The 144,179-nt window shown below is 46.1% G+C and overlaps 3 protein-coding genes across 3 annotated transcripts in view; all 3 read left to right on the forward strand.

Annotated features, from left to right (window-relative positions):
- LOC138453574 (serine/threonine-protein kinase SBK1-like) overlaps positions 1–1,356 on the forward strand; it is a 3,728-nt gene extending 2,372 nt beyond the window's left edge. Inside the window, exon 3 of the mRNA XM_069606595.1 lies at positions 763–1,356. Coding sequence (XP_069462696.1) covers positions 763–1,356 — 594 coding nt within the window. The remainder of the gene's footprint in view (positions 1–762) is intronic.
- A 26,438-nt stretch (positions 1,357–27,794) lies between these two features.
- LOC138453637 (serine/threonine-protein kinase SBK1-like) lies at positions 27,795–70,440 on the forward strand. The gene is made up of 4 exons (XM_069606706.1): positions 27,795–27,889; positions 66,370–66,548; positions 66,771–66,973; positions 69,625–70,440. The coding sequence occupies exons 1-4, from the start codon at positions 27,795–27,797 to the stop codon at positions 70,438–70,440; spliced, it is 1,293 nt and encodes a 430-aa protein (XP_069462807.1).
- Positions 70,441–86,207: 15,767 nt separating this feature from the next.
- On the forward strand, positions 86,208–99,923 carry LOC138453700 (serine/threonine-protein kinase SBK1-like). Its single transcript, XM_069606835.1, has 4 exons — positions 86,208–86,275; positions 93,716–93,894; positions 94,108–94,310; positions 99,108–99,923. Exons 1-4 carry the CDS (start codon positions 86,208–86,210, stop codon positions 99,921–99,923), a joined length of 1,266 nt encoding a protein of 421 aa, XP_069462936.1.
- Positions 99,924–144,179: the final 44,256 nt, after the last annotated feature.

Raw genomic sequence — 144,179 nt, forward strand, 5'->3', positions numbered from 1 at the left:
AGAGCAGGCCACCCATGTATAGGGTCCCACCAACCAGTCACACAGTTTTAACTGTATATATGACATCATTAGTGACAATGTGTTCCCTCATAACATTGTCATTGTACTATTTTTCAGCGGACAATTCTTGAGCAGCAGAGGTCTTTGCTGCCCTACCTATTTGTGTGATTGAAGTGTGTTATCCTTGAAAGAATCTCTTGGTCTTTTTTCCCTAGCTGGATGTATTTTTTCTTCACTTTACACCTGGAATCAATCTACACCCACCATACTACCATGCTGAATCTAAGCAGCCACCTGTTGGAGACGTTCTTCTAATTGTCTTAGTCATCACAAGTAATCATCCACCACCATTCATTCTCACATGCATTCTGTTCCTTGGCTCGCTTATGGCTGCACCAGGATCTTCATGGCAGGTCTTGAACATGGCCAGGTAGCAATGGCCGCAGTCCTTGACTTATTCATCCTAAACCCCACTCTTTGTGGTCTAAATGTATATACCATGCCTATCTGGTGTATATATTTGACCTCTAATATGCATCCTTCTAGTGACAAGCAGGTGTCTTCCCCAGGTATACAGAGATATGTAGCAAAATGTGTAGCGTGGGTGAAGGGGAAAAATGATGCAGTGCCCAGGGAACATCTGGGACATCAATCACAAAATATGCAATTCAGTGTCTGGTATTATTTTCCATTGGCTCTATAATGGGCAGCCTGCTTTCATATCATTTAATAATGTGTTTATTTCTACCATATCCTCTCCAGGTCGGAATCCAAGAAATTATGGTGAAGCGGTGCGTGTCGCAGCTCTCCAGCGCATTAGACTATATGCACAGCCTGGGGCTCGTGCACAGGGACATCAAACCAGACAACGTCATGCTGATGGACCCAGAGTGCCATTGCGTCAAGCTGAGTGACTTTGGACTCACAAGCCTGACTGGCTTTAACATTACAGCCATGTCCTGTATCAACCCTTATATGGCCCCAGAGCTGTGTCGCCTCAGACATCCAAATACTATCATCTTACACCCAAGTCTCGATGTTTGGGCCTTGGGCGTTCTCATTTTGACAACCATGACCGGATTCTTCCCCTGGGAACGGGCTATGCCATCAGACCGACATTATAAAGATTTGTACTGGTGGCAGGTGAGAGGACCCAGTTCACCTGTTCCCAACTACTGGCAGAGGTTCTCTCCTCAAGCCCATTGCTTTATGAAGCAAATGTTGACCTTTGACCCACTGAGAAGGTGTTCTGCCATTAAAGTTCAGCAATACCTCAGTGTTCCATGGAAAACTGAGAACATCCTGGCAGTGGTCAGGTCAGACAGTGAGGATGAGGAGGAAGACGTGGAGTCATAGGAAGAGGTGGAGTCACATCAAGGAGAAGTGGGACAGCAAGAAGAGGTTGCACACCAAGGAGAGGTGGAACAGGAAATAGAGGTGGACAACCAGGAGATGATTTCCATGGAGGTCGCCATTGTCTTTGTTGATGACGTGAGAGTCCTACTTCCTGACACATCTTTGGTGGTGGTCAGCGATGAGGAAGTGTCATTCAGTCTCTATGCTGAGCTGCAAATCACGTGAGCATATATCCTTTATTGGGTGAGTAAAATAAATATCAAATGGTCAGTGTATGTCATGCCCACCTAAAATGCACTATAACTTCCCACACAAGATCCATATTGGATGCTTTGTAAGGAAGTGCTGGCACCTACCACATTTCACTCTGTGCACCAGATGCTATATTAACATTGCACATCTAGTTATTGTAGGGAAGGGGTCACACTTCTTGTGTTGTTCATTGACCGTGGCCAATGGTTTTTCATCATCCAAACATCATTTTGTATACGTGAATATCCCAATATTTCAGTCCTCTAATCATGTTCTTGCTTTGTTCCCTTGTAGAATTTCAGAGTTTTTTGGGTCTTAAGACTTGTGTGCCCAATGGTGGATTCTACTCATCTCTCAGCGGAGACACAAAACTTCCAACAAATGCATCTAGTGGATCATCAAACAGCATAGCGATGAAGGAGCAAAGTCGTACATAGATCCAAGATTAATAATCCCATTTCTTCTTCAAATCCAAATAATGGGTTGGGATTGAAACTTTGCCTGGGTTTGGCGACCTTTGAAGTTTGCAGACTGGGACTGCAGAATGCACCAAATCACTTCAATGAGCCGACGATGAGCGGCGTCGTCCCAAATATTGGACCCTGGTCGCAAATTGAAGTCTGCCATGATTTCCCAATATCAAATCCTTCAGCAAAACCAGAATGTGCTCACAGCCGAATGTAACAGCTCCTTCTCCACTCAATACATTTACAGACTGGACATAAAGACAGTGTTCCAGGGTCTGGCTACCACCAGCGACACATCACCGTGCCAGGCTATTCAGAGCCTATGTGGAACATTTTTGATGTGCAATAAAATAGATCCTATGGAAGGGAGACTGCAGGCTGTGTGTAATGTGACTGTTGGAGGACTAAGAAAGGGTAACAGGAGCATCAGAACAGACAGATGCTCATATATTTTGTCATGTTATGAGTTTAAGTGCTTACCTGTTTCTCATGGTGTTGTGCATCTATGAAAACTGTAATGCGATGGGCAAACATGTTGTTCATAACTAGGATGAGAATAAATGTTAGCCGAAGAATGATTGTGTTGTCATGTGTGTCACAGGTATCCACATGGGATCAAGCAGAATGCCAAGACCTGGTGTCAGGATTTACTCTCTTTTGGTAAAGGGTTTGTTACAAGGCTGGTCAGTTTTACATTGAAATAGGATTTTCACAAACAATTCAGGTCAGAATAGTTCTGCTCCTTAATAGACATTGAAGATTGAAGGTCAAAATCTAGCCTGGCTTCCCTTCTGACAAGACACATAAACTGGAAGAACAACAAAATGAACCCTGATCGATAGTGCCATCTCGGACCGATTCCCACTGCCCCTCTTAAACAAGTACGTCGAAAGGTATCCACTCAGCCAACCCTATAGCCCAGAATCAGTGAACATTTTGGCCAAGGTGGATGAAGAGCCACGGGACGTGACTATGGACACCTCCATTGACAGTCTCGACTAAAGCACCAAGAAGCTGTGCTACTACATCATTAGAGACACCATGACATAGCAGCATTAGACATGAAGCACACATGCCATCCACACATCGGGACACATCCACACACCCAAATACACAAAGAATTAATGCGTGCTGCTCTATAAGGTAGGGGACGAGTACACATACATCCTATCTGCACGTTTATTATTTTGACATTAGTTTGACCGTAGCAACGCAGAAACCACAAGAAGCAAGAGATCCTGAGCATGCTTGCAGATGCTTACATGTGAAATAACCTATGGAGCTGCAGGAGCGCCTGAGGGACCTGACAGAGCCATGAACAGCTAACCTATGCATACTATAGAATAGCACAATGTAGAAGCCATGTTATGGCTTAGGAAAATTACAGGAGGCCACAACCATTGCTGTAAAGGCTAGCTGAACTCAGGGCAAACAGGAGAGCAACGGTGTGGGACAGGGCATGCCACCAAGGCCCATGAGAAGTGAGTGACATTCCTTTCCTTGAACTAGAGTAACACCGGCACAGTAAATGCGAATAAATCAGAGTAATGCAGGGCTCCAGAGGTACAGCACACAGTCTCTAAACACACGAGACCCGCCGAGCTGAGGATGGAGCAAAATTAGCAGCTGGGAAAGAAGGACAGCCTCACGAGCCAGACAGATGTTGCAACAAAATTGTTACAGGAGAAGCTGAGTGTCGCATGATGAGAATGAGCACTCTCACAGGCTTTGGTGGTGCACACATTTTACAATGCAGACAAATAGTTGTTCTTACCTTGAAAAGCTACACTCTGTGCTGAGAACCACTTGCGTCCCATGCTTGGGGGCATCAGCTCTAGCCAACCACTGTTCAGGACCCTAGGGGTGGGTAGCGATGGGCAAGAACCAATCGGCAGATCCTCACACTGCAATGTTAGTATCAGCAATATTGGAATGTGCCAGCTTGACACCTGACATGGGAGAGCCAGTAAACTAACACATATAGGGGTGGCTGTAGGGTAAATACTACTCACTTCCCAATCCACACGCTTGATAGGTTTGCTGCAGAGGGGCCCAGGTTGCGATGTCATGATGACACCATAGCACTACAAAACTGGCCTGCGTGCCAGTGATCACTGAGATGATTCAGGAGCTTTTCCTTTTTCTGATCCCTGTTGGTTTTGGCTGTAATAAACCACAGTTGAACTTGCTGTCTGTCTGGGCCTGCGTTCCTTTTGGGAAGGGAAGGAGTTAGGCCTTCCATGAGTTCTGAGTCCATTAACTCCTAGTAGCCCTCCTGCCTACCTTGGAGTTTATCCTAACAACATATGTTCCATCATCTTAAGGAACCTCTCCTTGTCCAATGTCTCTTCCAAGAAAATCTAGCCCTCCCAGCCTTAATAGCATCTGTCAAACAGGCCAAGATATGTTGCCTCACCTCTTTTTGGCATTGCAGACTCTTCTTCTTTGTCTTATCCAGATTTAGGCTTTTTGGGGTTGTGTACCCCACAACACTCTCTATTGTATATCATTTTGAGCAAGTGTGGTGGGTGTAGATGACAGGAAGAGTTTGAGAGGGCTCCATGCGATCTCGCTGGACCTCCTTCTGATCTTTCTTTCCACACCTCTAAATTCTCAATAAACTCACTATCTCCAGCTCAAACCTACTCCACAGTCTGGTCCTGTCTAGGGGTCAATAGCGGCTGTTTAGCCACATGAGACCATCTTCACCTCCCTCCTGGCACCTATCGGCCAATGGCAAATGGCTCCAGGTTACCAGGTATGAACTGTTACTTTCCATGCACATTTCCGAGTTAGCGTTCAGTGCCATTAGGGACGAATTTAATTAACTTAGGCTTAAGGCTTTGCAAAACTGCTATATACTTGGCTTCCTGACAGATATGGAGGGTGGAGTATGCTGTAAACTCTGGTTTACCTGCTGCACGTTTGTTCCTCCCAATGATACTCGAAATGTTACTCTCACCAGAACCATTGCTGCCTTGTGTATACTGAAAGTGATCATGGAGACTGAGACTAGGATCACTAACGATTCATGGATCAACTCCTTGTTCTCTTGTGTACCTTCTTGGTTGAGCCTCGTTTGTGAATATTTTGTTACCGATTTTTGTGTTTTTTCTCATTCTTTTCTGTTCTTGCCAAACGCTCTTACAATGTTGCTCTGCCTGGTTATCGACAACTGTTGCTATTATAACGCTAGGTTCAACACCACTTCACCCGATATGGGTACTCAAACTGAAGATTGTTTTGTGTCCTCTGCCAAATTGCATGCTAGTGTGGAGCAGTGGGTAGATTCCGGGAATGGTGGGGGTGGCGAGTTGGGTTTGTTCCGCGGATGAGTATGCCCATATTGAGACAGGTGTGAGAGATGTTTGGAGGGTTGTTCCGCAAAATGATGATTATGATTTGTTAAAGTATTAACTAAAGGGGGGGATGTTGAGGTGGTCAGGAAGGGCTATATAGTGGGATTTTACAAAGGAATCAAAAACACGGTTGTTGGGGCTCTTTTTCAAAATGCACTTTGACCTCTAAGAAACTGACTTTGGGTGGTTTTTAAGAAGGCAGCGGATGGATGAATGAGTAACTTCACAACATTCACGGCACCAGCTTCAAAAACTAGCCATGAGTTTTATGGTCAGATAGGTATCGCAAACGGCAGAAAGAAATCTCCTGGTGAATGGGAGCATTACATTTCATTATTTGTTTTAGCTAGCAATAAAACACTGGGTGAACCAATGCCCATAGCTAACTAATAAGGAACCAGGAGTTGCAATTGTATTGTCAGATGTGCTATAAAACGGCAGGGTATTTCGATTAGAATTTTCCACTGAGACTAATGATGAGACTAATGACCTCTGATCCCCATTTCCAACACAAACTCTTTCACACAATGTGAAAAACAACAGACTAACACCAGAACCGTTTATCTGCCACGTCCCAAAACAAGCATCAGGCAATTGACAATAACTACACACACCTGAGAGCCTTTTCCCTTCCCCACAGGGATAAAAGGTGGAGGATGAGAGCAAACTTTGAGCAAGGACAAGCGCATGAGGAAGCAGCTATTCCAGGACAGCAGTTCAAACAGAGACGAAAGTCGGCGACACCAGAAAGAACAACAAGGAGGGAAGTGCCCTTGCCCTTCTGATCCAGACCCGCAAAGCATACGTGAAAGGAATCATAAGACCGTGAACTACAGCTGACGTGAGGTATAACAGATGTCAACGGTGCACGGGACCCTCCATAGCTGATAACCAAGGCAGGGAGAGGTGCTTGCTACTGTTGTACCATCCTTAACTCCAGAGACAATAAACAACAAGTAGTTCAGCACAGCCAGTGAGTCAGAGGCAGAACACATAGTAAACCCGGCAGTGTTGAGCAAAGGTTGCAAATGGCAACATGATATGAACGAGGAACTAGCGTCCTACTGAACTTTTAAAGCACAGTGAAAGATCAGCTGCAGAGTGGTCCGGCGCCACTTGGGCGCTCAAGAGATAGACTCTGGCTGGTCCTCATTTCTTGTGAACATCATAGTACCCAGAGGCCGTAGGGAAGGCCGGCATAGAGAGTTAAAGTTGTCATACAAGAGACAAGACAAAATCCCATGTATAATCGAAAGTCATAAACCCATTAGCAATGTTTTAACATAGTGAAAAAGGCATGTGCACCCGGGTAAGGGAAATGATGTGCAAACGGTAAATGTGTGAAGCCTGACTGAGGGCTTAAGAGAAAGCCTGACTGGTGGCTGGAAAACCGAAGGGAAGTGAATCCCACAAAGTGTTACAACCAAGTGAAATGTGTTAAACTAGCAAATGTGAAACCGACTGGCGGAAGCCAACATTGCATAAGGATCGGAGCCCGGTTGAGGGGGATTCAGGCATCAAGGAAAATCACCCAACGAGAAGATTACTGAAAGAAACTATTGTTTTGTTGTTTATAGCACATCAGGCTCTCTGAGGCAAGAAACTTGGTGTAAAAGAGACTTGGCCACAGAAGACTCTGAACTGTAAGCTCATGCTGGAGCAGCCCATTAGTGTGCTGTGCTCGAGACTCCCACCTTGTCCCGTGCCAAAAACCTGGGGAAGGGAGACCCCAGTTATAGCATCCTGATTTATTATTTTGTGAATGCTTCTTTCTTTTTTGGTGAACATTATCCCACACTACTTTGCAACTTATCGATAATGACTGACAATAGTTTCTTTTTTAGTATAGGCCCTTTTTATTTGACAAGACACCACTAGGACTGCCTTATTATTGTTTGATGGTTGTAGCCTGCTCCCATCTTAGGCTCCCGTCTTAGATTTAGGTTTACATTAGGCATTTTTATCACCCTCTGATACAGTTTAATAAACACCCTTGAACTGTGATCTCTTGTGTCTGTCTTTACTGTTGCCACCATTTCCTTACAGAATACATATGCAAACCATTTGCAAATTATGAGTTATGGTTTAAACAAATTAGTCCAGTTATTGCTAGTAATTAATTATGTTTCAATACCAATGTTTAGCCATGTGCTGATTTCATGACATACCATGAACGAATCCTAAGAAGAGGTGTGTTATGAATTTGATCTGAAGATGGCTATTAGGATAAAAGTGGTCAATGAAAACATTGGAATTGGGAAAAGATGGGATTTCTTTGAAGATGTTTTTGTCCAATGATGTTTGGGGGGGGGGTTGCAATAAAGTATATGGCAGTGTTTTAAATTTTGCAAAAATATATGAAAGATGTCATCTGATGTGGTTTGTTGAGACTTGGGTTAGTTTGGTTCTGCAACACCATCTAACTGCTCCCCGGATAATTGTACAATAAACTTGCTTTATTTATAAACATGCACTTGTTCTTCAAGTGGTGTGGGCCCGCTTGGGTTGAAGTGATTAAGGAGCCCGCCCATACAAATTTGGTGAGCCAGGTGAGGAGCCCAGGCTTTCCAAGATGTTGGAAGTCTTCTGTCTGTACAACTCAGCTGCGGCACCTCACTACAGGGACCAGTCACCCGTGCAAGGTCAAAAAGAGGTCTGTGGGTGCCATATTGGATGAAGGTCTGTCTGCTCCCCAGAGACGTGGTGTCATGGCCTAGCTGTGCAGGACGACTTGATGGAGCGCCTATCAGAGCACCTCGGGTTCATGTGAGTGCACATTTGTGGTGTAAAGCCAGAGGGGAAATAAGGGTAAAAAATTGTCTTTCTTTGATTTAAGGGTTTGGTAAGGGTACATTTGGAGTGTGGGTGTGAAATTAGTTGAGGTTGCGGCAGATTGGACAAATAGAGGTTTTTGACAGAGTAATTGAACTGTTCTATGTTGTAAGTCCCTTGTATATATTTTTACCTAGTTTGTCATTTCAGAGGTGTGAGGTTGTAACTTATCCCGGACGCCCAGCGTGAGGCTTGTTGGGCTAAATCCAATCGTAGATACCTTTCTGAAGTACGCCCATGACATTCTCTTTTATTAGCAGTGCCGGTTAAACCCTTGGCTCGATTTTCTTGGTTAGTAGAACTAGTGAAGGGGAAACATCCTGTGGTCAGGAAAAAATGGTTTTGTAGTAGAGAAGGCTGTACTAGTAATAAAGAGAGTGAGAGCAGCGGTGCTGTAGTGGAAAGCACTGCGCCCCTCCTATGCTCTAATGGTGGGGATATCTCAGAAATTTGGATTGGGATGCTGCCACAGGTACAGGGACTGATCAGGGAGGATAGGAGACGGCACTCTATGGGGGGGCTGATTATGCTTCAGTGAGTGTAGAAGGGTCAGGGGATGTAGTTGAACATAAGGTCCGTAATTAGTAACATATCATACACGGACGGGATGCAGGGTATCTCATACACCAAATAATAAGTCCGACTCAGGAAGTTTGACAAAAGTCTCCTCCAACTGTTTTAATATTAATTGTCTAAAACAGTGAGTTACAACAGACATCAATGGACGATCGCTTAAGTTCTCAAAGCATTTAATTAAAAAGTCATACGTGACAAATAAGAAAAACCTACAGGGAGTTGTGGTTGTACTAAGGGGAACATTTAAGTATACTTTCTATAAGGGATCGCGTTGTGATTCGACATCTACTATCAGGTGGGCAACTTAAGCCTGCCTCTAGTGCAAGTCATCCTCAACAGTTATTAAGTACACAGTATACTATTGGCCCTCAAAATATAAGGCCCTTCGTTATATGGCCCTTAATAATTGGTTGTCACTCTCGTGCCCTTCTGGAACATTCAATTCACTAGCAGCATGTAAGCTCAGGCCCCAGGTGCTGGGAAGTGTACTTGACCGTGTATTCCCTCCCAATTAGCCCTATATCCTTCACCACTCATGCTCTCTGCCACGAAGATTGCCTTTGAACTCGGCCTACAGTAGTTTCTCTTCTCTCGGGACTAAAAGGGAGTGTAGGCACATGCTTATCAATGTTCTGTTCTGCATGTCAACTTCTATTTCATCCTCGACTCACGTGACAGGAGACCATACTGTAGCCTGATTTTCAGCATTTAATTGTCTTGAATTCATAAACTTGGCACTCATGGTGTTCTCTCTTTGCAACTTAACAAGGAACGATTTCGCTTCTCGTGTTTTACTGCCTTTGAGAATAACCAGTTCTTGGTTGCCCCAGCCCTTGCCACCGGGCCAGACAGCCCTTCTTAGTCCTTCAATGATTCTTAACTGATTTTCTTGCTGCGACACAGCTTCAGCTCTATTCACTACGTATAGCCAGCCTTTATGATTACTTAGTCTACTTGTGTTGCCGCATCTGTACAGTTATTAAACGGCTTGCATTGTCCGCAGTGCTCTTCACACATGCAATCTTCATTCCACACAGGAAGGTTACTCGATTCTTTATTACGTCATAAGATTCCATAAAGTCTGTACATCCTTTGCTTTAGCCACTCTTCTTTAATGCGTCACACTTACTTCTTATGATGTTACTAGCTTCCCTTTTCTCTCATTTTCATATCCCTTCGGGGACTACTTCCAAGAGATTATCATCTCTTCAGGCATACAGCATATAGGGTATTCTTAGTACCTTTTCGCAGGGCTCCCAGTAGAATAGGCACAATCACTGGTGACATGCATGGCATGATTTCTGGCTTCAAACATACAAGTAGTATGGGGGCATAACTTCCTGCAGAGGCATTTGCTGCTCCTCTACACGTCCCCTTCTGTTTGATCCATCAACCACGCCTTCACTGGTCTCCACATCTTGGTATTTTCACTTGAAAAAGTGCTTCTTCGGAGTCCATATTTTCATCACTCCTTTCAGTGATCCAGCTTATTTTACATGATCATCAACACTCCAGGTCATGTAACTGCACTGTCCATCTGCGTTACAATAAATCCATCATCCCACGTAATGCTTATGGTTCTTTGGATATAGGAACTTTGTTCCTTCAGGTGCTACAATGCTGGTCTTTATGCATTCTCTGATTTATTCATCTGTCAACTCCTTGGATCCAAATCCTGATTCAACATCGATCATTATCTTCATTCCTACTGCTTTCTTGGCTGTCTTCTTGCACTGTGCGATTATTATCCTGATCACACAGAATCTGTACATTATCTGTACATTATCATCACCAGTACTGCTCCAAGAAGCTTGAAGATGTACGCCATCCACTGTGGAACCCATATGAAGATAGATGCAAGCCAACTGTCATCTGCAATATCTTCTGTCTCATCTTCCATTTTGTTGCACAGACTTGCCAGCCACGTTATGGCCTCTGGCAAGGTCCCTAATCGAATTTACCAAGGTGAAACTGCACACACACAATTTTCTTGTTCCGTTCCCATAGTGACGTTACGATTGTTCTCTATTGGGACGGCTGTCCACGGGACACATTTTGGCCAGAATATTTTGTGCCCATGTGCATAGGTGTCCTACGGATACCATTGGTATCCCCGCACACGTGCCCCGAACATTTCTGAACAAGCTGGATGAGTGAACGGTACAGTAGGTACCGGGAAGAATAGAGGATCAAGATCTTTGTGCTCTCACAGAGACATGGGGAACTAAGGCGGCTGCTCCATCATTGAATTTAGCCATCCCAGCAGGATATACTATGATAAGGAAAGATAGGCTGGAAGGTAGAGGAGGGGCGGTTGCCATCATACTGAAGGATGTTTTAAAAGTTTGGGAAACATCCGGCCCTACCATCGAGGGGTTAGATACCATTCATATAAAAATAGGTATAAATGCAGAAGCCACCATCAACCTTGTCTTAATTTATCGTCCACCGTCACTAAAAATTAACCTATCGGAGGCAATCAGTAACTATCTATTACCCCAGCTCAAACTCACATCTAAATATATAATACTGGGTGATTTTAATCATTGGTTAGGATCTCCCCTTGATCAGGGGGCCACAAACGTACAACAGTCACTAGGTAATCTAGGATTCATCCAACATGTGATGACACCAACACATGAACTTGGTCATACACTGGATTGGCTTAGTGTTCTAAATACCACTTGTAGTGAGGTGAGTACCTTTATATAAACAGGAGATAGAAAACTCTTAATCAACAGTTATCAACATTAAACACATAACTGTTCTGAAAGTAATCAATTCGTAATTTATTAGATCATAAAAGTGAAAGTTATAAAAAACTTCAACAATTATAAAACACAGTATAAAAAATATAAATCCTAAATAGTGATAAATAATGCCTTTTGGACTAGGCTTCGAACCTAATTGATCGGAGATCGGTCAGGCTAAAGAGGCTCAAATTAGCATCTCTTAAACACATTCATCAATAGTTTGACTGTTCTAAATGGTCACACATTCATCACTAGTATAACTGTTCTAAATGGTCAAAAAGACATAAACCATTGTCATATGCTCAACCTGTTTCAGTCCTCTATGGATTGTTAAAGGGACCTTCGTCAGGAGTAGTGTCACTGATCATTCGATTAAAATAATTACAAGATCTACTATTAATGTAAATAGCTGTAGAGTATCTACAGTTGCTTGTAAAACAGTGTGGCTGTAAATTTCTTTGTACAGTAACCGTTTTAACTGTTGACAGACAACAAAAGAGAGAAAAAGAGAATCAGCTCTAAATGCTAGATAGGGTTTCTTATAGACATTTATTAGTCTAGAGCGGGCCTAATGGTCAAAGTACCTGGTCTGCTCTGTGGAGTATGTTGCAGAAGTAGTCTTGAATATAGCAAGAAATGTCTTCTCATTCGATTGAAATTCCCTCTAATTGTAGAGATACTTCACCTGTAAAGCAGATATTATGCTAGTCAAATCCTAAGTGTTTAGACTCAAGCAGGTCTGAGAGGAGGAACACATGCACACGTCTATCCAGAAATACTACATTAAAAGATCATTAATATGTAAATACATGGCATGAAAAACAGGGAAAAACAGGAGATGTCTATAACTGTAGCGAGTGATAGGAGTTTCAAATCTCCTTCTTTGTAGGCTCTTAGTTAATATAAGACAGAAACTTCTGGGCGTCTGCCTTGTACGCTAATATTGAATTTCAGATTGGTCACCTGTATACAGGTTAAAAAATAGTGGTAGAATAGTGATCCTGGGTTAGTAGATTGCTAGATATTGAGGCCGAGTTAAAAAGTCTAACACGTAATAGCGCAGAAGATCTCTTACCTAGCGGATGTATAACACTCTGTTAGTCAGGGATAGAGAACTGGCCGGCCTTCGGAAAACAGCCTTCTGTTTCTTATGTCCAGGTTCATTCAGGTCTAAGTAAAGAACAGAGTGAAACAGGTCTTAATATCCCGATTTTAGGTGTAAAGTTCACTCGATCTAGATAATCCGTACGACTACTGCTATATAGTTCGTGAATATGTCTCGTTAATTCTAATAAGGCATCCTTACCTCCAGTATTGCAATCCTGGGAACGAAGTCCGTTATTAAGAACGCTACCGACTCGCCGCCGAACAGTTCGCAATCGAATGCGAACTGAATCGCAGCCGCCATCTTGTGTGGACTTAATATCGGCACTTGAGTCCTATTTTAGTGTCTATCTTTACTCAGAACTTTCTACCTACTATCATAAAAATAGTATATTCTATATCTCTGACAACAAAGTATAGTAAACGCTATACCTGATGCGAAAAGGAGCATTACTATTAAGATATATTTGTCAATGTCGCAGAGAGGTCGAAAACCTATAAATATAGGTCGTTCTGGTATTTAATTGATCATCACCAGTTAGGGCCATATAAGAGTAGCTAGGTCAAGGTATTAAGTTCTGAAGACTAATAGATCCCGGTGGCTGGGAAGTAGATACTCATATACAAATATCCTAATTAGGGCTCTACTTTATGCCATTTGACAGCCTTGTTGAGCCCCAGTTGGTCACTTTTGGTAAGAAATATCAATCTCTGTTCTTTTTCAATTAGAGTTTTTTTCTTTTTCGTAATATCTGGACCCGTCATGGTATACAGGACAGTCCATATGATATCTTCTGCAGTATGCTGGTTATCCATAAAATCCTTGACCATAGGTGCAGTTTGGACTTTATTGTTAATACAGCTGCGGTGCTCAATAATTCTAGTTTACATTTTCTGTTGGTCTTGCCTATGTATCTTTTTCTTATCTTTTTAAAAACTGTCAAACATTTAAAAGACAATCTTCTGTACGGCCAGTTTTTAAGGCTGAAACGGAACAGTACTCAAAAGGAAGCATACGAGCATAGAAACTGTGCTCCGAGTCACAACTTTTGATTCAGCACTTGCCGCATCATCAGCTACAAGCAGAGCAGAACCTCTTGGGAAAGAAAGAGGAGACAGATCCTGTACAACAGATAGTGGAGGCACTAACGCTGTCAAAAGAGAAGGATTTACTGGAACAGTAACAGTCGGTAAAGGTGGAGGTACAGGCAGAGGAACAACAATAGGAAGAGGAGCAATAACTGGTGTTGGAGGAGTAACCGGAAGAACAGGAATTGCTACAGGAGGAGGTGAGACAGCTGGAATGGGTCCATAAGGAGGTGGTGCAGTGGCACCAGGCCTATGTTCATTTAAAAGCTTATGAATTAGTTCATCTGAGACATGAAAATCTTTAGACGGACATATTTTCTGTATACCAAGTTGAAAAGCCCATTTTTGTTGATCATACAATAATGCCTTTTCAGAATTTGACATATGACGATGTGCATGCCTCTCTTTACTCTTAAGTTGCTGCATGGCATCTTTTTTCCAATTTTGAATTACATCAAATGCTGCAGGTCTAGCTTTTTTCTTTAATACTATGGATTCTAAATACTCTATTCGGGCAATCTCAAAACTACCATTGACTGGCCACTGAAATTCGGAAGCATGTCTAGTTTGTCTGTGCCAAATATTGTTGAATACTATACTACCAATGCCGTACTTACAGTACATAGTACATAGTAAAAGCCGGCGGCCCCTCCTGTGGCGCTGGTCGGCCAAATTCCAAAGAGTGTCTGTCTCCGCAGAATAATCCCCTGAAACAGGCAGACAATTTCCCAGGCATTTCAGATTACTGGTGTTACCTGTTGTCGTTTGTGCTCATGAGTAAAAATCTACAAACAAATATCAGGATACTTAGGAAACGGGCATGACTCATCTGATTCAATGGACTAAGGAGGTCCAATCGGATTACAAAGGACAAAGGACCCTCATGGTTGGTGATTTCAGCAAAACTGCCCTCCTCGATATATGGACCCTCGTCATGATGCTGTCCCAGACCGCGTACTCGCCGTCCACGGATCAGATTGTGCAGTACTGTTGAGGTATCGCCTCCTATCCAAAAGGGGCCCCTTTTTTCTCACCTCTGATCCCAGTCCGATATCCACGTCTACTCTTCACCGAGGTGGCATCAATCTTGAGGGTCCCTATTCAGGCGCCATCTGAAAGAACAAAGAAATATCGAGGCTGAGTACCACAAATGAAATACACCAATCAAGGGCTGAAAAGATACAAGTATCTTCTATTACTGTACAGTTTACAAAGCAAAACAAATAGCTATCTGGCTCCCAACACCTCGCAGTGTGTACCAGCCAACACAGAGAAGAGAGAGAGTGCTGGATATCTAAACACTAGCATTTTAATACATTTCCTACAATATTGTCCAGCCTCTCTTCACGTTAATAATTTGTGGTCTAGAGTTCGTGCCTAGATCACATACAGATTTTACAATATTATGCAAAGGATTACATAAGTTTGTACTTCCATGAAAACACAATCGTGATGTATGTTCTCGGATCCCGCGGTATGCCTTATTTCAAGAGTCTCTACAATGTAGTTCAGCTAAAGCATACGCTCAAGGTTTGTTCTTCATTGTCCCAATGTTTATACAAGGATGACGCTCGTGAGTGCAGACAACACTTTAATGGCAGTTCGTATGAAGCACAAAGTTTATTTGCTCAGTTTAAACAGTCGGCTCTCTGACAACCTAAACATTAACTGAACTCAAAGGTCGGAAGGCTTGGCTGCAAGTCGAAAACACAGTCCACCATTTTAGAATGTAGAACACAAGTGAAAATCAAAATGGCGGATGAATCTTAAAATGGCAGTGAAGTTAACCCAAAAATCAGAACTTTGCAACGCGGTTTTCTGTGTAGCCTGAATGGGCTTAAGCCAATATAAATAATAAGGAGGCACTATATAATTACGGTTTAACATCACACGCTCCTGGCCCAATCTGGAGCAATTAGGATCATGTGGGACCCGAACCTCCGCAACCTCCTTAGAACCTGAGGAATGACGGGGACCGGAGAAAATGCATACAGAAGTGGGAATGACAAATCCACGATGAAAGCATCCCCTAAAGCTCCTCTCAGTGGAAATTCCCTTGAGCAACATGTCTTGCATTTTCAGTTGGCACCGGTCATGAATAGATCCACTTGAGGGGTTTCCCAAAGGGCGGAGATCTCGGAAAAGACTTCCTGAGCTAACTCCCACTCGTGAGAGACCATGCTCTGCCTGCTCAGAGCGTCCGCCGCCGCATTCTCCTGCGATGAACTGCCGAGAGTGACATTCCATGCTGTATCACCCAGAACCAGCGCTGCATTGCATCTCTGCACAGCAGGAGTGACCCTACACCTCCTGTTTTGTTGAGGTAATGCATGGCCACTGTGTTGTCCGTCATAATCAGAACACTCTTCCCTCGCACAGACAGCAGAAAAGCCTTCTAGGCTGGCCCGATAGCCCTCAGCTCCAAAAGATTTATGTGGAGTTTGGACTCCAACCAAGATCAACGACCACTGGTGGTCAGCACGTTGGCGTGAGCTCCCCATACTGTGAGGAAAGCACCCATCTCTACTGTAACCTTCGGTCACGGTTGCGAAAAAGGCTCCCCCTTCATCAGATTCCCTTTGCTGGCCCTCCACAGAAGGTCCTGAGAGACTGTGAGTGGATTCTGAAGGAGAGCCGACATATTACCTGAGAATTGCGACCACTGCATCCTAAGAGCCCGTTGAAGAGACCTCATCCTCAGTCTGGCCTCTGGCACCAGAAAAATGCAGGATGCCATGAGGCCGAGCAACCTTAAGAATTTGAAAACCGGGAGACTCTGGGCATGTTGAAATTTGTTGACCATCTGTACAATGTGAAGAGCCCTCACCTTGTGTCCTTTCCCAGGGATGCGTCCAATACAGCCCCGATGTACTGGAGCTGTTAGGAAGGTGTCATATGCGACTTCTTGAAATTGAGGGAGAAGCCCAGCTTGTGACAGGAGTGGCAGGTGAGGCTAAGATGATCCAAGACTTGTTCGGGAGAATGCGCTCTGATCAGCCAGTTCACCAGGTAGGGGTAGTTGTGAACCCCCCCTCTCCTGGGATACGCTGCCACCACCACCATGAGCTTGGTGAAGACCCTTGGCGTGGAGGTCATCCCGAATGGCAGGACCCAAAACTGAAAGTGCGAGTTGCCAAACACAAACCTCTGGTATTTTCTGTGCTTTGGATGGATCGGCACATGAAAATAAGCATCCTGTAGGTCCAATGACACCAACCAAGCCTGATGTCAAAGGGCCTGAAGGACCTGAGAAAGAGTGACCATCTTGAACTTGTCCTTCCTGAGGAACATGTTCAAGCAACTTAATCCCAAGATGGGTCTCAATCCTCCGTCTTTCTTGGAAATCAAAAAATATGGGGAATACCAGCCCTTGTTCCTCTCCACCACAGGCACTAGTTCTATAGCACCTTTCTCCAGCAGGGTCAAGATTTCCTGCACAAGGAGCGGATCTGGAATATCCAAAGAGAGCTTCCCTGGTGGATTGTTGTGAGGCTGACTTTGACTGGCCGCTCCTCTCGCTCTAACAAAAGATGAGTAGTAACGAAAGGAACCACCCCTCCACTACTGACCTCTAGGACATAAAGGTGGTGGTTGACGCACAGCTGCACCCAAAGCTTTGGCAGCTGCTTTGGAGGACTGCAACCTCTCAAGGCTCTCATCAGCCTTGCTGCCAAACAAATGAGAACCGTCAATGGGCATATTAAGAAGACGGGCCTGCACATCTGGAGCAAACCCAGACTTCCGCAACCACGCATACCTGCGTAACACGGTTCTCCTGGCCATGGACCGGCAGACACTGTCAGCCGTTTCTAACCCAGACTGAAGGGATAAACACATGGCATCCTTGCCATACTGCACAATAGCAAGAAACCCATCCCTTTCTTCCCCTTGGGGAATATGCTCAGCCGCTAGAGAGACACAATTCCACAGAGTGTGCGAAAATATTGTCAAGGCACAGGTGGAGTTGGCCGATTTCAATGCCATTCTCCCAGCTGAAAATACCTTGCGTGCCCATCCATTGAAGCGCTTGTCGTCCCTATCGGGAGGGTTGGAAAGGTACGCCTCCTGCCTCAAGGGGGCCGTGGCCACCTGAACCACCAAACTCTCAGGAGTGCAGTGTGTGTATAGGTATCCGGGGTCTCTACTGGATGGGTGGTATTGCTTAGTCAACAACTTGTTGACCGGCGGAACAGACTTTGGGGTGTTCTAAGTAGCAGCCAACCTTTTCTGTAACGCAATGTGGAAAGGCAACACTGGGTCAGTGGACAGATCCTGATCTAAAATGTCAGTCAGGTCATCCTGATCGAAGTCAACTGGAGGGCTGGCCCACCCTAGGTACTACGTAACTCTCAACATCAACCTCCTATAGGAGGATTCAGCATGAGCCCCAGACTCTGGACTACCAAACTCCATCTCTGGAGAAGTGTCAAGGCCACTGGCATCATGTAGAGCAGTGGTCTTCAAACTTTTTTGGCCTGGGACCCCGCTGAGCAAAGTTTGGGCAGGCCGGGCCCCCCCAAAAGTGCCAGATGGACAGTATTGTAACGCTCACCTGGCTCCCACGGAGGCGCTGGTCTGGTCTGGGTTGTTGTGGCCTCTTCAATCGTGATGCGCAGAATTCGGACCACCGATTGAACAGGACCCCCAAATCTTGCTTGTCTGGCCCGTAGGAATATCCTTCTGCAGATGAGAAAGGGGATTAACTGTCTGCTGAATAATGTGCTTGCTCCCCCCTTTCCCCCTTCGTTCTCCTCTGACTTCCTCCAAACCCCCCGGTTTAAGCTCACCTTATGGTTTGGAAGGATGAAGTCTCCATCCTGCTTCTGGTGCAGGGGCGCGTGTTCGTCCAGTTACTTCACTGGTTTTCAGAATGGCGCTGGAAAATCCACTTGACTTTACTGAGCGATACGCCGTAAGTATGAAGATGCAAAAGTTCAAGTGTGAGCCTCCTTTTATGTTGCCTTTTTCGGTCCTTTATTTCAGGTGCAGAACAAAGGCGATGCGTTAAAGGGTTAAATTGCCGGGGTAAAATCAGGTGAGTCAGTGATGAGGGCGACCCCTCTAAATGTCTTTATAATTCCCCAGTAATGTCTTTTGTCCTTTCCCCATAGGGGCCGGGGTGCGGTACCTGCCAGAGATGTGGCGCCGACCCGAGATGTGGAATGGCTCACCAAGAATAGCCGGTAAGTAATATGGCTGAAAATCTGGCTTTCCTCTTGTGTTCCCTTGCTCACCTTTTGTCTCTTCTTCTCTCCTTAGGTGCGGTGCAGAGATGTGGCGATCGGCACTGAGAGCCGCGATGGAGCCGGGCGGCGTCTCGGGAACAGGTGAGTGAAGCGCGGCGCTGCAGCGAGCAACGCGGTGCTTTTAAATGGAAGTCTTCCTTCAGGAATGCTGGTGTGAAGATTCCTGATGCAGGTAAGAAGGTTGAAATAGTTCTTGGTTTTCACCTTTCTCTTCTCCTATTCCCTTACAGGTGTTCCAGGTTCGAGGCGGGCGTGGCTGGAGTCCAGGTGCAGGAGCAGACACGGTGATCGTTCAGCTGCTGGGATGCAGAACAACGCGAAGCACGTGTGGCTGTCCGGGTGTGGCTTAAATAGCCTTGGAAGAAGTTCCAGGTGAGTATTCTTCCACAGCCCCACCCAAGTGAAAAAAAAATGGTTCCTTCAGAAAAATAGTCCCTCCTAAGCCTCATTTGGCTTGGTTCTTCATGCAGCATGGTCTGCATCAGGTGAGTGTGCAGCATGGTCTGCTTCAGGTAAGTGCACCAAACACTTCCCTTTATGAGCCTGGCGCCTATGGCGCCAGGACTGATGTCCAACATGAGCCTGGCGCCAACGGCGCCAGGACAGAGTCCAAAGAGCCCCTATAAAGGGCCGCTCCCGGGGGTGCTGGGCCTGGCCTGGTGCTCCGGGGGTAGGCATCATGACAGCACTCCCCCCCAAGACCCCTCCCAAGGCCTTTTCCCCAGGAGGTTTCGGTTTGTTCGCGAAATTCCGATGGAACCTTTTTACTAGCCGTGGTGCATGTACGTGGTCGCTGGGTTCCCAAGATATTTCCTGAGGCCCGTACCCCTACCAATCAATTAGATAGAAAAGTTTTGATTTTAAGATCTTAGAGTCCAAAATGTTCTTCACCTCGAATTCAGGCTCCCCATCTATCTGGATTGGTTCTGGTGGCTTTATTAATCTGGTTCCTGGTTGCACTGGTTTCAAAAGCGACACATGAAAGACGGGATGAATCCGCATGTTAGCTGGTAGATCTAGCTTGACTGCCACTGGGTTAATTATAGCTTTGATCGAATAAGGGCCTAAATACCTTGGATTAAAAGTCTGAGGTCCCTTGAGTGATAAGTGTTTGGTAGCCAACCATACTTGATCCCCTATTTGGTATGGAGGCACCTCCTTGTGATGCAGATCCGCATTCTTTTTGTATTTCTCTTTAGCATGTTGTAAGTGTGCAGTAACATCCTTGAAGGCTTGAGTAATCGTAGAATGCAAATGGTTGACTGCGGGCATTTCGAGGCTCAAAGGTGAGTCCAGGTCTGAAGTACGAGGGTGATGTCCATATAGGGTATAAAAGGGGCTCTGACCAGTTCAAGAGTGTATCGAGTTATTGTATGCATATTCAGCCACCCATAAAATGTCCTTCCAATTACCCTCCGATTGGTGCAACATACATCGTAGATATTGTTCAAGGGTCTGGTTCGTTCTCTCCGTCTGACCATCGGTCTGTGGGTGGTGACTGGTTGAGAGTCTTACGTCGATTTGTGCCAGTTGACAACACTTTTTCCAAAAACGAGAGATGAACTGGCTTCCCCGATCGGAGATTAGTATGGACGGGAATCCATGCAGACGGGTGACATTTTCGAGGAATTCCTTGGCAAGAACAAAAGCTGAAGGTAATCCTTTCAACGGAATAAAATTGGCCATCTTGGAAAATAAATCCACCACAACCAGAATAGTATTGTATCCACTACAAGAGGGCAGGTCCGTGATAAAATCTAGTGACAAGGTGTGCCAAGGTGCTGGTGGAATGTCTAAGGGTTGAAGAAGACCGGCGGATTTTGTTTTTTTACCTTTGTTTTGGGCGCAAACACCACAGGACATCACGAAAGATTTAATATCCTTTCGCCAGGGCGGCCACCAGAATTGTTGTTTAATTTTTTCCTCTGTTTTGGTAATGCCAGGATGTCCTTCCATCAGAGTATCGTGATGACGGGAAATAACCAGTTCTTGCAATTCCTTTTCTGGCAAAAATAAACATCCTTGGAAGTAAGGTAAGCCATCGTTGATTGAAAAGGCAGACCCCCTTTTGATCCAATCCTGCAAGGCTGAAGAGTCCAGGAATAGTTTTACCCGTGCTTGAATGTCTTCAAGGGTTTGTAAAGTGGTTATCCCCAAGATTCTTTGTTCGGGAATTATCGGCACAGGTTCTGAGTTTGTGTCCATTTGGCCATTCCAATTCGAGATAGCGCGTCCGCTTTGCCATTCTTACAGCCAGGACGGTAGGTGATTACAAAATCGAACTCAGCAAAGAATAAAGCCCATCGGAGCTGTCGTGAAGACTGAGCCTTGGCAGTTTTTAAATATTGTAAATTTCGGTGATCAGTGATCACGGTGATGGTATGCCTGGCGCCAAGAAGATAATGCCACCAAGCCTTAAAGGCAGACTTAATTGCTAATAATTCCTTATCGGTGATTGCATAATTTATCTCCGACGGCGAGAACTTTCTGGACCAAAATGCTACGGGGTGCAGTTGGTTGGTTTCGGGGTCTCTCTGAGACAGGACAGCTCCCATGGCTAAGCTGGATGCATCGGTTTCGACTATATATGGGAGATCAGGACGCGGATGTTTCAAAATAGGTGCAGATGTAAATTTAGCTTTTAATTCCAGAAAGGCCTGTTCAGCTTCCTCGGTCCATTCAAAACGTTTATTCTTCCGCAAGAGTGCAGTGATGGGTTGCACCACCCGTGAAAATTCTGGGATAAACCTGCGATAAAAATTGGCAAAACCAAGCATGCTTTGGACACCTTTCACCGAACTAGGTGATGGCCATTTGAGGATGGCATCCACTTTCCGTGAGTCCATTCGCACCCCTTTAGGTGTCAGGATGAATCCAAGAAATTCAACCTCGGTGGTATGGAAAACGCATTTTTCCAGCTTTGCAAACAGTTTGTGCTGGCGCAATTTCTCAAGGACGGCCCTGACATGTTTTCTGTGATCAGATTCCGAAGAGGAGTACACCAGAATGTCATCGATATACATGACAACACAGACGTCGATGAGTTCCCGAAGGACATCGTTCATGAAGAATTGGAAGGCAGCAGGCGCGTTGCACAACCCGAAAGGCATCACCTGGTATTCGAATAGTCCATATTTTGTACGGAAGGCCGTTTTCCATTCGTCGCCTTCTTTAACTCGTACCAGATGATAAGCCCCCCAGAGATCTAACTTGGTGTATATGTAAGCGTCCTTCACCTGGTCAAGGAGTTCAGGGATCAAAGGCAGAGGGTAACGATTTTTAACAGTTATCTGGTTCAATGCGCGGTAATCGATACAAGTTCTAAGGTCGCCTTATTTTTTTGGCACGAAGAACAAAGCCGAGGATGCCGGAGACTTTGACGGGCGAATGAAACCATTGGCTAGGTATTGATCTAAATATTGTCTCAAATGCAGATTCTCCGGCTCAGTAAGAGCATAAATCCTGCTACAAGGGGGTTGTGCACCGGGCACCAGATCGATTTGGCAATCGTACGATCTGTGAGGAGGTAACGTGTTGGCCTGTTCCTTTTGGAAGACGTCCTGGAAGTCTTGGTATTCCGGAGGTAGTTGCATGGAGACAGAGGTTACTGATGCTAGACTGACCTTCAGATTTTCTGGGTAGCAGGTTCGTGCACATTCTGGAAAGGTTATTCTCTTCGCTCGCCAATCAATTCAAGGATTATGTGTCTCTAACCAAGGGATTCCGAGTATAACCTGAAACTGTGGAGCCTTGATTACATCAAACACAACTGCCTCCCGATGGCCGTCCGGACCTACAAGTGTTACCTCAGCTGTGGAATGTGTTACCGGTCCCGAGGCAATTTCGGCTCCATCGACTGTGGTGATGACATTTTTGATGGTTTTAGGACGCAGGGGAAGGTTAATCCTGGAGACCAATTCACGATCCACGTAGTTTCCTATAGCCCCACTATCGATGTATGCCTTTATTGCATGCAACCGCTTAGGCTGTTCCGGATCTACGAGGACCATTGGCACAGTGAAATGCGAGGTCTGAGAGTTTGTTTTCAAGCTCGGCAAGCGGACCCCTACGCTTGTCAGGTGGGGTCGTTTCCCGATACAGAGGTTTCATGGATTTTTTCAGCGACTCCTACCACCTTCCTGGGCGGCCTTGCCGGGCAATCTCGTAGAAAGTGTCCAGAGGATCCACAATAAAGACATAAGTGCATCTGCAGTCTTATTTCACGTTCATTTTGCGTTAAAGGTCCTTTAACTCCTCCGATTTGCATTGGCTCTGAGGCTTCAGCCCTCTTGAGGTTAGCGTGGGTCTTGACTAACACCCGGGTCTCAAACTTGGACCAATCTGCTTTTCTGTTTTGCAGTCTGTGATCCAATTGGACCACTAAGTCTATATATTCAGAGCACTCTTGGGGCGGATTTACAACTTGGGCCAGGACATCTTTAAGTTCTCTGTGTAGACCTCGATAAAATAACGTGATTCTTTTATCTTCTGGCCACCCAGTTTCCACAATTAGTCTATTGAAGGTTGCAATGTAGGAAAGGAGGTCTTGATTGCCCTGTCGTCATCTAGAGCCTGCCCCTGGGAGTGACGAGCAAATAACCTTTCCATGCTTGCTTGAAATCTTTGAAAGTCACGAAGAATCGGGTCATCTTGAGTTACCAGTGGAACTGACCAATCGGCAGCACTGCCGCTGAGATATGACAATACAAAGGCTACCTTGGTCTGGTCATTAGGGAAGGCCCCAGGTCTGCACAGGAAATGCAAACGACACTGATTCATGAATACGGCGAATCGTTTGGGGTCCCCAGCAAAGCGTTCGGGTGGGGCCAGCGGCATGTTTCCAGGTAGATTAATCTGCAACGGGTTACTGGAAAGCACAGGAGCGGGGTTCCCTCCGGAATCGGGTAAAGCAGTTTGTCCAGCTTGACCTTGCAAAAGCTGTCTAGCCAGGTCATCAGCTCTTTCCTTTGTTACAATCACTTCCCTCCTGAGAGCATTAGTCTCTTGACGAGCGGCGTGTACTTCTGCCCGTAATTCCCCCAGTAGTTGGGCCAACTGGTCAGTCTCGGAAGTTTCCATAGCGCCTGGGTGGGAATTTGTAGGAAGGCTTTGCGTTCTGTAACGCTCACCTGGCTCCCACGGAGGCGCTGGTCTGGTCTGGGTTGCTGTGGCCTCTTCAAGCGTAATGCGCAGAATTCGGACCAATGATTGAACAGGACCCTCTAATCTTGCTTGTCTGGCCCATAGGAATATCCTTCTGCAGATGAGAAAGGGGATTAACTGTCTGCTGAATAATGTGCTTGCTCCCCCCTTTCACCCCTTTGTTCTCCTCTGACTTCCCCCAAAACCCCCGGTTTAAGCTCACCTTATGGTTTGGAAGGATGAACTCTCCATCCTGCTTCTGGTGCAGGGGCGCGTGTTTGTCCAGTTACTTCACTGGTTTTTAGAATGGCGCTGGCAAATCCACTTGACTTTACTGAGCGATACGCCGTAGGTATGAAGATGCAAAAGTTCAAGTGTGAGCCTCCTTTTATGTTGTCTTTTTCTGTCCTTTATTTCAGGTGCAGAACAAAGGTGATGCGTTAAAGGGTTAAATTGCCGGGGTAAAATCAGGCGAGTCAGTGATGAGGGCGACCCCTCTAAATGTCTTTATAATTCCCCAGTAATGTCTTTTGTCTTTTCCCCATAGGGGCCGGGGTGCGGTACCTGCCAGAGATGTGGCGCCGACCCGAGATGTGGAATGGCTCACCAAGAATAGCCGGTAAGTAATATGGCTGAAAATCCGGCTTTCCTCTTGTGTTCCCTTGCTCACCATTTGTCTCTTCTTCTCTCCTTAGGTGCGGTGCAGAGATGTGGCGACCGGCACTGAGAGCCGCGATGGAGCCGGGCGGCGTCTCGGGAACAGGTGATTGAAGCGCGGCGCTGCAGCGAGCAACGCGGTGCTTTTAAATGGAAGTCTTCCTTCAGGAATGCTGGCATGAAGATTCCGGATGCAGGTAAGAAGGTTGAAATAGTTCTTGGTTTTCACCTTTCTCTTCTCTTATTCCCTTACAGGTGTTCCAGGTTCGAGGCGGGCGTGGCTGGAGTCTAGGTGCAGGAGCAGACACGATGAGCATTCAGCTGCTGGGATGCAGAACAACGCGAAGCACGTGTGGCTGTCTGGGTGTGGCTTAAATAGCCTTGGAAGAAGTTCCAGGTGAGAATTCTTCCACAGCTCCACCCAAGTAACAAAATAGTTCCTTCAGAAAAATAGTCCCTCCTAAGCCTCATTTGGCTTGGTTCTTCATGCAGCATGGTCTGCATCAGGTGAGTGTGCAGCATGGTCTGCTTCAGGTAAGTGCACCAAACACTTCCCTTTATGAGCCTGGCGCCTATGGCGCCAGGACTGATGTCCAACATGAGCCTGGCGCCAACGGCGCCAGGACAGAGTCCAAAGAGCCCCTATAAAGGGCCGCTGGGCTTTTACCCGGGGGCGTGATGCCTGCTCCTGGGGGTGCTAGGCCTGGCCTGGTGCTTCGGGGGTAGGCATCATAACAAGTATATAGAAATCGCTATGAACCTTTGCGTGCTGTCACCGCACCCTACTCCCAGTACAGACCCTGGGCTCTCCCCACCCTACTCCCACCACTACCCCAGTGCTGCTGCTCATCCTGCTCCCACCACAGTCCCATAACACAAGCATACACACATCCATACACATTTAAATAAAAAATAAATCGCCATAAACGTACCTTCTGCAGGGGCCTGCGCGTGGTTTCTAAAATGCCCCGCTCCAGGTTGCTCTGCCCGTATGTGCGAGGAGGCGCAGGAGCACCCCCTCGCACATACATACGTGCAGTGCCCCAGCCAGCATTTCCAATGAGCCATGCAAGGCTGGCGAAGCAAAACACCCCCAGCGTTGCATGGCTCAGTGATCATGTGCGGCTGGGGAAATGAACTGTCAAAGGCAAACAGTGTTTCCCTTTGACAGTTCAGCCAGCCCAGGAGCACTCCCTCAGCTGGAAAAAGCAGCTGAGGGAGTGCTCAGTGTTTCACCTGGCTGGCTCCTTGGCTCCTCCATAATGGGTGAGGTGGCCTGTGGGTTGACGCCCCCTCACCCATTATGGTTGAGCCGGCAGGCTTGGACTGGCCTATAGGGCGATGACCGTACCAAAAATGCAAAATGCTAGTGTAGGCTAGCCAACATGGGCCACTTTTTTGGCCAATGTGGTCCAATTTGAGGAGTTACTTCACTATGCAGCTAGTAGTTTTGACCATTGTTGCTGAATAAATATTCTTTAAATATCACCATTTGTTTACATTTGAACAAAAAACAACCCCTTGGGTACTATTCAAACAGTCTGTGACTAAGGGACTGAATATCCATTTGCAACTGGTGCCTAAAACCGTTTTATGGTCCAGTCTGATCATATGAGCTGCCCCTTCCCATTTCCTCAAATCTAAAAAAAAAACTTTAAAAAAATAGTTTTATTGTTTATTATTTTTTTTTTTTACATTTCATGCTGGGCTCTGGCGCCCCCCTGTGGGGGCGCGCTCCACAGTTTGAAGACCTCTGATGTAGAGACTGACACAGCTCTTCCAACTGACTCCTCAAAAAAGACAGGAGCTTCTGGTGTTTCACCAGGAATATCATAAGGCCCCAACTGAACATCTGACTCCTCATCCTCATATATGTTCTGTAGAGAGTGAAAGTACACCTTCCGAGGTACAGGAACAGACCTGGATTCAAGAACGGGCTTCACAGTCTTAGACAGAGCCTTTCTCTGAGGATCCACAGCCACAAGGGCCTCCCATGGCAAATTCTGGCCATTAGGCCCTGCTGGCATTGAGGGTGCCGACGGCTACGGTGTTACGCTCACCTGGTCTCTGCAGGGGCTTTGGGGCACGGTTGGAGCCCTCCCTGGACTTGGCTCCCCTGTGTCGGCTATCTTCCCCAGCTGCTGCAGTGTAGGCTGTTCTGGATGCTGGTCTTGTCCCTGGGAGAAGATGAGAGGCAATGAGAATGGCATAGGCATGTTGCAAATTCCCTCGACCCTTTTGTGCCAAAATGTAGTGCGCAAGAGTTTTCCCATGCAAGCTCACCTGTTGTTTTGTAATGCTGAGCTCTCCATCCTGCTTCCTTCAGCAGCGGCGCGTAGAGTGGACCTAGATGCTTCACTGGCCCGAGGAAGTGGCGATCCAGACTGGTTGCGACCAATCCACTTGGAAGGTAAGTCCTTTGTTATGATTATTGTTCATTTATTATAATGTCTTTGGCAGAGAGTCTTTTGCCTTGATTGTAAAATAATAAAATAATTCTTGCAATGTCTCTTCTCTTCACAATAGGTGTGAAGATGCAGGATCGGAATCGTGGAGTGGTTCCAGGGATTCCCTAGGATGATGGAGCTCTCAAATCAACAAGTAAGTTGGCTGTTATAATAGAGTTCTAAACTAAGGTATGGAGCGGCCAAGTGTTCATTTTTTATGAGATTGCTAGCCTGTTATGTTCTTTTTCCCTTGCTGGAGCGGTCTGGCGGCGTGGAGCAGAGTCTGGAGGTTCGAAGGCTAATCTGTGGCCCCGGATGAAGATACCGCAAAGCTGATGAAAAGAAGAGGAGCTCCCGCGTCGCTGGACATCCGGATCGGGTGAGGAAAGGCCCCGAATCCGATGGCGATGGAAAGCAGGGCGGGGGTGTGCAGAGCGATGGAGTGGCTGGAATCAGGTAAGGTGTGCCTTCAGCGATGGAGAGGCTGGGATAAATGTAAGATGCGCTTTCAGCGATGGAGTGGCTGAACTCAGGTAAGGTGCGCCTTCAGCGATGGAGAGGCTGGAATAAGGTAAAATGCGCCTTCAGCGATGGAGCAGCTGATCTCAGGTAAGTTTGTGCCTTCCGCGTTGTAATTGCAGGCTTCAGGTAAGATGATCTTCAGAGGTGAAGTAACAGGAAGCGAGCTGAGGAACAGCAGTAAGGGTCACGCTGCAAAGCAGAATAACGTGAAGCGGGGCATGTGGTTGGGCTGGCCTTAAATAGGCTGGCTCTGGCCCCTCCCTTTGGCCCCGCCTTGTGGCTCCACCTTACCCCTCCGGGGATTCTTGCACATGCCTCCCAATGATGTTCTATGGCCATGTCTGGCCCTGCTGCACGTGCCTTAGGCACAGAGTGTGCAAAGCACACTTTTCTATGAGCCCGGGACCAGAGGTGCCAGGACTGGGTCCATTTGGACCCTGAGGGTGAGGGAGGCCTGGGCCCTTGCCCATTGGCCATGACATTCAGCGTCGACAAGGGCGCCGAAGGCACCGAGGGCCTGACCGAGTGCAAAGCCCCGAGAGCCGCACTCGATGGACACAGCGCTGACCGTGTCGACGCTTTCCTCAACACCTTCCCAGACTTTGACGGTTTTGTTGGGTACGAAGACTGCGACCTGGATCTGGCACATCCCTGGCGATCTACCAGAGCCTTTGCCTGAACGGCACCTCGACGGTTCCCGATGTTTATCACGCCGACTGCCAGGGCCCAAGGGCGCGCAAGCATCAGACCAAGACCGTTCCCTGCCGGCTTCAACCGAAGGCGCGGACGGAACAATGCCCTGAGATTGAAAAATCTCCAGCATTTTCTCCCTGAATGCTTCCCATTCCTCCGGAGTAGAGGATTTAGTAGGACAAGCCACTTTCCTCGCTGAGCCATCATCCGACGAGAACAGGGAAGGCAAACGCTGACACCGCTTCCAGGAGTGTCTCGATGGGGAGGACGAGTGGTGGGAACCACTCCAGAACCGAGATCCCCTGGACTCCTTCCGATGGGGAGAGTCACCCCGCCAGTCATCAGTGGAAAGACCAGCAGTCTTTTTGGATTAACAGGGTTTGAATACCTGGCCTACATGCAATTGCCCCTTACGCTCCCACAAGGCTTTAGCAGTCAACGACTGGCACTTCGGGCAGTTGTCCGTGTCGTGGCTCTCACCCAGACACCACAAGCAGATACGGTGCGTGTCCGTGATGGACATTTTGGCCTTACAGTCTCTGCACTTTTTGAAGCCAGACCGCAGGGTTGGTGGGGTAGAAGAAAACATTATCAAAGTAGATAACCCAAGGCGCGCCGAGGTCTCGAAGCAAACACGTTTGTGGCAAAAACGGAACTGAGGCTACAGGCGTCGTGCCTGCTACTTAAAACATCCAATTTGGTCACCCTTGATGGAGGCCTGCGAGGGACATCGACCCGATGCCATCGATGCACAATGCCCTCTGCCAAAAAATTTCCAAAGCAGCACAGCTGTGGACATTACATGTCAAAGATGTGGAATACGTTGGACCACATAATCCATTAGAAAATAGGTTTCTGGCTGATCTGAACATGTTCCAAATGTCAGAGTTGGTGAGCGGGTGGAAAATGAAATCATGGATATGCTTAATTACTTACATATTCATAAATGTTGTGCTTTTTATGGAAACGGCAGAAAGCTGCTACATGTCCATGCTACATTGCATGGATTTGGTGGTTGGCTTATCTAATTCTCCATGATTAGCTGAATCAGAAAATATGTTTATTATGGCAGTTTCTAGCAAAATTATGTCATTGTGATACATAACTAGTTTTTGCCAAAATGTTGAAAGGAGAACAAAGGATAATGACAAATGGGAAATGCCATATGTTGCTCCAGACCCCTAAAACAGACCCTTGGAGGCTGGGTTTTGGAGGGGAGAGAAGGTTAACTGCCCAATCCTAGTGGCAGGAATTACTGCAGGGTACTTCCCCAAGATTATAAAATTGGTGGTGTCATCGCTGCTATATAAGGGGGACTGCACTAGGACATACACACAGAAAAAGGAGAAAGACAGGAACAGACAGACCATCAGGAAAGCTGCTAAAACTTACCATCTAACAGATGTAAGCAGAAACCAGAGGAGATTGCTAAGAGTGCATCTGGGTGGAACTGTCTATTTCTAGGAAGGCCTCAAAGCTGACCGGGTCCTCTGGTGGAGAGCGGGAGGCCATCTTTGAGAGTGGTGTGACCAGACCCCTGCCCATTCTTTCCAGAGTGTCCTGAGATGCATTTGGCTTTCCTGAACCTTAAACAGAGGCTTGCTATGTAAGTAGAACTGAGCCCTGCGAAAACCAAAAGGTAGGGGTCTCTGCTTGTTTGTTTGTTTTTATTACTTATTTTGTGCACAGACCCAGGGGTAACCAGGCGCATTTTATAAGACAACTCAAAGCTTGGTTACAGGATCACATGGCAAATAAAGTAAACAGGAAACATATAAAGTAATAATATACACAATATACAGGAATATACAACAGGCGAAAATGAGGGAGAATGTATTTACAGTCCTAATCAGAAACTCCTAGGGATTGAATAAGTCCAGGCAGTGGATGATCTATTGTGTGTCTGCATTTCTGATCCACGTTATGAGGTTGTGTTGGAAAGTGAGGTAGCGTTGGTCAGCCTTCAGGGTGGATGGAAGGGAGTTCCAGAGTTGAGCTGCTTTCACCTGAAAGCTGCAGCCACCAACTTTAGTCAATTTAACTCTAGGTATAGATATGTTGTTAGAGTTAGCAGATCTGGTGAGTCTTGTTGGTTTTAATCTCGTGACTCTCTCAGATAGGTACTGCAGTGCGGCGTTGTTAAGGCATTTGTGGACCAAAGAGGCGACTTTTAGTTGGATTTTCTCCTGAGTAGAGAGCCAGTTATTGGCTCGTCTGAATTCGCTGATGTGGGCTCTCCTGGGACTACTAAGTGCTGCTCTAAGCGCGTTGTTCTGCAAGATTTTAATTCTTTTGATAACTTCCTTATTAGCCCCGATATAGAGCGAATTGCAGTAGTCCAGCTTTGATAACACAAGCGCTCTCGCGAGTATGATGCAGCTATTGTTTGATAGGAAGGGTTTGCCTGCTCTTATCAATTTACAGGTGTAGGCGGTTGCAGAAGCCATCGCATTGACCTGCTTGTTGAAAGAGAGGGTGGAGTTGTAACGCTCACCTGGTTCCCCCGGAGGCGCAGGTCTTGATCTGGCGAGGATACTGTCTTCAGTGTTAGGCGCAGGGTTCGTTTTGCTCCCAGACTGGGCCCCCTTCCCACCGACAGTTTAAGCTGAAGAGTGAGGTGTCTGCAAGGGTAAACCAAGGTATTAGTATTTGGAAGGTTCGGAAAGTTCCTAGCCCCTCTCGCCCTTTCTTTCCCCGTGGAACTGGGTTGATATTGCGCTTACCTTATATAGGTAAATGCCGGGCTCTCCATCCTGCGTCTTATGCAGGGGCGCTGGATCCAGTTGCTTCACTGGATGCGAGCTCTGCCTCTTGATAGCAGAGGATTTGCTGAGAGCGAAGACGCCGTTAATGCACGAGCGTGCCTTGTAAGTATTAAAGTTCCTTTTGCCTTGTTCTCTTCTCTTTCAGAAGTCTTAAGTCTGTAAAGTCTATGTCTTTCCCTTTTCAGATGCTGTAACGATGAAGATTATCCTTCTAATGGCACGTAAGTAGAAAGACTGCACTAGCGCTGGAGAAGGCTCCGTAATGTCTCTTTTGTCTTTGCAGGTGCTGAGGTGCAGCGCGAACAGATTGAAAGCGAGCATAACACAGGTAAGCAGTCTTGTAACTAAGCGTTACTAACCGATGTATCTTGCCTTGCAGGTGCCAGAATGCAGCGCGAGCTGAGTTGGAACGGGCGTAACACAGGTAAGCAGAACTTGTAGTTGAATATTACTGACCGATGTTCTCTCTCTTTGCAGATGTCGGATGCCGGAAGAGAAAGGCAGAAAAAGGCGCCTTGGATGCTGCCGTAGGATTAGGTAAGTAGATTCACTGCCTTTACTTTAGCCTAACCTGTGCCTTTGTTTTGCAGGAGCTGCAGAAGACTGAAGAAGACTGAAGATTGGATTCCAGCAGGTTATTTCGTGTTCACAGGATCTGGAGCTGGAGGTTTCCTGGAGCTGACACGGTGAGCGTCCTGCTGCAGATGCAGAATAACGCGAAGCACGTGAAACCAATCGGGTGTGGTTTAAATAGCCTTCTGTAGTGCTTAGGCATCTCCTTCCACGGCCCCACCCAGGTAATAAAAGAGTTCCTATGTTCTGCTTCCAGGGAGTGGCTCCTGCTCCACCCAGACAGGAAAAGTAGTTCCAGGCAGAGAAGGATCAGGAGACCAGTTAGCTGGTAAGTAAGCAGCATGGTCTGCTACAGGTAGGTCCACCAAGCACTCTTATCCAATATGAGCCCGGCGCTTCCTGTGCCGGGACCAGTCACCATCATGAGCCTGGCGCCACTGGCGCTAGGACAAGGTCCAGAGGGTCCCTATAGGGACTGGCTGGTTCCTGGGATCAGAGTCATGGGCCTGCTTCCAAGGTCGTGGGGCAAGTCCTGACCCCTTGGAAGCAGGGATCATGACAGCACCCCCCCCTCAAGGCCCCTCCCAAGGTTGACTTCTCCAGGGTTCTTGGTTTGTTAGGAAATGTCCGATGAAATTTCTTGATTAGTCGGGGAGCGTGTACATGTTCTGCAGGTTCCCAAGATCTTTCTTGGGGGCCGTAGCCTTTCCAGTCAATCAGGTAGTGTAGTTTTGATTTGGAGATCTTGGAATCCAGGATATTTTTGATTTCAAACTCAAGTTCTCCGTCAACTATGATAGGTTCAGGAGATTTAGTCAATCGGGTTTCTGGTTGAACAGGTTTTAGTAGTGAAACATGGAAGACTGGGTGCATTTTCATGCGAGGGGGTAAATCCAACTTGACCGCTACTGGATTTATTATGGCAGTAACAGAGTAGGGTCCCAGGAATCTTGGGTTAAAGGTGTGTGGTCCCTTTAGGGGTAAATATTTGGTGGATAACCAGACTTGATCTCCTATTTGGTATTGAGGGGCTTCCTTTCGATGTTGATCTGCTCCTTTCTTGTATTGTTCCTTGGCCCTTTGAAGTTGATAGTAGCTTCCTTGAAGGCTTGGGTGATGGTTGAATGTAGGTGGTCAACTGCTGGTGTTCCAAGATCCTGAGGTGGATCCAGGTTAGAGGTTCGAGGATGATTACCATACAAAAGAAAAAACGGGGTCTTTCCGGTTCCAGAGTGGACTGAGTTATTGTAAGCGTACTCGGCTATCCAAAGGATGTCCTTCCAAGTTCCTCATGTCTGTTGCAGCATGCAGCGTAGGTACTGTTCCAAAGTCTGATTGGTCCTTTCGGTCTGACCATCGGTTTGTGGGTGGTGACTGGTGGAAAGCCTCACATCAATTTGAGCTAACCGACAGCAACTCCGCCAGAAGTGGGAGATGAATTGACTTCCTCTGTCTGAGATTAAAACTGAAGGAAAGCCGTGCAACCGAACGATGGTTTCAAGAAATTCTCGAGCCAGGATTGCTGCTGACGGTAACCCCTTTAGTGGGATGAAATGTGGCATTTTTGAAAATAAGTCTACGATTACCAGGATTGTATTGTATCCGGAACAGGGAGGTAAATTGGTGATAAAGTCCATGGAAAGGGTATGCCAGGGATGAGGTGGAATTTCAAGTGGTTGTAAGAGGCCTGCTGGTTTTTCCTTAGGACTCTTGTTCTGGGCGCACACTCCACAGGACATGACAAAGTTTCTGATGTCTTTTCTCCAAGATGGCCACCAAAAGTGACGCTTGACCTTTTCCGAGGTCTTGGCCATACCCGGGTGTCCTTCCATTAAGGAGTCGTGATAACAAGAGATGACTTGAGTTTGTAAGCTGGTACAGGGTAGATAAAGTCGTTCCTTGAAGTATAATAAGTCGTTCTTTACTGTGAAGTCTTCCCCCTGAAGTTGCCATTTTTGTATGTCCGTTGGAGTTACAAGTTGTTTAACCTGGGTTTCAATTTCTTCAATGGATTGCATGCTGATCAAACCCAGGATTCTTTGTTCAGGAATAATAGGTACGAGCTCGGGGTTAACCATGTGTTCCTCTACTCCGATTCGAGAGAGGGCATCCGCTTTACCATTCTTATTGCCTGGTCGGTAGGTGATTATAAAATCAAATTCGGCAAAAAATAATGCCCAGCGAAGTTGTCTGGAGGATTGAGCTTTGGCTGATTTAAGATACTGTAGATTACGATGGTCAGTAATGACTGTGACTGTGTGTCGGGCTCCTAAGAGATAATGCCGCCAGGCCTTAAAGGCGGACTTAATAGCCAACAGTTCCTTATCGGTAATGGTGTAATTGATTTCTGGGGCTGATAACTTGCGAGACCAAAACGCCACGGGGTGCAACTGGTTGGTTTCTGGATCTCTTTGTGAAAGCACTGCTCCCATAGCAAGGCTGGAGGCATCGGTCTCGACGATGTAAGGTAGTTCCGGGCGGGGATGTTTTAAAATCGGGGCGGAGGTAAATTTAGTCTTTAGCTCCTGAAAGGCTTGTTCTGCCTCGGTAGACCATTCAAAACGTTTGTTTTTTCTGAGGAGAGCTGTAATGGGTTGGACTACCCGAGAAAAGTCTGGAATAAACCTGCGATAGAAGTTGGCGAAGCCCAACATACTTTGAACCCCTTTTACAGATGATGGTGAGGGCCACTTGATTATTGCATCTACTTTCCTCGAGTCCATGTGAACTCCGTTAGGTGACAAAATAAATCCCAGAAATTCGACCTCAGTAACATGAAAGACGCACTTCTCTAATTTTTCAAAAAGTTTGTGTTTGCGGAGCTTCTCCAGTACTGCGGTTACATGTTTTCAGTGTTCTGCCTCAGAGGACGAATAAACCAGAATGTCGTCAATGTATACAACTACACACACATCAATGAGTTCACGGAGCACGTCATTCATAAAGAACTGGAATGCGGCCGGTGCGTTACACAACCCGAAGGGCATCACTTGATACTCGAACAGTCCATACTTGGTACGAAAGGCCGTCTTCCATTCATCGCCCTCCTTTATTCGCACCAAATGGTAGGCTCCTCTGAGGTCTAACTTAGTATATATGCAGGCGTTTTTTACTTGGTCAAGTAGTTCTGGGATCAATGGCAATGGATACCTGTTCTTAATTGTAATCTGGTTCAGGGCACGGTAGTCTATACACGTTCTTAAGTCTCCCTCCTTTTTTGGCACGAAGAACAGAGCTGAGGAGGCCGGGGACTTCGAAGGACGGATGAATCCGTTAGCCAGGTACTGGTCCAAATATTGCCTTAGGTGGAGATTTTCAGGTTCAGTAAGGGCATAAATCCGACTGCACGGAGGAGTGGATCCGGGAATCAGGTCTATCTGACAGTCGTATGATCTGTGGGGAGGCAAAGAATTAGCTTGGTCTTTCCGAAAGACATCTCGGAATTCCTGGTATTCAGGAGGCAGTTGCGGACTCTCAGAAACAGTTGCAGCTAGTTTGGTGGAGAGCTGAGGGTAGCAGGTAGAAGCGCATTCTGGAAACCGGATTGTCTTTGCTCGCCAATCAATTTGAGGATTGTGTTTCTCCAACCAAGGAACTCCCAAGATGACTTGAAACTGAGGGGCCTTGATCACATCAAACACGATCTTCTCTTGATGCCCATCTTGGCTTACTAACGTTACTTCCATGGTGGTGTGAGTTACGGGTCCGGAAGCTATTTCCGTCCCATCCACGGTGGTAATGACGTCTTTCACCGTCTTTGGACAAAGAGATAGATTCATCCTGGCGGCCAGCTCACAGTCCAAGTAATTCCCGATTGCGCCACTATCAATGTATGCTTTAATGGCATGCATACGATTAGGTTGTTCAGGACTCACGAGGACCATGGGCATGATGAAATGCGAGGTCAAAGAACTGGTTTTAACGCTCGGCAAGCGGACCTCTACACTTGCCGGGCGAGGTCGTTTCCCGGCTCAGAATTCTCGGTACCTTTATCAGACGCCCCTACTATCTTCTTCTTGGGCTTCACTGGACAATCTCGAAGAAAGTGCCCTGAGTTTCCGCAATAGAGGCATAATTGCAGTTGTCTCCTCCTTTCCCTCTCCTTTTGGGTTAAAGGTCCTTTTACACCCCCTATTTGCATGGGTTCCACGGAATCAGTTCCTTTCGTAGAACTTTGCGGCCTTGAAAAAAGTCGGGTTTCAAATCTGGATCGATCGGCTTTCCGATTCTGTAGTCGATGATCCAATTGCACTACCAGATCGATATATTCGGAACAGTCTTGTGGAGGATTTACCACTTGAGCCAGAACGTCTTTTAATTCCCCACGCAGACCTCTGTAAAACAGTGTGATCCTCTTATCCTCCGGCCATCCGGTTTCCACCACTAGTCTGTTAAATGATGCAATATAAGTCAGAAGATCTTGATTGCCCTGTCGTAGTGAAAGAAGTTCATTGTCCAAGGCCTGTCCCTGATAGTGCCTTGCGAACAGTTTCTCCATACTGGCTTGGAAGTTCTGGAAGTTATGGAGAATGGGGTCATCTTGAGACACTAAAGGAACAGACCAATCTGGGGCACTGCCACTGAGATAAGAGAGCACGAAGGCCACTTTAGCCTGGTCCGTTGGAAAAGCGGCGGGTCTGCACAAAAAGTGCAAGCGACATTGATTGAAGAACACAGCAAACTTTTTTGAATCACCAGAAAAGCGTTCGGGCGGAGCCAAAGGTATATTTCCTGGTAGATTGATTTGTACCGGATTTGAGGAAGCTGGAGGAGCGTGGCCCCCACTTGGAGTTGGTAGAGGAGTTTGTCCAGCTTGGGCTTGCAGCAATTGTCTAGCCAAATCGTCTGTTCGCTCTTTGGAGACCACTAACTCCCTCCTTAGGGCATTTGTTTCCTGACGTGCAGCGTGTACTTCCGCCCTCAACTCCCCGAGTAATTGGGCCAACTGGTCTGTGTCTGAGGTTTCCATTGTGCCTGGGCGGGAATTTTGTGGTAAGGCTTTGCGTTCTGTAACGCTCACCTGGTTCCCCCGGAGGCGCAGGTCTTGATCTGGCGAGGATACTGTCTTCAGTGTTAGGCGCAGGGTTCGTTTTGCTCCCGGACTGGGCCCCCTTCCCACCGACAGTTTAAGCTGAAGAGTGAGGTGTCTGCAAGGGTAAACCAAGGTATTAGTATTTGGAAGGTTCGGAAAGTTCCTAGCCCCTTTCGCCCTTTCTTTCCCCGTGGAACTGGGTTGATATTGCGCTTACCTTATATAGGTAAATGCCGGGCTCTCCATCCTGCGTCTTATGCAGGGGCGCTGGATCCAGTTGCTTCACTGGATGCGAGCTCTGCCTCTTGATAGCAGAGGATTTGCTGAGAGCAAAGACGCTGTTAATGCACAAGCGTGCCTTGTAATTATTAAAGTTCCTTTTGCCTTGTTCTCTTCTCTTTCAGAAGTCTTAAGTCTGTAAAGTCTATGTCTTTCCCTTTTCAGATGCTGTGACGATGAAGATTATCCTTCTAATAGCACGTAAGTAGAAAGACTGCACTAGCGCTGGAGAAGGCTCCGTAATGTCTCTTTTGTCTTTGCAGGTGCTGAGGTGCAGCGCGAACAGATTGAAAGCGAGCATAACACAGGTAAGCAGTCTTGTAACTGAGCGTTACTAACCGATGTATCTTGCCTTGCAGGTGCCGGAATGCAGCGCGAGCTGAGTTGGAACGGGCGTAACACAGGTAAGCAGAACTTGTAGTTGAATATTACTGACCGATGTTCTCTCTCTTTGCAGATGTCGGATGCCGGAAGAGAAAGGCAGAAAAAGGCGCCTTGGATGCTGCCGTAGGATTAGGTAAGTAGATTCACTGCCTTTACTTTAGCCTAACCTGTGCCTTTGTTTTGCAGGAGCTGCAGAAGACTGAAGAAGACTGAAGATTGGATTCCAGCAGGTTATTTCGTGTTCACAGGATCTGGAGCTGGAGGTTTCCTGGAGCTGACACGGTGAGCGTCCTGCTGCAGATGCAGAATAACGCGAAGCACGTGAAACCAATCGGGTGTGGTTTAAATAGCCTTCTGTAGTGCTTAGGCGTCTCCTTCCACGGCCCCACCCAGGTAAGAAAAGAGTTCCTGTGTTCTGCTTCCAGGGAGTGGCTCCTGCTCCACCCAGAAAGGAAAAGTAGTTCCAGGCAGAGAAGGATCAGGAGACCAGTTAGCTGGTAAGTAAGCAGCATGGTCTGCTACAGATAGGTCCACCAAGCACTCTTATCCAATATGAGCCCGGCGCTTCCTGTGCCGGGACCAGTCACCATCACGAGCCTGGTGCCACTGGCGCCAGGACAAGGTCCAGAGGGTCCCTATAGGGACTGGCTGGTTCCTGGGATCAGAGTCATGGGCCTGCTTCCAAGGTCGTGGGGCAAGTCCTGACCCCTTGGAAGCAGGGATCATGACAGGAGTCCAGGTAGAAACCCAAAGTTTTTACCGCGTGGGCGGTTGTAATTTGGTTGTTGTCAATATTAAAAGAGGAGTAGTTGGGGCCCAGTTTTTTGAGGGTAGAGGATGATGATTTCAGTTTTGTCATCATTCAGGCATAGTCCGTGAGTGGCCATCCATGCCTGTATGATGAGATACACTCTGTTCACCAAGGCCAAATCCTTGTCGTAATCACCGGTAAGTGGTAGGAGAATCTGAGTATTATCTGCATAATTAGTGTAGGTGATACCAAGAAGGACCAGATCATCGAAAAGGGGCTTAGTGAAGATGTAGAGTGTAGGAGAAACACAAGATCCCTGGGGCACACCACATGTGATGGGGATGGAGTCTGCTGCCGCAGTGGTGGAGAAAACTCTCATGGTCCTGTTATTGAGGAAGGATTGGATCCAATTTGTGGCTTCTTCTGAGAAGTGCGCGGCTATATCCGAGTGCCTACAAAGGACCTTGTGGTCAAAAAGGTCAAATGCAGCTGATAGGTCCAGGAGGAGGAGTAAGGCTGGTTTGCCTTGATCCCTTAGCTCATCAATTTGCGCCTTTAGGTCTAAGAGGGCAGTTTCGGTCCCATGCTGGGGACGGAAGCCAGACTGCCGTACTCCTAGTAAATTGTTGGTTTCAAGGTGTTTCTGTATTTGTGAGTACACCACTTTATCTATGATTTTTAAAAGGAATGGCACAGTAGTGATTGGGCGGTAGTTCGTGGGTATGGCAGGGTCTAGCGTCTGTTTTTTAAGCAATGGGAGTACCCAAGATTATTTTAGGTTACTAGGTATGGACCCTGTTGTGAATGAGGCGTTAATAAGTTTTGAGATTAAGTGAGCCAGATCTCTAGCTGCGTCCTTTATTAGTTGGACTGGACATTGATCCCCCGGCAGTTAGATGGTTTGAGTGACAGTATGATTTTTTCTGTCTCAATAATAGATACTTTAGAGAACTTGAAGCGAGGATTGTTGATGTTATTTTTAGGAGGGGTGATAGCTGTTTTGGGTTTAGTATCGAGACTGAGCGAGGATTTTTTCGTGGCAATTTTAGATTGGAGAGTTGTCACTTTGTTAGCTAGGGCTTGCTGAATGTTGGTGCACCATGTTTTATCTTTGACACAGTTGTCAGGCACTGGGATGGGGGATTCTATTTCCTTTAGGATGATGAAGAGTTCCTTCATGCTAGAGTTGGCTTGGGCTATCCTGGTGTTGTAAGTTTCCTGTTTAGCCAACAGTATTTCCTTTTTGTAGAGGGTAGATATGTCTCTCAAGGTGCTCTTATTTTCTTCCGATGGTTGTAGTTTCCATGCGACCTCGCATTGTCTTTTTTTGGTACGAAGAGTTTTTAGATGGGGAGTGTACCAGGAATTGAGGTGGGCTTTGGGTTTGCAGTGTCTCACTTTGAGTGGTGCAATTATGGCCAAGGCAGAGGACATAACTTTGTTGTACTTGTTCACTAAAGTTTCAGGGTCCAGGTTATCTGGTAGTGAGTTAAGTGTGGGGAGGATGAGCGGGAGTAGGTTATCTGGGGTGATGTTTTTCTTTTTTCTGGTCGGGATGGATGGTGCTGGCTGGACTGAGGTAGAAGAAGGTCTGACCGTTTCTAGAGTAAATGTTATAAGGTAGTGGTCTGTCCAAATTAGTGGGGAGATCGATAGGATGGAGGCATTGCAGTTATGGTCTGCCACCCAATCAAGTATTCTACCCTTGTTGTGGGTTGGGTGAAGTACTTTTTGTGAGAAGCCTAGTTCAGAGAGTAGGTTAGCCACTCTGCTTGCCTGTGGGTCGTTTTGGTCATTGAAGCCTAGGTTAAGATCCCCTGGCAGGATGACTTGTGATGATTGTTTTAGGTTATGTGATAGAATGGTAGAGATGTCCTCCTCGAAGGCTCCAATAGGGCCTGGAGGTCTATAAATAAGGTGGATGGTGAGGGTTTGGGAATTGTTAATAACTAGTTTAGCTGTTAGGCTTTCCCATGCTTTAGTGTCATTCGAGGGAGCTAGCCTGGTGGATAAGTTGGATTTAACAATAAGGGCTATGCCACCTCCACGGGCTTCTCCTCTGTCTGCTCTTAGGATGGTGTAGCCGTTGGGGATTGCTAACATGACGGCTGGTCCTGCGGCGGCATGTAGCCAGGATTCCGTGATGGCCAGGAAGTCAAGGTTTTCGGTCTGGATAAGATCAGCAATCTCGGTGGCATGAGCAATCAAGGACCTAGCATTGATTAGTGCACCTTTTAGGTGTGGGCTGGTGGATAGGGATGTGCATATCTTTTCTTGGGTCGTGACAGAGGTGTGCATACGTGCATTCTGTGTGTTCAGGTTTAGGCTGTGTGGTCTTTCTATACCCCTATTAGGTGTGGGTTTGCTACGGTTAGATGCGGTCAGCGTTCTGGCGCGTGGTTCATATAGTTTTGCAAGTCTGGCTCGGAGTCTAGCGTTTCTAGATATGGTGTTGCATGGTTTAGATTCGAAGGGCCTATATTGTTGAGGTTCTTCAGTTTGGTCATTACGACTCATCAATGGTTGGGGTTGAGTCTGTGTCATGGCAGGGGAGTGGGCTGAGCATTGAAAGGTAGTGTATTCAATGGTGGGAGTGAGTCTAAGTATGTATACTAGGAATGTTGTTAGTGTGAGAAGGGCGAATGTGGCTTGTAGGGTTTGCATCTTGTGGCGTCACCGTGGAAGGGTGGCAGTTCGATCTAAATTAAAACTGTGTATTCCAGCCTAATCAAGGTTAGAGCATGTGCAGATAAGACAGATAACTCATGTATAGTAGGTGGCATCTAGGTTTGAGAAGGTGGCAATTGACTAAAATACAATGGGCAGTACATTTGACTCAGAAGCAATAGGCAGCACATATGTACAAGGTGGCTCAAAGCAATGGGGCAATTGACTTAGATGGAACACCTAAATTTGAGATAGTAGCAAATGACTAAAAATAAATGCAGCTATCAGGGGCAGGCTAAATGTAGCTATCATAGGCAGGCTAAATGCAACTATCATGGGCAGGCTAAATGTAGATATCATAGGCAGGCTAAATGGAGCTATCATAGGCAGGCTAAATGCAACTATCATAGGCAAGCTGAATGCAGTTATCATAGGTAGGATAAATTCAACTTTCAAAATACAGCTTTCAGGACAGGCTAAATGTAACTATCATAGGCAGGCTGGTAGAGGCAACACGAAATGGCTCAGTATAGGCAGCAATGGCTAGGCATAGGCAACAGTGGCTAGGCATAGGCAACAGTGGCTAGGCATAGGCAACAGTGGCTGGGCATGGGCAACAGTGGCTGGGCATGGGCAACAGTGGCTAAGTAGAGGCAACACAAATGGCTCAGTATAGGCAGCAATGGCTAGGCATAGGCAACAGTGGCTAGGCATAGGCAACAGTGGCTAGGCATAGGCAACAGTGGCTAGGCATAGGCAACAGTGGCTGGGCATGGGCAACAGTGGCTAAGTAGAGGCAACACAAATGGCTCAGTATAGGCAGCAATGGCTAGGCATAGGCAACAGTGGCTGGGCATGGGCAACAGTGGCTAAGTAGAGGCAACACAAATGGCTCAGTATAGGCAGCAATGGCTAGGCATAGGCAACAGTGGCTAGGCATAGGCAACAGTGGCTAGGCATAGGCAACAGTGGCTGGGCATGGGCAACAGTGGCTAAGTAGAGGCAACACAAATGGCTCAGTATAGGCAGCAATGGCTAGGCATAGGCAACAGTGGCTGGGCATGGGCAACAGTGGCTAAGTAGAGGCAACACAAATGGCTCAGTATAGGCAGCAATGGCTAGGCATAGGCAACAGTGGCTAGGCATAGGCAACAGTGGCTAGGCATAGGCAACAGTGGCTGGGCATGGGCAACAGTGGCTAAGTAGAGGCAACACAAATGGCTCAGTATAGGCAGCAATGGCTAGGCATAGGCAACAGTGGCTAGGCATAGGCAACAGTGGCTAAGTAGAGGCAACACAAATGGCTCAGTATAGGCAGCAATGGCTAGGCATAGGCAACAGTGGCTGGGCATGGGCAACAGTGGCTAAGTAGAGGCAGCGCGAAATTGCTCAGTATAGGCAGCAATGGCTAGGCATAGGCAGCAGTGGCTAGGCATAGGCAACAGTGACTAAGTAGAGGCAACACAAAATGGCTCAGTATAGGCAGCAATGGCTAGGCATAGGCAGCAGTGCTATTCATGCAGTTATCGTACATGCTCACAGTGAGGGTGATCAGCATGCGAGCGTGTGCAGGGCATAGTGGTGGGCTTACAGTAGCAGGCGCTATGTAGCAGGCAATAGTCTGAATACTTAGATGTTGGAGCCCGGAAGGTAAAGTTAGTGGCTGAGCGGAGATCAGAGGGGCGTTACCTTGGTATTGCAACTGCAATCTTCAGGATGCTTATGGCAGCGTATGGGGGGCATCAGAGTGGCTCTCTGCTCCTGCAGTGGTCCGGGGAGCTCTGCTTCCGAGAGGGATGTTACCTTCCCAAGGACAGGCAGATAAGGAGTATAAAGGAGAGTTAAGGAGTATGGACTCAGTCCTCGACCAGTGCGCGAACAGGCGCAGAACAGGGCCTTTTCCTGCAGGCCTTCTCCGGAAGGGCCGCAGCCGGCGTCTTCCATCTGCCGGTGGATTGGTGCTGGGGAAATGCACCTGGTTGCTAGGCAACGTTCAGTGCCTGGTTGGAGCGTGCGCCATTTTAAGAACAGGCAGATACGAACAAAGGGCTGGGAGACCACGAGGGATGTTTCGTGTGGCTGGTAGCGACGGTGTCGAGGGGGGCATGCCAAAAGGTGCTAGGCAGACAAATTGTGCCTCATAGCTGCGTGCTCAGCTCACCTCGTCCCGAGGGGGAGGCTGCCGCAGTGCCGTAACAGCGATCAGCTGTTTTCCTCCTTCGTGATGCGGTGCAGCTGCAGATGCAGAGCAGGGCTCCTGCCCTCTCCGTAGAATGTGGACTTCTGGCGGTAAGGCGCAGAACAGGGCCTTTTCCTGCGGGCCTTCTCCGGAAGGGCCACAGCCGCTCGCCTTGAATCCTTTCCCATTATAATGGGTGGGGGGCAAAACTGTGTAGATCCTTGGCCTATGTAACCAAAAAAATATATATGATTAATTCCCCATCTGGCAGAACTTTAAGGGGTGATTTTTTTATTCAAATTCACCTCAAAATTCAAAATTAATCATGGGGAAGGATATGTCAACCCCAGTGCCCTTCAGGACAAGTGGACTGGGTCATGCTGTTTGCTGGAAAAGGTCAGTGAGGTGAATTATCTCATTGACATTAAAGGACCTAAACCCCATTATAGCCGGATGATTTGGTCATGGCTTTAGTGACTGACAGAGAGACTGAGGAGACCGTTCGCCTCCCAAACCTCTTGCACACTAAGCCACAGATGGGTCAGTGAAGGTGTTAACCTTGCAACTGGCCTTTTAGAACAGCAACTGACAGACTGTCACTGTTTACTGGGACAGTTTGTCGGTCTGTTTTCACTGACACCCGATTGCGCAGATTGGTTCACCCACGATGTGGACATTGGAGACAATAAGCCGGTGAAGAGTAGGATTCACTGGATGTCTGATAATGTCAGAGACACCACCAAGGGGGAGGTTTCCAAGATGTTGTCCCCAGGAGTGATAGAGCCTAGAGCATTCCACAGCCACTGGGCTAGCCCAGAGGCTAGTCTGAGATGCCTCGACCAGCATTCCAGATCTGCCATCCAGCAGAGAGAGAGCGATTCTTGACCCTGAGCCACCTTGTAGGCCAGCCTGCAACCGTCCATCCAGCCTTACTTGCCAAACTGCCTGCTGCCCGATACCCACATCTGTCTCCTGTCTTGAAGTCTGGTGCAGAAGCTGCAAAACATCTGAAGCACCAGGAACACTGTAGTTCTGGTCTTTCGCCAAAGGCCCCTAGTGACATTTACGACCACTGGTCCCTTGGTGCTGAAACCAAATACCCTTGAACAGTTAAGACTGATTACTTTACCGATTACCTTCCTGTCAGTATCCATAGGACATCACTTTCCTTCATGAAACTGTCTGTCCTCTGTGTTCCTTTACAGGGTGGGTTGTATTTTAAAGTGTGCTAGAACTGCCTGTTGTAATAATAATAAAGTTGATGTGATACAACCCTGACTGGACAGTCCCTTTTATCATTGGGTAATAATTGTATTTTTGCTGTGTTGCAACTAACCAACAATACACAACCTTGCATAGATAAGCCTGCCGTTCTGTCCACGTTACCACAATTGGACAAGGAGGACACAATTGGACTTTTGTTCCAATCTGTACGTATCGCTTCTGGAGTACTAGAGGTGTGGGGCTGACTGATGATTTAGAAACCAATATTCATTCCTGGACCATTGGTGACCTGGAAGTTGATTCGTCACAGCCCTGCAAGAATTTGTGCGCCTTTGGTTGGTCCTGCACATTCCGCTTCAACACCCAGCACATCCCCTGTCTAAGGATTGGTTCAGGAGTCTAGAACCGAAATATTGCAACTCCCCTTTGAAATTCCCCTTTATTTCTTCTGTCAACTTCAGCCAGAAAGTAGCTACATGGCAAAACGTTGTCATTTACTAATAACTGCCATAATATAATGGAGGCAGTGGAGTATGAAGGCAGTGGAGTATGGAGGCATTGGATGCAGGAGGCAGTGGAGTCTGGAGGCAGTGGAGTCTGGAGGCAGTGCAGTCATGGAGGCAGTGGAGTCTGGAGGGAGTGGAGTCATTGAGGCATTGGATGCAGGAGGCATTGGATGCAGGAGGCAGTGGATGCAGGAGGCAGTCGAGTCATGGAGGCATTGGATGCAGGAGGCAGTGGAGTATATAGGCATTGGATGCAGGAGACAGTGGAGTCATGGAGGCAGGGGTGTTGCTAGGTTTGGGAAAGGTCCGGGGCTATACTAATTCCGGGACTGTCGGGACTCGGGGCTAGCTAGCCTTTGAGTTGTATCCCCTGAGCTTCTATCTGGGGCTACAACCAAAAGACCAGGGGCTATAGCCCCCTCATCCCCCCCTAGCAACGCCTCTGCATGGGGGCAGTGAAGACATGGAGGCAGTGGAGACATGGATGCAGTGGAGTGTGGAGGAGGCAGTGGAGACATGAGGCAATGGAGTGTGAAGGCAGCAGAGCTTGGAGGTAGAGGAGTGTGGAGGCAGCTGATGCTGGGGCAGGAGGCAATGGTTGCAGGAAGCAGAGGACTCTGGGACATTGGCTGCAGAAGCCAGCGTGTCTGGAGGCCGTGGGATGCGGAAGAAGTGGAGTATGGAGGCAGTGGATTCTGGGGTAGGGGATGCTGGAGTCAGTGGAGTATGAAGGTAGTGGAGTGTGGTAGCAGTGGGTGCAGGAGGCAATGGAGTTTGGAGGCAGTGGTTGCAGGAGGCAGAGGGCTCTGTGACAGTGGATGTAGAAGACAGTGGCCTCTAGAGGAAGTGGAATATGGAGGCAGTGGGTTCTGGGGCAGGGGATGCTGGGGTCAGTGGAGTAGGAAAGTAGTGGAGTATGGAGGCAGGAGATGCAGGGGGCAGTGGAGCATGGAGACAATGGATGCAGGATGCAGTGGAGGATGGGGCAGTGGAGTGTGGAGGCAGTGGATTCTGGGGAAGTTGGTGCTGGAGGCAGAGGACTCTGGGGCGGTGGGTTCAGGAGGCAATGGAGTAAGTAGGCAGTGGATTGTGAAGGCAGTGGGTGCAGGATGCAGTGGAGGATCAAGGCAGTGGAGTGTGGAGGCAATGGATTTTGGGGCATTTGGTGCAGGAGGCAATGGTTGCAGGAAGCAGAGGACTCCAGGACATTGGATGCAGAAGACAGTGGCATCTAGAGGCAGTGGAATATGGAGGAAGTGGGGTATGGAGGCAGTGGATTCCGAGTAGGGGAGTTGGAGTCAGTGGTGTATGAAGGTAGTGGAGTATGGAAGCAGGGGATGCAGGAGGCATTGGAGTATAGAAGCAGGGGGTGCAGGAGGCAGTGGATTCTAGGGCAGTGGATGAAGGAGGTTCTGGTTGCAGGAAGCAGAGAAGTCTGGGGCAGTGAGTGCAGGAGGCAGTGTACAGTGGAGTATGGGGACAATTGATTCTGGGACAATGGAGTCTGGAGGCAGTGGAGTATGGAGGAGGCAGTGGAGACATGAGGCAGTGGATGCAGGATGCAGTGGAGGGTGAAGGCAGTGGAGTGTGGAGGCAGTGGATTATGGGACAGTTGGTGCAGGAGGCAATGGTTACAGGAAGCAGAGGACTCTGGGAAATTGGATGCAGAAGACAGTGGCATCTAGAGGCAGTGGAATATGGAGGAAGTGGGGTATGGAGGCAGTGGATTCCGAGTAGGGGATGCTGGAGTCAATGGATTATGATGGTAGTGGAGTATGGACGCAGGGGATGCAGGAGGCAGTGGGGTTTGAAGGCAGTGGGTGCAGGAGGCAGTGGAGTTTGGAGGCAGTGGGTGCAGCAGGCAGGGGACTTGGGGCAGTGGGTGCAGGAGGCACTGGAGTTGGGAGGTAGTGGGTGCAGGAGGCAGTGGAGTTTGGAGGCAGTGGGTGCAGGAGGCAGAGGACTCTGGGCGGTGGGTGCAGGAGACAGTGGAGTTGGGAGGCAGCGGAGTTTGGGGGCAGTGGGTGCAGGAGGCATAGGACTCCAGGGCAGTGGGTGCAGGAGGCAGTGAAGTGTGGAGGCAGTGGGTGCAGGAGACAGTGGAGTTTGACGGCAGTGGGTGCAGGAGGCAGAGGACTCGGGGCAGTGGGTGCAGGAGGCAGTGGAGTTTGACGGCAGTGGGTGCAGGAGGCAGAGGACTCGGGGGCAGTGGGTGCAGGAGGCAGTGGACTCCAGCATGGGCGTAATTTTAGGGGGGGACGGGGGTGTTTGCCCCCCCCCCCCAACTTTCATGGCACAGCATTTTGTCCCCATTCGTTTAGCTGGAGCACCTTTTCTACCTTTTCTTCAGATGTCATGTCTCGCCCCAACCCCCCAGCATTTTCAGCAAAGTTACTCCACTGGACTCCAGGGTAGTGGGTGCAGGAGGAAGTGGAGTTGGGAGGCAGTGGGTGCAGGAGGCAGAGGGCTCCGGGCGGTGGGTGCAGGAGGCAGAGGGCTCCGGGCGGTGGGTGCAGGAGGCAGTGGAGTTGGGAGGCAGCGGAGTTTGGAGGCAGTGGGTGCAGCAGGCAGAGCCGGCCTTAGGGTGGGCGAGACGGGCGACCGCCCGGGGCGCCACGCCCCCCAGGGCGCCTTTTGCCCCTATCACGCCAGCTCGGGGGAGTCTTTCAAGGGCTCCTCAGAGCTGGCGTTGCGTTGTGGGACAAGGCGCAGCAGGCGGCCTTTTACTGTAAAAGGTGCCCGCGGCGGTGGGTGCATTTAAATGCGCCCCTCTGCCGTGGACACTTTTCACAAGAAAAGGCGCCATTAGCCCCCCACTACGCAAGCTCGGGGGAGTCTTTCAAGAGCTCCCCCGAGCTGGCGTGGTGGCAGAAGGTGTGGCAGGCGCCACATTGTCATTGAATGAACCCGCGATGGCGGGCTCCTTCATTGACAATGGGGTGCTAACGGCACCTATTTAACCTCCTCGCCGGCTCCGCCCCCTGTTAACCAGGGGGGCCCAGTGGGCAGGGGGGCGCGGCGCCAGTTCGTCCAGGGCGCTGCTGCCCTTAAGGCCGGCCCTGGCAGCAGGCAGCGGGGTGTGGAGGCAGTGGAGTGTTGAGGCAGTGGGTGCAGGAGACAGAGGACTCTGGGCGGTGGGTGCAGGAGGCAGTGGAGTTGGGAGGCAGCGGAGTTTGACGGCAGTGGGTGCAGGAGGCAGAGGACTCCGGGCAGTGGGTGCAGCAGGCAGTGGAGTTTGGAGGCAGTGGGTGCTGGAGGCAGTGGAGTGTTGAGGCAGTGGGTGCAGGAGGCAGAGGACTCTGGGCGGTGGGTGCAGGAGGCAGTGGAGTTGGGAGGCAGCGGAGTTTGACGGCAGTGGGTGCAGGAGGCAGAGGACTCCGGGCAGTGGGTGCGGCAGGCAGTGGAGTTTGGAGGCAGTGGGTGCTGGAGGCAGTGGAGTGTTGAGGAAGTGGGTGCAGGAGGCAGAGGACTCTGGGCGGTGGGTGCAGGAGGCAGTGGAGTTGGGAGGCAGTGGAGTTTGGAGGCAGTGGGAGCAGGAGGCAGAGGACTCCGGGCGGTGGGTGCTGGAGCTAGCGGGGTGTGGAAGCAGTGGGTGCAGGAGGCAGAGGACTCCGGGCAGTGGGTGCAGCAGGCAGCGGAGTTTGGAGGCAGTGGGTGCTGGAGGAAGTGGAGGTGGGAGGCAGCGGAGTTTGGGGGCGGTGGGTGCAGGAGGCAGAGGACTCCGGGGCATTGGGTGCAGGAGCTAGCGGGGTTTGGAGGCAGTGGGTGTAGGAGGCAGTGGAGTTGGGAGGCAGTGGAGTTTGACGGCAGTGGGTGCAGGAGGCAGAGGGCTCCGGGCAGTGGGTGCAGCAGGCAGCGGAGTTTGGAGGCAGTGGGTGCTGGAGGCAGTGGAGTGTTGAGGCAGTGGGTGCAGGAGGCAGAGGACTCTGGGCGGTGGGTGCAGGAGGCAGTGGAGTTGGGAGGCAGCGGAGTTTGACGGCAGTGGTTGCAGGAGACAGTGGACTCCGGGGCAGTGGGTGCAGCAGGCAGCGGGGTTTGGAGGCAGTGGGTGCAAGATGCTGCCGTGCCTTGGGCCCGATTTTCCCGCTGAAACCTATTTCCAGCCTTCAGTTGGTTGAGGGGATTAAGTGTGCTGGGCTGTAAATGGTGGTTGACTCGGGACTTAATCCCAGGGCGTTGGATGGAGCAAGAGCGACACACTTAACACAAATCGAGTCACTGTATGTGAGATGTAAATGCACTCGCAACAACTCTTCTGAAATCTTATAGAAGACACCGCACATTGTAGGTGGGGGTGGGGCTGGTCAGGTGGCGTTAGGGTGACCAGACGTCCCGGTTTTACTGGGACTGTCCCAGTATTTGGTGTTCTCTCCCCCTTTTTCAAGATTATGTTCCCGATTATGTGTTTCTTTGAGCAGTAACACTTTCTTAAACCCTCTTCTCCTCCAAACCCAACTGAAGTGCAGTGCTTTGACACCCACTTTCAAGTGTTAGTCCTACTTTTATGTTAGTTGCCCAGTCCCGTTTGTTTTACTTTTTTAATCTGTTCACCCTCTGGGGTGGGGGCAGGGCGTTTATCAGACCGCCCCGTGCTTCCAGGCTCGGAGCACAGACTCCGAAGGAAGTCACAGACTCCGAAGGAAGGAGGGTAGGAGTCTGTGCTACTGATGTGGGAGCAGGCATGGCAGGGCACTGCCACATTGTGACTGCGAGCTCAGATCTCTGGGTGAATACTTCCGGTGTCGGGAGGGGGCGATAGGCCCAGAGGCCTTGCACTGCACACCGCGTGCGGAGGGCAGTCTAGGGGGCTCTGAATGTAATGGGCGGGGTCGCTGCACGAGCTGAGGTGGCGTGACTCGGGTGAGGCACCCCCAGAAGGGCAGATTGAACACCCCGGGAATTGGGTTAATGGGTTTCAGGGGCTGTGTAAGTGGGGTGGATCCGTATGGAGATTCAAGGTGGGGGTATGACGACAGAAGTTGTGCTGTCTCAGCCCAGGTGCAGGGTCGGACTGGGACAGGAAATAGTCCCGGACACCCAATAAAAAGTGGCCCATCCCTCGCTTCAAAAAAGTGGGCCACCCTGCGCCTCAAAAAAAGTGACCCACCCCACACCTCAAAAAACATGGCCCTCAAACCATCATCCGTGAATCGCCTACCACGCTTCTCACTGCGCAAACATGGATGTTCCTACAGTCTCAGTGCCATTAATGAAACAGGACCTTTCACCCCTTCACAAAACAGGAAATGGCATCAAAAGTAGACTAATATGGTTATGATTTCACTAATGTGATATGTATTTCATACAAGAATGGATCACCATATGCATCATTAATATCTGTGTGTATAGATCCATATTGTCAAATTACTGTGAATCCAAGAAGACGTCCAAGGCCAAATGATAATGTTATTGTATGCCACTTATGCTTAAGCTCTTTTTTTATAGAACAAATATGCATACAATATCACCCAACCTATGTTGGTACTCATTTATCAACCTCAGAAGAATGAAAGGCTGAGATGGCCTTGCACGGATTCAAACCTGCAACCTGCAGATCACACACACATCACAGCAGCGAGCACTCAACCCACTGAGCTATCATATCGGCTATTGTAAAATGAGCAATTATTCTGTAGTGGATACCATTAAACTGGTAACTGAGATTTAACAGCAGACCAGTTAAATTCATCTGCAGGTCTGGTGCAAATGTGGCCGCATGTCAAGCCTGCGTCTACGTGCATCTACTTTTCAAGCTTCAGAGTTTGGCAAAATAGGGAAAGCAGGCCGCGCACTCACAGGACATCCAATACTCTCAGCACTAGTTACCTCATACATGCAATGAAAGTCTCTTGAAGTCCAGGTTTGCCGATCTTTCTGGCCCTTCCCTGGCAGGGCCCAGTCTGTGAACAGGTACCTGAGAAAAAGAAGTCATGGTGTATTTGAGCCTGATTAAATTGAACCTTATTAAAGTATGGCAGGTGTGTACCCTGCCTGAAATGTCTGCCTTCTTCTGTGCCCTGTTCGTGAAAAGATGTCAGGGGATGTCTGCCCATTTAGGTTACATATTCATATTCTTTTTAGCAGCAGATTAGTAGCGCCGCAAAGAAGCCCCTAGGAGCTGCTGTTTTGCAGCCAAACACCCTGCTAAGCTCTTAGCGGAGCCCTGTCACAAGTCCTTATAGTTCCACAGTAGGCTGCTGCTCCTGTAAGTCTGGTAGGGCTGGGGCAGAGTCCTTCACTGACAGCTCAACGCGGGCAAAAACTTTAAGAAGTCAACTGGGCTAAGTCTTCAAATGGCCACCATATTTGCATTTTAAACCAACAGCCCGGTGAATGCTGGGACTTGCAGTTTAATTGTTCCCATAGTAAGTACAGAACTGCAAGTTCCATACAAATGTACATTGGATTAGTCACAACTCAGTCGTATCTAAAATGTTAGTCGGGTGACACACAGGGCATGTTGCCACCCTGATGTAAGAAAGAGCTAGCCACTGGGATAACATGGCGGGCTGGTGGCTCTGAAAGGCCGGCAGGGGTGGGGTGGAGTCAACGATGTGTTGGGTGCAGCGTGTGCAGATTTCCCCTTCAGGTTGAGCAGCATTTACAAGTGTTCCGCCAAGAGCTCACTCTTCATCACTTTCAAAGTACTTATCTATAGGAAGCTGGTAATATCCAGCCACTGAAGTACTGCTAAAATGATTTACACCTGCTTTTAAGCGCCCAGTTTGCTCCTCTTCTGAGAAACCGCGAAAAGTGGCAGTTAATTCGTGTAACATTAGTTTCCAGTCAGACATAACCCCTGGCATTTGACTGCATATTGTGTGATATTGGGGAGGGTTTAGGACAGTGGTCGAAGTGTAAAAAAAAGAGTGGAACTATGGCATTTTAAGGAAACATTTTGGAGGGGCGTGGCGAGTGGCAGTACTACTGAAAGGGTGCAAAAGTGGGTGGGGCTAGAAAAGGCAAAACATATTCCTACCGACTTTTTTTTTATTGGCAATGACAAAAATAGCTATTAGAGGGAACTACTCACGGGACAAAAGAGAGGCTTGTGGGGATGGGGGGATAAGTGTCACTGATGGAGGGAAAGAGGAGTGTATGTACAGACCTGACCACGGAGGGTGGGGGGTACTCCGTGGTGTCTCTAATATCTCCTGCCCAGAAGAGAGTGCAGGGGGGGGCACTCCTCTGAGATTTCAAAGAATACCTCTTCGCACCGACCTGGGGCAACAGAGGGGCACAGTGCCTCCTGTTCTGTGATTGGCTGAGGGTGCAGGTGCCCAATCAGGACCATTCCCCAAGGAAGCCGCTGGTTGGGGGTCTGTCTTTGAATCCAGGGACAAATAACCCCCGCTTGAGGTTCCCACCCTGTGTCTTGTTGTCTGATGCCAGGCTGACCACAGGCCCCGACCAGAGGATCCGTAAACCCGATGCCAGGCTGATCACAGGCTCTGACTAGGGAGGACCGGATCAGACATCCTGATGCCAGGCTGAGCACAGGGCCAGACATCCTCATGCCAGGCTGGCCACAGGGCCAGGCATCGTGATCCCAGGCTCAGGGGCGCCCCCAGGGGGTGGCCAAGGGGGGCCATGGCCACCCTTATAAAAATGCTGGCCACCCCATCGGCCACCCTGCAAAAAAGCAAACAAAATAATACTTTATTTTCCGCACTGAACTGTGCATGGACAAATAACATGCACAGTTCGGTGCAAAAAGAAATGTCTATTTTTTTTTGCTTTTTTGCCACGGCCCGGGGTTAGAGAGGCACGTATGATGGTGGCCCCTCATTGCTGACTGATCTCCCATGCTCAGTCAGTGAACCCCGAGTGAGGGCCTGAGGTGGAGAAGTAGAAAGGCATCATGTGGGAGAGAGGACACAAAAGATGATGAGAGGGAGGAAGCAAGAGCAGGTGGACTGGGGATTCAGCGACTACAGAGGGGGGGGGGAGAAAGCACGAGCAGGGAAAGTGACTGTCCCCACTCCGTCCAAGTCACGGCTTAAATTAGTTACATTTTCCTTTCGAGTTGGGTCCCTCTATATTCTGAACAAACAAGCAAAAACTTGCTGAGATTTGAATTGATGCTGTTGTCCTTCCAGAACTCCCTCTTTCTCTCAGCCCACTACATAGAGATGTATGAACATGAAACCCTTCACTCCACGCTACACATTATTGTTAGTACTGAGTGCACACAAGAATAAGCACTGGAGCTGTGGCAGTGAACGTTTTTGTTGTTGCTCTGGGTGAAAGGCCATTTTGCCATCCCATCCAGACACAGGCCCTTGCATGCCGCAAGCACCACGGCCACGTGGACTATTTCCCTCTCAGGTTTTAAACTATCTTTTTAAAACATACCAGGAAAGATTATGAAATGACTATAGCAGAAAAGATTAAAAGTGAAGACCCCCATGCACCTCTGCCCCCAAACACTCACACACACGCATTGAGCAAGTCGTCATTGCTTCATCTGTGCAAACCTTTAGCCCATTGAACAGGGGAGGCGCCATTAGTCACAAGCACTGAAAACTGCAATCTACCCTGCCAAACGGGACCATAAAGATTCTTCGGCACGAATACTACAACTTAACATGTAGTGAAGGCCCCTGTACACCTACCTATCTACAAAATGTATAGCATAGCTGAATTCATGATACCCTTGGGAAAATAAAAAGATCCCTGGGTGACTGTGGTGAGCATGTGTTACCAGGGTATCTTTATAATTATTCTTTTATAACACGCTTTACACCAGAGAGTATTCTAAGTGCAAGACCAGGATTGAAACCTGTGTTGCTATGTATGTTGTCAAGTTGCCCCTGAGCTATCCACCCGGCCTATGTAAATGATAGCATTGATGTCTACTATTTGTACCTTTACTCAACAAAGGGCTGCTAAATTGATGTATGAACAGGGAGGCCAGAGTTCTAATGCCAGCTCCACTGAAGCAATTTGTGTAATTCTTGGCAAATCACCTTATATCGCTTGTCCTAAATCCCCTCATTTGGCACAATTGGGAGCATTCAAAATAACTTAAACCCTGTATCAAGCATAACATGAAAACTAAAGTAAATTTTACTATAGAGTTTTTCCTATCCCCCAAACAATATAGATATGCAGTACCTGTCCATCATGAAGGATAATGGATATGTAATTATTTAACTAGTTTGGGTAGGGAACCCAAGTGAAAGCAATTCAGAACTGGAACCAAAGAGTGATGCTGAGAGCACTATAAGAACATGTTTATTACCACGCTGCGTCTGCACTGCACGTACTAGGAAAAGTGCATGTATGTTTGTTGATGCATAATTATAAGCAAGAACTGACGCAAACACAGGTTAAGATGTATAAGAGGGATAAAGCAATTCAATTAAATTCCATTTAAAAATTGGAACATCTGTACAGTATATCTCAAAATTGGGAATTTGCACTTCCACCCACAGATGGCTGCAGGAAACTAGCCTTGCTTTCACTGCAGACATGGCTGTGCATGCAATGCCTACCAAAGACAGCCACTATCCTGCAATGCTTCCCAATAAGTATCTGAATAAGCACACTGTGCATACATAGATCCGCAGAACTTGAGAGGCCACTGTGACACCAAACAAAGCCGAAAGGTGAGAACACTTGAACGGGCACTCATCTTGCAGAAACGCAGACAAGCAGACCGCAGGCCTAAGTAAAATGGCGGCATACGCACCCGGAAATGAACACATCCTGAGCCTGGACGTGCGCATTTCTGCATTGGCTCATGCTTCCAGCCAGGCTGTGTTTATTTCCGAGTTTCCATCCTCGACTAGACTGCATGTAGGTTGTTGTGCGCAAAAGGCTTTTAAGAACAATTGTGCAGGGTCTGGCCAGTGGTTTACATCTTCGGGTCACCATCGCCAAAGGTAGAGGTTTTATTTTGTTGTTGAATTGAAAATGGTGTTTCTGTAACGACGATATGCATTTTACTTAATACAAACATGAGTACAGTTCTTTCCATTTCAACAGAGCTGTCATGATGTGGATATCTTTTAGTGTGGTTGCAAGTGCTTGCTTATGGCACCTTATTCTAAAGGCACTTCCATGGTGCCTCCAAGTATCAAAGACTGATGATATTCCTTGAAATGTCCATTTCTGTCAAGTCATTTCTATTGGTGCAATCCCTATGCACATTTGGAGGTTTGCATGTATTTTGCCCCAGAGAGCCTGGACAGAGCTCTAATAGATGAGTTCCCTGCATCTGTAATGATTCTGCAATTTTATTTTTTTTGTTGTGTTAAAATTCCATCTGCCACTAATGTTACCAAAAAAGTAGATTGGGGCAGGTGTGGGTGGATTGGGGGTGCGAGTGAGACCGTACGGAATTGCGTGCACTGCATTGGGGGAAAGTAGCAGGACTTTTTCAGTGGCTCACACCCCCACACTTGCAATGCTGGATACTCCCCTGACCACCACCATAGAATATTCTCTTGCCTCATCCATGTTCACTCGAGCTTTCTGTCCGGGTTGCTTCCTCCCTGAATAATATGATTGTGACACTTTAGCAAACTGTCCTCTCCTGCTATATTTCCAGCACACCCCTTTTATTGCTGAACAATCTGAGTCCGACACCATGTGACCTATGAATTCATACCGGAAACAAGCACATTTGAAGCTTGTTCCCACTAATGGACTTCCTCGAGCACTTGGAGCTTTGTTCTTCTTAGCCACCACTGCTTTTATACCTTGCGCTGCTGGAAGTGGATCCGAGGTATTCTTAATAAGGCTTACTTACTGCCTCTTTGCCCGAGCAGTTCATTAATGTGGTATGTTTGGGTCCATCCGAAAATGTGTTGCCACCTATTGCTAGTAAATAAAACTTGAACAAGTCTTCCCACTCTGTAATGGGTTCTACCGGGCTATCCAACATCTTGGCTGGAGGTGTTATTCCCAGATTCGCCATTCTTTGTTCCTTTTCTGCAACTGTGCCTTTCCACAAAACAGGATAATTCAGCTGTTCTCTTCCACGATCTTTACTCCACGTGGAACATTCTCTGCTAGCTGGGTGTTTAGTGGCTCCACACTTAATTTGTACACTAAGTACATCTACTTGAGTAGCCACTCAGATTTGGCTGGTCTATTCCTGGTGTGGTAGCAACATGTAACATCTGTATGTTTTTGCGTTATGTTTAGTGAATTCACGTTGACTAGTTGCACATACGGCATATCATATTTCTTTGCACTTTGGATGGGCTGTGCATGAATACAAGAGGAGAAACTATGTGGATTCCCTATTAGTGGAAGCAAGCGTTGTTATAATTTAGTTTATTTTTTGGTCTATGTGTGTGTGGAGTGTTTTGCTTGTAGCATAAGGATTTTTAGAGTTTGATGCGTGCATGATTGAATGTGGTACTGGTATTAGTCTATGAATCCAGGGACAAATAACCCCCGCTTGAGGTTCCCACCCTGTGTCTTGTTGTCTGATGCCAGGCTGACCACAGGCCCCGACCAGAGGATCCGTAAACCCGATGCCAGGCTGATCACAGGCTCTGACTAGGGAGGACCGGATCAGACATCCTGATGCCAGGCTGAGCACAGGGCCAGACATCCTCATGCCAGGCTGGCCACAGGGCCAGGCATCGTGATCCCAGGCTCAGGGGCGCCCCCAGGGGGTGGCCAAGGGGGGCCATGGCCACCCTTATAAAAATGCTGGCCACCCCATCGGCCACCCTGCAAAAAAGCAAACAAAATAATACTTTATTTTCCGCACTGAACTGTGCATGGACAAATAACATGCACAGTTCGGTGCAAAAAGAAATGTCTATTTTTTTTTGCTTTTTTGCCACGGCCCGGGGTTAGAGAGGCACGTATGATGGTGGCCCCTCATTGCTGACTGATCTCCCATGCTCAGTCAGTGAACCCCGAGTGAGGGCCTGAGGTGGAGAAGTAGAAAGGCATCATGTGGGAGAGAGGACACAAAAGATGATGAGAGGGAGGAAGCAAGAGCAGGTGGACTGGGGATTCAGCGACTACAGAGGGGGGGGGGAGAAAGCACGAGCAGGGAAAGTGACTGTCCCCACTCCGTCCAAGTCACGGCTTAAATTAGTTACATTTTCCTTTCGAGTTGGGTCCCTCTATATTCTGAACAAACAAGCAAAAACTTGCTGAGATTTGAATTGATGCTGTTGTCCTTCCAGAACTCCCTCTTTCTCTCAGCCCACTACATAGAGATGTATGAACATGAAACCCTTCACTCCACGCTACACATTATTGTTAGTACTGAGTGCACACAAGAATAAGCACTGGAGCTGTGGCAGTGAACGTTTTTGTTGTTGCTCTGGGTGAAAGGCCATTTTGCCATCCCATCCAGACACAGGCCCTTGCATGCCGCAAGCACCACGGCCACGTGGACTATTTCCCTCTCAGGTTTTAAACTATCTTTTTAAAACATACCAGGAAAGATTATGAAATGACTATAGCAGAAAAGATTAAAAGTGAAGACCCCCATGCACCTCTGCCCCCAAACACTCACACACACGCATTGAGCAAGTCGTCATTGCTTCATCTGTGCAAACCTTTAGCCCATTGAACAGGGGAGGCGCCATTAGTCACAAGCACTGAAAACTGCAATCTACCCTGCCAAACGGGACCATAAAGATTCTTCGGCACGAATACTACAACTTAACATGTAGTGAAGGCCCCTGTACACCTACCTATCTACAAAATGTATAGCATAGCTGAATTCATGATACCCTTGGGAAAATAAAAAGATCCCTGGGTGACTGTGGTGAGCATGTGTTACCAGGGTATCTTTATAATTATTCTTTTATAACACGCTTTACACCAGAGAGTATTCTAAGTGCAAGACCAGGATTGAAACCTGTGTTGCTATGTATGTTGTCAAGTTGCCCCTGAGCTATCCACCCGGCCTATGTAAATGATAGCATTGATGTCTACTATTTGTACCTTTACTCAACAAAGGGCTGCTAAATTGATGTATGAACAGGGAGGCCAGAGTTCTAATGCCAGCTCCACTGAAGCAATTTGTGTAATTCTTGGCAAATCACCTTATATCGCTTGTCCTAAATCCCCTCATTTGGCACAATTGGGAGCATTCAAAATAACTTAAACCCTGTATCAAGCATAACATGAAAACTAAAGTAAATTTTACTATAGAGTTTTTCCTATCCCCCAAACAATATAGATATGCAGTACCTGTCCATCATGAAGGATAATGGATATGTAATTATTTAACTAGTTTGGGTAGGGAACCCAAGTGAAAGCAATTCAGAACTGGAACCAAAGAGTGATGCTGAGAGCACTATAAGAACATGTTTATTACCACGCTGCGTCTGCACTGCACGTACTAGGAAAAGTGCATGTATGTTTGTTGATGCATAATTATAAGCAAGAACTGACGCAAACACAGGTTAAGATGTATAAGAGGGATAAAGCAATTCAATTAAATTCCATTTAAAAATTGGAACATCTGTACAGTATATCTCAAAATTGGGAATTTGCACTTCCACCCACAGATGGCTGCAGGAAACTAGCCTTGCTTTCACTGCAGACATGGCTGTGCATGCAATGCCTACCAAAGACAGCCACTATCCTGCAATGCTTCCCAATAAGTATCTGAATAAGCACACTGTGCATACATAGATCCGCAGAACTTGAGAGGCCACTGTGACACCAAACAAAGCCGAAAGGTGAGAACACTTGAACGGGCACTCATCTTGCAGAAACGCAGACAAGCAGACCGCAGGCCTAAGTAAAATGGCGGCATACGCACCCGGAAATGAACACATCCTGAGCCTGGACGTGCGCATTTCTGCATTGGCTCATGCTTCCAGCCAGGCTGTGTTTATTTCCGAGTTTCCATCCTCGACTAGACTGCATGTAGGTTGTTGTGCGCAAAAGGCTTTTAAGAACAATTGTGCAGGGTCTGGCCAGTGGTTTACATCTTCGGGTCACCATCGCCAAAGGTAGAGGTTTTATTTTGTTGTTGAATTGAAAATGGTGTTTCTGTAACGACGATATGCATTTTACTTAATACAAACATGAGTACAGTTCTTTCCATTTCAACAGAGCTGTCATGATGTGGATATCTTTTAGTGTGGTTGCAAGTGCTTGCTTATGGCACCTTATTCTAAAGGCACTTCCATGGTGCCTCCAAGTATCAAAGACTGATGATATTCCTTGAAATGTCCATTTCTGTCAAGTCATTTCTATTGGTGCAATCCCTATGCACATTTGGAGGTTTGCATGTATTTTGCCCCAGAGAGCCTGGACAGAGCTCTAATAGATGAGTTCCCTGCATCTGTAATGATTCTGCAATTTTATTTTTTTTGTTGTGTTAAAATTCCATCTGCCACTAATGTTACCAAAAAAGTAGATTGGGGCAGGTGTGGGTGGATTGGGGGTGCGAGTGAGACCGTACGGAATTGCGTGCACTGCATTGGGGGAAAGTAGCAGGACTTTTTCAGTGGCTCACACCCCCACACTTGCAATGCTGGATACTCCCCTGACCACCACCATAGAATATTCTCTTGCCTCATCCATGTTCACTCGAGCTTTCTGTCCGGGTTGCTTCCTCCCTGAATAATATGATTGTGACACTTTAGCAAACTGTCCTCTCCTGCTATATTTCCAGCACACCCCTTTTATTGCTGAACAATCTGAGTCCGACACCATGTGACCTATGAATTCATACCGGAAACAAGCACATTTGAAGCTTGTTCCCACTAATGGACTTCCTCGAGCACTTGGAGCTTTGTTCTTCTTAGCCACCACTGCTTTTATACCTTGCGCTGCTGGAAGTGGATCCGAGGTATTCTTAATAAGGCTTACTTACTGCCTCTTTGCCCGAGCAGTTCATTAATGTGGTATGTTTGGGTCCATCCGAAAATGTGTTGCCACCTATTGCTAGTAAATAAAACTTGAACAAGTCTTCCCACTCTGTAATGGGTTCTACCGGGCTATCCAACATCTTGGCTGGAGGTGTTATTCCCAGATTCGCCATTCTTTGTTCCTTTTCTGCAACTGTGCCTTTCCACAAAACAGGATAATTCAGCTGTTCTCTTCCACGATCTTTACTCCACGTGGAACATTCTCTGCTAGCTGGGTGTTTAGTGGCTCCACACTTAATTTGTACACTAAGTACATCTACTTGAGTAGCCACTCAGATTTGGCTGGTCTATTCCTGGTGTGGTAGCAACATGTAACATCTGTATGTTTTTGCGTTATGTTTAGTGAATTCACGTTGACTAGTTGCACATACGGCATATCATATTTCTTTGCACTTTGGATGGGCTGTGCATGAATACAAGAGGAGAAACTATGTGGATTCCCTATTAGTGGAAGCAAGCGTTGTTATAATTTAGTTTATTTTTTGGTCTATGTGTGTGTGGAGTGTTTTGCTTGTAGCATAAGGATTTTTAGAGTTTGATGCGTGCATGATTGAATGTGGTACTGGTATTAGTCTATGCTAATCAGATACATTAATTAGTTAACTGTTAAATAATACATGGAACTATATCAATGTTCAATTTGTTCTCTCATATACACATAGTTTTCAACTGGACTATATACTACATCACCATAAGAGATTTCCTGAAATTCAGTTATGTGTTTGTTTTGGTGTGCCACCCCAAGATTTCATGTGGCCTCATCAGGATACCCCTATGAAAAATGGCTGGGGGCGCCACTGCCCAGGCTGACCACAGAGGACCAGACAACCTGATGCCAGGCTGACCACAGGCTCTGGCCGCACGCCCAGACCGCACCAGAGAAGGCTACTGGCTGAGTGACCACGAGTCGTGCCCAGAAGAATTAGCACAGGCTGGCACAAGGGGACCGGCGCTCCACCCTTCAGGCCCCAGTACTAGGCAGGGGTCCGCGGAGGTGTACCCCGAGTCCAGGCCTCAGGAGTTAAGGTGAGATACTGGGGGAACCCTGAGCCAGGGGCGGGAGAACTCATACGGGAGTCAATCCGTTTTACTGTTCAAAATTAATATAAATCTTAAGGGACCTGGGGGGTCGTCATGTCTGACCAATCGGTGGGTGCCCGCTCGAATACCGCCTTTATTTAAAGAAAACGGTCAAAGACACGGGCTCCTTCATCAGGGGCGGATTTAGCGGTCGCTAGGCAGACAAACGGCGAGCGGGCCCCTCCCCCCATTCCCTTCCTTCCCATTTGTTTTCACAGTCAGGCAGAGGCAGCAGCGCTCATGGGGCCCCGCGTGTTCTGTGTGAACCCTGACTGAGCAATGAATCCATTTAAGTGGAGGGGCTGCCAAGTTCACTATGCATAGAAGTGCCCTAACTGCTCTTAATGAATGCGGGGGGGGGGGGGGTGTCTCAAGTGATGCCAAAGAAATGCATAACTAACAGGTTTGCAATGTGCCCTCTTGTGAATAGGCAGTTGGTGGTCTCCCACCATTTACAAGGGCCCATTATCTCCACCTGAGCAGCAGTTGCCTCCCCATAGCCAGGCCTCTCCCCCCCCCCCCCCCCCCGTGAGAATTTCTACTCTGGGTGTTAATGGGTGGCTGGGCAAATACACAACCCTTCCATGCCCAGAAGGAACTTTAAACAAAAGGCATCACGTAAGATGATGGCCATTTGCTGTTTTTCCATTTCACCTCCCAGTTTATTCCAAGTAGACCAAACACATCATGGGCTAGACGTGAATAAATTAACACATTCCACCAATAAAGCCAACATTATAAAAAATTGCTTTTGTTCCTAAAGTTTGCCATTCCGCACTCGTGATCACAATTAACTTCGCCCACCCTAAGATCTGCCTCTATGACCAACCCATCTTGGGCCCTTTATCACGTGCTGCCCACGGGGCCCTTTGCCTTAAATCTGCCACTGTCCTTCATTCAGAGCGAGGGTCTGTCCCGGTGGCGGGGGAGAGGCTGGGGGGAGGGGGTGATTGCCAACCTGTATCAGAGGCGGCAAATCTCCCGCCCCTTCCACCGCCAAGTGTCGCCCGTGACCCCCACAGCACGGCCTCTGCGACCCCCCTCGTGTAACTAGACATAACTTTGCCCTCCCCGTCTCTGTAAAGGCACCAGTGCAACAGTGTCGCATCCGATCCCGCAGGGGGTGGGGCCAGAGCTCATCATTCCATCCGCAACTTCTACCGAGGACAACGAGCGGCACCCCCGCATTAAAAACACATCTGTCCGGTTCTAATTTGGAAAGGGACACGGCCGTGGCATTGTATTGCCGAAATGTTCGCATGTGGCGCACTTTGAAGCGGTGGGTTCAGGGGATCTCCCAATGGACACTTGGTCGAGCTCCTGGAAGCCCCGCGTGCGCCATCCCTTCTCTAGTTGCTAGATGTATGTGTGCCATCCCTCACCCCATACCTTCTCCTGTTGATAGATGTGGGCCATCCCTGACCCTATCCCTTCTCTAGTTGCTAGATATATGCGTGCCATCCCTTCTGCAGTTGCTAGATGTATGTGTGCCATCCCTCACCCCATACCTTCTCCTGTTGATAGATGTGGGCCATCCCTGACCCTATCCCTTCTCTATTTGCTAGATATATGCGTGCCATCCCTTCTGCAGTTGCTAGATGTATGTGTGCCATCCCTCACCCCATCCGGTCTCTAGTTGCTAGATGTATGTTTGCCATCCCTCACCCCATCCCTTCTCTAGTTGCTAGATGTATGTGTGCCATCCCTGACCCCATCCCTTCTCTAGTTGCTTGATATACGTGTGCCATCCCTCACCAAATCCCTTTTCCAGTTGCTAGATATATGTGTGCCATCCCTTATGCAGTTGCTAGATGTATGTTTTCCATCAGTCACCCCTTCTCCAGTTGCTAGATCTATGTGCCATCCCTCATCCCATCCCGATTTGCTAGATATAGGTGTGCCAACCTCACCCCATCCCTTCCCCTGGACTTCTGGACATCCCCCGGCCCCCCTGGCGCTTCCCCTTACACATTTCCCTGGTGTTGTGAGTTGTTTCCTGGCAACGCAGGGGTGGCGGCGCCACCTGGCTGCCCCTCCCCTTGGCTTTCGTGCTGTTTTTCCCTCACACCGCGCCTAACCCCCCCAGGCCCTCCATCGTGCCGAACTTTATACGGCCCGGGGCCTGGGGCAGAGATCGCAGAGGTTATTTACAGACTGAGGGCCCAGCCGAGCTGCACCAGGATAGGCCCTTCCGAGTCTATTGGAATGCGGGGAACTCTGGGGAAAGGAATGATGGTTACCGGCGCTAGGTGAATACTCCAGGCCGGGTTTTATCCGGATCTTTTGCAAGTCTGCTTGTTTTGCCTCAAAGTGACTTAATTTACAGTAAACACCAGATTCATAAAATCTAAAATGATTTACACCTGCTGAGAAACCCAGAAAAGGGGCAATTAATTCGTGTAACGTTAGTTTCCAGTCAGACATAACCCCTGGCATTTTACTACATATTGTGTGATATTGGGGAGGGTTTAGGGCAGTGGCCGAAGTGTAAACACAAGAGTGGAACTATGGCATTTTAAGGAAACATTTTTGAGGGGCGTGGTCAGAGGCAGTACTACTGAGAGGGTGCAAAAGTGGGCGGGGCTAGAAAAGGCAAAACATATACCTACCGACTTTTTTTTATCGGCAATGACAAAAATAGCTATTAGCGGGAACTACTCACGGGACAAAAGAGAGGCTTGTGGGGGGGATATAAGTGTCACTGTTGGAGGGAGAGAGAAGTGCATGTACAGACCTGACCACGGAGGGTGGGGGGTACTCCATGGTGTCGCTAATATCTCCTGCCCAGAAGAGAGGGCAAGGGGGGCACTCCTCGGCGATTTCAAAGAATACATTTTCGCCAATTAAACATATGCACCATTGCAGTCCCCTTCTAGAAAGCGCTGCATACATGAACGGCTCTAAGCGCTATTAATGCACTCACTCAGCCTCTGGGGGGAGATGGAAAGGCAGTCAGGCCGTCCCAAGACCCCAGAGCAGCCATCGCCGATGGGGGCTCAAATGGCTGCTCGGAGCGCGAGCAAGCAGCAGGCTCAGTGTGGGGGCAGAGGCCGCGTGTGAACAGGCTGCTTCGCACCCAAGAACACACGTGGGGCTTATGCTTTACAGGGGCAGACACCGAGGGTGTCCCCAGGACTTTACATCCTCGGGACCCCCACCTCTCGCCCCGAATCCTCCGGCGAGGCCCCCACCCCCAGAAGTCATCACACGCTCCTGCAGCATCGCGGGCAAGGAACGCCATCAACAGGTGCCCTCCGGCCACCGTCCAGGAACGTTGTGCCCGACGAAACAAGGAATTATGTCTCCTTTCTCTTTAAAGTAGCGGAACGTCGTACCCTTTAGTTCCCGGCCACTTTGACCTCTGGTTAAGGGACGTTTTGGGGATCAGATTTATTCACTTGTAAACGTTCCACCCTCGCCTTTTCGGAGTGGGGTACTGATGGAAATGTCCGCGATGGCCCCTCATTCCATCTCTCCTACCATTGGCCAATCGCAGGATGACGCACTGACCTGGGGCAACAGAGGGGCACGGTGTCTCCTGTTCTGTGATTGGCTGAGCGTGCAGGTGCCCAATCAGGACCATTCCTCAAGGAAGCCGCTGTTTGGGGGTCTGTCTTTGAATCCAGGTACAAATAACCCCCCGCTTGAGGTTCCCACCCTGTGTCTTGTTGTCTGATGCCAGGCTGACCACAGGCTCTGACTAGGGAGGACCGGATCAGACACCCTGATGCCAGGCTGACCACAGAGGACCAGACAACCTGATGCCAGGCTGACCACAGGCTCTGGCCGCACGCCCAGACCGCACAGGAGAAGGCTACTGGCTGAGTGACCACGAGCCGTGCCCAGAAGAATCATCACAGGCTGGCAAAAGGCCAAAGGGCCCGGCGCTTGACCCTTCAAGTCCCACTACTAGGCAGAGGTCCGCGGAGCTGTACCCCGAGTCCAGGCCTCAGGAGTTAAGGTGAGATACTGGGGGAACCCTGAGCCAAGGGCAGGCGAACTCATACGGGAGTCAATCCGTTTTACTGTTCAAAATTAATATAAATCTTAAGGGACCTGGGGGGTCGTCATGTCTGACCAATCGGTGGGTGCCCGCTCGAATACAACCTTTATTAAAAGAAAACGGTCAAAGACACGGGCTCCTTCATTCAGAGCGAGGGTCTGTCCCGGAGGCGGGGGAGGGGTTGGGGAGGGGGGGGGGGGGGGTGATTGCCAACCTGTATCAGAGGCGGCAAATCCCCCGCCCCGCCGCTTCCACCGCCAAGTGTCGCCCGTGACCCCCACGGCACGGCCTCTGCGACCTCCCTCGTGTACCTAGACATAACTCTGCCCTCCCCGCCTCTGTAAAGGCACCAGCGCAACAGTGTCGCATCCGATCCCGTAGGGGGTGGGGCCAGAGCTCATCATTCCATCCGCAACTTCTACCGAGGACAACGAGCGGCACCCCCGCATTAAAAACACATCTGTCCGGTTCTAATTTGGAAAGGGACACGGCCGTGGCATTGTATTGCCGAAATGTTCGCATGTGGCGCACTTTGAAGCGGTGGGTTCAGGGGATCTCCCAATGGACACTTGGTCGAGCTCCTAGAAGCCCCACATGTGCCATCCTCCCGCCGGCCCCTCCCTAGTTTCTATTTACATGTTTGCCATCACTCACCCCTGCCTCAGTTGCTAGATATGTGTGCCATCCCTCACCACATCCCCTTTCCAGTTGCTAGATATATGCGTGCCATCCCTTCTGTACTTGCTAGATTTATGTGTTCCATCAGTCACCCCTTCTCCATTTGCTAGATATATGTGTGCCAACCTCACCCCATCTCCACTTAACAGATATGTGTGCCGTCCCTCACCCCATCCCTTCTCCAGTTGCTAGATACATGTGTGTCACCCCTTCTCCAGTTGCTAGATACATGTGTGCCAACCTCACCCCATCTCCACTTAACAGATATGTGTGCCGTCCCTCACCCCATCCCTTCTCCAGTTGCTAGATACATGTGTGTCATCCCTCATCCAGCTGCTAGATATATATGTGCCATCCCCACTTAATAGATACATGTGTGTCATCCCTCACCACATCCCTTATCCAGCTGCTGGTTGCATGTGTGCCATCCCTCACCCCATGCCCACTTAATAGATATGTGTGTGCCACCATCCCTGACGCCATCCCTTCTCCAGCTGCTGGTTACATGTCTGATATCCCCCACCCTAGCCCTTCTCCAGTTACTGGATATAGGTGTGCCATCCCTAACCCCATCCCCAGTTAATAGATATGTGTGTGACATCCCTTCTCCAGCTGCTGGTTACATGTGTGACATCCCTGACCCTAGCCCTTCTCCAGCTGCTGGATATATGTGTGCCATCCCTCATTATTCACTCTAGTCCCCTCCCCATGTTGCATGTTACACTGATGGCCTCCTGTGATTGTGGATGGAAGGAGCTCCACCCACCCTACAGTGTTCCTGGAGCAGACTAGGTGGGTAAACGAGGTGGACCTGGAGGTCATACTTTTCAATAAGTGTCAATGTAGCACATACAGCCCTCATGAGACTGTTGTCTGTTTCCAGGTCGGCACAGGTGAAACCCATGGACTCCTCAACGTCCACACGAAACATTCTGGTTAACATGATGTCCATCACCTCGAAGCATCTGGTCAACAGGGAGATCCCAGAGCACTTTGACGTCGTCCACGAGCTGGGGCGCGGCTCATACGGTCATGTGGTGCTCGCCAAGCAGCGTGACTCAGGTAAGCAATATTGCATTATCGCTTGATCCGGCATTTCGTCTTTTGACTATACCAGGGCCACAGCCTGCACCTTACAGTGGTGGGTGAGTTTTCACATTACTGGAGATCATCTATGTTGTCCTGTCAGTGGATTATTAATCCTTGTAGATATGACCATTGGGTATAAACACTGATGGCGATAATCGCATCACCTGATGTTACTTTGGTCTTTTTTTCTAACAGGTCTAAGTGTTGCTCTGAAGCTTCTCCCAAAGAATGGTACACAGCGGGATGCATTTCTCCTGGAATTCAGCGTGTCTGTGGTCCTCGGTGCCCACCCTAACATCATAAGCACCCTTATGGCAGCATGGCAGACCGTTGACCACTTCGTGTTTGCTCAGGAAGTGGCACCAGCGGGGAATCTCGACTCTCTTCTAATACCAGGGGTAAGGATGCTGCTAAGGACAAACTAATGGGAAAAGATTCATGATATCAAGGGACTTCCCTCACAACTCATCTTTTAACACTTCTACTTCTATGCCTTGCATTGGAGTGTAAAGAACACAACTAAGTCTTTAGCAAAATGATTGGAAACATAAAATCCAGGGGTTATCACTGTCCTTTGACAACAGCCCGGATTCGTCGTCATAGCATCCATACAAATGTGTGTGTTTGTTTTGCTGGAAAACAACTAAGATCCTTCTGCTTCTCAAAAGTGAATACACAATGAGTACACATCCAACTCATCAACGTCCAACTAGCATTCTACATAAAACCACTCAAGTGCAATTCCTGCTAGTATTCAATGCATCGATTCAAGTCATTGACATTCTCCAAGCACTCAGTGCAACCCTTCAAGTCATCAACATCTTTCTAGCATTCAAGAAAACCCTCCAAGTAATCAACACAGCCTAGTATTCAAGACAACCAAAGAAGGCATCAACCTCTTGCTAGCATTCATGACAATACTTCAAGTCATCAATACCCTCCATATATCCTATATAACCCTCCAAGTCATCAGTATCCTCCTAGTGTTCAATACAACCCTCCAAGACATCAACCTCTTCCTGGCATTCAAGACAATCATCCAAGTCATCAATGTCTTCCTTATATTCAATGCAACTATCCAAATCATCAACATGTCCCTAGCATTCAAGAAAACCCTACAAGCCATCAACATCTTCTTGCTATTCAAGACAACACTCCAAGGCATCAACACCCAACTATGCCCTTATTGGATTTTATGCAACCCACCAAGCATTGGCAAAAAACCTTCAGTAAATTGGTTCAACCGTCCAAACCACAGACAGCTGCCACTGAGCATTCCATGCAACCTTCCAGTCAGTCAACAGTTGTTTTCTGTCATTCAGTGCATGCCCTCAAGTCGCCACCAACCGCATCCTAGCATTTGATACAATCATCAAAATATACAATGGCCTTCTCCTGACAATGAATGCAATACAACAAGCCGTTGTCAAGTTTCTCCAAGTCTACAGTGCTAATCTAGAACTCTATGTCAAGCTTCTAGCTTTTGTTGCAAATATCCAAGTCACAGAAGTCCCCTCATAGTGTTCAACACCAATTTCCAAGTCCTCAGCCTCCTTATATCATTCAATGCAGCATCCAGACAAACATCCAGAGGATCCAGAGGATCCTATTCAAGGCTCTAAGCATCACCCACAAATGTGTCCATCTTGCCGCCCCAATGTACCTTTCGCAGAGGATCCACCTGGTCTCCTCCACAAGACCCACTAGATCACCCTATGCCAGCATGCTCTCAGTACCCAGGGTAAAAAAGACCAGAGCAGGGGGCTCCAGTTTCCCGTACCTCGCTGCCGTACACTGGAACACCCTCCCTAGCTCCCTGCGCTCTGAACCCTCACTGACCGCCTTTCGGAAAACCCTGAAAACGACCCTGTTCATCTAACAATTACATGGCCTAGCCCTCATAATTGTATTGTATGATGTATTATGTGATATATCTGATCACAGGTCACTGCCTTACTGTAACCCAAGGCACAACCTGCTCACATTGTAACTAAGTCTTCCTGCAAGTAACAGTGCCACAATGCCCCTGGGCTGCCTGCGCGCTATATAAATTTAATAAATAAATAAATAATATGCTTCCAATTGATTAGGTACCTATCCCTCACATTAAATGCAAACCAACCTGGCAACAACCTGCCCTTTTCGCTTCTTGCTTGCAAAACAGCTCTTGTCAATCCATCGTAAATCCCGGAGGAGTATCAGAGACACAACCCTCGGAAGCTTCTCTGAAGTTCCTTGGTGAAAGATATCAAGTGATGTGCTGACCAACTCCTATCCCAGAAAGCAGTATTCCATTCACCAGCCTAATGATGCCCAACAGCACCTGCTCAATAACTCACGCAGCACCATCAAGCACGATGAGCTTAAACTTGAGACATGGAAAGTAAGCAACCCATCACTTCCTCAACCCAACCAAAAACATCACACGACATAGGCTAACACCACAGATTCAGGAAGGATAGTCCTCTGTTCAACCAGAATCCCAGAAACATTCTATTCAGTCTTGACACAAGAATGGAATTCCTTTACACCTGAAATCTATCCACACCAACCATACTACCATGCTGAATCTAAGCACCCACCTGTTGCAGATGTTCTTCTAATTGTCTTAGTCCTCACAATTAATCATCCACCACCATTTATTCTCACATACATGCTGTTCCTTGGCTCACTTATGGCGGGACTAGGATCTTCATGGCAGGTCTTGAACATGGCCAGGTTGCATTGGCCACAATCCTTGACTTATTCATCTTAAATCGCACTCTTTGTGGTGTAAATGTATATACCATGCCTATCTGTTGTATATATTTAACCTCTAATATGCATCACACTACTGACAAGAAGGTGTCTTCCCCGGGTATACAGAGATATATAGCAAAATGTGTACCGTGGTGATGGGGCAAAACGATGCAGTGACCAAGGAACATCTGGGAAATCAATCACAAAATATGCAATTCAGTGTCTGGTATTATTTTCCATTGGCTTTATAATGGGCAGCCTGCTTTCATATCATTTAATAATGTGTTTATTTCTACCGTATCCTCTCCAGGTTGGAATCCAAGAAATTATGGTGAAGCGGTGCGTGTCGCAGCTCTGCAGCGCATTAGACTATATGCACAGCCTGGGGCTCGTGCACAGGGACATCAAACCAGACAACGTCATGCTGATGGACCCAGAATGCCATTGCGTCAAGCTGAGTGACTTTGGACTCACAAGCCTGACTGGCTTTAACATTACAGCCATGTCCTGTATCAACCCTTATATGGCCCCAGAGCTGTGTCGCCTCAGACATCCAAATACTATCATCTTACACCCCAGTCTTGATGTTTGGGCCTTGGCCGTTCTCATTTTGACAACCATGACCGGATTCTTCCCCTGGGAACGGGCTTTGCCATCAGACCGACATTATAAAGATTTGTACTGGTGGCAGGTGAGAGGACCCAGTTCACCTGTTCCCAGCTACTGGCAGAGGTTCACTCCTCAAGCCCATTGCTTTATGAAGCAAATGTTGACCTTTGACCCACTGAGAAGGTGTTCTGCCATTAAAGTTCAGCAATACCTCAGTGTTCCATGGAAAACTGAGAACATCCTGGCAGTGGTCAGGTCAGACAGTGAGGAGGAGGAAGACATGGAGTCACAGGAAGAGGTGGAGTCACATCAAGGAGACGTGGGACAGCAGGAAGAGGTTGTGTACCAAGGAGAGGTGGAACAGGAAAGTGAGGTGAAGAACCAGGAGAGTATTTCCATGCGGGTCGCCATTGTCTTTGTCGATGACATGGGAGTCCTACTTCCCGACACGTCTTTGGTGGTGATCAGCGATGAGGAAGTGTCGCTCACTCTCGGTGCTGAGTTGGAAATCACGTGAGCATGCATCCTTTGTTGGGTGAGTAAAATAAATATCAAATGGTCAGTGTATGTCATGCCCACCTAAAATGCACAATAACCTCCCACACAAGATCCATATTGGATGCTTTGTAAGGAAGTGCTGGCACCTACCACATTTCACTCTGTGCACCAGATGCTATATTAACATTCTACGTATTGTTATTGTTGGGAAGGGGTCATACTGCTTCTGTTGTTCATTGACCGTGGCCAATGATGTTTCATTTTCCAAATCTCATTTTGTACACGTGAACATCCCAATGCTTGAGTCCACTAATCATGTTCTTTGCTTCGTTCTCTTGTAGAATGTCAGCATTTGTTGGGTCTTAAGAATTGTGTGCCCAATGGTGGATCCTACCCATCTCTCAGCGGAGACACAACACTTCCAACTATCGCATCTAGTGGATCATCAGACAATATTGCGATGAAGGAGCAAAGTCATCACATAGACCCAAGATTAATAATCCCATTTCTTCTTCAAACCCAAATAATGGGTTGAGATTGAAACTTTGCCTGGGTTTGGCAACCTTTGACGCTTGTAAACTGTGAATGCAGAATGCAACAAATCGCTTCAATGAGCCGACGATGAGAGATGTTCTCCCAAATATTGGTCCTGGTGGCACATTGAAGTCTGGCATGATTTCCCAATATCAAATCCTTCAACAAAACCAGAATGTGCTAAAAGCCGGAAGTAACACCTCCTTCTCCACTGAATTAACTTACAGAATGGACATAAAGACAGTGTTCGAGGCTCTGGCTACCACCAGCAACACATCACCGTGCCAGGCTATTCAGAGGCTACATGGGGCATTTTTGATGTGCAGTAGAATAGATCCTACTATGGAAGGGAGACTGCACACTCTGTATCAAGTGTCTGTTGGAGGACTAAGAAAGGGTAACAGGAGCATCAGAACAGACAGATGCTCATATATTTTGTCATGTTATGAGTTTAAGTGCTTACCTGTTTCACATGTTGTTGCTGCATCTATGAAAACTGTAATGCGATGGGCAAACATGTTGTTAATAACTAGGAAGAGAATAAATCTTACCCAAAGAATGTTTGTGTTGTCATGTGTGTCACAAGTTTCCACATGGGATCAAGAAAGATGCCAAGATCTTGTCTGAAGTGTCAGTGTTCACTCTGTTTTTTACAGGGTTTGTTACAGGGCTGGCCAATTTTACGGAGAAATTGGATTTTCACAAACAGTAGAAGTCAGAATGCTCTGCTCCTTAATAGGTTTATGTTCCTTCATATTAATCTCCTTGCCCGATATCTCTACCAAGAACAGCTAGCCTTCCCAGCCTTAGTAGCATCAGTGAAACAGTCCAAGATATGTTGCCTCGCCTCTTTTTTAAAAACATTTTAATTTATTGATTTCTACTCAGTTTAGCCTGAGTTTTATCAAGGTTTCAACCCGCTTTTACAAAACTTCTCTTTTCACTTCAAATCCAGACCGCTGTCAAATCTCTCTGGCTTATCATAAAAAGGTGACGAGGATTGCCCCTTCATCCTGCTCACTATGATGGCTCACAGTTTGTCTGCGCCGTACTTGGCATTTGTGGTTGGAATGCCAGTTCTATTAGTTTAACCATCGCCACAGTCCATCTAGTCGTTTCGCCAGAGACCAATCTGTTCCACAGGTCGTCTGGTTGTATCATCCATGGATTTGTTATCAGCGGTAGGAGGTATGTGCTTCTGTTTTGTGTAGTTTGCGGACAGTCCACCACCAGATGTTTCAGGGTTTCTACCACTGGTTCATTTTTACATAGGCGACATCTCTGGTCGCTCGCGGATCCTCGAATAGATGTAATCTCTTGAGTTAGCAGTAGGTTTAATCTAGCTTTCATGAACAGATTTCTCAATCTTTTGTCCGGGAATTTCGCACAGTATTTTTGCGGTATTTTCAGCTTATTGAAAGTCGGCGGCAGATGCGTTAGAAGTTTATTCCCCACCGCTTTCTCAATTGTCAGGATCCAATCCAAATCCTCCATTTTTTTTTTGATGCGATCAGGATTTTCCTTTAGATCTTTTTCTGTGCAGGCTATTTGAGATAGGTCATCTTTTCTGGTTTTTACCCATTTTTTTAGGGCTTTTCGCATTGTCCTATTTCAATTTCTTCCTTAATGATGTTATACGTGCGTAGTGTGTCAGTCATGATTATTTTCCTGTATAGTCTCATGGCACTTTGGTCGACCATAGACACTAGTGACACAAAGCCCAGTTCTCGCCTGATGGCCGGCATGGAGGTCGACTTTGGGAGGCCTAACACTGCCTTCCAAACGTGTCCCTCCAATTTGTTCCAGAGCGGACGTGTGATGTATAGAGAGGCTTCCATTCCATATACCAGAGATGGGACTTCTTTTGTCTTGTAAAAGTTTATCGCCGGAATTAGTGAAAACTTCCCAAACTTGTTATCTAGTGCTCTTGTTTGAGAAGTTAGGCGTTCGGCTTTCTCCCACAGTAGATCTTGCATTGACTTGTCAGTTCCTGAGCTGTCAATCTGAACTCCAAGATATTTGATGTTCTTTACGGTTTCAATTTTGGTGCTCTCAAGAAACCAGTTCTGTTGTTTCTTTGGTTTAGTTGGTACTTTCTCGATTGGCAGAATTTTGTTTTTAGTTTTGTTTATCTCAAGCTGGTTCTCCTCGATATATTTCTCCACGTTTGATAGTTTTCGTGGCAACCCAACTTTTGTCTGGTCTGTCTGGTCTATCAGAATAACGTCATCGGCATACAAGAGTCTTGGTATCTCTGTTTTTCCAATTTTTGGAGGGAAGGCCCTTATTTTTCTTTCTGATTGCTGATAATCTCCTAGGAACGCAATGAATAAGGCTGGGGCCAAGGGACATCCCTGCTTGGCTCCTCTATTCACCGTGATCTCCTCTGATAGAGTGCCCTGATGGTTTAGCTTGACTCTGATTTTCGTCTGAGAGTGTAGGGCTTTTATCGGTTCGAGCACCTTTTTTGGACAGTTCCAGCTATGTAGTTTCGACCACAATTTGTTCCGGTCGATCCTGTCAAAAGCTTTGGAAAGGTCCACGAAAGCCAGATACACCTTTGGCGCTCCTTCCTTTACTTTAGCTTTCATGGTGTTTATTAACATGATTTTGATCGCTGTACTGCCGTTTCTTTTGAAAGCCCGTTTGGAGATTGTCTTTTGAAGGGCCATTTTTTTCCCAGGTTCTAAAATGGTCAAGCAGGTGGGTTGCGTACATTTTCCCTATTATGTCCTGTAAGGCTATCGGCTTATAGTTTTCGGGTTCTTTTCGGCATCCTTTTTTGTAGACTGGGACTATGACTGCTTTCTGCCATGTTTCCGGAATCAGTTTTTTCTTGCAACATTCTGCAAAGATCATGCTGGTCACTTCCGACCATTCTTTTGGAAACCGGGGCTCTGGATGTTTTCAACTTCTCGATTGTCGTTTCAATGTCAGCAGGGTTTGATACGTCCACCCAAGTTGTGTTTGACGCTTGCTTCGTCCCGGCCATGTCAGAGTTCGGGCAATCAAATTCGCTGATAGTTAGTTTATCCACCTGGCTTCTGAGACGGCGTTGCACCGCGTTGTACTTGATGTACTATTCATAGTTTTTATTAGTGCCCAAAATTCACTTGATTTATTTGTTTGTATTTTTCTCATCATATCTTCAGCGTCATTTTGGTATTGTGCTGCTCTATGGTGTTTTCGCCAGCTGTTGTACTTTTTCACTTCCAATTGCCTCTTCTCCCAATCTTCCTGGGCGTTTGTTTTCTTGGCTATTCTTCTCAGTCTTCTCCCTATTTTTCTTGTTTGTTGGATGTTCGTTTCCGTGACCATTTCATACGTCCTTTTTTCCGGCCTTCTACCTTGCCACGTACAGATCAATAGGTTATGGTCACTGTGTTGCATTTTTAGCACCTTGAAGCTCATAATATTTGGTGTGAGACCATCAGAGCTGAATATATAATCTAGTGTTGCTTTCGAGGAATTACGTTCCCAAGTCGGGATATTTTCTTGCTCTGGGAACAGCAAGGCTATGTTTTGTATATTTCTCGATCTAATAACTTCGGACCATGCCTTTCCTCGCTCTATAGCTGATTCTGTTCCCCCAGGCCACTGGACGTCACCCAAATTCGCCCCCGCTGTCTCTCCGCATTTGGCATTGAAGTCTCCACATATGATGATTTCAATTTTGTCGAATTCTTCATACAGCTGATCAATCGTGGCGCCCATATTGGCGCAAACGTTTTTTTGGACATGCGTTGAGGGTTCCAATAGCAATTTATTATTGCTAGACAATTTGGGTGGTTGTTCTGCTTTCTCACATTAGAATGTAACCATGTTGTCAGAATAACAAGCATTTCAAATGCCTCTTTCCACTTTCTTGGTTCCGTTAGGCCCAGGCCTGTTTTAATTGCAGTTAGGAGACCAGACGATGGTCTGCCTAGAAGGCCTTTCACTGCTGGCGATATTTCCATGGTATAACCGTCGAGTGTGGGTTGGTCCAACAACCAAGTTTCTTGCAGGCAGACTATGTCATGGAGCCCCAGATTTACGTCTCCGACTGTCGTTAGGTGAGCATGGCCTCTTGTATTCCAAGATCCCAAACTATATTTTTCATTTTCGGGTCGCTCCGCTCCTATTTTTGTTTTGTTGGCGTGGACACAGGCTGACCCTGGTCGTTGCTATTTAGCGCTGTTTTTGTTCCAGGTTGATGTCAGCCACTTCCATGGGCCTTTATATTCAGTTGACTCTGTCATTTTAGCTGGATGGTTCATCTTCGGATTTTTCTTTTCCTCTTGGGATTTTGAACCAGCCCCAGATTTTGCTTTTGTATAAAGTGGCTTTGCACTTACATAATGTGTTTTATTGAGGTAGATATATAGTTGGCTCTTGCCGCTCTATTCTTCTACTAAGCATAGCAAGCAGTACTGTTTCCTTAACTTCTTGCATTCCAAGCCTATTTACAGGCGTTAGTTAGTTGCATATTTTCATCCCGCTTTATGGTCATGTTTCTTTATATTTCAACATCGCCTCTTCTTCTAAGTCCAGTACATCTATATCCATAACATTTTGTCTTTGCGTTTTATCTTTTGTTTGTCATTTTGTTCATCTGTACGTCTGTCCGGGCCCTTGTGTCTTCACAATTTGCCTTCGATTAAGGCCCTTTGGGTCTCTTCTCGGACAGTTTGCAAGTAGTCTTCATTTCATGTCAGCTGCTGGTACGGTTGTCTCAATGGATACCGCACTGCCCATGGTTGGCTGATTATTGGCACTTCCACAGGTATTGCTCTTCTGATGGGCACTGGGCAGAGCCCTAGTGCGGCTCTCTGCTGGTATATTTGCTCATCATACGTCGCATATCTTGGTGTGTACGTTCCTGGTACTTCAAAATGTGTGGTTGGAGTGCAGGCCATATCTGGGACCTCCTCTACACTGGTCGGTTCATCGAACACTTCGGCTTTCTTCTTTGGATTTGTCTTACTTGGTTCTTCTGTATCCATCTCTTCGTCTTCTGGGTTTGTACATGATGGTGTGAAGGAGTGTCTTTTTGGGGTCCATATTTTTATCACTCCTTTTAAGTTTCCTGCTGTTTTCACATGTTCGTCTTTATTCCATGTCATTAGTTGACATTGTCCATTTGGGCTACAATAGATCAATTTTCCTTCATAATTGCTACATTTCCTGGGGTACAGGAACTTTGTTCCTTCTGGCGTAAACTCGCTGGCCTTCACAAAGTCTCTTATTTCACCGTCAGTCAGGTCTCTGGGCTTCCATCCTGGCTTGACATCGATCATGATCTTCATCCCTATGGCTTTCTTCGCCGTTTTCTGACATTGCGAGATTATTATCTTGATAACACAGAATCCTAGTAATATCATCACTAGCAGGGGTCCCAGGAACTTGAATATGTCTGCCATACATTTTGGGACCCCTCAGAATAGTGATCCAAACCAGCTGTCATCATTAACTACATCAGTTTCGTCTATCATCTGGTTCTGCAGATTTGTTAGCATATCTATGGCTTCTGTTAAAGTTCCATTTCTTCATCATGAGAAGGTATAAATGTGCAACATGATTCTCCGATTTTTGCACAAACTCCTCCATCCATCACTGTGATCATGTCAAGTACATATCTGCTCTGGAGAGTCATTAGTCTAATTGCTCTTAACTCTTTCTTGATTGCATTGAATCCCTTTACTATCGAGTTGATGGTCTACAGTAATTCGCATCTGGTGATTTGCAACCATTTAATGTATGCTCCAACTTTGAATCTTGGCATGAGGATTGTCGCGCACACTGATGAGGTGAGGCTGAACAGCTTGTGTTCATACAGGATTGCATGAAATGCTTCTTCTGTTTTGGCAGAAAAATAGTTTTCTCTCTTCACTCGTGTTGTCAGTTCCACAGATCTCCTTTTCCTCAGGTGGGCATCTGCTTTCGGGAAACTGTCAATATTCAGGTCACCTTTCGGGATCACTGGTGCTGGAACGTGGACGTTTACTATTGTGCATATGCCTCGCCAGTTTTTCGGCAGTCTTATGTATGCTGTGGATCTACACGCCCAATAATGATACATAATTACTGCGGTTCCGTGAGTCATTCCTGGAACTTCAAAAATTAATCTGCAGTTCTGATTCCCTCACATCTTCCTTGTGCCATTGTTCCTGAAGCACAATTTTGGGCTTTCCAGTGGCAGCATCTACAATGGTCCTCCTCTGTCTTCAACCCATGTCAGCAATCTTGTGAATTTTGGTCATAGAGGTTTGCACAACCTCTGAGTTTTCTATTGCCTCCTTGCAGGCTCCAAGGACCATCCATGCTAGGCAGATCACCACTCGTCTTCCCATCCGTTGGGAGAAAGCACTGTTCCCCAGATCTGCATCTGGCCTCTGTTCTTCCAAATTTGAGCCTCTTCTGGGGTTTTTCCTTGATCGTTCAGTCTCGGGTTTATTTCCCATCTTATTCCTGCTCCTTTAACTTCAGGCTTTTCATACCTGATCACCTGATTCCTAGTATGAGCTCTATTTCTCGTCTTAATGTCCTGGACGTAGTCATCTTCATCGGGCTAATCCGTTTCTGTTGCCCATCTCAATGAGGCATCCCTCCCCATAAACTTGCCTCTGGTGTTGCACATTGCTACGATTGCCAGACAGTGTGCTGTCGGGACATCAATTTCTAGAGCCACAAAGATCTTGGATTTTCCCATACTGTACGGTAGAAGTGCACAAATGACGCATTCTCCTTCTGATTTCCTTCTTCTAACTTCTTTCATTTGCTGGTACCAAATATTGTTTCCTAGATGTGCTGTGCTGTCCATGTCGTCGTTAAGTTCACTGTTATCTTCATGCAGGTTTCTCCTGATCCTTAGTGTCTTCTGTAGTTTGCTATAACTGCATCCCTAAATGTGTCTGTATGGCTTTTAATTACTGGAGGACTCTCGAGCATTCTGGTCCACGAGCAGGTTTCTTTTTCTGCATCAATGAGGTAGGTGGAGGTTTTGCAATTCTCTCCTTCTCTTCTTGCATTCTTTTTCTGCCATCTATCAGTGCCTTTATGAACCACCAGCCTGTTACTGGCCCAGTGTATGGCTGCATCATGGGCCTGGTACTTGTCCCTTGTTTTGGAACTTGTGTGCTCGTCAATACAGTTTTATTTTTCAGTTCCTCATGACGTTTCTTCGCTCTAGCTATAAACCGGAAAAAATTATCTATTAACATTTGTGTCCTTGTAGTGAATTCTCCTACATCCGCTTCTGTCTTCTTAAGGGCTTATGTTAAGTCTTCTTTCGTTGGCCTTTCTCTCGATTCTTGTCGGTCTCTCTCATTATTATCTGGGACTGATTGTTCGGTGGGCAGTCTCATGCTCTCTGTTGCCTTCGCTTGAGGTTCTGTGGCCATTGACATATGCCCTGGTTCGTGTACATTCAGTGTGTGTGTGCCTGTAGAGGTCAGTGCTATGTTTTCATTCATTCCATGCTGACCCTGCCTCCAGCTTTTCTCTTCATTTGTTACCTCAAGTGTGTATGTGTCGCTGCTAACTATATTCATTCTCAGGTCATTTTCCTTACCATCAGATTTTCTCGGGACTGGAATTACAATATAGGGTCTGGGTGCTTTTGTGGGTTTCATGCGTACATCATCAGGTGGGTGCACTGAAATTGGACCACTTCGTGCACCAAGAAAAAATGCAGTTCTGATCGCCAATGACAGCAAAATAATGATAAACACTATGCATAAATACATGATGGTACGGTAAGTGAGGCGGCACCATTTTCTCCCAGAGAAGCGAGAGTGCCCCTCTGCTTGTGGGAGGACCAGGTTACTGTTCTGGGCCCAATCTCGATCAGTTATTAAACGTCTATGTTATTGTTCTTCCCACTTCAATATTGTTTTTGATCAGTTTGTATCATAAAGTGTCTGGTGCTTCACTGGTGTCCCCCCTTTTGCGGGTGACGATTGTCTCTTGATACAGGATATAGTTCCCTTACTAGACGATGGAAAAATAGATTTAAATTAACACTACAGTACGTCACTTTTACTGTGCATGTTCGAAATACGTGAGTTCCCAGACCACCCCCGAATCTGCTTCAGTCCTTAGGACATGCTGGATGCTGGTCAGTGTGGAAAAAGGGGAAAAGTTTCAACAATTACAACAATTAGGGTTCTTGATTCTGTTCCCTCGATCTTTCCCTCTGCAGAAGGTTTCACTGGAATCTCCTCATATAATCTCTCTGAAAGTTAGACAGCTCCACCTGCAACATTATACCATGGAGGAGAGTTCCCATCTGAGCGACATTAGCTGGATCTCTGATAAAGGTGAGGACGTCAACCTGACAGGTCTCCCCACCATCTCTGGAAAGTCAGTGACTAGGCGAAAGAGGACGTTATGTGCCAGCCTGCTGTCTTCGGGTGACAGGGACATTTGTCCTGCCTTGCTGAGTGAGTTTCAGGATTACACGCTCTTTTCTCGCTGGGAACAATGTTTGCACTGTCCTGACACATGGATTGCGACCAAATTGTTGAGTTTGTTCCACAGCTGGTTCAAATGTTCAGTGTTTGCTGGATCTCTAATGAAAGTCAACATGTCAGTATTTCATCCGACAATAGATGGGCACTCTTCGATTATGCGAAAGAAAAGCGTATTGATGAGTTCATCTAGAATCGCCTGTGGTGGAAGCATTTGTGTCCTTATCACTGTATTTGGGCAGTACAATGAAGGCTTCCGCGATGACGGGAAGTAGTTGCCAGATTACTTTCTTGTTGGCAGGATCTTGGATAAAGTCTGTGACACTGGTGACCCTCCCTACCAGCGACAGATATGATACCAATACTAAATGGAAGTAGTTAAGCACGTCCTTTGTGATGTCTCTACTGGGGGACACCATAAGTGCTGCCAAACAAAGTCTTGGTGCTGGATGATTCAGGATACTGTATTTCGCTCTCACTATAAAAGTCAGTGATCAACATTTGTTACAGTCTTTTCCTTAATAAGTGCTTAAGTGTGACTTGGTTCAACAGTTCGTGTTAACAAACGTGCTGTGGCTTACATGCGCAATTTTCTTCATCACCCTGCAACTAAGATGCACAGAGTGTCCGTTTTATGTCCTTATCCCCCTTTTTGCTTAGAGGAAATGTCCAATTTAAGCCACAACTTGCAAAAGGTTCTTTTTTGTCTTTGCTTTCCTGCTCATGCGTCCTTCTTCCTCGTCATGCAGGTGCTGAGGTTCTTCCCCGTTGTCTGTGGTCTCTTCGCGGTGGGGTGCAGCTAGAGGGCTTTCTCCAATATAGGGCTTAATGTCATTGAGAATACTCTCGTGCCCTGCACTTTCACGGCTGATGGAGTGCAGTCTTCCACGATGAAAGGGCCATTGAATCTTGGCTCGTCCCACCTTTTCCTCGTATGGTTCTTCACCAATACAGCACGTCCAGTGAAAACGAGTGGAACACGTAAACCTTGAGCTGTGTCTGTTGCAGCATCCCCCTCTGTGTTTTGTGTTTCGCTGTACCCTTTTCGTCGTCGCTGCAGCTGGTCTGAAATTACGGTAAGGCTAGATGTCATGCAGTTCAGGTATCTTTGCATTTAGGATCCCAGGATCTCTCTGGTTGGCTGGGCATCACTTCTAGCTCTGTCTTGAGAGGTTAGGGGAGTATTCATTCTCCTTCCTGTGACTATCTTGTGCGGCGTAAGATGATGGTCGGAGCCTGGTTGGTTTCGAAGAGCATACAACGCCAGTGGAAGGCAGTGCAACCATCCGCTCTTAAGAGTAAGCTTCAACTTGGCTATCCTTTCCTTTAAGAAGCCATTGAGCCTCTCGCAAATACCATTACCTACTGGATGATACGCAGATGAGAACTTGTGATTTATACCAAGCAACAAGCTAATCTGTTCAAAGACTGCATTTACAAAACAAGCCCCATTATCTAATCTCATGACTTCACACACCCCCCACCTAGGGAACACTTCCCTCACTAGGAATTTGGCCGCAAAGGTAGAGTCTGGGTGTGTACATGGACCTGCTTCTATCCATCTAGAGAATGGACACACCACTACAATTAAGTATCTGTACCCGTTGCATACTTGAATCATGTCAACGTAATCGACATGCAAATCCTGAAAAGGCCCATTTGGCTGGGGGATGACTCCTCTCACTACTTTTAATGTGTGCCCAGCGGTGAATTGCTGGCAGATTATGCAGTTCACCATAAAGAATGCAACATGCTCTGCTAAATTCGGTATAAACCAGTCTTCTGCGAGCGTTGCTGCTAGATTTTCTTTTGACATGTGTATAGGATAGTGTAGCTGTTCCAATGCTATTTTTAGTAGGGCTACAGATATTACTGGTTTACCAGTGCTGTCTTGCCGCCACAATCCGTCAGTGGGTTGAAAGAACGCCCTCGATGTTTCCACAGGTTCTTCTCATCCTGTGGTGCCTCCCTTTGAAGCTCCATTAGTTGTGTCTGTCCCAGATTGCTGTAGGCTTCAGGCATGGTTCATGCCACCATCATTCTCTCATGGGTGCACGCCACTTCCTCTTCCATGACTGTGTCACTTTTGGATGCCATACGCTTGGTTTCCGTGTCTGCTGCGTGATTTCTGCGTGACACAAAATCTGTCCCTTTCATGTGGGCGGTGCATTTTACGACCGCTATGCCCACTGGGAGCTGCAGTGCCTTAATCAGCCTCTCCAATAAGGTGGGCTGCTGTCTGCTTGGAGATAGCCCTCTTTTTCCAGCGTGCTAATCATGGCTGCACTGTGGACGTCACATAAGCGGAGTCACTCTACACCGTTACTTCCTGGTCTGCTTGATTTTCAATGGCGAGTATCAACGCTGATAACTCTGCAGCCTGTGCTGAGTAATGAGATGGTATTCGTGCACTGACGAGTACTCGAAATTCTCCGTTTGCTATGTATTTCATTACAGCAACACCTGTATATCTTTGTCCGTCTTCTTGATCGATTCTCGAAGAACCGTCAATGAAAACAATCTCCCCTCCCACCAGGGCATTTTCTTTCACCCTGGGGATTTCATCATAGAATTCTTCATAGTTTACACAGTCATGTATTGGCTCTCCTTCAGAGACTGGCTCAGCTATGAACGTGGCTGGGTTGACTGTTTTACATCAAATTATTTTGATCGATGGATTAGATATGATCACTTCATATGCAGAAGCTCTCTGGGAGGTCAATGTGTCCTTTGGTTTCTATAATATGGCAAATAATGAGTGCTCGACGTATAACGTCATGGAACATCCCATTACAATGGTTGTCGCCTTCTGTATGGCTAATGCTGCAGCAGCTAAACTTTGTTTGCATGGGAATTGGCCTTTCATTACTGGGTCCAGGCTCCCACTGTAATATGCCAGGGGCTTGTACCCCAATTGTAGTTTTTCTTTGTCAACCTTATAAACTTTCTCAGCCAGTATAGTCAATAGCTGAACAGAATCGCGCCTCCATTGCTCCTCTATAGTACTGCAGATTAAAATGTCGTCCACATATTGCAAGACGACAATTTCTAATGCAATACTGCTTAGGTTAATCTGTAGGACTCTGTTGAAAATGGACGGGGACTCACAGTACCCCTGTAGCAACCTCGTGCTTTTCAGGCGTATTTGCCTGACCGTAAATGACGTCAGATCTTGTAAATCACGTGCAACGGGATTGAGAAAAAGGCATTTTTCAAGTCAATCACTGTGAAATATTTTGCCTCGATGGGTATATTACATAGGATTGTAGACGGGTTAGGGACTAGAGGGAACTCTGCTTCAACAATATTGTTTAATGCTGTTAAATCTTGGATTAAACAACAAGATCCTTCCTTTGATTTCTTGACAGGATAATCACTGGATTACATGGTGACTCTGACGTCACTAGGATGCCCTGGTCCATCATGGCAGAAATTGTCTTTGCGATCCCTTCATCTGCCTCTCTGGACATGGGATATTGTCGAGCTCGCAGCAAAATTGCTCCTGGTTTCAGTTTAATTTTCACTTCTCCCACCCCCTTCAGGAGGCCTACGTCGTAGGTTCCTGTAGTCCATACTGAGACAGGCACCTGGGCCATGTCGTCATCAAAGTATTCTGGACATATCAGAGCCAACATCATTCTCTGAGGCACTTCTCTTGTGATCATTTTTACCCAAAAGATGAGACTCACTTCCACCCTTGTCTCTTCTGAGTCTTGTTGTTCTTCAAACAGATCGTCATCGGTGACGTCCATCACTCGATACCCTTCTTCAATGTCGATAATTGCACACCATTGTCTGCCTTCATCATCGTAGCCTTCGACCAATGCTACTTTCCCTCGCACTGCTGCAGCATGTATCATCAAGGGAAATACTTGTCCCTCCTCTTCATGCATAGGTATTCTTGGTCTGAATAAGAACTCATCTGGGGTTCTCATGACCTTGTCTGCAAGGCCTGGCACTCCAGCCATAAGTGCACGCATGCCATATGCGAAAATTTCTGGCTCCAGTGGTATAGCTCTCATGGCTATGTGTCCTGAATATGCTCTAATCATTTTGCACACGTTTGAATAACGCATTCCTGGAGTGGAGCATACTATGCCCTCCTCCGTGAACGAGATTGTCATGTTCAATTTTGTCATTAAGTCTCGACCCAAAATGTTTACTGGGGGTCTGACGCGAATACAACAAAGGCACATTCATTTCGCACTCTCCTACGGAGACTGGGAATGCGTCTGCAAAGGGAACTCTACTATGAGCTCCTGTAAAATTCTGAGTATCTATGGCCTTGCCGGACAAGGAAAACTTGCCTTCACGTATGCACGAGCGTGTTGCACCTGTGTCAACTAAGAAGGAATATTCTTTACCCCCTATGATGACATTCACCCTAGGTTCCCTATTAGGGTCTGGTGTCACTGATAGGATAGAGCACATCAGGGTTCCCAGCGAGCTGTCCTAATTTATATATAAATTTGGTCCACTGTACACTTGTGGATTTTCTCCATTCCCAGGGTTGCTTCCTCTTCCAGACTTTGTGCCCTGAAATGTTTGTTGTGGTGCCTGTTGGGATTGTCCTTGTGGCAAATTACCCATGTTCAGTGGTTGAACCCCTTGTTGCGCACCTTGCTGTGCGCCTGGAGCTTGCTACTGCACCGTGTGATTCTGCGCACCACCCTGTTGTGGGATTTCAGGTGGATTCACTGTGCCGGCTCCCGTTCCTTAGCTTTCTGCCACGCGCTTTGGCTTCTGCACGTGCGCGCCAAATGCCCTGTCATTCCACACAGACAACATACTGGAGGTGGTCGGAATATTTGTCCATTTCACATATCTGGGTTGCCCGTTTGCACATTTTGAAAGCCTCCTTGATTACTTTTGAAATCTCCTTGATTACTATGCCATCCTCTTCCTCTAAATCCTCTTCCCCTCGGGTAATGTCCTACATTAGCCTGGTTGTTCTGCTGTGGATTAGCCACCTGTTGCATGTTCTGTTCAGCTGGGTTAGTTAGCATGGCTCCTTCAAGAGCATACTTTGATAATTTCTTTTGTACCAGCTGCGCTTCCTCACCCTTTCGAGTTGCCTCCTTTTTTCAATTCTTTTCTTGCAACAATCTATAGTAATGTGCAATAGTCAACTGTATTTCAGCCCAAGGTTTAGCCTCAACTCCTACCAATTTCTTGAGCTGTTTCTGCACTGGTTCTGGCAACCCTTGGCACAATATGTGGTAAAACACTGGTATAGATTTCATCCAAGATTCATGCGTTTTGAGTATCCATGCGTCTTGGAAATTCAGGATATAAATGAACGGATCTTCGGACTCCTTCATTTTTTGAGTCATTATAGCTCCCATATCGGAAGTGTCTGGGTAAAACACTGGCAACGCTTTCCATACTGCTGCTCTGCAATTGTTAAATGGCGCTCCATCATGTGCAGTATTGATTGTGGTTATACCAGCGTACCCTGCCCGTGTCCACACATCTTCTGCTCTTTCACCAAGTATGGCAATCAGGAGACCTTTAATATCCCCTATTGTGAGCGTGACTCCCCCCGTCATTTTTCTAACTCGTGTATCCACTTCCCAGCTACCGATGTCAGCATTGGAAGCTTATTTTTCAGGTTTTCTCTATCCATGTGTGGCCATGGAATATATTGTGGTCTTGCTCCTCCCTTTTCTAGTAGCCGAAACTGGAATGCGCAGCCCTCTTTCTCTTCTCTCATAGTTATCCTGTCTATCGCAGGGGTAATATTCCCACATCGCCGTCTACCTGACAATGTCCTTAGTCTATCTACATAGGGTGGTGACGACACCCCCCTCTGACCATGAGGTGCTCCTTCATGCCGGTCAGACTGTGTGGCAGACTCTGATGTCCCCGGTGCGGACTCACTAGTGTCTGACCATCATACCCCTTTTTCCGTTGGGAGCCGCTTTTCACGCCGTCTCCCTTCTTCATTTGTCTCGCACTCCGTCTCCTCTCCAGAGTCGGACATTGATCATTCCGAATTCACGCAACTCCTTGTGTCATCATCGTATTTACTGATTTCTAATATGTCCAGGGACAGTTTCCTGCTCCCACTACTTCGGGTGACATCCTCAGTGTCATACAGCTGAGTGCTTTCCAAACGGTCATCTTCCCCTTCTCCTTGGGATATTTGCTGTAGCCCCATTTCATCATATATCTTATCGATTATTTCCCCGATGCTTCTGGTGTCGAAGTCAGCTTCAATATTTGCCCTGGTCGTGCCTGATACTCAGTCGTAAGCAGGAAAGAATTCTTCAATGTCTTCCCAGTCTACAACTGGATCGGGTTCTTTCACTTCCCTCTCCAAATATTCGAGATCGCTTGCCCTCTGTCTGCACTTACGTTCAATGTCATCATCAAATTCTTTGTGTTTCCTACCCTCTTCTCTGACCTTATCTTCTTCCCTTCTCCTTTCATGTCTACGTTCATCTGCCCTTCGAACTTCCTCATTCCTTCGTCTCCTTATCCTTTTCTCACGTACCCTTTGCTCTTCTTCTAACCTTTGCTGTTTCTGTCTGTCGTGATCATTGGCTTCTCTGTTTGCGATCAAGCTGTTTTTCTTGCTCTTCGCAATATAGCTGTTCTCGCCTCAGCCTATCTTTCCTTCTTATCCTTTCATCCCTTAACTCCTTTTCTTTCTCATTTCTCTGTGCCTCATCTACCCTCTCTTTAGGTCTAATATCCAATAATATTTGTCCTCCCATCCATTTGTCTTTTGCGAATGCTATCTCATCAGTTCTGTCTTCACTTCCTTTCCATTTCTTTCCCTCTCTGTCCATATCGAGAGATGCACTTGTCTGTGCCTGATCCTTCATTTCATCATCGCTTCTCTCCTTATCCCTCTGGACTGCGGAGGTAAGATTTTGCACTGATCCTTCCCTCGATTTTCGTCACTACTGTATGTAGGTGATTCATATGCAGGGTTGCTGTACCCTGTAGCTGCTTTAAGCTCTCTTTATGGGTAGAGTCCCTCAGGCTTACTTCCCTCGGTTTCTCTTTCAGGCGGGACAGGTGGGGTGGTAGGCTTCTCATCCCCCTCCGTGCATACATTTAATATCCAGTCTGCAGGTGGCTCTTCCTTCTTCGACTGTTAGAACATTTTCCAAAGTTCTAGAACAGCAAGGCGTTTCTCTAGCTTCTTGCCTGTATATGTGGCACGCAAGTAAGTCGTCATATGCTGTAAGACGGCTTTAGATAAGGACCCATTTTGTGGCCACGGCATGAACATCTTGTGGGCGGTACCCTTAACCCACTCAGTGCTATATTTCTTAAGCTTGGGTGCATGTTTCGGCAGTTGCTTACATAAGTGTGCTAATGGTGTCATTTCTTCCATGCTTAAATCTGGTCTATTTTCCTCGTATACAATACTTTTCAATGCTCTCATGCAACTTTAACACTGTCAACAATATGAGCGAGCTCCAATCCAATTTTCCCACCAAAACTTTTATATCACCAATTTACTCAAAACATCAATTTGTGTGCGATTCCCTCTTGACTATAGAATCGCGTAAAATCCTAATCAGTTCTAAACAACAGCCAACAAAATTCCTTACACGTGACACACAACAGAACACGTACGACAGACACTTGACAGACTAGACAGACACCAGCTGGACACAAATACCTCTGCCTATAATTTGTACCCCGACATGGAGTTTAAACGAACTCCATTCATGACGTCTTTAAACGTGGTGAAGCCTAGTCGTCCCCTATTATGTGGGACTCTGAGCTCACGTTTCTTCTGACCGCTACATTAAAGCGCAGGAATAAGGCGTATCCTCTCTCTTTCTCAGTTGTCCGCCCTGGTATCCTCTCTCTTCTCGGGTGTCTACCTCGGTATTCGCAATTTATTCAATTACTCTCAAGTCATTATCCCCTTATATATATACAGTCTTCTCTACTTCTGACTATTTTGTTTTCTCCACCTCCCTCCGTTACCTTTTCCCTTACTTGTTCTAATGCCTATGACATTTGCCAAAGCATTCAATTTTTTGTTTCACTCACCGCACGCATCGTTCCTCTCTGGACCCTCGGGATCACCGCCTCCGTTACCGCCTCCTTCAGTCTTTCGCCTGTTCCGCTGCCCGTAGGAATGGAAGGGTTATGTTTTTAAAACGGGACCCTTCAGGCCCACTGCATTTTTGGGATCAATTTAAACTATCATTGTCCACGGGAAGCTTCACAGCCAAATGGCGAAGGACTTGTGATATTGCCGAAGACCTAGAGTTACTTCGTGTAGACGGTCAATAGGTGTCTTATTTTAATCAATAATCAATAATTGATGGTCAAAACCATCCTCTCTGTTACCAAGTGTACAGGAGGGCGAAGTGACCTCTGACAGGCCCATAATATCAGAGCTCACCCTTAAGTACTTTAGGACGAGATAGCTGCACCTTGAGGTGAATGGGGTGTGGGATTCTCTTACTCCAACACCAATCAATAAGGACAGCTCAATGGTTTGGCAAAAGGAAGTCTGTTTAATGACAAGTACAAAAAATGGGAAAACATGGAAATCAACAGTGATGCGATCGCCCGTCTCGCTTCAACTTCCCCGAACTTCATGCAAACAGTAACTTTTATACCTAAAACTCGTCGTTATTGAAGTGTAACACTCAAAAGTCTGTCATGCAATAATTTTGGTTGGAAAAGGTAACTTAAATATAGGTGCTATATCTGTATATGGTAACAGAGTGTGAGGATTGGATAACTCTTATCGGGTGGGCGTCTACGCCCATCCCTCTACATCACTCGTGTCAGACATCACTAAAAGTACGACGTCTCATTGGTTCTACTAGCTATAGGACCCTAGATTATTTGGTCCATCGTGATTGGGTCGGTGTAAAGACTGGAGGGGGGTCTTCACTTCCACTCTTTATATGGTAGAGGGGAGGCACACAGACCCCTGCCAAGATTCTCTATTATGGTAGCAATGGACGAGCAATCAAGGCCTACCTTCTCGGGAGGTGATGCAGGCTGGTTCTTAAGTACAGTGTAGTCCCCAAGCACCCTCAAAGGAATGTCCGCACACTGTATCGGTTACAACACAGTCTTTATATAATTAATATTCAAGGTCACGTACGCTAATACGATAACTCGCTTTGTACTCAGAAATCAACAATGGTAAATATATACAGTTCTAAAGTGGTACCACTAACGTTATCAGATCTCGTTAAAGTGCATACGGTCAGAATGATACACAGATCAAAATAAAGAGGAAACCAGCAGTAGAGAGAGGAAGGAAAGCAAGATGGTTGAGCAATTGGCAGAATACTGGCCCCATTACCTAGACACAGTTCTGTGTGGAGATCCCCCCACCTGGGCAACCTATAGAAGAAAGATACAAGCCCAGTCCATGTATTGTTCACACTAGACTTTCCAATAGTTCTGCAACCCCAAAGTACCTGGCGTTGTAGCGTTCCGCGTCAGGGTATCGACGGCCCTTCTTGAGTGTCCTCCCTTTCAGGCAGGAGTCACGGGTCGTCGAACGTCCGACAGAGAACAGGTCGAGCTACGACGGTGAAGTGGCCGCGTCCTTCCTAGCGGTGCTCATTGACGGTTAAGCATGAACGTCCTGCCAGGAAGAGGCGTGCGGGGCACCTCGGTGTCGATAGTTCTGGACCGCAAAGAGTTGAAGAACTGTGGCCCAGCAAGGGCATTGAGTCGTCCGCGTCTCTGTGGTTTTGGAGTGGCAGGGAACCCACCGGTGGACGCTCCTCTACGCGTCGATGGTCAGGCTTTCTCCATCAGGATACAGCAGCGACGATGCGGATGAGAGCGTCCTTGGATCAATGAAGTTCTTAGGCAACGGGAGCATGGCGGCTCCAGTCGGCGACAGCGGTCGTCGACAGTGGCGGTCGTCGACAGTGGCGGACAACAGTCCGGGCGCTTCTCCTTGGAGTTCCGCAGCAATCCCTGTATCGGGTAGGCAGCCTGTGGGAGGGAGCTTAGGCAAAGATCTGCTGTGCACGATGGTCCCTTGTAGCTCGGGAAGAGTTAAATTGAACCTTATTAAAGTATGGCAGGTGTGTACCCTGCCTGAAATGTCTGCCTTCTTCTGTGCCCTGTTCGTGAAAAGATGCCAGGGGATGTCTGCCCATTTAGGTTACATATTCATATTCTTTTTAGCAGCAGATTAGTAGCGCCGCAAAGAAGCCCCTAGGAGCTGCTGTTTTGCAGCCAAACACCCTGCTAAGCTCTTAGCGGAGCCCTGTCACAAGTCCTTAGTTCCACAGTAGGCTGCTGCTCCTGTAAGTCTGGTAGGGCTGGGGCAGAGTCCTTCACTGACAGCTCAACGCGGGCAAAAACTTTAAGAAGTCAACTGGGCTAAGTCTTCAAATGGCCACCATATTTGCATTTTAAACCAACAGCCCGGTGAATGCTGGGACTTGCAGTTTAATTAGTAAGTACAGAACTGCAAGTTCCATACAAATGTACATTGGATTAGTCACAACTTAGTCGTATCTAAAATGTTAGTCGGGTGACACACAGGGCATGTTGCCACCCTGATGTAAGAAAGAGCTAGCCACTGGGATAACATGGCGGGCTGGTGGCTCTGAAAGGCCGGCAGGGGTGGGGTGGAGTCAACGATGTGTTGGGTGCAGCGTGTGCAGATTTCCCCTTCAGGTTGAGCAGCATTTACAATTGTTCCGCCAAGAGCTCACTCTTCATCACTTTCAAAGTACTTATCTATAGGAAGCTGGTAATACCCAGCCACTGAAGTACTGCTAAAATGATTTACACCTGCTTTTAAGCGCCCAGTTTGCTCCTCTTCTGAGAAACCGCGAAAAGTGGCAATTAATTCGTGTAACGTTAGTTTCCAGTCAGACATAACCCCTGGCATTTTACTGCATATTGTGTGATATTGGGGAGGGTTTAGGACAGTGGTCGAAGTGTAAAAAAAAGAGTGGAACTATGGCATTTTATGGAAACATTTTGGAGGGGCGTGGCGAGTGGCAGTACTACTGAAAGGGTGCAAAAGTGGGCGGGGCTAGAAAAGGCAAAACATATTCCTACCGACTTTTTTTTTATTGGCAATGACAAAAATAGCTATTAGAGGGAACTACTCACGGGACAAAAGAGAGGCTTGTGGGGGTGGGGGGATAAGTGTCACTGATGGAGGGAAAGAGAAGTGTATGTACAGACCTGACCACGGAGGGTGGGGGGTACTCCATGGTGTCTCTAATATCTCCTGCCCAGAAGAGAGGGCAGGGGGGGGGGCACTCCTCCGAGATTTCAAAGAATACCTCTTCGCACCGACCTGGGGCAACAGAGGGGCACGGTGCCTCCTGTTCTGTGATTGGCTGAGGGTGCAGGTGCCCAATCAGGACCATTCCCCAAGGAAGCCGCTGGTTGGGGGTCTGTCTTTGAATCCAGGGACAAATAACCCCCGCTTGAGGTTCCCACCCTGTGTCTTGTTGTCTGATGCCAGGCTGACCACAGGCCCCGACCAGAGGATCCGTAAACCCGATGCCAGGCTGACCACAGGCTCTGACTAGGGAGGACCGGATCAGACATCCTGATGCCAGGCTGAGCACAGGGCCAGACATCATCATGCCAGGCTGGCCACAGGGCCAGGCATCGGGATACCAGGCTGACCACAGAGGACCAGACATCCTGATGCCAGGCTGACCACAGGCTCTGGCCGCACGCCCAGACCGCACCAGAGAAGGCTACTGGCTGAGTGACCACGATCCGTGCCCAGAAGAATCATCACAGGCTGGCACAAGGCCAAAGGGCCCGGCGCTTGACCCTTCAAGTCCCACTACTAGGCAGAGGTCCGCGGAGCTGTACCCCGAGTCCACGCCTCAGGAGTTAAGGTGCGATACTGGGGGAACCCTGAGCCAGGGGCGGGCGAACTCATACGGGAGTCAATCCGTTTTACTGTTCAAAATTAATATAAATCTTAAGGGACCTGGGGGGTCGTCATGTCTGACCAATCGGTGGGTGCCCGCTCGAATACAGCCTTTATTAAAAGAAAACGGTCAAAGACACGGGCTCCTTCATTCAGAGCGAGGGTCTGTCCCGGAGGCGGGGGAGGGGTTGGGGAGAGGCTGGGGGGGGGGGGGTGATTGCCAACCTGTATCAGAGGCGGCAAATCCCCCGCCCCGCCGCTTCCACCGCCAAGTGTCGCCCGTGACCCCCACAGCACGGCCTCTGCGTTTTTTGCGACCCCCCTCGTGTAACTAGACATAACTTTGCCCTCCCCGCCTCTGTAAAGGCACCAGCGCAACAGTGTCGCATCCGATCCCGTGGGGGTGGGGCCAGAGCTCATCATTCCATCCGCAACTTCTACCGAGGACAACGAGCGACACCCCCGCATTAAAAACACATCTGTCCGGTTCTAATTTGGAAAGGGACACGGCCGTGGCATTGTATTGCCGAAATGTTCGCATGTGGCGCACTTTGAAGCGGTGGGCTCAGGGGATCTCCCAATGGACACTTGGTCGAGCTCCTAGAAGCCCCGCGTGCGCCATCCCTTCTCTAGTTGCTAGATGTATGTGTGCCATCCCTCACCCCATACCTTCTCCTGTTGATAGATGTGGGCCATCCCTGACCCTATCCCTTCTCTAGTTGCTAGATATACGTGTGCCATCCCTTCTGCAGTTGCTAGATGTATGTGTGCCATCCCTCACCCCATACCTTCTCCTGTTGATAGATGTGGGCCATCCCTGACCCCATCCCTTCTCTAGTTGCTAGATGTATGTGGGCCATCCCTCACCCCATCCTGTCTCTAGTTGCTAGATGTATGTGGGCCATCCCTCACCCCATCCTGTCTCTAGTTGCTAGATGTATGTGTGCCATCCCTCACCCCATCCCTTCTCTAGTTGCTAGATGTATGTGTGCCATCCCTGGCCCCATCCCTTCTCTAGTTGCTAGATGTATGTGTGCCATCCCTCACCCCATCCGGTCTCTAGTTGCTAGATGTATGTTTGCCATCCCTCACCCCATCCCTTCTCTAGTTGCTAGATGTATGTGTGCCATCCCTGACCCCATCCCTTCTCTAGTTGCTAGATGTATGTGTGCCATCCCTGACCCCATCCCTTCTCTAGTTGCTAGATGTATGTGTGCCATCCCTCACCCCATCCCTTCTCTAGTTGCTAGATGTATGTGTGCCATCCCTGGCCCCATCCCTTCTCTAGTTGCTAGATGTATGTGTGCCATCCCTGACCCCATCCCTTCTCTAGTTGCTAGATATATGTCTGTCATCCCTCACCCCATCCCTTCTCCAGTTGCTAGATATATGTCTGTCATTCCTCACCCCATCCCTTCTCCAGCTGCTAGATACATGTCTGTCATCCCTCACCCCATCCCTTCTCCAGATGCTAGATATATGTCTGTCATCCCTCACTCCATCCCTTCTCCAGCTGCTAGATATATGTCTGTCATTCCTCACCCCATCCCTTCTCCAGTTGCTAGATATGTGTGCCACCCCTCACGCCATCCCTTCTCCAGCTGCTAGATATATGTCTGTCATCCCTCACCCCATCCCTTCTCCAGCTGCTAGATACATGTCTGTCATCCCTCACCCCATCCCTTCTCCAGCTGCTAGATACATGTCTGTCATCCCTCACTCCATCCCTTCTCCAGCTGCTAGATATATGTCTGTCATCCCTCACTCCATCCCTTCTCCAGATGCTAGATATATGTCTGTCATCCCTCACTCCATCCCTTCTCCAGCTGCTAGATATATGTCTGTCATTCCTCACCCCATCCCTTCTCCAGTTGCTAGATATGTGTGCCACCCCTCACGCCATCCCTTCTCCAGCTGCTAGATATATGTCTGTCATCCCTCACCCCATCCCTTCTCCAGCTGCTAGATACATGTCTGTCATCCCTCACCCCATCCCTTCTCCAGCTGCTAGATACATGTCTGTCATCCCTCACTCCATCCCTTCTCCAGCTGCTAGATATATGTCTGTCATCTCTCACTCCATCCCTTCTCCAGCTGCTAGATATATGTCTGTCATCCCTCACCCCATCCCTTCTCCAGTTGCTAGATATGTGTGCCACCCCTCACCCCATCCCTTCTCCAGCTGCTAGATATATGTCTGTCATCCCTCACCCCATCCCTCCTCCAGCTGCTGGATATATGTGTGCCATCCCTCATTCTTAACCCCGGTCCAGTTGCATATTACACTGATGGCCTCCTGTGATTGTGGATGAAAGGAGCTCCACCCACCCTACAGTGTTCCTGGAGCAGACTAGGTGGGTAAACGCGGTGGACCTGGATGTCATACTTTTAATAAGTGTCAATGTAGCACATACAGCCCTCATGAGACTGCTGTCTGTTTCCAGGTTGCCACAGGTGAAACCCATGGACTCCTCAACGTCCCCACGAAGCCTTCTGCTTAACATGATGTCCATCACCTCGAAGCATCTGGTCACCAGGGAGATCCCAGAGCACTTTGACGTCGTCCATGAGCTGGGGCGCGGCTCATACGGTCATGTGGTGCTCGCCAAGCAGCGTGACTCAGGTAAGCAATATTGCATGATCCAGCATGTCCCCTTTTGGCTATACCAGGGCCACAGCCCGCACCGTACAGTGGTGGGTGAGTTTTTACATTACTGGAGATCATCTATGTTCCCTGTCAGTGGATTGTAAGTCCTTGTAGATATGACCATTGGGTATAAACACTGATGGCGATAATCGCACCACCTGATGTTACTTTGGTCTTTTTTTCTAACAGGTCTAAGTGTTGCTCTGAAGCTTCTCCCAAAGAATGGTACACAGCGGGATGCATTTCTCCTGGAATTCAGCATGTCTGTGCTCCTCGGTGCCCACACCAAAATCATAAGCACCCTTATGGCAGCATGGCAGACCGTTGACCACTTCGTGTTTGCTCAGGAAGTGGCACCAGCGGGGAATCTCGACTCTCTTCTAATACCAGGGGTAAGGATGCTGCTAAGGACAAACTAATGGGAAAAGATTCATGATATCAAGGGACTTCCCTCACAACTCATCTTTTAACTCTTCTACTTCTATGCCTTGCATTGGAGTGTAAAGAACACAACTAAGTCTTTAGCAAAATGAATGGATACATAAATTCCACGCGTTATCATTGTCCATTGAGATCAGCCATGATTTGTGATCATACCATCTGTATAAATGTGTTTCTTTAGCTGGAAATCCACCAAGAACCTTCTGCTTCAGAAAAGTGAATACACATTGAGTACACATCCAACTCATCAAGTCCAACTAGCATTCTACATAAATACATGGAAGTCATTGTCAATCTTCTTTTGGCGCTTGTGACAATAACAATATCACTTCCCTGCTAGTATTCAATGCATTAATTCAAATCATTAACACTCTCCAAGCCCTCAGTGCAACCCTTCAAATCATCAACATCTTCCTAGCATTCAAGACAATCATAGAAGTCATCCACCTCTTCATAGCATTCAAGACAATACTCCAAGTCATCAATGTCTTCCTGATATTCAGTAAAACCCTCCAAGTCATCAACATCCTCCTAGCATTCAATACAACACTCCAAGACATTAGCATCCTCGTAGGATTCTTGGTTTCAATCTTCCAAACCATAGACAACTGTCACTGAGCATTCCATGCAACCTTTCAGGCTGTCAACAGCTGTTTTCTGTCATTCAGTGCATGGCCTCAAGACATCAACTACCGTATCCTAACATTTGATATAATCATCCAACTAGCCAATGGCCTTCTCCTGGCAACGAATGCAACACACCAACCCTTTGTCAAGCTTCTCCAAGTCTGCATACTAATCTAGAACTCTTTGTCAACCGTCAAGCTTTTGGTGCAAATCCCCAAGTGCCAGAAGATCCCCTTAGAGTGTTCAACACCAATTTCCAAACCCTCAAATTCTTTGTATCATTAAATTCAGACCCCCAGAAATACAATAAGCTAAAAAATCCTCACTAGGCTCCTATTGGAGCTTCATTGCTACTCTCCAAGTCATTTACAATCTGCTAGCATTTGATACAACCCTCCAACCTACTGAAGAAGTACTGCTAACTTTCGGCGCAATACTTCAAGTCATCGATGACTCCCTTGTATATGATATATTGCTCCAACGCATTCAAAGCTTTCTAGAATATGATTCATGCTTCCAATTGATTAGGTACTTATTTTTTTATTTTATTTTTTTTATTATTTGTTATAGTTGAAATTAATCAACCTTTCAAATATACATAATCCAAATGTATTTAGAAAAAAGACAATAAAACCAATAAATAGAACACAACCGACAAACATATCATAATTACATTACACAACATTTTTTTTTAAAAAAAGAAAATAATTTGGAAATACATTTCATTGTTATTTGATAAATTCATGACTTATTATTTCACTAACTTATACTGACTCGGAGTCACTATCGGTTCCAACTTTAAACTCAAAAGAAAATTAACAGTTGCAATTTGTAATGGCTGATATCCCGAGCCCAAAACAAGAAACCATGACAACTCTTGTGTAGCAAGTTGGAGATAGTTGCAATGTCGCGCAAAATAAATTTCGCGCAGGGGACGCAAAACTGTGCATTCTGTGATAAGATGCCTCATGGTTTCGGGAGTGTTGTATGTTGTGCAAAAACGACAAAAATTTCCAACTCCCTGCAGTTGATTCCTTTTATAGAGTAGTTCTCTGGTACCCCATAAATTGAAACGTAATTTTAGAATATGATGACGGTAATTCGGAGAAGGGCAACGTACTAAATATGAAGGCAGGGTTCGCATTTTCTTATGCGGAAATCTATTAGCGTCAGCATCCTGATACATAAGACAACTCTGTCGAGTTGTAATCCAGTCTATGGCATAAATTTTGCTTTTGGCTGTGTCTGGATTGCAAATTAATAGCTCAATGGATACTTCAGCTTTAATTAGTACCACATAGACAGACATTAGCCATGTCTTAACAAAGTCGTGATTTGTTGAAAACATATAAGATGATAAATATTGCAGCAAAATTCGTGATGTGGATGACATAATGCATTTTCTAAAAAAGGCACATTTGTGCCAATTCAGGATAGCATGTAATGAAATCAGGCCAAGCTCATATCTCAGCCAACTCACCGGGATACAGTTAGGTAGATGCAAAATGTGACGCCAATAGCGCGCTTCCCATTTGGCCAAATGCTTGGGTGAAATTTCTTGAAAGGTTTCCAAGCCATACAGTAGGGCCGGGACTATTTTTGCAGTCCAGAACTGCCATGCAGGTGAAATGCCAATATGGAATGAGGAAAGGCGTGAAACATTTCGCGTCGAGGCCAACATGGTGATATCTGATAGTGGACAAGGATTATTAGTTACACTAGGAGTTTTGAAATGGCTTGGAAGTTCCGTATGTTGCCTCTGTGATCCAATACCAGAGGTTCTCAAATTCGATGTTGACATGGCGGAAATCGAAACTATAGGGTCATGCACATCGTGTTCAAATGAGAAAATAGGCTTGACTTGAAATAATTTCCCCGAATCAATGGCGGAGTGTGCCGAGTAAAAAGGTTGAGGTCCAGGATCTGTTTCCACGACCATACAGGAAGTAGAGCAGGTTTTAGGTAAAAATTGCGGACCAGGATCTGTTTCCATGACCATACAGGAAGTAGAGCAGGTTTTAGATAGAAGATAAATATCGGTACTGTCAGGGGGCATATTTGTTGTAAGGCGGTAGGACATTTTTTTTTTTTTTTTTCCCTCTTAACCACTCCGCGCTCTGCGTAATATAGTAATGATAGTCAGGTAACCCAACTCTTCTTGTTTAACCTGGGAGAAGGAGAATCTACCGTGATGGACCCCCACAGGGAAAAGGATTCCGCCCCGCCGCTCCGCGCACCGCGAACAGCAAACAGCACTCGCTGTACTCGACGTGTGCGCGGCGCCTGTGCGCGGAAGGCGTGGTAGTTATGGATGGTGGGAAGGGCGGAGTTAGTGAGGGGCGGCCTCACAGACAGGAAAGGACCTTTAAAAGTAAAACAAACAAAGAACACAATAAACACTTGCGACCAACGTTGTAATCAAGAAAAAGGAGGGAACATAGTTTATGACGTGTCACAATAGGACCACCCTTTTTCCCTTTGAAATACTGGGAGACTCCTAAGAGTCTACACGAGTCACAATAGAACCACCCTTTTTCCCTCTGGGACACAGGCAGCTCCTGGGAGTGCACACGCAAGCACTGCCCCTCCCCTGGATATGTATGGTGAGCCCCCAAGAACACAGTCACCTTGGTCAGGCACACTAGGTGCAACTGTTAAAGACGTCCTCCAAGCAGAAAAAAGTTCCGCGTTCACTGCAGCGCAGACGAGCGCAGGCAATCCACACGCAGTCTCCCTCCGACAGCGCAGGCGATCCAAGCGAAGTCTTCCTCCAGCAAACAGCACTCGCTGTACTCGACGTGTGCGCGGCGCCTGTGCGCGGAAGGCGTGGTAGTTATGGATGGTGGGAAGGGCGGAGTTAGTGAGGGGCGGCCTCACAGACAGGAAAGGACCTTGGTCAGGCACACTAGGTGCAACTGTTAAAGACGTCCTCCAAGCAGAAAAAAGTTCCGCGTTCACTGCAGCGCAGACGAGCGCAGGCAATCCACACGCAGTCTCCCTCCGACAGCGCAGGCGATCCAAGCGAAGTCTTCCTCCAGCAAACAGCACTCGCTGTACTCGATTCAATGCAAATACTTATACCTCACATTCAATGCAAACCTCCCTAGCAACAATCTACCCTTTTCGCTGGATGCTTGCAAAACAGCTCTCAACATGATCATCAATCTCTCATCATTCTATTTATCCATCGGAAATCCCAGATGAGTATCAGATCACAAACCTCAGAAGCTTCTCTGAAGTTCCCTGGTGAAAGATATCAAGTGATATGCTCGCCAACTCCTATCCCAGAGAGCAGTTCCCCACGTGATGGAAGACGGACGGACGGGGCTGGGACAAAAAGAAGCCTGCTATCCCCTATGGAGCAGGCCACCTATGTATAGGGTCCCACCAACTAGCCACACATGTTTTTACTGTATATATGACATCATTAGTGACAATGTGTTCCCTCATAACATTGTCATTGTACTATTTTTCAGCAGACAATTCTTGAGCAGCAGAGGTCTTTGCTGCCCTACCTATTTGTGTGATTGAAGTTTGTTATCCCTGAAAGAATCTCTTGGTCTTTTTTCCCTAGCTGGGTGTATTTTGTCTTCACTTTACACCTGGAATCAATCTACACCCACCATACTACCATGCTGAATCTAAGCACCCACCTGTTGGAGACGTTCTTCTAATTGTCTAAGTCATCACAAGTAATCATCCACCACCATTCATTCTCACGTGCATCCTGTTCCTTGGCTCGCTTATGGCTGCACCAGGATCTTGATGGCAGGTCTTGATCATGGCCAGGTAGCAATGGCCGCAGTCCTTGACATATTCATCTTAAACCCCACTCTTTGTGGTCTAAATGTATATACCATGCCTATCTGGTGTATATATTTGACCTCTAATATGCATCCTTCTAGTGACAAGCAGGTGTCTTCCCCAGGTATACAGAGATATGTAGCAAAATGTGTAGCGTGGGTGAAGGGGAAAAATGATGCAGTGCCCAGGGAACATCTGGGACATCAATCACAAAATATGCAATTCAGTGTCTGGTATTATTTTCCAATGGCTTTATAATGGGCAGCCTGCTTTCATATCATTTAATAATGTGTTTATTTCTACCATATCCTCTCCAGGTCGGAATCCAAGAAATTATGGTGAAGCAGTGTGTGTCACAGCTCTGCAGCGCATTAGACTATATGCACAGCCTGGGGCTCGTCCACAGGGACATCAAACCAGACAACATCATGCTGATGGACCCAGAGTGCCATTGCGTCAAGCTTAGTGACTTTGGACTCACAAGCCTGACTGGCTTTAACATTACAGCCATGTCCTGTATCAACCCCTATATGGCCCCAGAGCTGTGTCGCCTCAGACATCCAAATACTATCATCTTACACCCAAGTCTCGATGTTTGGGCCTTGGGCGTTCTCATTTTGACAACCATGACCGGATTCTTCCCCTGGGAACGGGCTTTACCATCAGACCGACATTATAAAGATTTGTACTGGTGGCAGGCAAGAGGACCCAGTTCACCTGTTCCCAGCTACTGGCAGAGGTTCTCTCCTCAAGCCCATTGCTTTATGAAGCAAATGTTGACCTTTGACCCACTGAGAAGGTGTTCTGCCTTTAAAGTTCAGCAATACCTCAGTGTTCCATGGAAGACTGAGAACATCCTGGCAGTGGTCAGGTCAGACAGTGAGGAGGAGGAAGACATGGAGTCACAGGAAGAGGTGGAGTCACATCAAGGAGAAGTGGGACAGCAAGAAGAGGCTGCACACCAAGGAGAGGTGGAACAGGAAAGAGAGGTGAACAACCAGGAGAGGATTTCCATGGAGGTCGCCATTGTCTTTGTTGATGACGTGAGAGTTCTACTTCCTGACACATCTTTGGTGGTGGTCAGCGATGAGGAAGTGTTGCTCAGTCTCGATGCTGAGTTGCAAATCACGTGAGCATGTATCCTTTGTTGGGTGAGTAAAATAAATATCAAATGGTCAGTGTATGTCATGCCCACCTAAAATGCACTATAACCTCCCACACAAGATCCATATTGGATGCTTTGTAAGGAAGTGCTGGCACCTACCACATTTCACTCTGTACACCAGATGCTATATTAACATTGCACATCTAGTTATTGTAGGGAAGGGGTCACACTTCTTGTGTTGTTCATTGACCGTGGCCAATGGTTTTTCATCATCCAAACATCATTTTGTACACGTGAATATCCCAATATTTCAGTCCTCTAATCATGTTCTTGCTTCGTTCCCTTGTAGAATTTCAGAGTTTTTTGGGTCTTAAGACTTGTGTGCCCAATGGTGGATTCTACCCATCTCTCAGCGGAGACACAACACTTCCAACAATTGCATCTAGTGGATCATCAAACAGCATAGCGATGAAGGAGCAAAGTCGTCACATAGATCCAAGATTAATAATCCCATTTCTTCTTCAAATCCAAATAATGGGTTGGGATTGAAACTTTGCCTGGGTTTGGCGACCTTTGAAGTTTGCAGACTGGGACTGCAGACTGCACCAAATCACTTCAATGAGTCCACGTTGAGCGGCGTCCTCCCAAATATTGGTCCTGGTCGCAAATTGAAGTCTGCCATGATTTCCCAATATCAAATCCTTCAGCAAAACCAGAATGTGCTCACAGCCGAATGTAGCAGCTCCTTCTCCACTCAATACATTTACAGACTGGACATAAAGACAGTGTTCCAGGGTCTGGCTACCACCAGCGACACATCACCGTGCCAGGCTATTCAGAGCCTATGCGGGACATTTTTGATGTGCAATAAAATAGATCCTATGGAAGGGATGCTGCAGTCTGTGTGTAATGTGACTGTTGGAGGACTAAGAAAGGGTAACAGGAGCATCAGAACAGACAGATGCTCATATATTTTGTCATGTTATGAGTTTAAGTGCCTACCTGTTTCTCATGGTGTTGTGCATCTATGAAAACTGTAATGCGATGGGCAAACATGTTGTTCATAACTAGGATGAGAATAAATGTTACCCGAAGAATGATTGTGTTGTCATGTGTGTCACAGGTTTCCACATGGGATCAAGCAGAATGCCAAGACCTGGTGTCAGGATTTACTCTCTTTTGGTAAAGGGTTTATTACAAGGCTGGTCAGTTTTACATTGAAATAGGATTTTCACAAACAATTCAGGTCAGAATGGTTCTGCTCCTTAATAGACATTGAAGATTGAAGGTCAAAATCTAGCCTGGCTTCCCTTCTGACAAGACACATAAACTGGAAGAACAACAAAATGAACCCTGATCGATAGTGCCATCTCGGACCGATTCCCACTGCCCCTCTTAAACAAGTACGTCGAAAGGTATCCGCTCAGCCAACCCTATAGCCCAGAATCAGTGAACATTTTGGCCAAGGTGGATGAAGAGCCAGGGGACGCGACTATGGACACCTCCATTGACAGTCTCGACTAAAGCACCAAGAAGCTGTGCTACTACATCATTAGAGACACCATGACATAGCAGCGTTAGACATGAAGCACACGTGCCATCCACACATCGGGACACATCCACACACCCAAATACACAAAGAATTAATGTGTGCTGCTCTATAAGCTAGGGGACGAGTACACATACATCCTGTCTGCACGTTTATTATTTTGACATTAGTTTGACCGCAGCAATGCAGAAACCACAAGAAGCAAGAGATCCTGAGCATGCTTGCAGATGCTTACATGTGAAATAACCTATGGAGCTGCAGGAGCGCCTGAGGGACCTGACAGAGCCATGAACAGCTAACCTATGCATACTATAGAATAGCACAATGTAGAAGCCATGTTATGGCTTAGGAAAATTACAGGAGGCCACAACCATTGCTGTAAAGGCTAAGCTGAACTCAGGGCAAACAGGAGAGCAACAGTGTGGGACAGGGCATGCCACCAAGGCCCATGAGAAGTGAGTGACATTCCTTTCCTTGAACTACAGTAACACCGGCACAGTAAATGCGAATAAATCAGAGTAATGCAGGGCTCCAGAGGTACAGAACACAGTCTCTAAACACACGAGACCCGCCGAGCTGAGGATGGAGCAAAATTAGCAGCTGGGAAAGAAGGACAGCCTCACGAGCCAGACAGATGTTGCAACAAAATTGTTACAGGAGAAGCTGAGTGTCGCATGATGAGAATGAGCACTCTCACAGGCTTTGGTGGTGCACACATTTTACAATGCAGACAAATAGTTGCTCTTCTTACCTTGAAAAGCTACACTCTGTGCTGAGAACCACTTGCGTCCCAGGCTTGGGGGCATCAGCTCTAGCCAACCACTGTTCAGGATCCTAGGGGTGGGTAGCGATGGGCAAGAACCAATCGGCAGATCCTCACACTGCAATGTTAGTATCAGCAATATTGGAATGTGCCAGGCTTGACACCTGACATGGGAGAGCCAGTAAACTAACACATATAGGGGTGGCTGTAGGGTAAATACTACTCACTTCCCAATCCACACGCTTGATAGGTTTGCTGCAGAGGGGCCCAGGTTGCGATGTCATGATGACACCATAGCACTACAAAACTGGCCTGCGTGCCAGAGATCACTGAGATGATTCAGGAGCTTTTCCTTGTTCTGATCCCTGTTGGTTTTGGCTGTAATAAACCACAGTTGAACTTGCTGTCTGTCTGGGCCTGCGTTCCTTTTGGGAAGGGAAGGAGTTAGGCCTTCCATGAGTTCTGAGTCCATTAACTCCTAGTAGCCCTCCTGCCTACCTTGGAGTTTATCCTAACAACATATGTTCCATCATCTTAAGGAACCTCTCCTTGTCCAATGTCTCTTCCAAGAAAATCTAGCCCTCCCAGCCTTAATAGCATCTGTCAAACAGGCCAAGATATGTTGCCTCACCTCTTTTTGGCATTGCAGACTCTTCTTCTTCTTTGTCTTATCCAGATTTAGGCTTTTTGGGGTTGTGTACCCCACAACACTCTCTATTGTATATCATTTTGAGCAAGTGTGGTGGGTGTAGATGACAGGAAGAGTTTGAGAGGGCTCCATGCGATCTCGCTGGACCTCCTTCTGATCTTTCTTTCCACACCTCTAAATTCGCAATAAACTCACTATCTCCAGCTCAAACCTACTCCACAGTCTGGTCCTGTCTAGGGGTCAATACCGGCTGTTTAGCCACATGAGACCATCTTCACCTCCCTCCTGGCACCTATCGGCCAATGGCAAATGGCTCCAGGTTACCAGGTATGAACTGTTACTTTCCATGAACATTTCCGAGTTAGCGTTCAGTGCCATTAGGGACGAATTTAATTAACTTAGGCTTAAGGCTTTGCAAAACTGCTATATACTTGGCTTCCTGACAGATATGGAGGGTGGAGTATGCTGTAAACTCTGGTTTACCTGCTGCACGTTTGTTCCTCCCAATGATACTTGAAATGTTACTCTCACCAGAACCATTGCTGCCTTGTGTATACTGAAAGTGATCATGGAGACTGAGACTAGGATCACTAACGATTCATGGATCAACTCCTTGTTCTCTTGTGTACCTTCTTGGTTGAACCTCGTTTGTGAACATTTTGTTACCGATTTTTGTGTTTTTTCTCATTCTTTTCTGTTCTTGCCAAACGCTCTTACAATGTTGCTCTGCCTGGTTATCGACAACTGTTGCTATTATAACGCTAGGTTCAACACCACTTCATCCCATATGGGTACTCAAACTGAAGATTGTTTTGTGTCCTCTGCCAAATTGCATGCTAGTGTGGAGCAGTTGGTAGATTCTGGGAATGGTGGGGGTGGCAAGTTGGGTTTGTTCGGAGGATGAGTATGCCCATATTGAGACAGGTGTGAGAGATGGTTGGAGGGTTGTTCCCCAAATGATGATTATGATTTGTTAAAGTATTAACTAAAGGGGGGGGTGTTGAGGTGGTCAGGAAGGGCTATATAGTGGGATTTTACAAAGGAATCAAAAACACGGTTGTTGGGGCTCTTTTTCAAAATGCACTTTGACCTCTAAGAAACTGACTTTGGGTGGTTTTTAAGAAGGCAGCGGATGGATGAATGAGTAACTTCACAACATTCACGGCACCAGCTTCAAAAACTAGCCATGAGTTTTATGGTCAGATAGGTATCGCAAACGGCAGAAAGAAATCTCCTGGTGAATGGGAGCATTACATTTCATTATTTGTTTTAGCTAGCAATAAAACACTGGGTGAACCAATGCCCATGGCTAACTAATAAGGAACCAGGAGTTGCAATTGTATTGTCAGATGATATAAAACGGCAGGGTATTTCGATTAGAATTTTCCACTGAGACTAATGATGAGACTAATGACCTCTGATCCCCATTTCCAACACAAACACTTTCACACAATGTGAAAAACAACAGACTAACACCAGAACCGTTTACCTGGCACGTCCCAAAACAAACATCAGGCAATTGACAATAACTACACACACCTGAGAGACTTTTCCCTTCCCCACAGGGATAAAAGGTGGAGGATGAGAGCAAACTTTGAGCAAGGACAAGCGCATGAGGAAGCAGCTATTCCAGGACAGCAGTTCAAACAGAGATGAAAGTCGGCGACACCAGAAAGAACAACAAAGAGGGAAGTGCCCTTGCCCTTCTGATCCAGACCCGCAAAGCATACGTGAAAGGAATCATAAGACCGTGAACTACAGCTGACGTGAGGTATAACAGATGTCAACGGTGCACGGAACCCTCCATAGCTGATAACCAAGGCAGGGAGAGGTGCTTGCTACTGTTGTACCATCCTTAACTCCAGAGACAAGAAACAACAAGTAGTTCAGCACAGCCAGTGAGTCAGAGGCAGAACACATAGTAAACCCGGCAGTGTTGAGCAAAGGTTGCAAATGGCAACATGATATGAACGAAGAACTTGCGTCCTACTGAACTTTTAAAGCACAGTGAAAGATCAGCTGCAGAGTGGTCCGGCGCCACATGGGCGCTCAAGAGATAGACTCTGGCTGGTCCTCATTTCTTGTGAACATCATAGTACCCAGAGGCCGTAGGGAAGGCCGGCATAGAGAGTTAAAGTTGTCATACAAGAGACAAGCCAAAATCCCATGTATAATCGAAAGTCATAAACCCATTAGCAATGTTTTAACATAGTGAAAAAGGCATGTGCACCGGGCTAAGGGAAATGATGTGCAAACGGTAAATGTGTGAAGCCTGACTGAGGGCTTAAGAGAAAGCCTGACTGGTGGCTGGAAAACCGAAGGGAAGTGAATCCCGCAAAGTGTTACAACCAAGTGAAATGTGTTAAACTAGCAAATGTGAAACCGACTGGCGGAAGCCAACATTGCATAAGGATCGGAGCCCGGTTGAGGGGGATTCAGGCATCAAGGAAAATCACCCAACGAGAAGATTACTGAAAGGAACTATTGTTTTGTTGTTTATAGCACATCAGGCTCTCTGAGGCAAGAAACTTGGTGTAAAAGAGACTTGGCCACAGAAGACTCTGAACTGTAAGCTCATGCTGGAGCAGCCCATTAGTGTGCTGTGCTCGAGACTCCCACCTTGTCCCGTGCCAAAAACCTGGGGAAGGGAGACCCCAGTTATAGCATCCTGACTTATTATTTTGTGAATGCTTCTTTCTTTTCTGGTGAACATTATCCCACACTATTTTGCAACTTATCGATAATGACTGACAATAGTTTCTTTTTTAGTATAGGCCCTTTTTATTTGACAAGACACCACTAGGACTGCCTTATTATTGTTTGATGGTTGTAGCTTGCTCCCATCTTAGGCTCCCATCTTAGATTTAGGTTTAGATTAGGCATTTTTATCACCCTCTCATACAGTTTAATAAACACCCTTGAACTGTGATCTCTTGTGTCTGTCTTTACTGTTGCCACCATTTCCTTACAGAATACATATGCAAACCATTTGCAAATTATGAGTTATGGTTTAAAGAAATTAGTCCAGTTATTGCTAGTAATTAATTATGTTTCAATACCAATGTTTAGCCATGTGCTGATTTCATGACATACCATGAACGAATCCTAAGAAGAGGTGTGTTATGAATTTGATCTGAAGATGGCTATTAGGATAAAAGTGGTCAATGAAAACATTGGAATTGGGAAAAGATGGGATTTCTTTGAAGATGTTTTTGTCCAATGATGTTTGGGGGGGGGATTGCAATAAAGTATATGGCAGTGTTTTAAATTTTGCAAAAATATATGAACAATGTCATCTGATGTGGTTTGTTGAGACTTGGGTTAGTTTGGTTCTGCAACACCATCTAACTGCTCCCCGGATAATTGTACAATAAACTTGCTTTATGTATAAACGTGCACTTGTTCTTCAAGTGGTGTGGGCCCGCTTGGGTTGAGGTGATTAAGGAGCCCGTCCATACAAATTTGGTGAGCCAGGTCAGGAGCCCAGGCTTTCCAAGATGTTGGAAGTCTTCTGACTGTACAACTCAGCTGCGGCACCTCACTACAGGGACCAGTCACCCGTGCAAGGTCAAAAAGAGGTCTGTGGGTGCCATATTGGATGAAGGTCTGTCTGCTCCCCAGAGACGTGGTGTCATGGCCTAGCTGTGCAGGACGACTTGATGGAGCGCCTATCAGAGCACCTCGGGTTCATGTGAGTGCACATTTGTGGTGTAAAGCCAGAGGGGAAATAAGGGTAAAAAATTGTCTTTCTTTGATTTAAGGGTTTGGTAAGGGTACATTTGGAGTGTGGGTGTGAAATTAGTTGAGGTTGCAGCGGATCGGACAAATAGAGGTGTTTGACAGAGTAATTGAACTGTTCTATGTTGTAAGTCCCTTGTATATATTTTTACCTAGTTTGTCATTTCAGAGGTGTGAGGTGGTAACTTATCCCGTACGCCAAGCGTGAGGCTTGTTGGGCTAAATCCAATCGTAGATACCTTTCTGAAGTACGCCCATGACATTCTCTTTTATTAGCAGTGCCGGTTAAACCCTTGGCTCGATTTTCTTGGTTAGTAGAACTAGTGAAGGGGAAACTTCCTGTGGTCAGGAAAAAATGGTTTTGTAGTAGAGAAGGCTGTACTAGTAATAAAGAGAGTGGACTGTAGTGGAAAGCACTGCGCCCCTCCTATGCTCTAGTGGTGGGGATATCTCAGAAATTTGGATAGGAATGCTGCCACAGGTACAGGGACTGAGCAGGGAGGATAGGAGACGCCACCCTATGGGGGGGCTGATTATGCTTCAGTGAGTGTAGAAGGGTCAGGGGATGTAGTTCAACATAAGGTCCGTAATTAGTAACATATAATACACGGACGGGATGCAGGGTAACTCATACACCAAATAATAAGTCTGACTCAGGAAGTTTGGCAAAAGTCTCCTCCAACTGTTTGAATATTAATTGTCTAAAACAGGGAGTTACAACAGACATCAATGGACGATCGCTTAAGTTCTCAAAGCATTTAATTAAAAAGTCATACGTGACAAATAAGAAAAACCTACAGGGAGTTGTGGTTGGACTAAGGGGAACATTTAATTAAACTTTCTATAAGGCATCAAGTTGTGATTCGACCTCTACTATCAGGTGGGCAACTTAAGCCTGCCTCTAGTGCAAGTCATCCTCAACAGTTATTAAGTACACAGTATACTATTGGCTCTCAAAATATAAGGCCCCTCGTTATATGGCCCTTAATAATTGGTTGTCACTCTCGTGCCCTTCTGGAACATTCGATTCACTAGCAGCATGTAAGCTGAGGCCCCAGGTGCTGGGAAGTGGACTTGACCGTGTATTCCCTCCCAATTAGCCCTACATCCTTCACCACTCATGCTCTCTGCCACGAAGATTGCCTTTGAACTCGGCCTACAGTAGTTTCTCTTCTCTCGGGACTAAAAGGGAGTGTAGGCACATGCTTATCAATGTTCGGTTTTGCATGTCAACTTCTATTTCATCCTCGAATCACGTGACAGGAGACCATACTGTAGCCTGTTTTTCAGCATTTAATTGTCTTGAATTCATAAACTTGGCACTCATGGTGTTCTCTCTTTGCAACTTAACAAGGACCGATTTCGCTTCTCACGTTTTACTGCCTTTGAGAATAACCAGTTCTTGGTTGCCCCAGCCCTTGCCACCGGGCCAGACAGCCCTCCTTAGTCCTTCAATGATTCTTAACTGATTTTCTTGCTGCGACACAGCTTCAGCTCTATTCACTACGTATAGCCAGCCTTTATCATTACTTAGTCTACTTGTGTTGCCGTATCTGTACAGTTATTAAACGGCTTGCAATGTCTGCAGTGCTCTTCATGCATGCAATCTTCATTCCACACAGGAAGGTTACTCGATTCTTTATTACGTCATAAGATTCCATAAAGTCTGTACATCCTTTGCTTTAGCCACTCTTCTTTAATGCGTCACACTTACTTCTTATGATGTCACTAGCTTCTCTTTTCTCTCATTTTCATATCCCTTCGGGGACTACTTCCAAGAGATCATCATCTCTTCAGGCATACAGCATATAGGGTATTCTTAGTACCTTTTCTCAGGGCTCCCAGCAGAATAGGAACAATCACTGGTGACATGCATGGCATGATTTCTGGCTTCAAACATACAAGTAGTATGGGGGCATAACTTCCTGCAGAGGCATTTGCTGCTCCTTTAAACGTCCCCTTCTGTTTGATCCATCAACCACCCTTACTGGTCTCCACATCTTGGCATTTTCACTTGAAAAGGTGCTTCTTCTGAGTCCATATTTTCATCACTCCTTTCAGTGATCCAGCTTATTTTACATGATCATCAACACTCCAGGTCATGTAACTGCACTGTCCATCTGTGTTACAATAGATCCATCATCCCACGTAATGCTTATGGTTCTTTGGATATAGGAACTTTGTTCCTTCAGGTGCTACAATGCTGGCCTTTATGCATTCTCTGATTTCTTCATTTGTCAACTCCTTGGATCCAAATCCTGATTCAACATCGATCATTATCTTCATTCCTACTGCTTTCTTGGCTGTCTTCTTGCACTGTGCGATTATTATCCTGATCACACAGAATCTGTACATTATCTGTACAGTATCATCAACAGTACTGCTCCAAGAAGCTTGAAGATGTACGCCATCCACTGTGGAACCCATATGAAGATAGATGCAAGCCAACTGTCATCTACAATATCTTCTGTCTCATCTTCCATTTTGTTGCGCAGACTTGCCAGCCACGTTATGGCCTCTGGCAAGGTCCCTAATTGAACTTACCAAGGTGAAACTGCACACACACAATTTTCTTGTTCCGTTCCCATAGTGACGTTACGATTGTTCTCTATTGGGACTGCTGTCCACGGGACGCATATTGGCCAGAATATTTTGTGCCCATGTGCATAGGTGTCCTACGGATACCATTGGTATCCCCGCACACGTGACCCGAACATTTCTGAACAAGCTGGATGAGTGAACGGTACAGTAGGTACCGGGAAGAATAGAGGATCAAGATCCTTGTGCTCTCACAGAGACATGGGGAACTAAGGCGGCTGCTCCGTCATTGAATTTAGCCATCCCAGCAGGATATACTATCCACTATCCACCATACCATAAGCCACCATCAACCTTGTCTTAATTTATCGTCCACCGTCACTAAAAATTAACCTATCTGAGGCAATCAGTAACTATCTATTACCCCAGCTCAAACTCACATCTAAATATATAATACTGGGTGATTTTAATCATTGGTTAGGATCTCCCCTTGATCAGGAGGACACAAACTTACAACAGTCACTAGGTAATCTAGGATTCATCCAACATGTGATGACACCAACACATGAACTTGGTAATACACTGGATTGGCTTAGTGTTCTAAATACCACTTGTAGTGGGGTGAGTACCTTTATATAAACAGGAGATAGAAAGCTCTTAATCAACAGTTATCAACATTAAACACATAACTGTTCTGAAAGTATTCAATTCGTAATTTATTAGATCATAAAAGTACAAAAGTTATAAAAAACTTCAACAATTACAAAACACTGTATAAAAAATATAAATCCTAAATAGTGACAAACAATGCCTTTTGGACTAGGCTTCGATCCTAATTGATCGGTCAGGCTAAAGAGGCTCAAATTAGCATCTCTTAAACACATTCATCAATAGTTTGACATATAACTGTTCTAAATGGTAAAAAAGACATAAACCATTGTCATATGCTCAACATGTGTCAGTCCTCTATGGATTGTTAAAGGGACCTTCGTCAGGAGTAGTGTCACTGATCATTCGATTAAAATAATTACAAGATCTACTATTAATGTTAATAGCTGTAGAGTATCTACAGTTTCTTGTAAAACAGTGTGGCTGTAAATTTCTTCGTACAGTAACCGTTGTAACTGTTGAAAGACAACAAAAGAGAGAAAAAGAGAATCAGCTCTAAATGCTAGATAGGGTTTTTTATAGACATTTATTAGTCTAGAGCGGGCCTAACTGTCAAAGTACCTGGTCTGCTCTGTGGAGTATGTTGCAGAAGTAGTCTTGAATATAGCAAGAAATGTCTTCTCATTCGGTTGAAATTCCCTCTTATTGTAGAGATACTTCACCTGTAAAGCAAATATTATGCTAGTCAAATCCTGAGTGTTTTGGAAGATTGTCTTTTAAATGTTTGGCAGTTTTTAAGGCTGAAACGGAACAGTACTCAAAAGGAAGCATACAAGACGGAAGCAAAGATACTCTCCAGTAAACTTAAAGACAGAGATTACCCTAAGAAGTTAATACAAAAAGCAGCCAAACGTGCATTTAACAATAATCGAGAATCACTTTTGGAAGATAAAGTAAAAAAAAACCTAGAAGATCGGATTGTCAGTGTGAACTCTTTTACTAACCTGAGCCTAACTATTACAAACATACTTAGGAAACAGTGGAACATCTTTGACAAGGCTACGGTGCCAATTCCTTGCCCTCTTTTTGCCTACAGGAAGTCTACTACCATCCGGAAACATATTAGCAGTAGCAAACTTAAAACAACCCAGAAACAAAATACCACACTTACAGGAAATTGGGGCCTAGGTCCAGTTAAAGGACACTACCCGTGTGGACATTGCAGCGTATGTAAATACACCAAAATCCAAAGAAAGCGATATAGGTTGAGAAAAGAAATGGCAACAGATTAATTTTTCAAACTGTAACACGGAATTCGTGATATACATGATTAGATGCCCATGTGGAAAAAGATACATAGGCAAGACCAACAGAAAAATTAAAACTAGAATTATTGAGCACCACAGCTGTATTAACAATAAAGTCCAAACTGCACCTATGGTCAAGCATTTTAAGGATAACAAGCATACTGCAGAAGATATCATATGGACTGTCCTGTATACCGTGACGGGTCCAGATATTACGAAAAAGAAAAAAACTCTAATTGAAAAGATTGATATTTCTTACCAAAAGTGACCAACTGGGGCTCAACGAGGCTGTCGAATGGCATAAAGTAGAGCCCTAATTAGGATATTTCTGAATGAGTATCTACTTCACAGCCACTGGGATCTATTAGTCTTCAGAACTTAATACCTTGACCTAGCTACTCTTATATGGCCCTAACTGGTGATGATCAATTAAATACCAGAACAACCTATATTTATAGGTTTTCAACCTCTCTGAGACATAGACAAATATCTCTTGATAGTAATGCTCCTTTTCGCATCAGGTATAGCGTTTACTATACTTTGTTGTCAGAGATATAGAATATACTATTTTTATGATAGTAGGTAGAAAGTTCTGAGTAAAGATAGACACTAAAATAGGACTCAAGTTCCTATATTAAGTCCACACAAGATGGCGGCTGCGATTCAGTTAGCATTCGAATGCGAACTGTTTGGCGGTGAGTGGGTAGCGTTCTTAATAACGGACTTCGTTCCCAGGATTGCAATACTAGAGGTAAGGATGCCTTATTAGAATTAACGAGACATATTCACGAACTATATAGTTGTAGTTGTATGGATTATCTAGATCGAGTGAACTTTACATCTAAAATCGGGATATTAAGACCCGTTTCACTCTGTTCTTTACTTAGACCTGAATGAACCTGGACATTAAGAAACAGAAGGCTGTTTTCCGAAGGCCGGCCCGTTCTCTATCCCTGACTAACATCCGCTAGGTAAGAGATCTTCTGCGCTATTACTTGTTAGACTTTTGAATTCAGCCTCAATATCTAGCAATCTACTAACTCAGGATCACTTGTCTACCACTATTCTTTAACCTTTATACAGGCGGCCAATCTGAAATTCAATATTAGCGTACAAGGCAGACGCCCAGAAGTTTCTGTCTTATATTAACTAAGAGCTACAAAGAAGGAGATTTGAAACTCCTATCACTCGCTACAGTTATAGACATCTTCTGTTTTTCCCTGTTTTTCACGCCATGTATTTATATATTAATTATCTTTTAATGTAGTATTTTTGGATAGACGTGTGCATGTGTTCCTCCTCTCGGACCCGCTTGAGTCTAAAACCCTCAGGATTTGACTAGCATAATATTTGCTTTACAGGTGAAGTATCTCTACAATTAGAGGGAATTTCAACCGAATGAGAAGACATTTCTTGCTATATTCAAGACTACTTCTGCAACATACTCCACAGAGCAGACCAGGTACTTTGACCGTTAGGCCCGCTCTAGACTAATAAATGTCTATAAGAAACCCTATCTAGCATTTAGAGCTGATTCTCTTTTTCTCTCTTTTGTTGTCTTTCAACAGTTACAACGTTTACTGTACGAAGAAATTTACAGCCACACTGTTTTACAAGCAACTGTAGATACTCTACAGCTATTTACATTAATAGTAGATCTTGTAATTATTTTAATCAAATGATTAGTGACACTACTCCTGACAATGGTCCCTTTAACAATCCATAGAGGACTGAAACATGTTGAGCATGTGATAATGGTTTATGTCTTTTTTACCATTTAGAACAGTTATATGTCAAACTATTGATGAATGTGTTTAAGAGATGCTAATTTGAGCCTCTTTAACCTGACCGATCTCCGATCAATTAGGATCGAAGCCTAGTCCAAAAGGCATTGTTTGTCACTATTTAGGATTTGTATTTTTTATACAGTGTTTTATAACTGTCGAAGTTTTTTATAACTTGTACTTTTATGATCTAATAAATTACGAATTGATTACTTTCAGAACAGTAATGTGTTTAATGTTGATAACTGTTGATTAAGAGCTTTCTATCTCCTGTTTATATAAAGTTTTCACTACCCATCACAAGGTAGAGTTCCCACCCAGGTGGTACTGATGGGACTCCCTCCTAAATTCAGTGTGAGGTGAGTACCAGCAAATGTCCATGGTCCGATCACTATTTTGTGAACTTTGCCATAACAGTGCCTTTTACAATTAAAAAGAATCATGGGTATCCTGGTAGTATGTCACGTAATCCAAAGCAACTAACAGTTGTCAATATTGAGCCGCTGATTGAGAATTCACTGGACTTCTCAGCGTAAACAAATTTGTCAGTACCAGAGATGGCCACTGCCCTGACAAATAGCCTGATCAGTATATCAGACAAATTAGCTCCACTATAACAAAAAAAGTAAAGAAGACAGTAATAAAAAGAGTTGGTTCTCGGATGATTTGAGAAAACTAAAATCTGCCTGCATGAAAGCTTTTTATGCTTGGAAACGTGAACTCAAATCAAATTAATCAGTGATATATAAGATAACAGTTAGTGATTATAAAAATTCCATTCTTCTGGGAAAAAGAATTGTTCATAAAAATTGTATAATTACTGCTGAATCTGATACCAAAGAGTTATTTAAAATATTGAGGGAACAAGAAATTACTCCTGCGCCATCAGGTCTCACAGAAAAGAACGACAAGGAGTGGTGTCAACTTATCCAAGACGGACTCCAAAATAAGCTGCATAATATTCGAGCAACAATGCTTGCAAACAAGAAGTAGAACTCTGCATCTTTAGATAATGCCCCTCCCAAGGCATTCAAAAGGTTTACAGATATCCCCATTTTTTATTTTCACCCAATAAGTGAATCCGATTTAGAAAAAAAAATCCTAGAACAGATGAAACATTCACAGTGCAGAGGAGGTGCATGTGCTTCAATGATAATCACGATGTGCGCCCCATCCATAGTCAAAGCAGTCTGTTTGTTTGTGAACGCCTCACTTACAGAGGGTAAGGTACCGACTGAACTAAAGCATACTATGGTCACTCCGATTATTAAGAAACCGGGATTGCCAATGGATAACCCATTGAATTTTCGACCTATTTCAAATACCCCTTTTCTTTTTAAAATACTAGATCGGGTAGCGTGCTGTCAAATTGCCGAGCATCTGAATCAATTTACTATCCTGCATTCCCATCAGGCAGGATTCAGAAAATCATTCGGCACAGAGACTTCGCTTTTGGAGTTGAAATCCAAATTATTAACACAGATGGATAAGAGTGGGCTCTCATTGGTCATATCATTAGATCAATCGGCAGCCTTCGACCTTATTGGACATTCCATATTAAACACTAGGCTGAAGGAAGTTGCTAACTTTTTGGACTTGGCTGCCTCATGGATTTCATCTTTCCTTGAACTCAGACATAGTAGTGTCTGTTCGGATGTTGCGGATGCAGTTCCAATTCTAGGGGGCTAGTACCTCTCCATGTATATATAACCTGTTCATGGCTCCCTTCTTCTTTATGTTAGAGGAGAAGGGGGGGGTATTTTCAAATTACGCAGATGACACCCAATGCGTAGTACCTCTAATGGGTTCCCACGAACAAGACGAGCATGAAGTTAACAGAATCTTTAGCTTAATTGAGAGTTGGAGGCTGTATAATTTTCTGGCACTTAATAGGAGCAAGACAGAGCTAATGATCATAGGTAGCTCACACACTCTAAAAGCTCTAGATCATGCCTGCAGTACATTTAAGCTAGGGGACAATAATATAACTCCACTTCAAAAAAACTAAAATATTGGGAGTCACTCTCGATCAGAATCTCAACATGAGAGCTCATGGTACCTCGGTTGTGTCTTCTGCGATCTAATATGTCAAACTACTGTCACATCGGAGACCACTTATTTCCCAAAAAAGTGCAGAGACTATCGCGAGAGCGATTATAGGAGCCAAGATGGATTACTGCTCTAGCCTTTTACTGGGAACTTGTATTCGGGACCTAAAGAGTATAACAAGGGGGGGTGGTTACCGCCGATCAAATTTAGACAATTCTCATATTTTAGAATGTTTTATTTAAAGTGAACTGTAGTGGTGTTTAGAAGTAATCACCCTATTCCAAACTTGCAAGAGCTTAAACATGGACTCGCATTTTTCTAGGAAACAGCAAAACAGATTAAATCATGTCAATTATTGTGCACCCTTTTCAATCAGGGGACATGTGTTTATTTACATGTAGTCTAAAAGAAAATCACATAAACATCTTCAGGCAAAAAGAACTCATTGTGCAACATATTGCCATGGTGTATGGATCAATGAAAAATAGACAATGTTGAACACTAGGATTGTCCTCATTCAAAGCAAAGCATAGATTCTGTATTCAGGAGTGCAACCAACATTTGTATTTAGTTAGAAGGATATTTCCTTTACATGAACCTGTCTGCAACAAAAATAGGTTCTTAATGTTTGAACCGGAAAGTTTAAAAGTGTATATATACACAATTGTGCTACTACTGTGGTCTGCTGACAGAGCTGAAGTATTCTCTAATGCAGTCAGTGTTTATGGCATCAGAAAATAATACAATTATACCAAACAGAAAATTCACACAGAAAGTTAAGTACATTGTGTTCTGTGAGTGCCATTAGGTAGCTGTGTACAAGACATTGCGGTCAGGAGAATAGGAGCACACATCTCAAGTGTGGCATTATTTGGAAAGTACAATTTGGTTAGAAAAGTCAAGTTCTATTGTTTTGTAGTGAAGTCTTGCACATTAGTGGGGTGATGGTCAATCCTTGGTCTACGTCGGGAAATGAAAAAATCCCTGATGTTTGACTTGAGGCAGGCAAAAGCCTGCTGCAGTGACGTTTCGGCTTTAGAATTATCAGGCTTCTTCTGGGCCAAAAGGATTGTGGAAGTCTACAATAATGTGTAAGAAAAAAGATAGATATGTGTTAGATAAAGGACATGCTCGGGAGAAGGCATCCTCGGCAGGTACGATAAAATCAACAGTTAAAAGAAAGAACACTAGAATACACATGCAGATGTGTATTCTGGTCTAAAAGGGATTAAAACAACTGACCTTGGATATGTCTGGGCTGGGGAGGGAAGGGAGTGGACCAAACTTGCACTGGACCGTGTTGAATGGGATCCAGTATCTGGGTATGTAGAGTGCCCTGTTGTGGCGTACAGGATAATGGCTGTTGTGCCCTGTAGTGTCCGTAGGCAGGGCTGCAGCGATAGCATACCATAGGAGGGAGCAAAAAGAGAGAGAGAAATATATACAAGGGTGCCGCTGTAACCTAACTCTGGTGCAAGTTAAATAAGCATTTGTATCTGATGGTATACAAGATATAGCATACCTCTGATTAACGGCCGAGCCTTGGGGGAGGAGTTGTTGTGTGACTAGAGCAGGGGTGAGTCCGTATGTCTGGGAGACCGGTCATGAGGCCCGATCAGGCGCCAAAGGTGCCATCATTACAAGGTGCATCTGGAAAGAGTTGGAGAGCTACTGTGAGCAGGGTGCCGTGGGGCAAAAACAGATTGCCGGTATAATGTGTGCGCAGACCGGTAAAGGACTGCTTTGATATGCAGCTTACCTGCGTTAAATTCGCAGGAACGGCTGTCACGAGCGCTGCTGCCATCCGCGGGTGTGCGTTCGGGCTGAAAGCTCGCTCAACAGTGAATGCACTGATGTGCGCATGTGCTAAAGAGCAGTGTGCGCTTCAGAACGGGGAGCCGAGCATTATGGCGCATGCGCTGGGAGTTAGTGGAATGGCTCAGGGACAGTGTGTACAGTGTCCCTAGTGTGGAGCCACTGGTCTACTCGCGCATGTGCCCAGGGGCATGAGACGGTACTCTGATGTGTTCGGCCGCGATGACTGCCTGGCTGGAGATGTGGCAGCGCAGACAGATAGTCTGGATGTGAAGTACGGGCATTAAGGGTGAGAAACAAATTGGGAAGCTGTGTGTGTTGTGCCTGGTTGTCAGAGTGGTAGAGCGCACGAGCCTGTGTGTCAGTACTATACCATGTACTGTGGATGTTTAGAGTTGCTGAAGTGGGGTAAGCTGGGCTGTGCCAATGTGGGGGGGGGGGGTTTGGGAGGAGGGAGAGGTGCCTATGTAGGAAATGTTATAGGAGATTTCAACAGGGAACAAGGCAGAGATTTCAGTTCTAGTGATAGTTTTTGGAGGGAGAGGCTTCATTTAGTCTGTGTTCAATTGTGTGCAATTTGAACATCCACCACGCCTCTTTATAATTGAGGGCATTTTTGATGTTTGAGGTGTACTGGATTTTGTCAAGGACCCACCATTTCAGCTGTTCCTGTGTATGTTTGAATTCCACGTAGTGAGAGACCAGTGGTGCTGTGATGGAGCGGCATCTTGTTTTGGAGCGATGTTCCCCAATGCGTTTGTGTACTGGTCTTGTCGTTTGGCCGACATACCAGAGCCTGCATGGGCACTAAATGGCATATACCACATTTGGAGTTTTGCAATTGGTGAATTGCCTGAGGGTCCAGTCCTTACCTTCAATTTTGAAGGATTTGATTTTGCTCGTATATTTGCAGACTGCAATTGCCACAGGGGTGGTGGCCCATTGGTGTTCTGAGGTCCCACAATCCTGTTCTGGTAGTTTTCTTAGGCAGACGAGCATGTGTGAGCCACTCACTGAGGTTTTTTGACCTTTTAAGTGCCATCCTGGGTATTGGTTCGTCTGGGAGGTTTTGATGGACAAGTGGCCAGAATTGTTTAATGATTTTTTTGATCCTGTTAGTGTCTGGTCCAAAAGTGGTCACACAGGTGATACGATCTTCTGGTGTGCCATGATCCTTGGGTTGGAGCAATGTCTCCCTGGGGATGCATAAGACTCTTTTGCGAGTGTTTTTGACCAGTTTTTTAGGATAGCCTCGTGCCACAAGTTTACATTCAAGGTGTGATGCATGCTGGCGATACTGTTGCGTTTCTGAACAATTCCTGCGAACTCTGAGAAATTGACCGAATGGTAAGTTAGTTCTCAGACTTTGTGGGTGGTTGCTGTTGAAATGGAGCAGTGTGTTGCGATCAGTTTCTTTCCCGTATAATGTGCATTGAAGCCTATTGTCGTCTGTGGTGATTGTCAAGTCCAGGAAATTGATGGCTGTGCGGCTGTTGTTCAAGGTGAATTGAATTTCTGCTACTTGGGACCTAAAGAGACTGCAGGTTGTACAGAATTGGGCGGTGAGAGTGGTTGTGGGGCTTTCGAGGGGCGATCACGTGTCGGAGGCCAGGTGATCACTTCATTGGCTTCCTATTGCATCAAGAATTAAGTTCAGAACATTAGTTATAACTTTTAAGTGCAGAATGAAATTGATGCCATCTTATCTTCAGTGCCACATTAAGGACAAAACTAATACTAGATCCTTGAGGTCTGGGTCACAAAATCTGTTGGAGCAACTTAGACCCAGGACTTCGAAAGCAGAAAATGGTGCATTTGCTTTTAAAGCACCCAGCTTGTGGAACCAATTGCCAAGTTATTTGCGAAACCACAAACTATTAGCAAATTTCAAGAAAGATTTGAAAACCTTACTTTGAACCTGATATAGCTTCATTCTGCAGTATCTTAAAAGGCACATTCCATCTGCAGCCTTTATCTCTTAGTCTTTAACTCTGTCTTCAGATGCTCCTTTCATGCCTGTGGGTCTATAGCGTGCATTATAAATGCCTTGTAATGTAATGTAATGTAAGTAGGTGGGATGGTCACATGCAAAGGTACCAGCAGGACATGGATGAGCGATTCCACCTACTAAAAGTACCTCACATGTTTCTTTGCATATCTTGCCCAGGGGCGGTGTTACCAGGTGTCAGAGAAAGAGATACGCATGTGCGACGTTGTGTGAACGACAAACAAACGGTCCTACTACTACTTTCAGGCAGTTCTGCGGATGCGGACATGCTGCCCATAGTGGCGTCCTACGGATGCCTCCACAGTGATTGCACAAAGGCCAGCCAGGTGCGACGGTCGTAGGACTCCTGCATTTTCCTCACTTGCGATTATCCCCACCAGTACTGTGCCCCTCAGAGTTATAATGGGCTTGATAAATCAAAGGAGAAGGCACATATAAATTCAGCAGCAATTTACATATCAACCTTTATTCCCACACATTCATAGCCACTGTTAGGAAAGGGAAGGGGGACCATAAAGGGATACATATACGGGGGATTTCTGCATTTCTACAAGTTGGTTGTGCGGGGAGGAAGGGATTGAGGTCTAATCGAAATGTCTCTCATGACACGGAATTTGCGGGGATGACGGGCTGTAAAATGGGGAAGATGGGCATGTGCAGGTGGACCAGTGGTATTTTATTTTCTCAATAATATGTCCATAGATGAAATCTTTCAAGGCAGCAAAATTGTTCAGCAATTCATCCATTTTGGCATCCAGGCGGTCTAGTTTGCTATTTACAGTGTTTCCTTCAGTTCCTGTGGCCGTATGTTGCTGTGGAAGAGGTGCCGCTTGTGGTGCACTCCTTTCTATTCCTGTATGTTGTTAAATAAAAACAAATGTGTTTGGTATACATGAAGTATGTATTACAATTGTGTTACTTTTCACACTGCGTTCCCTACCTATGGGGTTACTATGGTCACTCATCTCGTAATGCCGGAAATTCTCTCCCAGCCATTCTAGGGTGCTTGCGATTGCAGTCATTCTTTTACTTTTCACACTGCGGGGCCTACCAATGGGGTTATCGTCCTCACTCATTTTGTCATGCAGGAAATTCTCTTCCAGACATTCTAGAGTGCTTGCCATTGCTGTGCACAAACAGAAAACATCATGCTTTCCTACTATTGTACACTGCAGAACCTGTGCAATTATAAGGTACATTTTTGTGTACTTACCACGTTGTAGTGATGTTCTGCTCTCAGTACTTTGCGGGCCTAACTCTGCCTCTTCCTTCTTTGTTCCTATGTAAAGCAGCTGTGCAGTAAGATTGTTGAAGGCAGACATTACTTCTCTTGTTGGTGCATTGCATTAGGCTGCATACCCTATGCCTTTGCGCTGCTTGTTTCAATGACAATCCCTTGTGGAAGCTTTTCATGAAAACTAAATACACATGTGATGTCATTAGTGATGTCATCAATGACATTTGCGATGTCATCTTTGTCATGGGTGTTAGTCCTTGAAGTGCACAGTGCTATCGCGAGTTATGGTTGCTTAGCTTACCATAATTGGTGAATTTCTGGGGTTTTCCGGTTTTACCTGTAACCATAACGTCCCTGTAACAACTTTGTTTGATTGAATTTCATAGTTTTTACTAGTGCAGCTTAACCATAACGTGCCTTTAACAACATTTTTTGTTAGTGAGATATATATATATATATATATATATATATATATATATATATATATATATATACTCTGTTCTGCTTCAGCTAATCATGGGGGGGTTTAATAAAATGACAGCCGGGTTCACACCATGTTACCCGGGTGTGTGGCACATTTTTGCCATCTATGCATAAAGTATAATTGTCATGAAACATGCAATTTACTCTACAAATTCTTTATTTTACACTCCAACAGCTCACCAATTCTTAAATTCAGCACATTTTCAGAGCAGCCAGAAACACATTTTAGCTTGCTATTACCTTTCCATAAGTTCCATGTCGATGCATTTTATTTCAACAAAATCACCTTTAAATTATCTTAAACTACACATAAATGAATGCAGTGCGACTTGTGATTACCGAGAAAATACTTCTGTTATGATAGTCCATTTAAACTAATGGGAAATCTTCATATGTATGTAAATCTGAGCTCTCCTTTCTTCAGGCCAGTTTTCCATTCGTGGCCAGCAGGTGACCAGAGCTTCCTAAACTGTGTTTTCATTAGTCTCTTAGCTGTTTGATGTTGGTAGGATGCAGTTCGTAAATAGTTGCGATGCATCGACTACTCATGCTGACATCTGGCATTCTTTCCTGTTATCTAAAGTTGACCACCATTTCGATCTGAAAACCTTTTCTTTTCTTGTTTTTTACCTTGATTGCAGCCCCTCTCTACATTCCAGTCACGCACTGGCTTGGCCATTTGCCCTATAAAAAATGAGCCTTCAGAGACCACAGGTCTGGCCATGGGGGAAGTTTTTTTGAACACCAATAAGGGCAGTGCATACTTTATTGTAGTTGTAAATAGCCGGGATGCAAGCTCCAAAATAATGTCCTCTCCATATCCAGAGGTCAACAGGTTTGCAGTGAGGGAAGCCATTTACAAAGGCTGCCCAGAGACCCACATGGTTCACTTTGCTTTCGTATCAGTGGATTTCATGTTTCTTTTCACACAAAATTGGATTACAGGGTGGTTTCTTTCAGTCATTAATCAAATACATTTTTCATTATCTGCTGTTTGTTTTTTTATGCTGCCAAGTGGGTCTGAGTTGTCATAGTGCACCATCTTTGAAAAGTTCCAGTAAAAATGCTGCATTTATCTCTCAGCCAGCAATGTAATGTGCCTTTCCAATTTGCACGCTGATGAAATTTTTTTCAGCATTCTCTGGATTTCAACTACATAAAGACATAAAGTCTGCCTTAATAGGCCCATTTTTAGTGTGCAGGTTTTTAAAGGCTGGCTCGTCATTTTTCCAGTGGGCCTTTCAGTGCCATTTGTTTGGGCCTAAGATGACACCCCACAATTCACACGGCTTAACACATAGGGCCTCATTACACGTTATGCGGTAAACCATGGTGCTATTAGCACCATGGTTGCCGCCGGTACCATACCAGTACCACCATGGAGAAAAGGGGAATTACCACCCCATTCCAAGGTTGGCGGGGCGGTAATTCCCCCTTTCTCCATGGCCCTTCCCCATTCCCATTTTTGCCCTATAGGGCTCAATGGGAATGGGGAAGGGGCTAATTACGGTACCGCAAATTGCGGTACCGTAATTAGAACCAAGGTCCCTTTGCGGGTCCCAACTTTAACGGCTGGTCTACACCAGCCGTTAAGGTCGGGTCCCACAAAGGGACCTCGTAGTAAAGCGGTAAGGGTTTACCGGTACTGGTGCTCTTACCGGTACCGGTAAACCCTTACCGCCTACCGTGTAATGAGGCCCATAGTCCTTTATTAGCTGGTCCATGCCTATATGTCAAGTGGCCTCTTTGTAGCAAATGCATTCACTACCTTCCATATACACGGGGAGTTGGAGCATAGAGCAGAAATATGTTTTAATGTAAGTGGTGTCAATTTCTCCAGCACCTTGCCTTAATGCCAGAGAAAAAACATAGACAATGAAATGCTTCAGCCATACTTGCACTCTGTGAAATATTCCACTGAAAAATGTGTAATGTTCATAAAACAACTCATGCTAAGTAGAATGTTATTGTATGGAGTGTTTTAGATTGTCATAATATTTAGAGGAAGACTTAGTGATGGAAAGTGTATGCCCTTGTGGACATAGAATAGTGAGATTCACATACATGCCATATTTTTTATTTTTTTTTATTTTTTTATTTTTTCAAGAAATTGTTTCAGTTGAATAAACAATTTTTCAATTATATACATAATTACTGTGATAACGAATACAGGCATCTGAAAATTATAAATTTTACAATAATCTATCATTTACATCGAATAATATACAGGAACGACTCAACAGTTTAATTTAGCTTGTTTACAGCTTGCAATATCACTGGCAAATCATAATCATAGGTTTGTTTTAACAATTTCTTTGCAATGTTGGAGCAGTCATCTTAATTTAAACTTTTTCTCACTTCCATTTACAACTTCCATCTATTTGTATCAAGTTAAGTTCCTTTATAAATTGAATGATGTCAATGATCAAAGACGTGTTAGAGGTGTTAAAAATTGTTACCCATAGTTCATCATGAGTCAGTATTTGTCGATGTTTAAAATGTCTATAAAGGTATTTCTTTCTCATGTCAACCAGTTTGGTACAATCTATTAGAAGATGTCTGATAGTTTGAACTGAATCAAAAACTTCACAGTACGTGCATATCTTGGATAGTTTTGCAGTTCTATCCAGAGCAGCCAATTTTGCTTTCGTAGATAATAAATTAAACCTAAATCGCAAGAATGCATCCGCGTATTTTCTATCCGGAAATTTAACCAGATATTGTGGTAACACATTCATAGCACGTATTTCGAAGGCACCTAGGTTAACCGCTTGATATTTTTTAATTTGTTCCATTTTATTGATCCAATCGCTTCTCCATAATTTTAGTTTTGCTTTATCTGGTGATTCTATCAATTGCTCTACTGAAATATTAGCTTGTTGAATATATTGGGTGAATGTCTCTTTCCATTCCCGCAAGGGCACAAATATCAGTTTGTTAAGTGCCTTTTTGATTGTTGGAAACATGTTTTTACTTTGGTCAGTAGACATTATAATCTTTCTATATAATGCTAACATCAGCCAAGCAACTGATGTCTTCAAAGATATAAGCCCCAATTCATGTCTTATCAGCGAAATTGGGGTAGAACGTGGGACCGGTATGATATGTTTCCAGTATATACCTTCTAGTGTGTCCCATTTGATTACCATTGGATTTATCTTTGTCTGACTGCCATAAACTATTATCGGTAAAACTTTTTGTAAATAAAAGGTTCTTGCAGGAATGATAGAGAAATTTCCGTATTTTCTCTGCAATGCTTTACCCTGTATTGCAAGTGATTTCATATGGGCAATAAGTTCTGTTTTGTATGGGGAATCAACATAATGGCCATTTATATTCACACCCAGGTATTTGTATTCGAATACTTGCTTTAAACTAGTATGTCCCAAAAACCATTTGAATTTAAATTCACTAGTTGTGCGGTTATGTTGGAAAACTAGAATGTTCGATTTTGAGGAATTGATTATCAATTCATTCACTTGTGCATATTCATAAAGGGCTGATAATTTCCTTTGCAGGCCAATTGGAGTCTGTTCTAATATCATAAGGTCATCAGCATACAAGAGATACAGCATTTCCTGATCAGCCAATTTTGGCGGGAAAGAATGCACCGTACTAAATGCACTGTAAACATTATTAATATAGAAATTAAACAGTATCGAGGCAAAAGGGCATCCTTGCTTTAGACCTGTGTTAGTCGGAATTGGTTGTGATAGCAAACCCTTAGATGTTAATTTGACCCTTATAGTTGTGTTTGTATAAAATGTATGTATTAAAAAACTAATATATGGCGGACATCCAACGTCAAGAAGTTTTCTCCATAAAATCTGTCTCGATACCGAATCAAATGCTTGCTTAAAATCTATAAAAGCAATAAAAAGTGGATGTTTGGCTAAAATAGCTTGTTCTTTTAAAATAGATAAAATGAATAAATGTTGCATGGTCCCAATCCCTGGCACAAAACCCGATTGATTAATGTCTAAAAGATTGTCTGTGAGCCATTTTGCAAAGTCTTTCAAAATCAATTTCGCAAATATCTTCCCCGGGGCATCTAAGAGGGCAATCGGCCTGTAGTTGTTTGGATTCTACCGATCGCCTTTTTTGAATATAGGAATTAGTATAGCTTGTTGCCATGAGTGAGAGATTTGTCCTGACTTTATGACTTGAGTAAAAATCATATAGAGCACAGATGCCCACATTTCAGGGTTTTGTTTAAGAATTGCATTTGTGAGCTGGTCGGGACCAGGAGCTCTTGAGGAGCTCAATTTCTTTATTAAGATCAAGATGTCCAATTCATCGAATTTAAAATCTGCTAAACTAGGCACAACATTTATTTCATCATTACCTTCAACAGGTTTATGTAAAAGTTCTTGAAAATGAGTTATCCACACTGCTTCGGGGATGGGTCTCAGTAACATAGATCTATGAGTTAAGCTGGACATAGAGTTAAGTATTTTCCATATCTCGCCAGATGATTTGACATGATTGCTTTTAGCATCTTTTCCGCACTTTCTTGTTTAAAGTTTTGGACAATTTGCCTAATTTGGTTTTTATATTGTCTTTTTAGTTGATTTGTTAGTACCTTGGACCCTCTGACCACTGGATTCCGTAAGTTAGCTTTTAGTTCTTTTTTCAAATCGGAAATCAGAATCAATCGGGGGTATTTGTGAACAACAAGTGATCGAGATGTTCTGTGGTTTTCTAATTTCAATATTTGGATACAATCACTATAAAAAGTCTCAGATGGGCAAGAGGTTGTATGCTTTAATTTAGATATTTTAGTTTGCAATCTGGAGACCATGGCAGGGTACCATTTTAAACGGTTACCAGTATTATTAATATCAATAGATGATTGGTAATAAATTTGATCCTCAACGTGGTGGGGGATCCACGAGACGTGTAGTATATTGTGATCACTAAGTTTAGATGGAATTACCTTGAAGGTGGCTATCAACTTATTGGCCTCCTCAGAAATGAATATATAATCTAAAATAGAATTACTTTCCGTCCTGGTCCAAGTTGGTTTTGGGGGACAATCATCTGGTGTTGAACCATTCAACATTGTGAGCTTCCTTGTTGTAACAAGCTTACCCCATTTATAAGCTCTAGAATCATATTTAATATTCGGGTTCAGGCAATTCAGATTAAAGTCACCCGCTATTAGTACAGACCCAATATTAGATCTGGTTAATGCCAGATTTAGTAGATTGTCAATTTTATCTATGAATTGGGCTTCAGATGGCGATAGTGGATTCCAATATATATTAATTATTAAACAACTTGGGTATAGAGGATGATTAATGTTCCTAGTGGATAGTTCAATGGCTTGTATTCCAGCATCAGGGGAAGGCCACGCGACAAGTGATAATTGGGCATCCGTGCGGACGGCTATCAACAGACCAGCAGTTGGTCGTCCTTTCGTAGGATTAGATGCCGGCACAATATTAATTTGGTGATCTTCCCATATTGGAACTGCACAAAGCCAAGTTTCCTGGAAAAGTACAATATCATAGTTGTTTAAGTTCGATGAATTATTAAATAGCAAATGACTAAAACCTCTAGTGTTCCAGGAAATCATGGAGCAAGAGTGGTATACGCCCAGGTGTTTATCCTAATGATTCAGAGGTGTTTGGCTGTTTTTTATTTTCTGAGCTATCCAATTCCATTTGGACAAAGGAGGTAAAGTTATAGGTCTAGTGTCATTCTTGCACGAACAGCAAGAGTTTGCTTGATTATCATTTTGATTATGGATATTTTATGCAGCTTCGGTTTGAACAGGTGGAGGCAAAAATGCTTCCAGACATAAACCCGGTTATATAATTCCTGCCTTTCATTCCATCTTAAGTTCTTAACAATTTTTGAGTTGATGTTCATAACGCTAACATCTTGCTGTGCAGGAATTGGGTACCAAAGACGATCAATATCATCAGATGTGACTTGACTTAGAGATGGTACAGAATTCAGAATTAACAGAAGAGTTGAGCGGTTAGGAAACGGATCCGCAAAAATCCTATCGAGCATGATTGCTTTAATATGCTCCTCATGTAACATACAAGGGTTAGGCAAATGTATCACAGGTCTCACTTCCTCATATATGATGTTAGGAGGGGTCACAAACGATGAGACTGCTAATGAGTTGTGAGCGCTGTGAATGGTGCTCTTAGTGGTAGATACTTTTAGATTTGAGAGCTGTTGAGACACGTTCACAATAGCATTAGATGTGGACGGAGGGGGCAAATTCAATAGTGTCATATTACCACCAGAGCTCGCTAAACTAGTCACTATGTCCAACCTCTTTTGATCCAGGGTTTTAAATTGGGGAGTCGGGACATCAAAATTCACATGGAAACTCGTTTTTGCCAAAGGTTGAACAGAAGGCCCATTGTGAAGACCAAAGCAAACATCATCAATGGTAGGCTCAAATGGATAAACAGATAAATTCATGAGTTCATTTTGCAAATTCTGCAATTCCTCATTGCCTGTGGGTTCAGATAGTGAATGGTCATGCTTCTTACCTTTGGAGAGAACGCCAGCCTCAGTAGTCAGCGAAATAGCGGGCCGAGCAACAGATTGCCCTTTTGGGCTTGACATCGGGGAGATGCTCACAACATCTAATACTGATAATTCGGCATTGACCAAATTCGAAATGAATTTTTTCGTTTTTGATTTCGAATGTTTGGTCTTGGGAGCTGGCGCATTTTTTTTTGATTTTTTTGAATTTTTTGGAGGTCTTTGCTCAATATCCTGGTTATAGTTCAATGTATCAAAATTTTGTGATGTACGTTTCCTATTGCCTCTTCTTTTTCGCCTGTTAAGGTGCAGAGGGTTAGTGAATACCTCATATAACGGTTTCTCTATTAATTGAACATCAGGAGAATTGTGAATTGCTTCTGATGTAACAGCGGTTGGAGATTGAGCAATTGAGGCATAATCCACATCAATAGCTTCTTCAGCTGATGTTTTCTCCAAAGGCATCACATATGAAAGATCGACCACCATTGCTTGGGAAGGGCAATTATTTGCACACAAGGCAATCCAGTCGATTTTTTTGTGGAGCAGTAAAACAGACTCGTGTTGATCCATAGATCTATGGTCCAAAACTTCAAAAAGCTTTACAATCGAGAATATGCTTGTATTAATTGCAGCTAATGCTGCTTCAAGAGCAGGGTTCGAAATTGATGGAAATCCGAATGATGGACGGGGAAGAGGTTTAGAAAATGGTGAAAGTGATGACAATTGGGAGTTCTCTGGTGAAATAATGTCATCAGGCTCATCCGTGGTGTAAAGTTCAGGGGTTTTTGATAGGTTTGAAGAATTAGAACCTTTAGCAATAGGAGGACGAGAGGAGGTTAACTCTTTTGCCCCAACATCAATCGCTTGAGTGGAAGTCGAGTCAGGCAAGGGCATTGTGAGAGGTTCATTGCATATCTCTTGTTCGTCAACTACTTAATTCCTAATTTCCACTGGCTTAGTAAATAGTGGATCAACTATTTGAGAGTATAGAGGCGAGGGCACACATTTTTTAATGGATAAATTACATTTTGCGGGGAGTGACGGAATAGAAAATTTGAGCAGGAGCCCTAGACTGCTCCCGCATTGCGGTAACTGTTGTCATAGAGACACAGTGTCGCATGGTGGCGTCAGAGACACCCGATGGTTCGATCGATTCCGTGGTTTTGCCTTGCTCTAGTGAAGCTAAATTAGCTACTACTCGAGCACTGTTTTTTTTATTGTAAACGTCACCATTTGTTGTGTCCGTTGCATTAGGGTTTTTCAAGAAGGTACGAATATCCGGGGAAAAAGCTATATATTTTTTTTTTAACTCAATCCCGCCTTAGGTGGGTGAGTCTTCACGGGGGACTTGGGGAGACTCCTCTGTTGCAGAAATAAACTTGGGACACGTGGCATGCCGAACGTTAATCTATGCATCTTGGTCCAGTTAGTAAAAACCACGTTTTGGTTTTAAGCAAGAATAGTTTATCACCGTAACAGTGTACAATACGTACGCGACCACAAGCAATGTGTCGGTGATAACACAAAAGGGAACGGACTGAAGAGCCTTTGAATATGGCCGGGAGAGTAATGTGCTGACGCTGATCCGCGGAGCAGCGGTCAGCAGTCAGTACTCGATGGTACTCGGCTTGGTGCGTGCGCGCTGGTGCGCGCGGGTGTCAAATTTGTAGAAAGAGCGTGGAAAATGGGCAGAGCCTATTTCAGCAAGAAAGAAATGGGCACATATTAGCTATTTGAGTAACTTAAAAGGTAACTTAAAAGTTATGAGGGATGTAGCATTTACCCAATGTCCATACAATCCACTGCATGCAGTGAAATGCAAAGGTAAACAATTATTCCAGGCGAAGGCAGCCGGCGGCAGGGTCCAGTGCAGACGTGCAGTCAGTACTCGATGGTACTCGGCTTGGTGCGCGCGTGCTGGTGCGCGCGGGCGTCAAATTTGTAGAAAGAGCGTGGAAAATGGGCAGAGCCCAATGTCCATACAATCCAATGCACGCAGTGAAATGCAAAGGTAAACAATTATTCCAGGCGAAGGCAGCCGGTGGCAGGGTCCAGTGCAGACGTGCAGTCAGTACTCGATGGTACTCGGCTTGGTGCGCGCGCGCAGGCGTATAATTTGTAGAAAGAGCATGGAAAATGGGCAGAGCCCAATGTCCATACAATCCAATGCACACAGTGAAATGCAAAGGTAAACAATTATTCCAGGAGAAGGCAGCCGGCGGCAGGGTCCAGTGCAGACGTGCAGTCAGTACTCGATGGTACTCGGCTTGGTGCGCGCCATATTCTAGTGGGCTCCAGGGTATAGCTGGAGACCCAGTTGCATGAAAATAACTCTTCATTTAAAATAGATTTAGATTTTAACTACCTCAGTGTCTGTTACTGGCCCAGTATTGTGGGGTGGGATTATATAAATGGGAGATTGAGATTAGCATCATGTCTCTGTGAACCCAATATTAAAATGTACAAACAAACGCTCAACAGGATGCTGGAGGCACTGGAGTCTAGAGGCAGTGGAAACACGGAGGCATTGGATTCAGGAGGCAGAGGACTATGAAGGCAGTGGTGTATGGAGGCATTGGATGCAGGAGGCAGTAAAGTATGGAGGCAGTGGAGTCTGGATGCAGTGCAGTCATGGAGGCAGTGGAGTCTGTAGGAGGCAGTGGAAACATTGAGGCATTGGATTTTGGAGGCATAGGAGTATGAAGGCAGTGAAGTATGGAGGCATTGGAGGCAGGTGGGAGAACAGTATGGAGGCAGTGGAGTCTGGAGTCATTGCACTCAAGGATGCAGTGGAGTTTGGAGGAGGCATTGGAGACATGAAGGCAGTGGAGTATGGAGGCAGTGAATGCAAGAGGCAGTGGGGATGAAGGCAGTCAAGTGTATAGGCAGTGGAAGCTGGTGCAGTTGATGCAGGATGCAGTGGAGTTTGGAGGCAGTGGTGGCGGGAGGCAGAGGACCCCGGGATAGTGGTTGCAGAAGACAGTGGTGTCTAGAGGCATTGGGCTATGGAGGCAGTAGAGTATGGAGGCAGTGGGTTCTGGGGCAGGGAATGCTGGAGTCAGTGGAGTACGAAGGCAGTGGATTCTAGGGCAGTGGATGCTGGAGTCAGTGGAGTATGAAGGTAGTGGAGTATGGAAGCAGGGGATGCAGGAGGCAGTGGACTCAGTGGAGTATGGGGACAATGGATTTTGGGGCAGTGAATGCAGGAGGCAGTGGAGTTTGCAGGCAGTGGGTGCAGGAGGCAGAGGATTCTGGGGCAGTGGGTGCAGGTAGCAGTGGAGTTTGACCGCAGTGGGTGCAAGATGCTGCCGTGCCTTGGGCCCGATTTTCCCGCGGAAACCTATTTCCCGCCTTCAGTTGGTTGAGGGGATTAAGTGTGCTGGGCTGTAAATGGTTGTGGTATCGGGATTTAAACCAGCGCGTTGGAGCAAGGAGCGACACACTTTGACATAAAACGAGTCACTGTATGTGAGATATAAATGCACTCGTGCCAACTCTACTGCACATAGTGGTGGGAGTGAGGTGAGGCAGGGCTTGACAAGGAGCGGTCCTAGGGACAGGGCGTTTATCTGACCGCCCCGTGCTTCCACGCTTGGAGCACAGACTCCTAAGGAAGGAGGGCGGGAGTGTGGCCACGCTGGTGACTGTGCTACTGATGGGAGTAGTAGGCATGGCACCAGTGAGACTGCGAGCACAGCTCGCAGAGGGCTGGGGGTACACTTCGAGTGTCAGGGGAAGATCTGGAGGGGTGGGGGTGGTAGGCTCAGGCGTCGTGCACCAGGAGTGCAACGAAACCTACATTTCGGGGACTAACAGGTTGTGGGCGTTGCCACCAGAAATTGGGTGGGGTAAACTTAGAGGTATGCCCCCTCTGTTCTTCCCCATGTGTTGTCTGGCAGGGATACCATATATCCTAATCCCCTTTCCCCACCTGTCCCCCTCCTAGCAACCACCCCACCTTCCACCCTCTACCCGCCAGAATCAGCTCCTAGGCCCAGCATTACACATAAGCAAACACACGCACACACACACACACACACGCACGCACACACACGCACGCAGGCACACACACACAAACAAACACACACACGCACACACACGCACACGCACGCGCACGCACGCCCACACACACGCACACGCACACACACGCACACACAAATTCAGTCACTCATTTAAACATCCTGTAGACCACACACTCGCTCATTGACATGCGCACCCAGCCCCCATACATCATACACTCACTCATTCGCACTCACTCATTCACACACACACATTGCACACATACTCCTTGCACACACACTCCTTGCACACATGCATAATGAGCTAACACGCAACCCCCTTTCAAGCTGCTAGTTTCAGAAAAGGCTTTCCTCGCCTCTACCAGAAAGCAAGTGGGCACATCAGCCCCCTCCCCTGGATGTGAAGGAACACACAAGGTTCTTATATGCTCACTTGCATCTGTGGGGAGGGGGCTGCCCACAACCTGATGTCAGGCTGACCACAGTGCCTGACGACAGAGGACCAGACATCCTGATGCCAGGCTGACCACAGGCCCTGACCACAGAGGACCAGACAACCTAATGCCAGGCTCACCCATGGGCCAGACATCCTGATGCCAGGCTGACCACAGGCCCTGACCACAGAGGACCAGACATCCTGATGCCAGGCTCACCACAGGGCCAGACATCCTGATACCAGGCTCACCACAAGGCCAGACATCCTAATACCAGGCTGACCACAGGGCCAGACATCCTGATGCCAGGCTTACCACATGGTCAACCATCCTGATACCAGACTCACCACAGGGCCAGACATCCTGATACCAGGCTGATCACAGGGCCAGACATCCTGATACCAGGCTGACCACAGGGCCAGACATCCTGATGCCAGGCTTACCACATGGTCAGACATCCTGATACCAGGCTGACCACAGGGCCAGACATCCTGATGCCAGGCTGACCACAGGTTCTTTCCGCACGCCAGATCGCACCAGAGATGTGTTTATTTCTACCGTATCCACTCCAGGTTGGAATCCAAGAAATTATGGTGAAGCGGTGCGTGTCGCAGCTCTGCAGCGCATTAGACTATATGCACAGCCTGGGGCTCGTGCACAGGGACATCAAACCAGACAACGTCATGCTGATGGACCCAGAATGCCATTGCGTCAAGCTGAGTGACTTTGGACTCACAAGCCTGACTGGCTTTAACATTACAGCCATGTCCTGTATCAACCCCTATATGGCCCCAGAGCTGTGTCGCCTCAGACATCCAAATACTATCATCTTACACCCCAGTCTTGATGTTTGGGCCTTGGGCGTTCTCATTTTGACCACCTTGACCGGATTCTTCCCCTGGGAACGGCCTTTGCAGTCAGACCAACATTATAAAGATTTGTACTGGTGGCAGGTGAGAGGACCCAGTTCACCTGTTCCCAACTACTGGCAGAGGTTCACTCCTCAAGCTCATTGCTTTATGAAGCAAATGTTGACCTTTGATCCACTGAGAAGGTGTTCTGCCATTAAAGTTCAGCAATACCTCAGTGTTCCATGGAAAACTGAGAGCATCTTGGCAGTGGTCAGGTCAGACAGTGAGGAGGAGGAGGAAGACATGGAGTCACAGGAAGAGGTGGAGTCACAGGAAGAGGTGGTGTCACATCAAGGAGAAGTGGGACAGCAAGAAAAGGCTGCACACCAAGGAGAGGTGGAACAGGAAATAGAGGTGAACAACCAGGAGATGATTTCCATAAGGTCACCATTGTCTTTGGTGATGACGTGAGTGTCCTCCTTCCTTACACATCTTTGGTGGTGGTCAGCGATAAGGAAGTGTCACTCACTCTCGGTGCTGAGTTGTAAATCATGTGAGCATGCATTTATTTTATTTATTTATTTTTTACATTTGTAAAGCGCACTGCAGCCCGAAGGCATAGAGGCGCTGAAAGCGGTGCGTAAGAAAGCTTGATTAAGGGTTACAAAAAAGCCGCCCCAGAAGAGTTCTTAGAATATACATACAGTGTTACAGATACATAGGTCCTAGATAGCGGACAAAAAAAAAACAGGCACATTATTTGAAGAGACTAGTCTTGATGCATCCTTTGTTGGGTGAGTAAAAAAAATATCAAATGCTCAATGTATGTCATGCTGATATAAAATGCACTATAATCTGCAACACAAGATCCCTATTGGATCCATATGGGATGATTTGTAAGGAAATGCTAGCACCTACCACATTTCACTCTGTGCACCAGATGTTCTATTAACATTGCACATCTTGTTATTGTAGGGAAGGGGTCACACTGTTACTGTTGTTTATTAACCGTGGCCAATGGTTTTTCGTCATCCAAACATTGTGTACAGGTGAATATCCCAATATTCCAGTCCTCTAATCATGTTCTTGCTTCGTTCTCTTGTAGAATTTCAGAGTTTTTTGGGTCTTAAGACTTGTGTGCCCAGTGGTGGATCCTACCCATCTCACAGCGGAGACACAACACTTCCAACAATTGCATCTAGTGGATCATCAGACAGCATAGCGATGAAGAAGCACAGTCGTCACATAGATCCAAGATTTATAATCCCATTTCTTCTTCAAACCCAAATAATGGTTTGGGATTGAAACTTTACCTGGGTTTGGCGACCTTTGACGCTTGTAGACTGGGACTGCAGAATGCACCAAATCGCTTCAATAACCCCACGATGAGAGACGTTCTCCCAAATATTAGTCTTTCAGGCAAATTGAAGTCTGCCATGATTTCCCAATATCAAATCCTTCAGCAAAACAAGAATGTGCTCACAGCCGAATGTAGCAGCTCCTTCTCCACTCAATGCAATTACAGAATGGACATAAAGACAGTGTTCTAGGGTCTGGCTCACCAGCAACACATCACCGTGCCAGGCTTTTCAGAGCCTACGTGGGACATGTTTGATGTGCGATAGAATAGATCCAGCTATGCAGGGGAGACTGCACGCTGTGTGTCATGTGACTGTTGGAGGACTAAGAAAGGGTAACAGGAGCATCAGAACAGACAGATGCTCATATATTTTGTCATGTTATGAGTTTAAGTGCTTACCTGTTTCTCATGTAGTTGCTGCATCTATGAATACTGTAATGCAATGGGTAAGCATGTTGTTAATAAATGGGACTAGAATAAATGCTACCCAAAGAATGATTGTGTTGTCATGTGTGTCACAGGTTTCCACATGGGATCAAGAAGGATGCCATGACCTGGTGTCAGGATTTACTCTCTTTTGCAAAAGGTTTGTTACAAGGCTGGCCAGTTTTACGTAGAAATGGGATGTTAACAAACAATAGAGGTCATGGACCGATTCCCACTGCCTCCATCATAAACAAGAACATCGAAAGGTATCCACTCAGCCAACCCTATAGACCAGGAGAAGTGTAAACATTGGCAAAGGTGGATGAAGAGCCACGAGACGTGACTAAGGTCACCTCCATTGATCTTCTCTACTAAAGAGCCAAGAAGCTGTGCTACAACGTCGTTAAAGACACCATGACACAGCAGCGGTTAGACATGTAGCACACGTGCCATTCACACATCGGGACACACCCACACACAGAAATACACAAAGAATTAATGCGTGCAGCTCTATAAGCTAGGGGACGAATAAACATACATACTGTCTGCATGTTCATTATTTTGCCATTAGTTTGATCGCAGCAACACAGAAACCGCAAGAAGCAAGAGATCCTGAGCATGCTTTCAGATGCTTACATGTGAACTAACCTATAGAGCTGCAGGAGCACCTGATGGACCTGACAGAGCCATGAACAGCTAACCTATGCATATTCTACAATAGCACAATATAGCACAATATAGAAGCCATGTTATGGCTTAGGAAAATTACAGGAGGCCACAACTGTCTCTGTAAAGGCTGAGCTGAACTCAAGGCGAACCAGAGAGCAACCGCGTGGGACAGGGCACGCCACCAAGGTCACTGAGAAGCGAGTGACATTCCTGTCCCTGAACTACAGTAACCCCGGCACAGTAAATGCGAATAAATCAGAGTAATGCAGGGCTCCAGAGGCCGCAAGCACGGCCTCTAGACACGTGACCCACCAAGCTGATGATGAACCGAAACTAGCAGCTAGGAAAGAAGGACAGTCTCACGAGCCAGACAGATGTTGCAACAAAGTTGTTACAGGAGAAGCTGAGTGTCGCATGATGAGAATGAGCACTCTCACAGGCTTTGGTGGTGCACACATTTTACAATGCAGACAAATAGTTGTTCTTCTTACCTTGAAAAGCTACACTCTGTGTTGAGAACTGACTTGGGTCCCAGGCTTGGGGGCATCAGCTCTAGCCAACCACTGTTCAGGACCCTAGGGGTGGGTAGCGATGGGCAAGAACCAATCGGCAGATCCTCACACTGCAACGTTAGTATCAGCAATATTGGAATTTGCCAGGCCTGACACCTGACATGGGAGAGCCAGTAATCTAACACATATAGGGGCGGCTATAGGGTAAATACTACTTACTACCCAATCCACACGCTCGATAGGTTTGCTGCAGAGGGGCCCAGATTGCGATGTCATGATGACACCATAGCACTACAAAACTGGCCTGCGAGCCAGAGATCACTGACATGATACAGGAGGCTTTTGGGGTTGTGTACCCCACAACACTCTCTATTGTATATTATTTTGAGCATGTGTAGTGGGTATAGATGACAGGAAGAGTTTGAGAGGCCTCCCTGTGATCTCTCTGGACCTCCTTCTGGTCTTTCTTTCCACACCTCTAAATTCACAATAAACTCACTATCCCCAGCTCGCACCCACTCCAGGGTCTGGTCCTGCCTAGGGATCAATACCGGTTGTTTAGCCACATGAGACCGCTTCACCTCCCTCCTGGCACCTGTTGGCCAATGCCAAATAGCTCCAGGTATGAAATGTTACTGTTCATGAGCATTTCAGAGTTAGCCATTAGGGAAGAAATGAGGGCACTGAGGCATATTACTTTGAAAAATTGCTATATACTCGGCTTCCTGACCGCTATGAAGGGTGGAGTATGCTGGAAACTCCGGAGTACCTGCTGCACATTTGAGCCTCCCAATGATACAGAAAATGGTTCTCTCACCAGAGCCATTGCTGCCTTGTTTTAAACTGAAAGTGATGATGGAGACTGAGGCTAGGATAACTAAAGATTCATGGATCCATTCCTTGTTCTCTTGTGTACCTTCTTGGCTGAGCCTTGCTGTGAAGATTTTGTTAACTTTTTTGTCTTTTTTGTCATTCTTTTCTGTTCTTGTCAAATGCTTTTACGATGTTGCTCTGCCTTGGTACCAACAGCTGTTGCCATGATAACTGCAACACTGTCCAAGGCTAGGTTCAACACCAGTTGTCTTGTCTCCTCTGCCAAATTATCATGCTTCTGTGGAGCAGTGGGTAGATTCCGGGTATTTTGGGGCTCTTTTGCAAAATGCACTTTGACTTTTAAGAAACTCACTTTGTGCGGTTTTTAGAGGGGGACGGATGGGTGAATGAGTAACTTTACAACCTTTGCGGTCAGCAGCTTCAAAAACTAGCCATTAGTTTTATGGTCTGATAGGTACCGCAGACGGCAGAAGGAAATCTCCTGGTGAATGGGAGCATGGCATTTCATTATTTGTTTTAGATAGCAGTCAAACACAGGCTGAGCCAATGTCCAAGGCTAACGAATAAGAAACCAGGAGATGCAATTGTATTGTCAGATATGCTATGTGCTATAATGCGGCAGGGTATTTAGATGGAGACTAATGACCTGGGGAATGAGAAAGCATCACTAAAAGATAAATAATTTACCCAGCCTTCCTCACATCACTCGAAACCTGAAGGTGTCTCACCTGCTAGACCCCAGAAATCTGTCATTCAGGGGGCCAGGACACGGCCATCTTATTTGTATCCAGTTCCCAGGGGTGGACCAGTGGGGGAGGATCACCTAAATGGGGGCACTTCGGGGAGTGGAATTGGAACACCGATTGTGAGACGCAGTACCCCTTTTGTTAGGGAGAATTCTCAGAAATGTGTTAATGCCCTTCTACCTTAGAGGCCCCCAGGTCTTTAGGACTTGTTATCTCTCATGTAATTTTAATGTGATTTAATTTGTGTTCTTTTTAACTTTGGAGTCTGACAAACTCTGTAGGCATCATCTTTAAATTGTGTCACACAGCACCTTCAGTGCAATGGCACAGTGAAGTCTCTTGGATTTCCCAAAGGTTTAAACTACTGTTTCCAAGACAGTGAAGTGAAATTGGCTTTAATTACAATTTGTAACTTTCTAGACCCAGCACACACTATCTTGTCATGGGGTGCTGGAGGGGTTACTTAGTCTCCCCTCTGGCTAGTTTCTCATGTAACATTTAATGTTACCCATTCTACAGTTAATGACTGGTAGCAGTGGTTTACTTTTTACAACCTTTGAGTGTTTTTACCGCTGGCTGCGTCGCAGCCACAGTAAGGCACCCATGGATGCCCATTTTGTCAAAATGGCCCTGGTCTTTTTTCACCATTTTCTGTTGGAAAAGACCTTCTTGAGATTTACTCTACGTGCCAACCCAGGCTTGGTCTCATTGTTCGTTTTGTCTTTGGCGGGATTCGCGAGTGAAGCCCGCCTCTGGCTCAAGTATGCCTGGCACGGGCAGGAAGTGAGGGAGGTGCCCAAAACTCCCTGTCCTTAATCCCCTTGGTTACAGGAATGCATTCAAAGTTGATAGGCCAACTGGCTGTCCGGCAAGAACAGCCACCCTGCTGTGTGATTGACAATTCGTCTGGAATGAATGGGAGAAACCTGCATAAGAGGCAAGGCTTTTTGGCTTGGAAGGCAGAGTCGACCAATGGACGAAGGAATCTGAAGAGGAACTTGGAAGAGATGCCTGCTGTAACTCTTGGACCATTGGTTTGCCCGGTGAGGCTCTCCTGCAGTGCTGAAACTCCTAATTCGCCTCGACTAGAGAAGCCTTGCAAGGATGACTTCTCCCCTTGAGTTGGTGGGACCAATCAACTCCAAAATAAGCCTGTCTGGACATCCTCTTGAAGCTGCTTGTATTTCCATTGCAGTTTCTGCTGGAATCGAAGAGCCAGAAAGAGGTACACCAGATAGTGTGCGTTGCTTTTAAGTTGGACCCGAGCATTAGGAAGATCCTGCAGACTTCCCTATTGCAGGACTGACCAAGCCTGAGCCACCGAAACAGAGTGCTGGACCCCAGAAGCAATGCAATTCTGAAGTGGTATCCGAGAACCACAGTGTTGCTATTTGCTATCGGACGCGAGGAGCTGAAACACTGAAGGACAGTTGAATTGAAGTTTGCTCATTCCTGCCGCTGACCATCCTATTCCAGAGCAGGAGTCCCCAGACGTCCTCCCTCTTGTCCCACGACTGGGGTCCAGGTACAACATGATCTGCAGAGCTGCACAGGAACAGAAGACAGCTGGAACCATTTTGTCTAACCAGATGTACTGTAAAGTCTAAGAGAACCTACCTCTTGTTGTGTAGCCTTACTTGCTCTCAGTTGAGACCTGTCTTGGTTACCTTGCAGAGTTGCTAAAGCATTGCCCCTCACAAGCCTCTCGAAATGTGGCTCTTCAAGAGTTCTATTTTCTACAAGCATTTCTACAAACATTGTGCAAGACTTTTTAACTACCTGCAAAGAAGATCTTCAGCTCCCCTTGACATTGTGCCATTAACATTGGCTGTCCTGACTCCCTAAGAGACTCCTCTTTACCTCTGACTTTGTGCTTTGGAAGGTGTTTAAAATGACTTGCCTGTTTCTGAGTTATTTGTTAACCTTTGTTTTATTCCTCTATTCTATCTTTTTCACCTAACTCAGTATTGCTCTGAATGTACCAGTGATAAATCAATGTCCACAGTGTCCTAGATATTTAAGTCACCTGAGGGTGTAGGGAGTGTCTGCGTGTCATCCCCAATGGGTGTCATCTGATTTAGAGAAATTTAGGGTGTGTTTTGAAGTATATTTAAGTGTTACATGTTTAGCTCCCTTTCTGAAGAAGGTGTATTTAACTGACTGTGAAATAAATGTATAATTGTTTTTATCAAGAAACCTCTTGAGTGTAAGTGTTTATTTGGATAACTGTATTGTGAAACTCTGTGTCACAACCTTACTGCTGACATTTACCACTCTTGAGATAAGCCTGGCTGCTCGACCACACTACCAACCTGTGTAGTTCAGAATTATAAAAAAGGTTGGGAACCCATTGCCAGGAGATCAAGGTTATTGTAGTGCACCCAAGGGTACTGCATACAATCTTATATAAACACGGGTGGCAGGTGGTGAGGATTTATTGTAGAGTTGTTACATAGAGTGTTTTCTTTACTTTTGTCCAACTAAAAACCTTCACATGGCTAAGCTCCTCTAGAAATAGCAATTGTAACATGCCCAGTATGGATAACCCTGCTCATTCTAACAGAACAACTGAAAGAATGTGTAAAGTCCGGAATCCCCCTGTTCAAGGAAAGAAAAATGAATTGATTTCAAGGTTGTAAAATCACTAAAGGTTGGATAGTAGACCAGTAACTCCTACAACTCCAGGAAATGTGGAAATTGATAATTCAGAGTCTCACTCTAATGTCTTAGCAGAGCCAGAAGAGGGACAGGAGTCCCAGGATAGGAACCCCTCTATGCCTCAGACTGCCCCTTTGCCTCGACCTCTATCCACTGGGACCTCATAAGGTCCATCACTCAGTCCAGAATATGAGTCTCTTGAAAGACTTGAGTTGGAATTCAAAAGAATACAGGCTCAAGCTGAAGCCAAACATCAGGACATCAAACTCAGGGAACTAGAATTGCAACATGCTCTTGAAATGAAAACATTGTCTCTTGAAAATGCTTCTATCCCAGAGTCCTCCAGGTCTTCCAGTCCAAAGAGGCCTCACCTGCCCAAATAAGCAGTGAGAACCTAGAATTCCGCAAAGCGGTGAAAACTCTGATCTTCACCTGAACTCCCCACTACTTCCAGTTAAGAAATATACCTGTATTACAAAATGTACATTGTCTCATGTGTAATGAAATGTAATGAATTTATGTACAGTACTCTTACCTTCATGTGTAACTAAGCACCCCATAAGTAACAGTGCCGTGATGCCCAAGGGCTGCCTTTGCGCTATACAAATGTCAAAATAAATAAATAAAATGTATGATTCAAAATTTGATATTTTGGATTGGTTGAGTGCTTTTTAATGCAATCATGGGATTCAGGGTCTCAGAGGGAATCAGTTGATTTATTGGCTTTTGTCTAGGCTCCCCCAGGTTGCATCTGATGCTGTGATGGAGGTGGGGGAACTTGAAAGACAGGAGTATGAGAATGTGAAGCTAGCTGTGATAGCTAGATTTGGGAAAACTCCTTCCCAGTACCTTAAGAGGTTTAGGACCATCAAAAAGACTGATGGTACCCCTTGGGCAACCTAGATGTGTTAATGTTTGAAACACTTAGATGGATGGGTTAAGGGTTACAGAGTAACTACCATTGAAGGAATCAGAAATCTGTTTTTGTTGGAATCTATTTTTGATGCCTGCTCTCCTGAGCTGAGACAGCATTTGGCTGACTCAAAAGAGATTGATCCCATGAAGCTAGCAATGGCTGCTGACATGTGGGTTGCCAACAGGGCTACTCAAAAGTATTCTGGGGCCACTCATAAAAAGGATGAGGGGAATCAGCAGAAGAAAGATAACAACAAGAATTATAACACGTCCCTCCCAAAGAGGGCCACAAACAGAAGAAGGGTAAAATATTTTGGAAACCAGGTCAGTCTAGTGAAACCTCTGGTGCTAAACCAGAGGGAGGTCAGCAGAAACCCCCATTCCAGAAAACATTTGGTAAATGTTATGCTTGTGGGTCTACTGACAATGTGAAAGGGGATCCCAGACGCAAGGATAAACCTTCAGGGGTCCACACTGCCTCCTTAGCCTTCATCCCTGAGGGAGAATTACATATGGCAAGTGGAAACTTTCATCTATTTACTGAATACCCCACTGGAGTCTCAGCCAGTGTTTCTTTAGTGTCTCTGGGTCTGTGGGAACAGCAGAATCTAGATGTGTATAACTCTATTCTCGATAACAGCAAAGAATATTACAAGGACAGGAGACCCCTGCCATTAGAGACACTGGGGCCAGCATTACAGTGGTGGATGAAACCTTTTTAAAACCCGAGGATTTTGCTAAGGCACCCAAAGGTCCCACTAAGCTTGCTGGAGGCCCTATCCAGATGGTTCCAGCTCTCATCCAGTGCAACAATATGACTGTAAGAATACCTGTCAGTGTTCAGAATTAAGTGCCTGGGAGAGTCCTGCTGGGGAATGACTTAAAAGCTCCTGGAGTTCTATCAAGCACCTCAGGCGTCCCAGTAAAAGGAAGCAGGAACAGACTAGGAAAGCCAGAGAGCTTACTTTAGATGACTCTCAATGGTTTGTTACAGAGGTACCTATAACACCCAGTCTGCAATTCCAAGAAGAAGGAGGCAAAGGGGAAACCCATACACTGAGTTCAAGGGGGGGGGGCGTCCCACCCGCCAGATCTGATCTGGCGGGCAGAACGGTACCCACCCGCAGACTTGGAAGCACCAGCACTTTCCGTCCTCCCTATTCCAATTGAGTCCTATGGCACTCAAATGGGAATGGGGAGTCATTTTTCCAAGCGCCTGGCTCTGGGGAATTACCGGAACTGCCGGGGCTGTAATTCCCCATTACCAGGCGCTGGTAAAAAAAAATGACTGGCAGTAGCAGTGTCGTTTTTACTGGCACGGCTACCGCCAGGGTTGTAATGAGGCCCAGGGTCTACTTATACAATTTTTAGAGGAACCAGACCAAGGAGCGGAAGTTCCTCCCCTCCTGGTGTGGCCCCCTTTGAAATTGTAGATGAAATCTCACCTGTTGCCTATAAGATCTGCATCCCCAAAGGAGAACAGACAGAAGAAAAATGGGTCCACATCAATCAGTTGTGGCACACTTTGCGACTGATTGATGAGCCAGATGAAAGTCGAGCAGAGGAACCATCTGAAGAATGAAAAAGGAAGAGGGAAAAAACAGATGAAATATTTAGATGCATGTATATATCTATATAACAGGGAGTAATTTACTCAGTGTTATTGTATAAATGGAAAAAAAAAGTTGTGTATCATACAAATACAAATGTTATTTGAAAATTGCAAGTTGTTGTTGTTGTTGTAAACTCTTTGTAAATCTTCCGCAACCCAAAGATGGAAGGGGAGGATGGAGTGCCCACTCCCAAAAGCTGGAAGAAAAGGGGGTGACATGCCATACCCCGCAACCTAGAGATGGAAGGGGATATTGGAGTGCCCACTCCCCAATGAAGGAAATTTACTCCGAAGGAAACCCCACTCTGCCCTACTCTCCCCCAACAAAAAGTCAGGGAAGAGCAGGGGTGATCTGTGGGGTGCATTTAAAGGCTCAAACATAAATCCCTTTTATCTGAAAAGCCGTGTTTAAACACTGCCACCAAAAACGGCCCGCTTTTCTTTCCCTGTCACATGAGTGGCAAGCATTGGAACACGATAAGCAAAACTGGCCCTGCTTTGCTTTCATTTCACCTGAATGACAAGAAGTTATACACTGCATCCAAAAATGGCTTGATTTACTTTTAATTCACATGAGGGGCAAGAATTTCAACACTACAACCAGAAACGGCTTTCACTTGAAATGTAGCCCATTCAACACTGCAAATGAAAAACGGCTTGGCTTTTTCTTTTGTTCATGTCAAATTAAAGAACCATGTGGAGGGGGGCCTACACCTCATTATCAATGGACCAACAGCAAATGCAAACTTGCTCAAAAAGGAGAAATCAAAGAATCATGTGACTTGCAAGATAGGATTTTAAAGATTAGAAGCAAAAAGCCTACACACGTCGGAAAAGAAAAATGGCTTTTTAAAAGACACAGTGGGAACAGATAGCACTGCTCACACAGCAAATGTCAAGGAAATATGATGTGGGGGGGGTTGACCAAAGCGAATGCATATTATGTTCCAAACCACAAGACTCCAGTCACCTTTGAAGAGACACTTGCTATAGGAAAAAACAGTTAGGGCTGAAGCAGGAAACTTCACAATTAAAAGCCCTGTTTCCAGCTGGAAGTCGCACCTACCAGTTAATCATCCCGCAATAAAATGTGATGCTGTTGAGGGCGTCAAAATTCCCTGCTCTGTCAGACATGAAGGCAGGAGCCCAGAGATTTCAAAGAAAGCAAAGTGTGGCTGGAGCATGAAGAGGAGGTGCTAGCCCTTCCTACACCCACCTCAAAGAGCCAACTGCAATGTTCAAAGGGACTAATTTAAATCTCTGGTCACCGGCTGAGCCCAGAGGAAGCCAGATGTTTGTGAGGGATGAAGTGGCCGTCCCATAGAGGGACCGGCAATCCCAATTGACATTAAAAGATTGATTTAATTTTAGGCATTTCTCACAGCAATCAGAATGAGATTTAATTTTGTTTTATGCTATTTTTTTCGTGTCATTTCTAGGCAGTTTTAAAGAGATAATTTGCATTTACCTGGGACTTTGTGGACTGAAATGGTCAGTTAAGACTAGTTTCTGGCTGATCTGAACATGTGACGAATGGGACAGTTGGTGAAAAGATGGAAAATGAAATTAGGAACATGCTTGATCATTTGCAGAGTCATAAATATTGTACATTTCATGAAATTTACAAAAATGTTCCTAAGGTTATGCTACCTCGTACGGAGTTGGTGATCGGCTTATCTAATTCCCTGTGATCATTTGGCTGGGGCTAGTATAATTATGAAGTTATGAGACATAACTCGTTTTTGCCAAAAAGTGATAATGAGAACAAAGAATTGTAATAAATGCCAACAGACAAATGGTGCTCTCTTCCCTTCAACCAATCATGCCAGTGGGTGGAGAGAGGAATGGTATGGTGCCCTATCCGAGCGACAGGGATAATTACAGGGTACTCCTCATAGAATGTAAAGTTAGTGATGTCATTCATGCTATATAAGGGGCACTGTGCTAGGACACACACCAGATCTGGGAGACAGGAGAAGGAGGACAGAGAGAAGGTGGCTGAACCTTACCATCCTTGAGAGTGCAGTGGCCAGACCCCTTGCCCTAGCTGTCCAGAGTGTACTGAGATCCAGCTGGCTTTCCTGAATCCCAAACCAAGGCTTGCTTTGTAAGTAGCATATACCCCAGCCTTAAATTGCATAAGTCTTCATTTTTGTAGCATTGCATCAATTATTGCTCCCATTGAAACCCCCATTGAAAACCCTAA

The sequence above is a fragment of the Ambystoma mexicanum genome, chromosome 1p (assembly GCF_040938575.1).
Source record: "Ambystoma mexicanum isolate Mex_15411 chromosome 1p, UKY_AmexF1_1, whole genome shotgun sequence".
Lineage (NCBI taxonomy): Eukaryota > Metazoa > Chordata > Amphibia > Caudata > Ambystomatidae > Ambystoma > Ambystoma mexicanum.

What these genes read in the sequence shown, in the direction of transcription:
- LOC138453700 (XM_069606835.1), top strand. Translation starts at nt 86,208, where the DNA reads ATGCACTTGTCTGTGCCTGATCCTTCATTTCATCATCGCTTCTCTCCT. An exon ending in TATCCCTCTGGACTGCGGAG is followed by an intron (nt 86,276 to 93,715) that starts GTAAGATTTTGC and finishes GTCTGTTTCCAG; the next exon opens with GTTGCCACAGGTGAAACCCA. An exon ending in ACTCTCTTCTAATACCAGGG is followed by an intron (nt 94,311 to 99,107) that starts GTAAGGATGCTG and finishes TATCCTCTCCAG; the next exon opens with GTCGGAATCCAAGAAATTAT.
- LOC138453637 (XM_069606706.1), top strand. Translation starts at nt 27,795, where the DNA reads ATGGAGTGGCTGAACTCAGGTAAGGTGCGCCTTCAGCGATGGAGAGGC. An exon ending in GATGGAGCAGCTGATCTCAG is followed by an intron (nt 27,890 to 66,369) that starts GTAAGTTTGTGC and finishes GTCTGTTTCCAG; the next exon opens with GTCGGCACAGGTGAAACCCA. An exon ending in CGCCAAGCAGCGTGACTCAG is followed by an intron (nt 66,549 to 66,770) that starts GTAAGCAATATT and finishes TTTTTCTAACAG; the next exon opens with GTCTAAGTGTTGCTCTGAAG.